This window comes from Sander vitreus, chromosome 13 (assembly GCF_031162955.1).
Source record: "Sander vitreus isolate 19-12246 chromosome 13, sanVit1, whole genome shotgun sequence".
NCBI lineage: Eukaryota > Metazoa > Chordata > Actinopteri > Perciformes > Percidae > Sander > Sander vitreus.
The window spans coordinates 21,577,851-21,696,356 of NC_135867.1; the positions used below are offsets into that span (position 1 = coordinate 21,577,851).

Here is a 118,506-nt window from a genome sequence, read left to right on the forward strand (position 1 = left end):
CAACATCTATCAGTGGAGTTATAAGGAAGTAGGAAACTGTACTGCTATATAATGTGTTTATTCCAGGATCATGTATTATCCCGGTATAGCGTTTGGTCAAATTGTGTTTATGGGCTACTCAATATCGAGGTCATCTCTCATGATTACGGAGGGTCTTGTGGGTGGAAGTAGAGAGACCCAAGCACTCACAATGACTGTTCATTTCACATTAATGTATTCCGTTTAATTTGGTTCAAGGATATTTAGGTAGGTTATTGAATATTGAATGTATTCATTTGGAGATAGACTGGTTATTTAGGCCCACATCTGTGATGTTAAAAGTTAACGGTGGGGAGAGAGGGTTGTACCTTATACGTTACTTTTTTTTTTAAGCAAGGTTATATTATTATTTTTAGATATTTATGAAAAAAACTGCAACACCCTCATTAATATCTCAAAATAGTATTGCAACTCCTTTAACCCCAAAAAACTAAAAGAAGGAAAAGCATAAATAAAAAAAGCATGAAGAATGAAAGATGATGTACCACAACGTGATCATGTAATAGCTTTATGTACCATTAAAAAGTGAAATTAGCAATTGCCAAATATATGGTGAACATAATGAAATGATTTACCAAATATTCCAGCCAATCTGTGTCTTTGAACCAAGAGCTACTAAATGAACAGATCTTACCACTGTCACTGAATGAGTGAAGCAGAACTGGAGCATTGTAATACTTTTGCCCCGCCTAGGACCCAACTAATAAAACTAAATATGAACTAGAGCTGATGTCTTGCCTAAAATGAGATTAGCTGTTTGACTGTTCATCACAAATAATACAGTTACAATATTCAGAGTCGGATAACCAGGCGTGTTTTGGATAAGCAGATATAGACTCAGAGAGGGGGATGTTTCCTCCAGACAGGTGTGCCAAACGGCTCACGGAAAATATCCCAATCCAAGCTTATTACTCGGAAAATGTCCACTGCTCACGGACGTGCAGGAGAGAGGGCGATAAATACAAACAAAGCTTAAAGTGGTGTTGTTTGGTTAACTGTGGAACGACAGACAGATGTGTGTGTGTGTGTGTGTGTGTGTGTGTGTGTGTGTGTGTGTGTGTGTGTGTGTGTGTGTGTGTGTGTGTGTGTGTGTGTGTGTGTGTGTGAGACATCCATGGACTAAAGAAAATGTGTGTGCAGTACAGATAATATTAGTAACGTTCCAAACTGAAACAGACACAGTCAACCTGTCTCTTTTCTACACTGATTAGTAAGTGAAGTGGCAACGTATGATGCTGAATTTGCTTTATATTACAGTATAAACACCCCCACCACTTTTCTGAAGGTCTTGTAAATCATTGTATGATTTATGTCACTTAAAAGAAAGACTCACAATATGATATGTCTGACATCCACATGCTTTTAGGCATAAAAATGTCAGTATCAGACACACACCATCAATCACATAAATCACAAGTATAAAACAGTGAGGAGCAGGCGGGTTAAGCGGGGGTGGCATACTATAATAGAGGCTCAAATGAATGTTGAGAAATATATGTTATTAATTCATCAACCATTTGATGTCCATCACTTCTGCATTTACCTGTTAAGCTATGAACATTTTTACATTGTTTTCTCAAGTCAATAATGTGCCGTTTGCCAGTCATTGTCAGTTAATACTGTGTGACATCATCTCCCTCTCACTCTTCTATCATTCCTACAGGAGTCCTCTGTTTGAACTGCTATGGCTGCTGCACATTGGAAGCTTAAATCACTGGACTTGGGCTGGTGGATCATTCTCCTGCTCCTCAACCTCCTTCCCGAGGCCAGGTACAACAACATATTGTATTGTACCTCTCAGTCTCCCTCTGTTTGCTATTTAACTTCCTCTCCAACCATTTCATTCCCCTGACACTATCCCTCCAGTTGATGTTCTGGTGATGCGTTTTGTATAATGCCTTTATTAATCAGTCTCACTGCTGCAGCAGACATTGTAGTCTAACCAACACTATTAGAAGCAAAAGATCATCTATATTGTAAGCAGAGAAAAGGCAAAGTTTTTTTTTTTTGTATTATTATTATTACACAGTGAGATGGTCTCAGCTGTGGCTGTCAGTTTGGCAAATGAAATAACCAGACCTCTATAATGATGTTGACAAAATAAACCTCGGAGGACTGCCTGGGAAAACCTTAAGCATTGAATTAATAAGGAAAGAATATTCTTCATTTTCAACCCTCTGACTTTCACATTTTTGGGTGAGGATTAAAATAGAACCCATGACATCTTGTCCTAAGTTTGGCCTAAAAAAGAACAAACCTAAAGTGAGCTCATCCTCTTATCTAAATGTAGCTTGGGCTCTCCTCTGCACTGGTCTGAATCTCATTGACTGGTGAATTAATTTGCATGGTGCAGCACACCACAGCCATGATTGGCCGTTCACAGCATTTTTACTCCTGCATCTTGTGCACATTTTTCAGTTTGTGTGCTAGAGTCAGCAAAAAAAACAAAAAAAAAACTCCTGCATGTCTAGAAGTCCTTGTAACCCCACTCCTTGTAATTTCAAACGAAGAGATTGCACAGGTTGCCATGTTAGCATTGTTGATAAGGTAAGATGTTATGGCAGGGAGACGTGGCGGAGTGTAAATCACTTTAAGATTTTGCATGCTAGGAAAAGCTCATTGAACCTGGAAGAAAGCAGGCTGGGGAGAGAAATCAGAACAGTGTGACAGGGATTAGCCCAGTTTGCGTTGTCATTGTGCCACTTAGCTCTCTTGCATATTAGGCGCACACAGAGTTTGTAATTACATATATTATATATAAATGAACCTGCAAAGAGATCTTTTACAAGAACATGTGCTTTGGCATTACTCTATGCTTTTCCCATTAAAGGACATTGTGTATGTGGTTCATCGGTTTTCCATGGTTTGGGCTAGACATCTTAGTTTCAATGAAGGGCAATATTAATGCTACAGCTTCCAATGGTGTGACCATAGCTTGTGGGAATCCCTTTCTTGTTTCAACATAGCATTGCCCCAAGGAATTGCTTATTGATTTGAATTCAATGCATAAAGAAATAATTTTGGTGTGGAATACTGTAACTCGACAGGCGTGGGGTCCGTTTCAGAAAGCAGATTTAGTGACAACTCTGAGTTTGTTAACCCTGAGATGAGGGGAACTCTGGGTTTTCTGTTTCAGAAAGAGAGGTAACTTAACCTCAGAGTCAGTTACTATGGTCACTGACTCTGAGGTGCTATGGTTTATGGTATGGTGACCTAACCTGGTCGGGAGCAGGTTTCCTTCAAGAAACCTCGAGTTTCTCTCAGTCTCCTCCCTCTTACATGGCGCTCTCTCATTTCCTCATTCATTCATTCATTCATTCAGTCTGTATCAGGCACATTTTAGCGCAGTTTGTTATCTGCATGAATTTATTAACTATGTTAGGCAGACTATAAAACTATACTATATAAAACATGGCATTTCCTTTTGTCGGCGATCCTGTTGATGAAGCTGTATGACTTCGCAGGGAGTTAAACATATGTCGGGAGATCATATTGAGGCCCCGACTATAGATGCATTTTAATTTCCAGATACTAGCCTACCTATTGGAGCGGTATCGTTTTTCTTCCCGGTCTATCAGTTATGTAGCCTACGTAACCTTATTCGTCCTCATATCACCAACGTCACCCATCATGGACATGCTCTTACATCCCAGCAGATTATTTGTGTCGCATTACATTTTTTTTTTCAAATGGCATTTGTCTTTACAACATTGTTGATGCGGAGCATATTAGTAAAGCCACTGTATGCAGAGCCGTCAGAAGAGTGTGACTCGCTCTGAAACGTTTTTGTTTTGAAACTTTTTGTAGTGTTCCCTGGACACAAACCAGTAAAAAAGGAGTTAGACAGTATTGCAGGTGCATGATGTAAACCCTTTGACCAGTTTGTTTGTGGTTGTTACCACGGTGAATCGTAGTATCATGGTTCCATTCATGCTGCCTTTTTATAGGTGTGGTGCACGCGCTTATCTCTGAGTGAACCTACTCCGAGTTGATTGAACCAACTCATATCAGCTGTTCTGGAACCAAAAACTCTGAGTTTTCCCATCTCAGGGTAAATCAACTCAGAGTTCAGGGTTAGACTCAGAGTTTGTTAAACCTCCTTCCTGAAACGGACCCCTGCACAGAGCCCAGACTTCAACACCATCCAAAACCTCTGGGATGAATCCAAACGCCGACTCCGAGCCAGGCCTCATCACCAAACATCAGTAGCCCAACTCACTGGTGCTCTTGGGGGTACGCAGGGATTCTCCCTGAATCCCTGCAGCCAGGTCCCAACATTTTGTGGGAAGTTTGTGGAGGCTGTTGTAGCAGCATATTAATGCCCATGGTTTTGGAATGAGGTGTAATGCTCAGGTGTCCACATCTATCTAGATCAGAGGTTTTCAAACTGCGAGGCAAGGAGAGTTGAGGGGGTGTGCGGAGGGAGAGATGCTGAGCTGCAATTTGTGTCAAAACTAGTCCTCCATCCTAGAGCCATAACTCAGTCAAATCTAAACACGCAGACATGATATACATGTCCTTAGATTCAGTGTGATGTACTGTACACTTTGAGGATATCAGAGATCTGCCTAATCCTTATAACTCCAGAACTTGTCGGAGAATCATCATGCTTTTACGTTTTCTTCAGTATCAAAGTAATCCAGTGATGGCTGTCTACACATCCATGAGTGCATTGCAAACAGGAACTGCTAATAGCTCATTCAATGTACCTTAAACCTATAGTGCATACCCCATGGGGAATTCTAAGTAATGACAACAAAATTGCCAATTTGCTAAAAGCAAACACAGGCTGTGGGGGAGCCCATAGTGTAAGACAAACCCCTGGACTAGATACATTAAGGGTAAAGATATAGCTAAGATTCATATAAAATAATGTATGTTACCACATTTTCAAGGGACAAACCCCTGTCTAAACCTTTACTTTCACATTGGCAACTACAACTAAAATTAGTTAATAGATAATTAATATTTTCATAAAATTGCAATTGCATGTACTGGAAGCCTGACCGTGGTTTTGGTTTGATCATGCAGCATGAGGCCAGAAAAGAAGATTGATGATACAATGATTGGCATTAGTAGTTAAGGATGTTAATAAATAATATGGAAAATCATTAGATGTCATGAGAGCATACAGGTTAATAATGGAAATGCATAAAGGTTTGACATATTCAGGGACAGAAAATTGTGATCCCACCCTTTCCAGCAGGGCCTAAGCAGTCAATGCAATTCATAATGCATGGCCCTAACACAGCATGTGACAAGGATTTTCACAAATGTTAATCTTTCTGCAATCACTTGACATGATGTAGAGCACATATGCAAAGCCCTTGCATAGCATATTTTATGGAGTTGTATTTTTTTCCAGCAAGACATTATTATGCTGCCTCTTGAGAAATCCAAACATGTACCAAAAATGGAATTTCACTTGGAAATGTGCATCTAAAAGTGAAAGTATATTTTAATTGTCCATCAAAATTTGAAGTTGCTGGAGTTTGGAAATAATCCTCAGAACGTCGGCATGCACATGCTCCCGGAATATCTGCGTATCAGCAGGGCTGTTTCTCACTGAGAACTGCCACCTCCCTGATGCCCACTGATGCTCACTGATGCTATCGGCAGGCTCCAAATCGGCTTTACTACAGTCGAGGCAGGAGACTTTCCTAATGGATTAAGGTGTAACAGACAAATCCTCTATATAAGGGTCTGTCATTCTGCACATTACCAAATTTCCTCATTTCCCGCACACTAAAAGACGGGGCTGATTAAGCTTTCATTCCCACGAATCCATGTGTTATACATATAAATGAGAAGGCTGTTTTTTTTTTCTTTTTCTATTCGCCGAAGGTCTTTCAATCCTTCAGCTTGCCTCGCTTCCAACCACCACCTTCCCCTTCTACAGTCAACACTTAACAAGTGTTGACACTCTGGCTGTCTTGTTGTCTATTTTGTTGGTAACCTATTGTCAAGCTGCTGGCTAATGTGGCACATAGTCGATAGCTTTAACAATGAGAGTGCTATATGTACACTTTGCCTATGGATTGAAGTGAAGTTGTCTAGCCTCTACTTTCTTTCTCACCCCATCTCACATGAATTATTCACAGCATGGCCGAGAGGGGCATCACTTTGAGATGTGACCTGGTCAACACATAACATTTTGTTTCGGTAGTGTTGTCAAGGTTAATGTGTCACAGGTCTGGACAAGGGTAATGTATTCATGGCTGAGCCACGTTGCTGATTGAATGACCAGGCAAATGGTTTCAACTTGGAGACCAAAGAGAAGAAAGTCAAACATTCACAAGGTGTAACTAATGATAAATCAGAAATGATCAGTGAATATATGCCTCCTGCTTTAGTTTACAACAAAACAACAGTTATATGCATTACATCTAATGAATATTGTATCATTTCACCCACCAGCTTAACTGGCGAGGTCCACAGTGGACTCAAAGCCATCTTCTTATAGAGATCATGGGCGTAGAGCAGCAGGACTGGTCAAGTGTGCGTTAAATTCATGGACAACATTGTTAAATTGCATGCACACACAATTAGGGCAGGTAAAGTAGGTCAAAGTGATACCAGAAACTAGCTCTGTAAGATCTAATGGATGCTTAGAATGTCCAACCTTCACCTTGGTTTTCACTTACAAATAAGTGGTTTAGATAAAAGGGTAAAAAATGATTTCTTTAACCAGTTTTATTGCTCATGTTTGTCTAGTGTAGTGTCTGTGGCCCTGTATCTCAGCTATTAATGTGGAGTATGATCTCAAGTGCTGGGAAGGATGACCAAAATCTTAAAAAATAATATTCATTAAAAAAGGCACTCATGTGGCCGGGTTGGCTCAGTGGGTAGAGCAGGCGCACATATACAGAGGTTTATGCCTCGACGTAGAGGTCCAGGGTTCGAGTCCAACCTGTGACAATTTCCTGCATGTCTTCCCCCCTTTCTCACCTACCTGTCCTGTCCATTAAAGGCAGAAAAGCCCGGAAAAAAAGGCGCTCATAAAAAGCAGATTTTATTTCTTTAAGATTAAACCCTTTTTCATTTTTCCAGCCTTTTAAAGTTGTGTTTTATCCATTCTGCAATTACCTTGAGGTCCTGTTAATATTCTATTTACATGCTTGATTTCTTGGAGAACATGCAGACTAGCTGTAAACAACTAGAGAAATAATTGCTAGTAGTAAAAGTATTGTCATGTGAAACAAGTGTTCTCCTATAACCACATCCTTTAAAATGTCATTGATCAGTGCACTAATTACATTTGAGCTTCAGTCAATCCTCTATTGATACGGTGAGCATCTGGCCAATCATCTTCAAAGTAACCAATTAGCGGACAAACCCAACAGGCATGAATCGAGCTGAAGCTGGATTGGATTTCCCAGAAGGTGTCTGCACAGCTGCACATTGAACACGGAACATTTCGTCCTAGAAATACACAAATGCTGAATGCTAAATGTCTGATGTCTCTCAGAATGGACCCTCAAGATATTACCAATCCATGAAATTGTGAGACTAAATTGTTATTTTTGTTCTAACATACAGTAGCTCAAGCCGTATCTTTTGCATGATGTATTTATGTTGTTAATTTCATTTTTATTCCTTGAGGAAATGGCACAGACTCACTTTCCATGGAACATTGTCTATATGAAACACAATCATTTCAGTAAAGTACATCCTATATCTTTCTGCAACAGCAACATCCACCCCCGACTGCTTCTGAAGTTGTGTCTGAGGTAACGCTATGGATACCAGGTCCATTCAATATAGATTAAAATCCTTACACCTAACTGTGTCTTTGAAGATGTTGCACAGAAAGGGTCAAAGGTTCTGTTTTTTATGGAAAGTGTAGGTGTACAATTAAACATGGTAAAAAAATAAATAAATAAATAAATAATCTACTTTCTGGCCGATTTATAGGAGGCATCTGAGTTTTAAATAGGGTTATTTCATAGAGTTATAGGTACAGTATAACACTTCTGTGTTGTTGCCAGCAAAACAAATCATTTTTATTAAAATAATAACTAATTGCACACTCCACAGTCCTTTCCTATTGTTGGAAACTCAAAGCAGGTGAGCAGTTTCTTGTAATGCTGACTGCAGGAATGTTTTCTGCTGCTCAAGGCTCATCGCTTGTTTTGTGAATGAATATTTTAACCTGGTCGAAGATCCACAACGTGATGGACGTGGAAAAAAAAAAAAAAAAAAACTTGCCAACAGTTAAATAGTAAAATGTAAAGTCACAGAAGCTGTTCAGACTTTTTTGGCAGTTTATGAAAAAGCCTTTTCCAAACTTAAACTCTGGATGGTTTTACTGCCCTGTCTGTTAAACCAGTGGCAGTAACACATATTCATGTCATGTCATAACGGTTCATTAGATTCATTACACAGGTTTTGGGACAGTTGCACTTGGCACTTAAAGTCATCGACCAAGGACAAAAGATGATGCAGCAGGCATAAAATCTTGGAGCTGGTGCCACTTCCAGTCCAGCAATTAGCCTCAGACGACTTCTTTTATGGTTCACTTTTAAAATGACTAACAACTGTATAAATTGTCAAGATAAACAGTTTTGTACAGTATAAGCTCAGCATTTTTTTCAAGTGTGTTTATATACACTTAACTCTTCAAGGTGTTCAGTAGGAAGCCATTGTCCCTGAGGCGTACTAATGAAGATTACTTGACTAATAGGTATCAGCTGTGCTGCTGTTAGATTGCACTGTGCACTTCCTTCACAGCTTTTGTTGTGCCTATAGCTCTACCACCTTCCTCTGAGGTGTCACAAGTGGCAGTGTGATGTGTGCCGCCGGGTTGTCATGTAGGTGTCTTGCCTCGAGATGCATTGTGGGCAATGTAGGCGGCAGGTTTTGAAAAGGAAGAAGAACGTGTAGAACAAAAACGATGATATTTGTGGTTCTGCTGCCTCAATTGATACTTTGTCTTTTAACTGTCCATTATGTGTATAACAATGTTACAGCAGTGCAATGCTGTAATCGGTGGAGAACTAACCTACTATGATGTCTAGTACTTTTTATTGATTAGTTGTTATTGTGTTAATTTAATTAATACTTAACTGCCAACTCTTATGAACTGATTCTATTTTTGAAATATTTTTAAAATCATTTTTCAAGCAAAAAATGCCAGACATTTTATAGTTTTACATTCCCAACTGCGAGAATTTGCTGATTTTCTTTGTTCTATGCAATAGTAAACTAAATAATATTAACATTATTACTTATAGTTTGGCCGGTTGGTCGGTGAAAAGAAGAAATTTTAAGATGTCGTCTTGGGGTTTAGGAAATTATGATGGGGATTTTCTGACATTTTATAGAGAAAAAGAAAAAAAACTTTAATTATTTAATACTAAAAAAAAACTAAAAAAAAAACTAAAAACATTGCTAGCCCTAATTTCTATACTGTACGTTCCCATCACATAAGTAGGTCACTCAAATGCTAATCACTTTCTCCCACCATATATCAAATATGTTATCTCATCACAAATTAGCTGATTTTTAGCAAACATAACAGCTTTATTTAACTCATGTTAAAGAAAGATTCCATTATGTAGAGTCTATTCCATGATTTGGTCTGAGTGCTGTAGTTTTGGCACTGTGCGTATGGAAGGTCATCTGAATGTCCTTAATGTCGCAGTGTGGTTGGCGTGCTCAATGGACTGCTGTGACTGACACTGGTTGCCACGGACAGGCTTTTACTGCAGAGGCTATATCAAATGTGTAAACTGGGAAATATTTACTATGAAAAGGTGCATATTTACCCTCCTATCACTGACAAAAACAATGTCATACATTTATTCTAATACAGCATACCTGTCAGTAACATGCACAAGTTTAATAGAATAAGTAACATTACGTCTCCTTATGGGTTGGAAAAAGTCATTTCAGCTGGAGTCAGCAAAATAAAGAGAGAAATCAAGTTGAAAGGAACATAGCGATCAGAGATGAGGAGAGAGAACATGTGTTACTGAGATAGAAAACGATGAAAGCTGAACACTGCTCTCAAGCATACAAATAATCAGAAAGAGGAGCTCCAATATTTTCAGCCTCTTGTTTCACAGCGGACCAAATGATATGACATACGCTGCCCGGCCAGATGGGGATGCATATGTTGGCTATAAAACCTGCGAGACCCTGTTGTATGTGTCCTTTACCTGTGACTTTAGGATCACTAAATCAAGGCAATTTAGGCAACATAAAAGAAAAAATACACACACTCCCTGGTGGGGAATTACATGGAGTGCAGTGTGGCTTGTGTTGCCAGGATTTATGTGTAAACTCAGCACAGTCCTATTTGATGTATTGGTTTCTGTTTGTCCCCCCTCCTCCAGCCGTAATAACACTGTATACCTTGGACATTGTAATTAGATTTTGAATTAAAAAAGGCGGAATTTCAGCCGCAAGGTTACCAGCTTCAGAGTATTTAATTTAGCTTCCCTCAGGCTTTATAATAAATTATTTACCGTATGAACTCATCTACTGGTCCTGTCATTTTCCATGAACGAGACTAGGTTCAAACCTAGTATATGTCTGGACTGTGTATGGTCAATAGGGGTGTAAGAAAAAAAAAAAAGAAAAAAAAAATCAATACATCGATATTGAGTATCGCAATATTTTATTTTGCAATACTGTATTGATTTTCAAAAACGCAATATCGATTTTTTTTTTTTTTTTTAACCTAGCAGTGCCTGACTTTTTGATAGAAGCTAACAATGTAGCTATGGCTGAACTTTGGCCTACTTTAGCATATACAAATGTGAAACTAAGAACCTGTGAACCACAATCCACAACTGGCAGTTTGATTTTCTGTGTACTGAATTGTTTACCTGAAGTAAACTTCTTTGACTTTTATGCACATCGTGTCTTTTTTTAAATATTAGTTTTTCTAAAATTATATTTTTAAAAAATCCCAATATATTGCAATATATTGAATCGTGACCCATGTATCATGATACGTATCGTATAGCCAGATTCTTGCCAATACACAGCCCTAATAGTCAATGTGCTTAGCTGTGGCCAAATTGTTACAGGGATAGTCAGTGGGGTCTATGATGTGAATTACTGCATATCAAAAGTTCATCTGTAGTGGTCCTAGTATTTGTTTGTTGTGTACTAAAGTATATGAAGTCCATCACATGACATGATTAAGGCTTTCTGAGACAAAAATAACTGCTTTATGTAAAGGAGACCTATTATTCACGTTTTCAGGTTTATACTTGTATTTTGTGTTTCTACTAGAACATGTTTATAGCCTTTAATGTTCAAACAACACTTTCTCATACTGCCCATAGCTGCTTCACCCTCTGTCTGAGACGCTCTGTTGGAGTCTCCGCATTTGTGCTGTGCACTACTGATGTACATAGCGGGACTTTAAAACGGCTTATAAACCAAACACTACACAACTGGACATGTTCCAGCAGAAATGTGATCCGAAAATCCGGAAGAATTCTACGACATTGGCAACGAAGATTATAGTATTCCCTTGCAGTTAGCATATAGCTACATGTAGTCAGCAGTGGTCTTTAACGGAGTTTAGCAGCACTTTCTACTGTGAGAAATCACTAATATAGGCTTATAAACCAAATACTACACAACTGAACAAGTTCCAGCAGGAATGTGAAAAAATTACCAATATCGGCAGCCAAGATTACAGGTTTCCTTGACGTTAGCATGTAGCTACATGTACAATAACAATGTATTAAGAAAGTTAATCCGCTGATTGATTGCGATAGTGGAGGCAAAAGCCTGTTCCGTGCCAATTCATTATGAAAGGGCAATGGCCAGTGGGGAAACACACACACACACACACACACACACACACACACACACACACACACCCCATCATCACACTCACTCCAACCAATGATGTAAATTCATCATTCACTCAGCAACAGAGTTTTGTGTTCAAAGGCCTGGCCCTCGCCCTGTGGTTGGGTCCAGCCAAAGAACTACATCTTTAAAGTGTCAGGTTTTACAGCACTTCATAGCATGGAGTAATAAGGAGCATGCTTACAGTTATAAATGATCTCTTCATTGCTGCTGATGCAGGTGATTAAGCTTTTGTAATCCCTGCAGATATCAGTGCTGTATGTGACAGCAAGAGCTGTGGCTTTCTTCTAAAAGCGCCTGGGAAAGTAGGTTGGTGTCACAAACGTTGATATCACACGTTTCAGATCATATCTTCACGTTAGATAATTTCCTATTGCTGTAGGCAGGCTGTTGTCCTATACAGCATATTTCATTTGTGGTTCTGTATTCCAAAAATATCTTTCCTCTTGCAAAATATATGTCCTTCAATCACAGTTATGTGATTTTTTTTTTTAAATAGATGTGATACTTTAAATGAATGCTTAATGAATTAATTGCAGTAAAACCTTGCTGTGAATTTCCAAATTGAGTCTGGACTGCACTTTCTGATTGGGTTAAAAAAAACAAATAAAGTTTGCAATGTTATGACAGGAATACTGAACTTAGCCAACCAAGCTCTCATTATTTTTCAAATAACATTTCTCCAGTTTGTTGTTTTGTATGTACACAGAGCCTTTCAGATGACAGGTCAGCTTTCGTTTCGCAGTCTGAGCAAACACCAAAAAAACATTTCCCTGCCCTCTTTCTGACCTTGGTTGTCATGGCAGTGAATTAACGCTAGTTAAAGATCAAGGACAACAAGACAGGCGAAAACTGTTAAAATCCAAGATCAAATAAGGCAGAGGGTTTTACAGCGATGGATTGGGGAATTGAGGCTGTGTGTGGGAGGAAAAGACAGGATGAATGCATATTGAATGGAAAGAGGAACACAGTGCTAGAAAGGATGGAGCAGTGTTGTTAAGCCAAAGACAAGAATATGTACCCAGTGATACTTTACATTTAAAAACAGCTTGACATTTGAGATTCATCTTAATCATAACCAAAACACTTAAATGTGTGATTTCTCAGTGGATGACACAAATGTCACTGTAAACACACATTTCTGTAACTTCACTGTGCAGAGCTGAGACTGCAAAGTGCTACAATAAATTATCAAGCCAACTTCTACAGAAAGTCACAGATAGCAGCTTTTTTTCCTCAGCCCCATCAAGAACAGGATATAGAACAGCAGTGTTGGACCATTTTTTGGTAGAACCAGCTGGAAATTAACATTTTCCAATTGATTTTATTTTCCTCTTGTTCCACTGTCTGAACAGATTGTGCCTGTTCAACACAGTTTCCAACTTTTAGCATCTAATGGTGATCAATGGGGCAAGGAGGCACCAATTGGCCTCAGCCTCTTGCTTTAGCTGGAAGTGTTAAACAGATGCTGGGTAAGAAGTGCTGACCATGGCTGTCATTATGACTTAACAACTATTGAAAACCTTTCCCCAAGTTGAAATAGTTTTAGCAGTCCTCTGCTCTGAGCAAGAAAGCCAATGCAAATATTTTGGCACTGTCTGAAATGTGTAACAGTGTGTTCTCTCAAGACAATACAATGGGTAAAAGTAGTCCATGCTCTAAACAAATGTTCCCAGTGGACACATGATCTAACTTGGCATCTACTGCAAACACACATTACAAAGTGTGTCCAGTGGAGGTAGTTTGAGCATTTGCTAAAAATGTCCCCCAGGTGCCTGCCGTGGGAAGTGTGCCAGGCATGGCCCACTGGGAAAAGGCCCGGGGGCCAACCCAGAACATGCTGGAGGGACTCCAGCCCAGCTGGCAGGGGAGAGCCTGGGCATCCCGGAGGAAGAGCTGGAGGAAGTTACAGGGGAAAGATGGGTGGACTTATACAGCTACAGCTCTACAATGGATATTGTGTAAAAAAACTTGAAAATGTGATAAGACTAAGTCTACAGCCATGTGAACGGCTTTGAGTCTATACGTATGTAAATGCTATTGTCAACATGTTAACATGCTTACAATGACAATGATGATGCTAAGCAGGTACTGTATAATGCTTACCACGTTCACCATCTTAGATTAGCACGTTAGCGTGCTATCATTGCTAATTAGCACTAAACTCTAGCGGAGGCTGATGGAAATGTTTTGCAGGCATTTAAGAACTGGACAGATTTTTTTTTTTTTTTTTTTTTAACTGGTGATAGCTTTAGATGAGAAGTTAAGGAATCATCAAACTGATTACAATTCATCCTGAGGGGAATGCGTGTACATTTCATGGCAATCCATCCAAAAGTTGTCGATACATTTCAATCAAAACCAAAAAAGGCAACCACAGGGTGGCGCTAGAGAAAATGTCAGGGGATCACCAAAATCATTAGGATTCATCTTCTGGGCACCATGAATGTCATCGATCCATTCTATAGTTGTTGAGATATTTATATTGAGATAGATACTGCTAGCATGGCTATAAATTTACATTCTTTAAAGAAATCAAAGTCTTCTGTAGTTCAGTAAAAGCACTCTGTTTATCTACATTTTAAAAATGTGCTTTCACATTTAATTACACTAGTTTCATTTTCCACAAACCTAAAATAGGTTATTAGGGCAGCTCCTCTCAAAAAGGATGATGAAATAAGGAACATGAGAAAGTTTGTCCTAGATGAACAAATATAGATGTGACAGTTGTCCCTGGTGTCAGCCAAAGCTATCACCTCCCTCCGTCAGTTTCTCTCCTGTGCATATTATCTGCACAAAACAGGCAAGTGGAAGACAGAAGAAAGAAGCAAACAAAGAAAAATCAGTCATATTGTAAAGGCTATGAATGTTACAAGGCATCCATTGGAGACAATATGCTGCATAATGCGCTGCTGCATAACATTATCAATATATTGTTGGTAGAATAGGAGAGCATATGAGTGGGAGGACCTGGTGAGGAAGATTAGTTATGTTGTAAAGGTTAACTCATGCATGAATTCAAGCTTGGAATTTATTATTTATTAATCAAGAATGTGCTAATTAGACATCCCCTCCCCCTCACTTTTCCCCCATTGTGGAATTTAGATGAAAGGAAGATGGAATTAAATATTTGTTGTCGCATATATAATAAATAAACTAGTGCACCCATAACCACACAGTCAAGAAAAGTCATCAGCTTCCAATATATCTTCTCCACAAAGCTCTGAGCAGCCTCACTAATCCCCCTTCCCATACGATTTCAGTCGCCCCCGGTTCTCAGCAGCAAGGCAGTTCAGCGAGTGCATCGTCTGGGCACTTTAGTGGTGGATGGATATCAGGATTCTTATCAGTCATCCATGGCTCACACATCACTTCAGAGGGGGTGACACACACTTGAGAGAGAGATGAGGTAGTTTGGGGAGGATGCCGAGGCATTTCTTGAAAGTGCCCACTTTCAATTAAAGTTGCATAAATCACGACAGCAGCAGCAGTCAAATGTTTGTTGGGATGGGAGTGAATCAGAGTTTGTTTCTTCCCTCTCGCATTCTTTTATCAGAGTTTAACAATAGTCACCTTTCCAAGCCACATTTAATAAGTGCTCATCATTTTTCTGACCAAAAGCCGACCCTGGTCAACCGATCATTAACAGTCAAGCAGAGTCAAACAGAGTTCCAGTTCACCCATCCAGGATGCTCGGACATACTTTTGAGGCTCCGCGTCTGCAGACAGGTGTGGACAGGTGCGGACTTGTACCAGTCGTGCAGCCAAAATGTTGCATGCAATGTGGTGGACACATTACAGCAGCAACTTACCTGGCACCGCTTCCAAATCCGTGCCACCGAGACAAGTCCTCAGAGCATATGTCCGAGCCCGTCTCCACTACATCCACCTGCGAGGTTGCCAGTTGTGTGTCTGCCTGGCATACTCTGTGTGTAGGACCGCCAATTTACTGTAGGGGCATGTGTCTCCGCTGTGAGCACTGTCCAGCAGAGAGCCACGAACTTAGTAGAAAAACGGAGCTTAAAACGCAACTTGTTAGTGCAAAGTTTGCGTGAGCACCCCTGTTGTTGCACCGGGCCGGCCTTCAAATGAAATTTTTCACACAGAGCTAAAGTTGGTCTGAACGAAGCCTTAGCTTGTTTAGCTGTTTGGTCAAAGCGAATATAATTATTCTACCTTCTGAAAAAAAAAAAAATACTATTAAATCAATGGCCATTTTATCAAATAAAACTAACTAGGCCCATTAGCCTACACTGATCCCTCACTATAATTCAAGGAGCAGTACGTTCACCGACCACAGGTTTTGACTTAATTGGTCAACTTTTCTGCTGGCCTCTTTTGATGTCACCTCGGCTCTTTCCTTTAGTTGATAATGAAATGTGTGCACTGCCGTGTGTACAGAGAGGATTTCCTTCCCAAATTGCTTCAACTATTCAACATCCAGAAGCTGTAGGATAAAAGAAATTGCCTCAAAACAAGTCAAATCAGTCACTGAATGAAACACACTTGAACTGTAACTTGTATGATTACTCCTCCTCTCTAATCCATTTGCCATCACCCTGTCAGCTCATGAAGCACTTTCATCTCATACTGCACCACGCGAACAGCTCTCGTTACTGCTCACTCCGCTCCAGCTTCCCTACTCACTCCATACCTCCCCCATACACTTCCTAACTGGCAGCAGGCACCTGTGTGCCCTGAGAAACCACTACTACATCTCTTCCCTGGCCAAGTCTACAATCCTTCACCTGTCAGACTGGTTCACTGCACTAACCTTGGATCGGATCCAGGCCACTTACTCAGTACATGCCCGTTCCACTAAGTCTGACTGCTCGGCCCACACAGATTTGTTCCCACCAGCCTACAAAGTCTATGCCCCCATTTCCTTCTCATGTTGCCAGTTGCCTAGCCTTGTAGTGCCAGACCTACATCCACAGAGCTGTGGAGAAAGGTCTGGTTAGTCCACACAGCATTCCTGGATAGAAGAAAAATGTGCTCTGGTTTACTGCCATTATTGACACCAATCACACTAATCACTAAGCGCAGGATGGAGCAATGGTGTAAAATAACCTCAGGAAGGAACTTGTTTTGGTGGAACATGTGCTCGTTCAAAAGTTGTTTTAGTCGTGCAACAGAAAACTCAGATTGGACAGATAGTCTAGCTAGATGTCTGGATTTCCCCTGCAGAGATCTGAGCAGTTAACCATCCTCATAAATCCACCGGAGTTTAGAATGTCAACACCAAGAAAGCGGAAGGTGAGGGACTTCCGGCAGCACCGGAGCAATCCCCTAAAGGAATCGATGTAGACTACCAGTCACCCAACATACAGGACAGGACCTCCACAGTAGAAACTGGCCACTTTATGATCTGCAACATCCATGAACATGATTGCCATCACGGTAAAAGTAGACACCTGTGACATGAAAGCATGGAAAGGTATTCATCAAAGGCTTTTGTATGTAACAGTGCATACTATAGTTTTTGGACCCTGTAAACTTGTTTGCACTGGTTTAATATTTTACAATAAATTGTAATTTACCTTGTAAATCCGGTGCAGAAATGGGACTAAGCAATAATTAAAGAGATGACTTCTACAGAACACGGCCAATTAAGAAACTCTATTTTTGCAGGGTAACATTTCAGAGTTGCTTCTTCTGAGTGAATAAACTTCTAGTTAAGTTAAAAGTCTGTATGCACAAACAGAATAAAGACAAAGTTGTTTAATTCATTCAATTCCTCCAGGACATATAATACCCCTGACTTAGTATTTGTCCAATCTAATGATTCTATCAGAAAATCTGACTATGAAGCTGTTGTGTTTAATGTGCTATTGCTTTTTACTGCTACCATGAATGTAATACCCCCAACACCTTTAAATCCCAAATTAAAGCTTTTCATGTAATAATGACTTACAGTTTTTGATATTGGACTGTTCACTGAAAATTCACATTTCTTTGTTTTCCAGTCAAACCTGCCTCGGGTTAACATTGTGCACTTTTCACTGCTCCGTTGAGTCTGAGGTGTTGTTGGATGTGGCACTGATTTTCTTGTCACAAATTGTGAAGCATGACTTGTCAATTTTGGTACTGTAAAATGTCAGACTTTGGTCAGTTTCTGCAACAGCGTGTACCAAAAAGGTGTGGAGACGTCTGCAAGTTTGTTTTTCTGCCTGTAGCAACTAGTGACCCTGCGCCAATCAGCAGTCACTTTGTGTACAGTGTAGCAAAGAAAAGCATTTTTACCAATTAAACTACCCTAACTGACTGTGGCATTGGATATTTTGATATAATTTGGTAGCCGATAGTGCTGACATTATTTAGTTTATTTATTTAAGCTTTAAAAGTATGTTAGATGATGTAGCTGATAGGGGTGTGAATCTTCACTGGCGTCACGATTCGATTACGATTATCCTGTCAACGATTCAAATCGATATCACGATGCATCACCTCCTCAATGATATTATATATTGCCATACATGGTTTCCATCAACAAATTCAAGCCGTCAGATATATGTACACTCACCTAAAGGATTATTAGGAACACCATACTAATACCGTGTTTGACCCCCTTTCGCCTTCAGAACTGTCTTAATTCTTTGTGTCATTGATTCAACAAGGTGCTGGAAGCATTCTTTAGAAATGTTGGCCCATATTGATAGGTTAGCATCCCACACCATTACACCACCACCAGCCTGCACAATGGTAACAAGGCATGACGGCATCCATGTTCTCATTCTGTTTACGCCAAATTCTGACTCTACCATCTGAATGTCTCAACAGAAATCGAGACACATCAGACCAGGCAACATTTTTCCAGTCTTCAACTGTCCAATGTTTGTGAGCTTGTGCAAATTGTAGTCTCATTTTCCTATTTTTAGTGGAGATGAGTGGTACCCGGTGGGGTCTTCTGCTGGTGTAGCCCATCTGCCTCAAGGTTGTTTGTGTTGTGGCTTCACAAATGCTTTGCTGCATACCTCTGTTTAACAAGTGGTTATTTGAGTCAAAGTTGATCTTCTATCACCTTGAATCAGTCGGTCCATTCTCCTCTGACCTCTAGCATCAACAAGGCATTTTCGCCCCCTAGAACTGCCTCATACTGGATGTTTTTCCTTTTTCAGACCATTCTTTGCAAACCCTAGAAATGGTTGTGCGTGAAAATCCCAGTAACTGAGCAGATTGTGAAATACTCAGACCAGCCCGTCTGGCACCAACAACCATGCCACGCTTAAAGTTGCTTAGATCACCTTTCTTTCCTATTCTGACATTCAGTTTGGAGTTCAGGAGATTGTCCTGGACCACACCCCTAAATGGATTGAAGCAGCTGTCATGTGATTGGTTGATTAGATAATTGCATTAACGAGAAATGTAACAGGTGTATGAACTCCCCTTTTTATTGTATCTGCTCTTAACAAAGACACTTTCTGAATATAGCAGAGTCTGAACACAGCAGCCAAAAAAAAAAAAAAAAAAAGCAGAGACCGGAAAATTAACAAGTAACATCATTAGGCAATAATCGATTATTGATTATCCCTGCATTCAACAATTAATCGCGATTAAGAAAATGTAATCGTTTGACAGCCCTAATATATATATATATATATATATCTCAGTTCAATTTCGCCTTCCTATACCTTTTAACAACCACATGTGCAATGTTGTAGTGAATAATGTCGTACAATTTTGTCAACAAAACTTTTTTGTTTTTTTCAGTCAGATGTCTCTTGGGGCCTTTTACCAACACAGTTGTCCAGGCTTGCCTCACACAGCATTGGTAAAGACCTGTCAGTCATCTCATGATCAAATACTCACAATTCACTTTTAACCATCAAACTTCAATTTCACAGCGACCACACAGAATAATGCAATCAGACAGCATGGCAGTTATTAAAATGCTTGAGAAAGTCATCTGTCTCCATCCTGCTGTTTATTCTCATAAAGAGTGATCCACCACCACATACCAAACCCTCACGTTAAAAATCTTTTATGAATGCAGAATATGTCGAATTTAGCATCACATTGTTGTGAAACATTGTAGAAGCCTGTCTTTACATCTCCAGTGTTTACACCTACAGTACCTTTACCTTTCATGCTCCTCATGCAACTTGTTCTCCTTCAGGAGAAATTCAGACAAATGACGATGTCCATCGTTTATCTGAATTTCCGAGTTTGTTCTCTCCAAATATTTTCTTCTTTATGTGAATAGCTGAGGAATATACATGTATTGATTGTTCTGTCCTTTCTTTGTTAATAGGCTTGTATTAACAGTGTGAATAATAAAGTGGACTGAGGAAGTAAGATAAGCGGCTGCATGATTACAAAAACCTGTGTTAAACAAAAATGATGTCAAATTCAGAGGGAATGTCCCATTTTTTTGTCCTCATCAGGGAATTTTAACAGCTGGCTCATACTGAAAGCTATAGCATGTGTATGTGTGTGTGTGTGTGTGTGTGTGTGTGTGTGTGTGTGTGTGTGTGTGTGTGTGTGTGTGTGTGTGTGTGTGTGTGTGTGTGTGTGTGTGTGTGAGTGTGTGTGTGTGTGTGTGTGTGTGTGTGTGTGTGTGTGTGTGTGTTCTTGTTTAACTATATTTGTGGGGTTCAAAAACAGGGAATACAGTATACTTGTGGGGTCCCGACAGCTTTGTGGGGCCAAAATGCTGGACCCCACAACTTTAAAGGGCTGTTTGATGTTTAAGACTTGGTTTTAGGATTAGGGTTAGAATTAGGTTCTGGTTAGGGTGAGGGTAAGGGTTAAGGTTGGGCATTTAGTTGTGATGGTTAAGGTTAGGGTAAGAGGCTAGGGAATGCATTATGTCAATGACAGGTCCCCACAAAGATAGTGTCACTGTGTGTGTGTGTGTGTGTGTGTGTGTGTGTGTGTGTGTGTGTGTGTGTGTGTGTGTGTGTGTGTGTGTGTTTCAGTAAAGCACACAGATGCTACACACCACACAAGTACTGTGTTTTTCTGAAGTGGATATTTTAGTGTGGCGCAGACATTGTTAGAATGGTTTCACAGGGACAAAAGGTTCCTCATCAATATTTAAGTGTCTACCGGTGCTGTCTGAGGCCACAGAGGCTTTTTGTTTGATATATGATTCATGTTAAGTGAGATCTTATCTATTGTGGTTTAGCTCACCCCAGCCATTTCTGAAGCTTTTTGTATTTGGTGTTTTCTGAGCTGCCTCAAACAAGCATGCCTGTCACTTTTTTGGAAGGTTTGTGAATGAAAAACCAGAAATATACAGTAGATTACTTTCAAATATTTACACTGTCCTATTTGAACATATTTTTGGCAGAGCTTAATTATACAGTACACCTAGGTACCCATTTGACAACCAGAATATATCAAACTGTGCCCCACTCAATGAGGTGCAGATCGTGAGCTTTGTGTTAATTAAAAGGCTCAGTCTCAGTGGAGATAATGAGTCTCAAATATTTCACATCATCTGGCTAATCATTAGTACTCTCTTCTTAGAGTCGTATTTCTTAATTTTTAGTCCTGGCTGATTTGGTTACAGCAAGTGTGGTTTAATGCTACTAAACACTCCTTGCGGAGCTACTTTGTCAGAAATTAAACATAAGAGCTGGGGGGTATTGCACAATATGGGTTAATTGAAAGAGATAGAACTTTAATAAATGAATGCATAAATAAATAACCCTTTGCTATTCCTGGCCATCACTATTGAGAATCCACACAAATAACAAAATGTTATCAGTACTATGGGGACAGAAGACCTAATAGTTACTGGAGTGGAAGTAATGCTGCAGTCAAACTTTATAATGCAATACTGGTAGTAGTACTCCCTTTTTCCTCCCTTAAAATGTACCTTTTTCTTTCAGTTTTTGGGCTTCATAAATCTCCATGTCCTGGTTTATACAACATGGGGAGCATTACAATACACCGTCGAGGAAGTGATTGCTGGAACACGAGGGAGCCGAGATGCTTAATTGATATTTATTTATCATCCACACATGCCTACGTAATAGCCACTTAGCTAGGCAGAAGTCATTTGCCCAGATGCCTGTAAATTGTTTGCTGTTTAGAACATGCAAGAATGTCATTTTTAAACCCCCAAAGTGATAATAATTACAACTGCATACACTTTAAGAAGTGACCTTCACCCGGTTAGTGTTTTAATGGGGTTGTAGCTCAGATGAACTCTTGTGTGGAGTTATTATAGGACAGATTAAGCTACAAAAATCCCTTTTAAGAGGCCTAGCAAAGACAGATTTGCTGTTGAAGAGTGCAGGCTTCCCTATAAGCAACATTTAGGGAAAATGTGTGTTACTCTTCAAGCACTAAATTCCGTCAAGCTCCGTCTTTACCGAGCAACAAAATGCTGGGTCTGTGATAGCGCACCAGGACATGGACGGCTTTTTGATGAGGATTACTTGGATATTATAGGTCAGTTCCTCAGGAGATTTAAGTTTAATTAAAGGCACTGTTCATTAACTCATCAGTGTTCCACCTACAGTATAGTTTTCATATCACCACAATATTGTTCTACAGGGGATTGTGGGCCATGTAAATTAAAAACAAGTGTTTGATAGCATATGATGAATTCTCTAACAAAACGCTTCAGAGTATTTCCTTCTTGGGAAAGAATGAATTACCATAAATTCACATTTTTTTGTAAATATAGAGGTTCCAGCCTGTAAAGATGAATATAACAAAGCAAACACAACCACACATTATTATCCAAATATTGATTGAAGCCTTAGGCGGATCACTGGCATGAGATTTTGTCTGTGAGAGAAATAATAAACAGGGAGGTGAAATTAGAACTAATTTCTTAACAGAAACGGGTCATTTTTAGAGTTTGGCATCATACTGAATTTATTCTGCATCAAAATCAGGTTAAATTTCCAAATAAAATTAACTTTTGATCATGGTCAAAAGGTAAAATAATTCATTCGCAGATCATTCATTTATACTGTAAAGTATACATTTATACTTTTAATTAATAAATCATGGTATATCTATTTGGGTGGTGGAGAGTCAAAACATTTGAACCTATATGTGTGTTGTAGGACTGCACGATATGAGGAAAATATGCAAATAAAAGGAAATCATTTCTAACATTCTTTAATTGAACATTGAATATAAAAAGCACCACTAAAGAAAGAACATGTTACATTTTAATGTGTCGTTTTCTGCTGATATTTTCATTTAACTAAACACAAAACATCTCGAGTGTCTATAGCGATGTGTATATTGCGGCAGCTGATATTGTGATGACGATGAAAAAAACGATACATTGTGCAGCCCTAGTTTACTGTAAGAATTAAGATCAACTTTGCGATGGCGGATACAAACAAACAGCAGGTTTTCACACCACTGGCCACTGAATGCATGCCGGTCTTAGTGCTCCAGTGGAACACTATATTGAGTTTTTATATTAAGTTTTTATTACATTTTATATGACTTCCATCTTTTGACTCCACTTTCCTGTCTCAATTTCTTCCTGCAGGGCAGTAGTTGGACACAGAGAGCCGTTGCCTGATGATAGTAGAGACAATATAACCATTTTCACCCGAATCCTCGACAGGCTGTTGGATGGATATGACAACAGGCTACGTCCTGGACTGGGAGGTAGGCAACACTATATATTAGACGACTGCTCTGATTTAGGATGCATGAAATTGTGCATCAGTCCGTACAGGTCTTCATGTATACGTAGGTCTTTTTATACATGCTGCTGTAAACGTAATAATCACATAGATTATTAAATGTTTGATGTACATGTCTAAGCATTATAATCCGTACCGTTCGTACAGGGCTTTTATTGACCAAACGGCTCACTAGGTATTTCTCCAGATGAATTAATGGATAGAATCTATAATACTCACTTACTTGGCTCAATTTAGTGTTTAAGTAAAGTAAAAAAAAAGGATTTGGGTAAAAGAAGAACAACTGACTTGTATATGCTAACTAATTATCTAGATGGACTAGTAGCTGTAAAAACAGGATTATTATATTCTTATTGACATTAACATTTTGCTTGTTGCTGTAATCATTACCAGACACTACACTGGTTTTGCTAACTCTTTGCTAAATAAAAAAAAGTTTATTTCCAGTGGTAGTTTTTGGACCTTGTTGATCTAGAAAGTCACACACAGATGTCACACCATCACCAGGATCACACTGAAGTCAGGTCACTCTGTGCAGAAAATCTGCTTTCCCTTGGGTGTAAGTCTTTGTTCAATCATGCCCAAATGGCAAATAAGCACGTCAGTGGAAATCCCTTTAATTGATGCCATTTCATCCAAATATTCGCACCCCAAGGATAACAAACAGCATAACAGCAAGTCCACATGCTCAAGCAGGCTTTGCCATTTCTCAGCCAGCCAGCTGGAATGGTCATTTCTGCTCCACTGCTTGCTGTTGAAGCCCCGCACGCACTGCTATCAGGCTGCAGACCCACCAGGCTGGATGACCTGGACTCCATGGCAGCAACCAGAGAAAGGAACCAGGCACAAGATGTTAATGTCATATTCTGCCTCTGTGCCATCTCCAAGGGCAAGGAGATGTTGAGGCCTGCGCCACTCAGGGCTTACAGTCATGATGGTTTCCTTTTATAGTGCAGCGACTCAATGTAGAGACTGAAAAATAGCAGGCTTTTCCACCAAACCCAAGAGACTATTACAGGCTAGACAGGCCAGTGGAAACACAAGAGGTCTGTATGTCTTCTAATATTTAGGACATTCTCACTGAACCATGAGCAGTACCATTACACCAAAACTAATTCTAAAAAGGTTGAAATATTACACGTAATCAATAGGCCAGCAGAGCAAGATTGCTTTAAAAGGTTGAACATATGGCTAGGCATACATCTTTCTGAATTCATTAAGTAGCAAGATGGCCGCATTTTTAATTACTTATTCTTATGATTTATTATTCTTCATAGATTTGTATTCATAACAAAATATGATTCATTATCATATTTCTTCTATACTGCTATATTTGTGTTGCCTTGTGTATTATTATTGTATCTCCCTTACTGCAGATACTTTCTAGGTTATTTAATGTAAAGTACAGGATAACAAACTTAGAGACTGTTGTGTCTGTCTACAATGCAAGCAATACTCAAAACACTATGGATACTGTAGTTCTGGTGTAAATCTAGTTGATATTGCATGTGCTATTCCCTGGAGTAGCAGAACAGCATGAAATCAGTAATTTTGTGTTGCAGATGAATCTACATTCATCTTATTTGTCACAATATATTCAGACATTACAAGATATTGGTTATTAATCTGCAGATTGTATTACTCTACCAGGATTGAAAGACCTCTGCTAATGCTTTACATTTTGGACTTCAATAGTCCAACTATCTACTAGGGGTGTAAATCACACATTTTATCACGATACGATATTATATTGATTCTTAGGACAACATACGATACGATTTCGATTGGATTTTGATTCAATTCAGGGGCCTGTGACCGATACGAGATCAAACATAAGGCCTTTTAACACAGTTACATTTATACTGTATCTACATTTACAAAAAGCAACTAAAATATGATGTAGAGCTGGCGCCCATATATAGAGGTTTACTCCTCGACGCAGCGGGCTCAGGTTCGACTCTGACCTGCGGCCCTTTGCTGCATGTCATTCCCCCTCTCTCTCCCCTTTAATTTCTTCAGCTGTCCTGTCAATAAAGGCCTACAAATGCCCAAAAAATAATCTTTAAAAAAAAAAAAAATATGATGGGACAATTTCATTACTAAGCTCTTCCAGACATTTAAATTAAAAAAATACTCTTTTTAATAAAAAGAATAAATTAAAGTGGGAATTAAAAAAAAAAAAGGTGCATCTTAAAGATGACGATATGCATCAATATTTTTACTTTGTATCAATAATATTGGATTGTTGAGGATTGAATACCTACAAACACACACACCAGTTGGGGCCCTCCTCAGAATGGCCAGAACGCTCAAAGTCAAAGTCAACACCCCCTACATGTACATGAACAAAGCAACCAATCTTCCTCCTGTTCCTCCTCCGCCAGCCCCCATCTCCCACTACCCACAGTCCTAGTGAGAAACAGTCATTTGGGCCCATCTCAGACAAACAGACTGGATAGTAATAGGAGATAAACAATTCATTTCATTTTTAGCGGCATCTATTAGCTCTGCCCTATGCTCCGGTGCATTGTTGTTAACAGGACCGGGCCAACTCATTCTGTTCCCCCGCCATGCAAACGGCTGACTGGGTGTTGTGATAATCACGCATTTGTGAGAGCTATTTGTGTCACAGGAATGATTAATGTGGAAGTGGATCTTCTCTCTCAAGGGGGGCCTTTGCCAAAGGGTTGGAGACTTCACCAGTGGGTGGTCAGTTAGATCTGGGACACAGTTAGAGCCCAAGATCTATTCACTTTTGGAGAAAAGGCTCATCACTCTCTAGTTGTTGCACCACTGGGAGCAGCTATTTGTCTTGCCAATGGTTCGAAAGCCTACTTCTTCACACATTCGGTCCAGAGGAGCTGATTCAGCCCACACTGAACAGGGCAAAATTTGATCAGTCACGACTTTAATATCATGCCCTGTATGCTGTATTCAAATCACTTGTGAAGTGTTGGAAGCAACTATTTTACAGTTTAATTTACTGTATGACGATCAGTTAGATCGCTGTTACAGTATCAAGAAGAATTCATAAATCATTGTGACAGAACTTAAGCAGCAATGGAGCTTGTAATGTAACGAAACATGCAATTATACATGTAATTATGATGAAAGAACTACACTGGCCCGTTAGGAACATACAGAGCCTTGTAACGTGTCATGCCAGATTCATACCACAATAGGCTACGTACATAATGCCTAATGTGATTATACACGGGTTTCCTGTTTACAAACATTACAGGGTGTGTGCGCATACCAGGGGCAGAAAGCCAGATTGGTGAGCTGGTCCGCTACTGCAACAACCTTAAGTATTGAAGCTTTCCTTATTGTTTGTATATAACTGCTGACTCAATAAAACATGATTTTAGTTGGACCTGTTTGTCTGTCTTTAATTTTGCAGTGATACTGTGATATATATGTATGGCTAGAATTATCATTTTAGGCTAATATAATAGCCAATGTTAGCAGCAGGGTTAGCTACCCCTGAGTGTACCCCTATGGTTGGTTTATGCCTTAAAATAATGGCCAGGATTTCCGGGAAAAGGTACGATATACGTGTCTCCATTTCAAAACATCACTGCAGGGTGACTGTTTTTAGCAGCAGAGGTTGATTGTGGGAGAGAGGGCGACAACACTGTTGTGGTTAGCTTGCCGAAACTCAACTGCCGCTGTCTCGGCAACGTTAGCTAATGTCCGCTAGCATACGTGCAGGCAGCGTGAGCGTGAATAGCATCTTATCCGATGTTCTCTTTTCCTCCTCCGGTTCCCCCCAGGGCTGCGTCCTCTCCGCGATCTTATTTATTTTATATACAAATGCATGCCAAAGCCAGCACACCAGGCGTCATATCATTAAGTTCGCTGACGACTCGGTAATAGTGTCGCTGCTGACACACAACGACCCTGAGTATAGCGCTACCTTAAATGATTTTACAGAGTGGTGCAAGTCGTCTTTTATGAACATTAACGCTGCAAAAACTAAAGAAATGCTGATCGACTTTAGGAAGAATCCCCCCACCCTCTCTCCCACCCTTATTAACGATAAAGCTATCGAAGGCTGTAATACATAACTAAAGTGTGTGGCAAAATTTCCCACAACTCTCTGACTGACTTAAAATCGCTATATGAGACAAAGACCTTGAAGAAGGCCCAGTCAGTCCTGGCTGATATAAGCCACCCCCTGAACAGCTACTTCATGTTGTTGCCATCTGGCCGCAGATTCTGTCTGCCTAAATGCAGGACAAACAGACACAAAAACTCTTTTGTTCCTGCTGCTATAGGGTCTGTTAATAATTCAATGTGAGACGTGGACTTCTGTGTAGTATGTATCTATTTGTGTCCTCTATTGATAGTGTCTGTTTGTATGGCTTATGTGTTGTTTATGTTGCATTCTATTGCTGCACAATGAATTGCCCCTTGGGGATAATAAAGACTCCTTGACCTTGACCTAATTATAGCCAGTTAGCTTTGTGTGTAACGTAATAAAAACCCACCCATCTCGTAGGAGCGAAGCTTACCATTTCATTCAATAAAATTATGGTACAAAAGGAGCACTAACGCCACAGGTCTTATGTTAACAACGTGGACGCAGATGTAAGAAACTCCGAAGGCAGTAGTAATAGTTACCTAGGAGGCTAGGCTAACGCTGTTGCGCTAACGTTAGCAAAACATCGGCGTAACTTTAGCTAGCAGTCTAAACTTGTCGAGTCAGGACCTTTAACTGTCTATGGTCCAGACTCGAGTACTCCAGCCCTGACAGGTAGATATCACTTAGCTGAACAACTGAACAAGCTGCAACTTTTCTGATTGATACAATGGGAGCCTGACTCTTGCATATGACCCCAATCTGCCCTTCTTATGGCTTGAAGCCATAACCTCTGCCGTTTTTGGCAAAAGCATGCTTCCCCCTAGGTATGTTAAACATCAGGCACCCATCACTGGCTTGGTTTGTACAATTAACCAACAACTCCTTGGCATTTTGACTTACGCTATGCTGCTACTACTACTAGCTACACGAAACACGTCTTCTTTCTGCCCCCCGGTTGCGTGCGCAAGCAGTGATGACGTTGCCGAGAAATCCATGTATAGTGTGTGCATAGAATTGTGTAATAGCAGCAAAGTGTGCCCATTATTTTAATAAAAACACACATAGAGCTGCATTCTTAACGCTGACTGCTGTAGATTATTCCTAAACCAGTAGTCCCTTAGGGACTGTTAAATGTTTTTTGGGGTAGGCTAACTAAATTATGTTGGATCAAAAGGCATGTCTTCTCTCCAAAGATAAAGACTTGGACCTAGCTCAAAGCAGATTTTATGCTGTAGTGGACAAAACTAGCTTGAGCCAAACAATAGTAGTTTTACTGAACTAAAGACTTTCAAAAGCTCCTATGAAGTCGCTCACAGCAACATTTTGCCCCTAAATTGAGGTTGTAGAAACACTTCTGGGCCAAATACTTGGGAGTACTATGTCCAGTGCTGTCTAGCAATGTTTGAGTGTACGTTTTAGGACATTCCTAATAGTATTAGTATTAGACTGATACTATTGGTCCAGCATTATGTTCTAAAACCTGCAATCTGTGGCACAACAGAGTTAACACTCTTTCGACAAAATGATGCACAAAGACTGTAGGAATCCAGGTATTAAGCCGTCCAACAGGGGCACAAATTCTTCACTGAGCCTGCATAAATCTAGTTTTGGAAGTGTTGCTCTCTAATCCTTGATTAGAGTTGAACTTTTGTGAAGCGGCTTGGTTAAATGCCAGGAGGCAGACTTCACCGTCATGTACACAAACCATCAGCTTAACAAAGACGCAAAGCCTTTCATACACAGGCTTCCCTGTAATGTTTTCTGGTCCTTGTCGTCCCTTTCCTCAGAGAGCGTGACAGAAGTGAGGACAAACATCTATGTGACGAGTTTTGGGCCAGTGTCGGATACAGACATGGTGAGTATGTTCCTCTTCTCCTTCCTCCCCACTTTCATCAGCACCGTGAGTCATCAGCAGGTTAGCAGTGTTCACTTTACTCTGAAGTATTTGGAGAGGATTTGTCATTTGGGATTGTGCAGCATGTGAACATCCTTTGCAGAATAATAGAATTTAATTTCAGCAAGGATTGCACACATTTTCTAAGTTAACAATCTTCGTTGTGTCTAATAGAAGTGTTTTCTCCACTTTTTCATTTGGAGTCTTGAGTTTCTTTATTTTCAATAGATACATTTGGTATTTTAACATCCTATCATTCAAGACTCCACTCTTTTTTTCTGCTTCTAGCCTTTCTAAGGGGAAAATGTATGGAATTATAGCACAGCAAGCTAGAAGTTTTTTTGGGGGGTTTTATGTCAGGGATAGATAATAAAGTACATTAGGTCTAGCTAATTATGAAAACAAAACACACAATAATTGTATTATTAATGTAATTTCAACAATATACAGTATCAGGTGCAAAAGTTCAAGTTCATTTTCAAGATGAAGCACTCAGGCAATGAGTAAATACTATGGAAAGCAGCCAAACCAAAGCAAGCTCTTGCTTGCCTTTCCTCTAATGTGTTCACTCTCTCTGTAGCCACAGTCTGAAAGACTACTTTTTTGTTTTGTTTTTTTCAAAGAAACTTAGCACAAAAAGTAAGCAAAATTGGGTTTGGTAGATTATTTCTCTGTGGTAACAATGCTTTTTGGCAATAAATCTTATACTGTTGGAAAGCCTGTTTATTTCCCTTGCATTTGTGGGATGAGCAGCAGTGCTGAGTATGTGGGTTGCGCCCATTGAAAAATTTGCCAAATCTTCTCTGCCATTGCCAAACAGGTTATTTTGCTGTTGCTATTGACACTTGTTTTGAGCTTCTGGTACCCCCAGGTGCTGCCAATTAGAGATGAGATTCTGCAACCAGTGGCAATCCTATAGCTCCACAGTCTGGGACTGAACTCTATCCTCCAAGATGACAACTCTCGCCCCCACAGGGCAGGGTTTATCAGAGACTACCTCCAGAATGTGGGAGTGGAGAGGATGGAATGACCTGCCAGCAGTCCTGACCTCAACCCCATTGAACACTTGTGGGATCAGCTTGGGCGTGCTGTTCGTGCCAGAGTGACCAACACAACTGCTTTGGTTGACTTGCGACAAATGCTGGTTGAAGAATGGGATGCCATCCCACAGCAGTGTGTGACCAGGCTGGTGACCAGCATGAGGAGGAGGTGCCAGACTGTTGTGGCTGTGTATGGTTCTTCCACACACTACTGAGGCTCCTGTTTGTGAAATGAATAAATTGTTCAATTGCCAGTATGTCTTGGTTCTTCAAACTTCAATCATCCAATCCACCAAACACCAAACGAGTCAATGGCAGAATAAGCGGTTTGGCATTGGCAGAGAAGATCTGGCAAAGTTTTTAATGGGCGCAAGCTACATACTCAGCGCTGCTGCTCATCCAACAAATGCATGTTCCTTACAAATGGGGCACCACTTGAAAGGGAACTAAACATGCTTTCCAACGGTAAGATTTATTTCCAAAAAGCATTGTTACCACAGAGAAATAATCTACCGAATACAAATTTCCTTACTTTTTGTGCTAAGTTTATTTTTATTACGTAGCTTGATTTTAAAAATCAAGACAGACTGATTGACAGACTACATTTTAAACCAATATTCCTGTTGTACGCAAAGGAAGCCGCCTTCTGCATGAGGTGTTCTACCTTTCCACTTGATGTTGCTCCTACAGAACCTCCTTACAGACGATTTTGACATTGTCGGTCCTAGTAATTTATTTTCAATACATAGTTTTCTACTGGTGTGGTGGAATTTCCAGAAACACCATGTTGTGGTAAGAGACAAAAGGGAAAACTTACACATTATCAGGTCATTCCTAGAACACAGGTCAGGGGACGAGAATATTCGGCCAGACTCTAATAACCAAAACCTGTTCTTGAATGCTGCAGATTGAGGGAGTCTAGGCAGCTGCATGATAAGGGAATGTTTTGTTCCAGGACTGTCTACTTTTGGAGGTCGGTGGAAACAGGGTAAAGGGGCCTGACACACTTTAGCATACATCCCCGAGAGAGATAGACTCAACTAGGTTTTAGGTGAGCATATTTTGTATTTGGCATCATCAATATCTTGGCATAACAAACTTAGCTAGAGCGAGAGATACAGTGTGTGCATCTGGGGAAGAAAGAGGAACCTCAGAGTTGGGACGGGACGATAACACATTGTGGGTAAACTGTCCTGCCTGCCTACATTTTCTCCTCAATCGAGATTCCATCAAAGGCTTCTGTGTACGTCATCAAAGTCTCCCAAACCTTCTTTACGTATGTGAATATCAGTTGTGCTGCTGCTGAGTTTTTCCTTACCAACTGGCACGTTTTGCTCTACTGTCATGCATGCAACACTTCTCACTACTACTGGAGAAACTCAGTCTTGTCTCAGTCAGTCCAACTCTAAAATGCTGCTTCTATCATCATTTGAGCTGGACAATATTACAAATTCAACATGGCAAAGTTGTTTACTCAATAAAAAGGGCAATACTTTAGCTCAATAATTAGTATTGGGTAATATAATCACATTAAAAAAAATCATTGCTAATGTGATTTGAAGCCTATTGTAATGCAGGTATTTGCCATTATTGTAGGCCCTAAATTGTTAATTGCACTACTCAGCTATAAAAGTCAAATAACTTTAGGACAGAATCAACTGTAGTGCAGTTTTTACCAGTAGGGAAAGATGACATTTATATCGTGACTATGCATCACAACAACCAAAGTTGTAGTCAAAGTGCTCTCTTTTTAAACGGCACCATTCTGGAGAAATTCCATTGCGATCCCCCGATGACCTCCTTTAAACAGCAGATGCTGGAGATGGTTCACGCTTTGTCTTGGGACCTCATGTGGCATTTGACATATTTGATCATGCAGCTCTAATTGACCGCCTTGAGCACTGGGGTTGTTTCTCTGGCTCAGCACTGAGCTGGCCCGACAGCCTGTATGACGTAGCACGATTAGTGGGTTTATGGAGGACTTTGAGTTGAGTTTTTGGTTTCATGTTTTATACAAATAAAATGCCCCACATTAACTCTACCAACAAGGTTATGTTTTCGGTTCAGTTTGTCATTTGTCAGCAGGATTACGGACAAACTACTGGCCCGATTTTCATGAAACATGGCGGAAGGGTGTAGCATCAGGCAAGTAAGAACCTATTCAAATCACAGGGAGGATACAGGAATTATCCTTTACTTTCATTAACATTGCCAGATAGGGCATGTGTGCTACATTCATGTGGTGTCAGAATATAAAAAATAAATAAATAAATAAAAAATGGGTTCCAGACTGGGAAAATTCCCACTGCAGTAACATTGTGAGATAAGGCACGCCTTGGCTCTCTGAGTGCCCTTCTAGTTTCTGATGAGTTTTTCTGGATGGATTATTTATTGAACTTGGGACAGAAGATAAAGGTGTTTGTTTGCATTGCGTAAGAACTTGTGTAATTGGCTGACAAATGTTTCACCCCTCCATTTTTGTTGTCTTAAAAGTTCATGTGGGCTCGGCACTTGTATGTGCATGACACAATAAATAACTTCAAGAGCCTTATGTCAAGTAACACGACTTCTCAAAGTCAGGTCTTCAGTGACTATGTTTACATGCACATGATATTCAGGTTTTTGCCCTTATTCCAAAAAAGACAATATTCCGACTAAGCTGTTTACATAGCCAATGAAAGTGAATATTCCACTAATATTCCCGTTTACATGTAGCTGTGCAAAATACGATTAATTCAAAGTTTACCAGTGGTGGAGGACTTGTTGGACCGTGCGAAAACCGCCTCCCTCTTTCATTCCTTCAACCAGCTTCTTGAAAAGGTCGACATAGCGATGTGTGCACATATCCTAAAACCTGTTGATATCCAAGTCTTTGATAATGTTTAAAAGTAGCTGTGTTTCTCCTTCTTATTGCGTCTGCAGCCTTGCAAACTGTTGGCTGGTTGGTTTGTGTACAGCAACCATAGCAACGCACAGAGCTGACTATAAGCCTGCGGTAAAAAACCCGAATGAGACACGTATTCCGAATGTGCTGTATTGCTGTATACATGTCCAAAGAATGCCTCCAAAACCCGAATAATACCAGAATATCCCACGTCTTAATCGGAAAATGCCATATTCGGAAAAAGGCCTTATTCGGAGTATCCAACCGGAATATGCCGTTACCTGTATCAAATTTTGAATATTGTCATATTCGGAATAATAGTGGAACATTGGTGTGCATGTAAACGTACTCACTGTGCAGAGACCATATTCATTCAGCCATACCATTCTGACCAGCTTTTCACACACTCACAAAGTAGGCAGCTTACATTATTTATTGATAGCTAAATACATTACGGCATTTACCTTTGCACACTAACTGCAGTGACATTCCTGAGAGTGATTTAAAAGCCTACAAACATTTGTCAATCAGCACAGCTCTGGGTGACATGTGGCCGACTCTGAATAGAAGATATGATGTGTGCTCATACTGCTCTGTTGATTTACTGTATACGTAGCTCATCTGTACTGTACATTAGAACCAGGGACACATCCAATAGATTGTCATTAAGATGCTGAGGTGAAGATTTAGCACAAAACTAATTTTGCAGAAACATGTCTTTACAATAGATCTTCCCATAGAGGCATATATTGTAAAATTTCAGTTTCCTGATTTAGAATCATTCATGTTTAGTCATTACACAGTTTGTTTATGTTTTAAAAATATATATATATATATATATATATATATATATATATACACTTGGATTTATCTATCAGTGTTGCATGTGCTTGGCTGTTTATATTACTGAACAGGCCTACCAGGCTTTTACACGTCCAGGGTAATGTTGTTTAATGATCTGCCCATGACTGCAGGCGATTTGATTTTACAAATATTTATTCATATTGTTTCAGATTAGAATATTAGAAAAGGTTAATTTGGCATTTATTTAGTACCCTGAATAAACAATTATTAATAATGTCATCTATTAACGCAAGAACCCATGCTTTAAACTTGAGTCTTAACATTTTTACTCATTTCACTCCCCCTTCTTTAAAACTATGCCACAGTCTGGCTCCCCCATTCAAAAAGTGTCTAAACGTGCCCCTGCCTTGATGAGACCATTTCTGCCATTTTGAAGATGCATTATGCTCACCACAATGTGTTGAACTTGCTTTGTGAGAGAGTGGTAGCTTTGTTACCTTATTACAAGAGACAGTGCTTTATCTTTTTCAGCAGATATCACCTGTGGGCTCTCTCAGGGCTCAATTCTAGACACCATATTTTATTCTTTTCACATGCTCCACTTGGCAACATCATGAATCAACGCCACAGAGTGCAATCAGTGGCACATATTATGACCGCACAGGACGTAGCAACCCACTTGTGGTAATGTTTTGTTAGTGAGGTCACAGCAGGTGCTTTCTGTCTGCTACCAAAGGCAAAATACCTGTTGTCCATACACACACATACCTTCTTCTTGTGATCAATGTACTTTGTTTTTTTTTTACTGTCCGCAGATGTAGAAACAAAGCATCAACATATGGAATTTCCTTAAATGTCTGCATTGCTTAGTCAGTTTTAGATGATGTCAGGAATTCACTGTTCATTACCCAGGCAAGGCTCTGGCCCCAGGCTACGCTGCATTTTCTGTCTCCATCTGCACATTAAGACTGCATAAAGGCTTCAAGCAGTTCCTTTCAAGATTTTCCACAGTCTAGCCTCAAAAAATGATCAGGCTTTAGCCTTCAGGAAGCATCACACTACAGAACAGACAACTTAGTATCATCTTGTAAAACACGTTGCAAGTCTAAATATATGCATTGCAATGTAAGTAGATTACTTGTTTCTTTTACGTCTGTGATATGTGGTGTATAGCCTAAAGCAATATCTCTTTGTTTTCATATTTATATAGCCAGATACGTTTACATGTTATTCTGTGAATACGCTTACATTTTGAGAGTTTCAGTTCAATGATTTTTTTTTTTTTACAACAGTGCATAAGTGAGAAAATATATATTAATGCACTTTGCATTCAGAACAAATACTCCAACAACTTCCTCCTACTGTAACTACCAAGTTCTACATACACATTAGTAGAATTAGCTGCAGAGCTATGGGATTGCATGATATCCACAGGAATAAAACACTGGTCACAGATGAGTTCTAGGAGCTCTGAGGACAAGACCGACGATTATACAGTACAGTGAGCAAATGTGGGTAGTTGGCTGCACTAGATAAGCAAGTCTTGACTCTGGATTTTAGTAATGAGCGGTCTGAATTGTTGAAATGTGTGCCCATTTCCAAAAGCCAGGGAACCATCTGAGAGTGAGTGGGTCGCTCGGTTTTTCTTCTGAGTTTAGAGAATAACAAGTGTTGCATCTGCAAGCAGGGAGGTAAATGTATGATGTACTGAGGAGCGAGTGGTTTGTCACGATTTTTATAAAAGTGTATTTGGGCATTGAAAACCGAGTTCTGGTATTCACAGCCGATAAAAGGCAAATCTACAGTAGGTCAGGGTCGTGCGATCAGGTTTTTTGGTTTTCAGGCTACTGTGTTCAGAAGGAGTCGGATGTGTTATTTCATTTGAGTGTGGAGCAGGACAGCCCTGGAGTATTGAGCATTGCAGCAAACAGTTCTGGGAAACAAAAGCATGGACCAATTTTCTAGGTCAGTTAAAGAAGAGGAAATTACTAATCCTGGAGGTATTTCAGAGGTGGAAAGAAGCTTTTTAAGATATTTCCTTGATGTGTTCACCAAAGGAAAGTTCTGCATCGGAGACAATTCACCAGTTTAACTGATTCGTTTAGGGAAGCTTTCCTAGTCATTAAAATAAGGTGAGGAAAGGATGTTAAGAATATCCTTTAGTCTACTGCTTGTTATCATGTTGTTACTGCATCATTTTTTGTCAGAGCTAATTGTTTCCCTCCAGATTCTTTTAATGAGTATTAATAAAGCCTACTAACTCTTTAATATGCTTTTTAAATTGACAGGTCCCTCTGTGTCTATTTAATTATAGATAATGAGTTTTTGTGTAGTGTATAGCTTGGGTTATGTTAGTAGGTGTCATTTTGGTATGATTTTTGCTCGTCCAGAATGCAGTAAATAAACTCCATTAAAAGAAAAAAATCTCAACCTCACCATTTCAAGTGGTTCTTCACAATAAGCTCATATACCACTCCATAAATGCTAGCATTGCTTTTGATGCAATGCAGGAAACTAAACCCAGATCACCCCTGCTGGTTGAATATCTACACACTCAAAAAGGTATTTTGTAAAAAGTAAATTTGGAAATGTGTGCAGTGGAAAATGGATTAGCGATGCCAATTTTTGGCACCTTGATGTTACCTTGAAGCTGTTGAAAGACATGAAGAAATGTATTTAAGGCTTGTATTTTAGATTGATTGGTACAACATAAGGACATCCCCAATCCCTAAGGATAAGGGATGGCGATCAGCACATTGCTTTGTGGGACGGGGAGGCAAGAGGAAGCACATGCACACTGAGATAGCGGTGGATTGTGCTTGGCATTTAATACCAAATGACAGGGAGGGAGTGCTACTCCACATCACGTGAAGGCTCTTGTTGCCTAATGGTTTGGGGCACATTCACCACATTAACTGCAGGTGACCTTGAATTCAACATCTGTTTGAGCATTTGTTTAAGTACTTAGTCAACTTTAAAGAATGGATAATTGATAAAGTACCAACAAGACATACCCCTATTTTCCACTGGGCGCGTCTGCACTGTGTTCCGAAGGCGCCGCGACTGCACTGTGTTCTACGTTCCGAAGGCGCCGCGACCCCAGCGAACAATTGCGGCCATTCAAGTCAATGCTTGACATTCCATGACCCGCGTCGCAGCGCGTCCCAGAAGCGGGCGTGAAGCCTAGGATACACTTGCACGCAGTGTGCGGACCTCTGTAGATGGCGTGCGCCCTACGAGCATGCACTGAGATGTTTATGCTTAACGCTTCGTTCCTTGCCGTATTTGGCCACCAGCAGTGAAGAAGAGAGCGGAAGTAAAAGGAAAGCAGGCTGCCTGGCAACAGTAGTAAACACATCCATGATAAACACAGACGTTCCGCAAACATTACATTTATCTACTCTAATCATTAAAATGACTGTCGTTTATCTCCAAATCGAAATGGCTGTCTGTAACACTGTTAAGAACACTCTTTCCATGAAACAGTTTTTTTTTAGCTTTTTTAGACAAAACGATCTCTCATGTATCAAAATCTCCAGCAAAATGTTTCTTCTTCTCTCAGTGTGGTGTCTCTCTTTGACCGCATATTTAAGGCTGTTTGACTCTCTGTGGTCTGTACATGAAGAATCACACAGATGTTTGTACAGGCGAACCTGCTCTTCCCAGCCGAACACGTTGAACTGAAAGCGCAGTTACAAACATTCAGAGGTGCAAGACCACGCACCACAACAGCTTGCTGAGCCTTCGCTCTGGAAACGGCAGCTATTGTGACGTCACGAACACCGCGGCTACCATAAACCTAGCTTGAAACAGCTCTCCGCTCCGCTAAAGATACGTGCCATGTCTATTTTCATGCTGGCCTTGGGGCGTTCGAACAGCCAGGCAGGAAGTGAAACAGCGAAAGCATCCAGTTGATTTACCAAAAGACACCCCCCCAATATCGTATGCGTCTCCTCTTGTCAGACTCATCTTGGAGGTGGAAAAACATAATAGACATTACAGATCGTTTTTTTATGAAGGACAACGTCTGGAAAGAGAAGGCATGGAGTTTAATTGCATAGTGCTTGGAGTAGAAGGTAGCTACTAGCTTAATGAACACGTGATTGTTCTTTCAAGCACTTGTAGAGGCAATAAAATCTGCGAGTCGGGCAGGCAAGACACTCGTTACCACACACGTTCCCGGTGGCGTATGCTGTACTTAAACTACTGCTCTGCCTAACGTCTGCATGCTGACATGATCACAATGACAGAGCTAGCATGCAGATGGTTAGCAGGCATAGTGTTTAACATGGCCAATCCATATTGTACATATTAAAATAATAAAGAAAATATGTCACTGGATTCATTATATTTCTGACCTGCTCGTGGTGCTCAATGAGCAGAGATGGGAAGTAACAAAGTACAAGTACTTTGAAATACTTTGTTACTGTACTCAAGTAGATTTTTCTGATATTTTTACTTTACTATTTATTTTTCTGCCTACTTTTTACTTTTACTCCTTACATTTTTAACACGAATATCTGTACTTTCTACTCCTTACATTTTACAAACTTGGCTCGTTACTTTAGTTTCAAATAATTTCAGTGGAGTTACCGCACCACTACAAGATGACTCGACAGATTCGGTGGCATTCATTCACAAGTGAATTAATATCTTGCTACTCAGTCAGAATCTTATTAACCTGGAGTCCCAGTCTCTGTCACAATAATCATATATGTGATGTTTTAGGCCTATTGGCAGACATCCATTTAAAATGTAGGCAATGGCATATAAAGAGCCTTTTTTCCATGTCCACTGAAGTTTCTCAGCTTGCACTCTAGTAACATTCGTGTGGTCCTGGTAGCTTTGCATAAAAAAATGGTTGTCATTCGCAAGGCTACTTTTACTTTTATACTTTAAGTACATTTCCAAGCCTTTACTTTGTTTGAGTAAAGAAGTTAAATCAGTACTTCTACTTTTACCAGAATATTTGTTAACACAAGTATCTATACTTCTACTTGAGTACGGGAAGTGAGTACTTTTGCCATCTCTGTCAATGAGGAGTCAAGGGATCACCGGAGTTATTAGATCTATCCATTCATTATTGATTTTTCAGTCTGGACTAAAGTCGTGAACCGACCGACTGCAATTGCCATCCCTCAGGTCTCTCCGCTGGCATGGCTTAAAAATGTGAAGCATAAATGCTTGGAAAAACTTAGAAAACTGCAACGATCCTAGACAAAGCACACACTATAACCTTTGCATCTCATACTTTATGTCGTGTACATCCAGTGGTCCAATTACCCATCTCGCATCGTAACATCAAGTGTCCCAGAAATGTCTGCTTCTCGCTCGCTCATTCAGCCTTCACTTGGACCCCAATACGCCACATCTGCCTTTAGTGCCACTATCGCTACAGTAGGGAAGCTAACTGCATAATCGGAGTGAAACTTGAGTATTAGGTCGATAACAAGGCACGTTGTTCGGAGTTGTGTCTGACCACGGCAGATTTCTGCAGTGTGTCACACCAAGAGCCAGTATGTGGGTTACGATTTTGATGCTGATCTCTGGTAAGTACACATGTATGTGTTTCTCTACAACAAGGCCCCTTTTTCATTAAGCTCTTGCAGATTTTTCTTCCGTCTATCTTTTTCTGTCTCACCTTCCCCCTCTCTCAGAAAGTCACATCTCATTCATATGTACTGTATGCGCTGTCATGACATATTTACCCATTTCATGGTGCGATTTGACAGGTCTGCTCTGATGAAATGGAAAGTGATTGAGGCTGTCACCGGTACTGTGCTGAATCCTGCTTTGACAAAGATGTCACTGATGTCAGTGCCACATCTCACCACGGTTTCGCAATCTCTGGGAGTAAACATTTTTTAAATATCTGATGGGGGGGGGGTTTCAGCACACAGCTGAGGAAACTCGTGCCGGAGCACTTCAAGGTCTTTTGAACAGAACAGATGGAGGTTTGTTACTAAAATTTCAAGGTGAACTCCTGGATTCTGCATCAATCAGGTTGACCTTGTTCAAAGACTTGCAAGCCCAATTAAGCCCTCTTTTCACGAGAATTTGTAATTTATTCGTAGATTTTCAGCACCTTTCAGATAAAAAAAAGAAACTATACTCTTAAAATAGGGCTTCATTTTTTTTCACTCAAACATGTCATGATGTTCCCTAGCATCACAATATTTTTCATTAGCATGGCAGGAACAACTAGAAAGAAAAGCAGGCACAGTCTTTGCGCACCCCAACACCTTCCCTTTGTTCCTAAATCCAATGTCCCACATGGTTGCTGTCAGAAGAGCTGTTATAAGCTATAGTAAGCTTATATTAACATTATTGTAGTTGTAATTAACATGTTGTGGCTAAGCACTGTTGCCTGTGCTGTGTTGTATACTGTAAATAAAACAGAACTTTGCTGCGGAACAGAGTGACCCCGCCATCTGCAGCTCCATATTTTTCAACTCCACTTTCTTTTTTATTCTCGTTTTCCATTCAAAGTAACACAGCCACTCTTTTTTGACAACATTTTTGATGACACATTTCTGAATAAACCTTAAAAGGAATTATCTATGGATAAAACCGACCATGGAGTTCCATGTTTAAGATCGTTGTGAGCACCCACAGCGTGACCAGTTGATTCACACAGTGTCTTATGTTTTGGTTGTGCAGAAAGGCCGATCAAAATATGTCACTCAACGCAATGTACATTAATAAAACCACACTGCATCGGCTCTAAAGCCGACACTGTCTTTGTTAAATATTTAAAAAGTTAATGGTGGCACAGGATGGGATAGGTTTACCTTTTCAATATTTAACTGAAACCACAATCTTGTCCTAACCAAAGTGTCTTTGCAGGCTAACATGTTTACACAGGAGTCATAGTTTGGGTAGCACGCTCCGTCTGTGTCTACAGGATGCGTTCAAGCACGATTTTGAGTAGGTCACCTGCATTTTTGGCAGCACTATGAGCACAACACACAATCACTGTAGTTATGTGTGTAAAACGAAAGAAAATAGATGTGAAGCGTAAAAATATACGCTCCATGTTGCGGTTACACAGTACAGCGGGCCGAGCTGTTACACGGTCCACGTAGAAACTTGGATTGACTAAGATAGGAGCACATCCGTGACGAAATCTTACTGAAACAACTCCTGTGTAGACCCAAATCCTATCAGAGTCTAGAGACTGTCAGCCCTTTATTCACCCCGATCACCTAGCTACGACTTCAGACAAGAGCACTTCATGGACGCTGCCAGTGAATAAAATCCACGCACCAAGTACCTTTAAAGCCTGTGGCAAAACCATTTAGTAGTATATACATTTTTTTGTTGATAAGTTGATATGGTTGCACATTGTTCTTCTACATTTTGACCAAAATTTCTTTTCTCTGTCATTTACTTCTTAAAAGTGAATCAGTTATAATTTCCTTGAGAGCAGCTCAAAACAACCTTAATTTAATAATGTGTCTTACATTTCAAAAATGCAATTATGTTGGGGCGACCTCTATCTCACGCTGTAGAGTCCTTGGCAGCTGCCCGGGTTTGGATCTGACCTGCAGCCCTTTGCTGCATTTCATTTCCCCCCCCCCTCTCTGTATGATCTAATAAAAAATGAAAAAAAGCCACCCAAAAACAATCTTTACAAAAAAAATGCATTATGTTTTTGCTAGCTTTAAATGATTGCAGGCATAAACATGTTCACTGCTACAGTACATATCCTTCATCTGTTTACCACTTTCTGATTCTAGACGGATTATGTTTGTGGAACAAAATGTGAGTGTCTGAAGTTGTAGCACAATGAAAGTGCTAAAACATGTCTATGCCTCAGAGCTGCAGAAGCTGACGAACGCTGAAGATAATTGGAGTGGGTATGGGATTCACAGCTCATTGCAGTCTCACACAGGTTACGTTCCCAGCATGGAAAGGTGAACAGCACACAAGAAGGGAAGCAGGAGAGAATAATTGACAACCCGAGAGCAAGAACGACTAGTAATTAGACTAGACATTAATCAAATCTTTGACTAATCATTACAATGCCCAGAGTGTGAAGTTCAGAAGAGCCAAGTCGCATGGATACACTGCCTCCAGGAAGCCGTCTGTATCATCACCACACCTGCTAATCACAGTGTTATCTCTGGTCTACTGTCAAAAACAAGACACAGTAACATATATCACATCACATTTCTGCACAACAAATTGGGGAGACGGCGCTCTCGCACAGTATGTCTTGTCAGGGGCACTAAATCAAACCACTCAGCTAATGTACAATGTACATACACAAAACGTGCACACCAAGTAGGAACATCGGTCAATAAGTTATTGTGTGGAAATGATCTTAAAATCTTCATGAAATTAAATGAATAATTAATTAAATCAGGACACACATTCTCTTTGTAATATATTTGGAAAAGGGAAATAAAATGTTGCTTTTAAAAAATGGCAGATAGGTACTTTGATTAACCAGATAAAACAAATTAAAAGCTTGCACATCACCTGTAAAACCACAAAATCAAATGACTAAAATAAGCCATAGCCTTACATTTCCAGATATGTTAAGCAAAACCGAATTAAAACGTGATGACATTATTCAAATGTGAGCAAATGTCTAAATGTTTAGAATGTAATGAACTCTCTCGATGGAAAAGGAACTTACAGATCCATTCCCCATAGAGGCTTTTATATCGCAAACAGGTGGAGAAATCCCATTTAGGAATTAAATGTTGGCATTTGCGAGAGAAACCTGGAGAGTTTCACATCAGGTGACAGGATTAAGGCCCTCCTTCACAAAAAAAATCATTAATCTGGCATAACAAACTATTGAAAGTAGGCAAAAAAAACTCTCTATTGGAAGACATGGGTGGAGGCGGGAATTATTTTTATTGAAGATGTGTTCAAAGAGGATGTGTTCATGACATTTGAACAGATAATGACCACGTATAACATTCCGAAGAAAGAGTTTTGGAAATATCTTCAGCTGAGAAGCTGTATAATGTCTATACAAAGAAAATTTCCCCTAACATCTTATGCTGTGATGCAGGAAAGATTTCAGGGCAGCCAGCTGGTTGGGGGCGGCGCATCTAGATTGTATGGTCTTATGCGACAGGCTCATCCACCGAGGCGCAGTGGCCTGAAGAGAGCATGGGAGGAGGATTTGAAGGTTGGGATAGCTGACGAGACTTGGGAGGAAGTGGTGGGGTCCTGGTATAAAACGTCAAGGGAAGTTCAGACTCGATTGATTACTTATAGGATCATTCATAGGGGTTACTGGACTCCCTGTAAGATGGCGAGACTAAAATTAGTGGATTCAGATGTATGCTGGAGATGCGAAAGAAGCAGGGGCACATTGATGCATATGTTATATGAATGTCAAATGACGACAAACTTATGGGAAGGTATTATAACATTCGTTAACAAAGTACTACAGGTAGACTTGATACAGAACCCGGCACTTTGCATATTAGGCATAATAACAGCAGGGGTGGGCCTGTCAGTTCAACAGACTCTATGGTGCAGACTGGCCTTCACCACAGGTTGTAGGATTGTGCTAAGACATTGGAAAACAAAACACATCATCCCTTTCAATGAATGGTGTGGAGAAATGACCAAAATGGCCAGCTACGAACAATTAATTTTTAACTTGAACAACAGACAGGAGGTATTTTGGAAAATATGGGGCCCCTACATGAATGCAATATTGCATACTTAATGGGGCAGAATTTGACTAAATGATTTTAATGTCTGTATAAGTCACTGCTAAGATGTTTGAGAGATGACTGGTATTGCATATTGGTAGAATACTCCTCATTTGTGCTACTGGTGTGATGATATGTGTAAGGTATGGAGACGAGTTAGACCAATGTTTACCCTGTGTATGTATATTTATATTTCTATGTTATTTTTTTATTTTGTTTTTTTCGCTCATTTGTCGTCATCTCTCTCGTTTTTGCTTAGAGAGAGAGAGAGAGAGAGAGAGAGAGAGCGAGAGAGAGAGAGAGAGAGAGAGAGAGAGAGAGAGAGAGAGATCACTATTGTTCTTGTCTCTGTTTCTATAAAAATAAAAAAATGTGAATGACAAAAAAAAAAATTTAATGAACTCATTAATTGAAGATAGAAGGCTGCATTAATATTCTATCAGATATTAGACACAACCATCCTGTCATTATCAGAGAACCAGACACGTCTAGACTCATTTAGCCCAGTCTACCATACATCCTACCTTAACTGCCACCTTATCAGCATTTTTCTATCATTTTCCTCATTTCCTTTCATTCTCTCACTACGTCAGCCCTGCTACTGGCTGGTTCTCTCCGCCGCTCCTCTTCACACTCACATATGAGCAAAGGAGACATTTGTGTGTGTGTGTGTGTGTGTGTGTGTGTGTGTGTGTGTGTGTGTGTGTGTGTGTGTGTGTGTGTGTGTGTGTGTGTGTGTCAAACTTGTTCTCTCTCTCGTTTCATAATTCCTATTTTTATCCGTTTGTGCGTTCTTTCAAGCACTGCTGTGACAATTCTACAGTATTTACTGAATGTTCAGTAATTGACCTCGATTTAAAAACATTAGACCCATTTTGTTAAGGCATGAAGGACTGTGATAGTGATTTCTACATCATTATGAATCATGAGAATAAACACAGAGATAGTTTTACCTAATTCATTAAATGTATTATTATCTTTGACAACTTGAGATCCAGAAATCCGATGACTAAAATCCTCCATCCGGTTAAAACTTATAGTTAAAAAATACCAAGATCTGAAAAGTGTAGATAAAAAGTCAATTTATGACAGCTTTTTCGCAGACAACCACAATGCTGACGCATGTGCAAAGGGGATATGACACCATTGACAGGCGTAACGGACCGTAACCTTGATTGAAATTACAGATTTCTTTGGGTTTGAACATTGTTGGAAACATTTGGGATAATGTAAGTACACAACTTAACAAAATATAAAACATAGGTTTAGTCGTTTTTAGACATTTTAATGTAGAAAAGTGACATATTATACCTTTAATATATGTTGTTTATATGCAACAGCTAAGGTGATTCCATTAAATGTAACTTCTTACCTCTGTGATATAGAAGATGCTGAAATAAGCAAAAGTCTAACTGTGTACTTTGAAGCTTACAGAATTGAAAGAGCATACGGAGTGTGTGCCCATTGGTATATTATTGCCTAATAAATTTCATAAAGCGAATGGGTTCACAAACAGCAGAAACAGCAATATTTTTGAGTCCTTTTTGTGTTCACCTGATTAAATTCAAGTCCAACATTCACTCTCCTTTAAAAAAAAAAAGAAAGAAAATAGACATATTTGGCCATTTAGTTGCTAAACACTATGTTTACCAGCTAGTCGCTAAGTCTGCCATTTGGTGCTGGGCAGGAAGTGTGTACAGTGTTTATCAGAGCTTTGCAGCTGAAAGCAGCTGCCTGCTGCGTCTGAAAATGATGCCGATAAGAGCGGTGAGAGAGAACCAACAGTAAAGCTGTGGGCCAGGTACCCAAAACAATTAGCCGAAAGACGCTGAAACGTTCCGCAGAACTGTGGCGGACTGCAGAGTCAGGTGATAATGCTCTGTGGGTTTGTCATTAACAGTGACCCCTTGCACAATACGTGTAGTCATTTGATCCATTGTGAATCTAAGAAATATTGATTGTAGAAGCTTTAAGTCCCACTTCTTATCCATCCAGGGACAGTTGTGGCATGCCAACACACACACACACACACACACACACACACACACACACACACACGATCTGTAATGTTTTTGTGAGGAGTTGTTTTGTATTCATGAATATATTAGTACCAGATGCCATAAATGTGTTTTGCCATTTGCCAATGCCATTTAAATTACAGTTATTTGCTACAGTAAATCCATTCATGATCCTTGTTGCTATTAAAAAATAAATAAATAAAAAAAAAAAAAACATTTGAAAACTACTGTTGGATAGATGCTCCGCTTGGTCTCCTCTGTCAAGGAGAAATCAATCACTCAGTTCCTGGAGGAAGACCAGCTGGCATTTGAACTGATTGTGCCATTTGTGTGGAGATTGACTAAGCTTTTCTTCATTCCTGTCTTTCAATGTTCAAATTAATTCCATGTGTTTACAGGAGATTTCTGTTCAAAGGAAACAAACAAATGATGGCTTCGACCAACTGGGCCAAGCACACTACTGTCTGTCTGGTTAATCATCACTGGATGTTTTACAGTGATTGGGATGAGATTTGGCAATGTTGTTGGATCTCATGCTCATAACTGTGGTAATAGAGATTTAATGGTCCAGGGACTTTCTGTGCCAGGATATAACTAACTTTCTTGTAGTGTTGCCAGAAAGTTTTGGTCAAAGAACAATAAATCACCGTATAGTGTGCGTCCTACTGCTTGTGTGTGTTCATCAGTCTTTCTTGTGACCTGGAGAGTCCTTTGTTGTCTGCACTGGGCATCTAATTCACTACAAACCTGTGGAATACTTAATGTCAAGTAGATAATTACTTTTTAAATTTAGGAAGAGCGTTAGTCTATATCCACGACCTTCCACTTCCGGCATTGCCCCATTGCCGCATGTCCTTTTTTTTTTTTTGACCGGATTTCTGTTACCTAACGCTTCCTTTGTGTTAGCATTCTAAACTCTGGGGGACTTATGAGGACTCTGGTTAACTGCTCCTCAGATCTCTGCAGGGTAAATCCAGACAGCTAGCTAGACTATCTGTCCAATCTGAGTTTTCTGTTGCACGACTAAAACAACTTTTGATCGTACACGTTTCTTCCCGAGGCTATTTTCCAGCGGCACCTGGGCTCCGTGTAGCACTGAGCGCCACCCAAGACGATTTTGATTGGTTTAAAGAAATGCCAATAAACCAGAGCACGTTTTTTCCTCCCAACCCGGAATGCTGTATGGACTAGCCAGACCCTCCTCTGCAGCGCTGTGGAGGAAGGTCTGGCAAAGTGAGTCTCTCTCTCTCTCTCTCTCTGAAAGGTGTTATATATACAGTATATATATATATAAGCAGCCGCAGCAGTGAACAGAGAGGTTAAGAATGACGTCATTATGGGATGGATAAACGTGCATTCACACGGACTGCATCGGTCCTTAGTGCGGCAAAAACGCAGGTCTGCCCATTCATTTTGAATGGGGGTAGAGAGTTTAGACTGCCGCGGTGGGGGCAGCAAGGGGTAGCCGGAAAAAACGCAGCGGCCTACGGCAAAAAGTTAAAGAAACGCAACCCGACGTCACGCTGCAGTGGCCAATCATGTAACTGCCAATCAGACTTGTCAGTCCGTTATGAGGCGGTGTGAAAGTCACGTACAATAAACAAGAAGCATCACTCCCTCTATCGCTGCCACAAGAAAGTTTTAAAACACAATGAGGGTTAAAAAACGAAACACAACGAATGAACTGCCCAGGAGTTCGTGTAACAGCTGTTTCTGCTTCTTTCTTTCTCCGCGAAATGAAGCAGCCTTCAAGTGCGGTCGGAAATGTCGAGATCTATAAAACGATCTGACGGAAAACAAAAATTATGAAATATACTTTTTGGTTGGTTAAATAACACAACAGGACCTCATACAAATGGGCCATTTAAGTGGCACTCCCACCACCGCACAACCTTGTGGCGATTTTCCGGATCCATTTTATTCTGGTCTGAATGTGCCCTAATGGATGCAACTCACTCTCTCTCGATGAAAACGTGCTTCGCCTTACAACGTAGTGTTATGCGTGTAAAAACTGTGCAGGCTCTCTGTTTTATTATGTTGTTTGTAGGCTGTAGCTGCTGTGGAGTTTATATTATATATAAACCTCAGTGTTGGCTGCCCTGGTGATGCTTTATTCTGCTGTTGAAGTGGGAGCTTATTTAATGTATTTAGCCTAAAAATGCTTGTTGCACCCACCGCAATGTCCATAGCTCTTTTTTTTATCTATCATCATGTCATTTGTGTTTGATTTAAATGAAGTAGTCCCCATTGCTGGTTAATTCTAATAAGGTGCTGTATACTTTGACATGTTAATGCAATTTATTTTGTAGTCTGAAGGTGTTATTTCATTTAATAGTTTTATTTTAAAGCATCATCATCATCATATACTGTTAACTTTTTAAGGAAAATGTCCTTAAAGCAAGTACTTTTACTTGACTATGATATTCTATCACTCTTTCCATCCCTGTTTTTTATTAGATGTGTAGAGATTGTAGACACCTTAGACATTAACAAACTGATTAAAGGAGGAACGTAACTCAATAAGTGGAAAAAAGAATTAAGGGGGTGAGGAAAACTCGCGTTTGTCACACTTTTGCTATTGTCTGTCTGTTAAGCTCTCTGTGGGCCTTATTTAGAGCACTGTTGTGAGGACAGAAGCAGTGTAATTGTTTTATGGTACTGTATGCAGGCCGCCAGGAGGTCAATCACATCCATTAACAGACGTCCAGCCTGCGCTGTTTCGAGGAGCCGTGTTGATGTGTTGAGTGGAAGCTGTACACCTCTCCTGCTGAGGATGATGGCTTCCTGTTGTTAAAGCCACTCTCTTAGGGAGAGCTCCACGCTGAGCAGTGCAGCACGCATAACCTTTCACCGTACGAGCAAAAGCACAAAGTCAATGAGTGAGAAACATATACGCCATGCTTTTATTGATCACCAGCAATGTTGCGCGAGATACAGCTTATTTCCATCTGAGTTCAGTCTGCACCAACACTGTATGCAGCTGATGAGGAAAGTCTGATTAAATGAAGTCTGAGTCCTATTAAATGAATAATGTGAAATAAATTCCTTTTGAATGGTTACTTCCTGCATTCTATTTAGTTTTTTTGTGTGTTGGTGACAACACAGAAATACTGTTGTCCACTATGTTGCATATTAATTAATCATGAAGCACAAGGTTTCTCGCTGATGCTCATTTGTGTCTAAGTCTATGGTTAGGCATAAAAGGTAAACAGTACATTGTTAACAAAGTAGTAATTTTCGTAATGCAGGAATACATAACTTTAAAAAGCACAATATTTCTCTACAAAAACTGGTGTAATGTATATTTGTGTGCGCACATGTTGGACAGATAATACGTCCTATGTGCTGGCCAGTTTTTTTTTTGTTGAAGCCGTTTGTTGTTTGCAGATGATAAAGCATGGCACACTTATTAAAAACAATGACTACTTTTACAATGACTACTTTCACATACAGTCTACATCATACATTCTGATTTTATTCCCTTTAATAATTCCTGGGTTAGATTTTCTTTTGGTCTTTTATCCCTTGTGACATGGCGTCTTTCTGAAAATTGACCACAGTGACTGAAAAACATGTCCATTAAGTTTCCCAGTAAGACTGAGTCTGCATAATACCAGAGCCCTGGAACTGGCTCACCTACAGTATACGGAATGCAGCCATAACTAACAATCTTTATTCTACCTGTGCTTTTCCTGCATTGATGTCAATGTGTCTGCCATACAAAGGATGTTAAAGGGTTAAATATTACAACCAAATGGATGATTCGATTTAAACTGTTATCTTGCCAACTAATCTTTTGCACTCTGTTCCCCTCAGGAGTACACCATTGACGTCTTCTTCCGTCAGAGTTGGAGGGACGAGAGACTGAAGTTTGACGGGCCCATGCAAGTTTTACCCCTCAACAACCTCCTGGCCAGTAAGATATGGACTCCGGATACATTTTTCCACAACGGAAAGAAATCAGTGGCCCACAACATGACGACTCCTAACAAACTGCTACGACTAGTCGACAACGGAACGCTTCTCTACACGATGAGGTGAGCCACTTTTTAAAAATGACTGCCACTTCTTTGTATGCGAGTATAGAGCTTAACAGTGTGGTTCCGGAAGTAAAAATCCCATTCATTTTATCCATAAGGATTTTGATTATTAGTCATAATGTCTAAAACCATCCAACGTAAACTGACCACGAGCTCCGAGGTTGTGAAACAAAAATTTCTGCTCCTGTAGAAGCCACGAGTTCGTATGAAATCAACCTTAATTTGCAATCTTATGGAGAAATACTACACTACCCACAATCCTAACCGTAACAGCGACGTCTCTGATTGTTTGAAGTCGTTGTTACCATGGAAATGTTTACTGCACCCCCGAACCTGCGAACGGCTAGAGCGAGCTTCTGCCATTGAAGTCTATGACAGTTTCTGTACACAGTCTTGTACCTTAGCCTTTTTTTTACAGTTTTCAAAATGTTGTTTTGAAAAAACACATTTTTTAAGTGGGCGGTCACTGTTTAGCTCTATTGCACTTTACCAGGCTAAAAGTCTACGGCCATGTCCGTGTACTTAGGCACAGCAATGATTTAAGCTAAATGTGAATGTTAGCACACTAACTTGCACCTAGTGATAACACCGACATGCTCATGTTTAGCAGGTATAATATTAGCCATGTTCATCATTTTACTTTGCTACTGAGCACTAAACATAAAAGGCGTTAGTGTTAGGTACATGTACAAACAAATGTTTGACACAGAATCTTCAAACTGAACGGAATATACTGAATCAACATTGTCACTGACTGAATCAGTAGCTTTTAGCAGTAGAGCTTCTCACTGGTGACTGAAAGCAGCGCTGTCAGCTCAGCCGTGATACACAGTGCATTACTCCCTAGTTAAAAGCTAGTTAAAAGCAGGGCTGGGTATCGTTTTTTCCATAGCGGTACCAATACCGTGACTTCGATACCGGTTGCTTAACAATACTTTTTCAATACCAATTTTATAAAACAAAAAGAAATTACAACATTTTCAGCTCCTACTACGCGAGCCCTGTCTCCGTGCGTAACGTATGGTTTTTCCTGCGTGTCACTAGACAGCCAATTACAAACATTATTAGATCTTGGTAGAAGCATGCAGCATGCTTATTGGCTCAGTTACGCTGATGAGATTTACTCCTTAGGTCTTGAAATTGGATATTGAATGATGAGGCATTTTTCGATACTTTAGAGGCAATTCGGTCAGTGCCTAAAAAAGTATTACATTTGGTACCCAGCCCTAGTTAAAGCAACACCTAAGATTCTTTTGTACCTTAAAATAATGTTTCCAAAATCGTTTCAGCGGTTCATGAACTTGTAACAGGGTGAACGATAATTCTGCATTCGCTTTGCAGCCCTCTATCGGCTATAACCGCACTATGCAAGTTTGCCAGATCGGGTAGCGGATCTGTACTTCGAATGACAGCGGTAATGGACAATTCCGCTTCCAACCTGTAGGGGAACCGAAGAGGAAAAGCGTTTTGGTGTTGCTTTAAAAGAGAAAAACAGTGAACACCATAGAAACAATTATGATGCGCTAGCTCTGCTGCAAATAGTTGTCAGGTGAGCCCTTAACCTTACAGACAGTGCTTGTATTGACCTAGTTTTGTACTGAAATGAACAGCTTGAACAAGCAACACATAGGGCGTAACCGTGTTATGAAAGGTGATGCGTTGAACAGTGGTGTGATCAATTAGCCTATAAAAAAAACTAAAAAAAAACTAAAAAAAAACGAATGAACTACGCAGTCAGTGACTATATGACTGTTTGAACGGAAATTAACTAAATGACTCAAATCAACAAAGTGCTTCATAATTTCCACCTCTAGAGGGAATGTCATTAGTTTTGCAGGTAATTGATCATGAACCAAAGTATGGGACAAAAAAAATCTCAATTTGTACCTGCTGATGGTGCTAGATGAAAAGTCAGTAGATCACCAAAGTTATTACAAGTCATCCTGAGTGGGACATGAATATCTTTAACAACCAATAATGGCAATTCATCCAATAGAATTTAAGACATTTCACCTCATACCACATATAATATGTCAGGTGGTGATGGATGAAAAGTCCAGGGATTCAAAATTAAGTTGCGAGGAATTTTTTGCAGCAGCTATCTGGCTCACATCAGATCATTTCATCTGTCAGATAACAGAGACAACTCAATGAATAATCACTTGATCAAAGAGGGCCATTGTAAGTATGTCAGGCCTAAAATACACTGCAAGTAGCATCAGCTACCAAGACAGTCACAGTCAGTGAGTGAGTACCATTATCTACACGCCTGGAGCAAAAATAATGTGTTGGTTTCAACCATCTAATCAGTGGCTCTGTCAATCAGGCTTTGCATCAGAGCCTTGAATCACTTAAAAAGAAATACTTTTATGAAGCTCGTCCAAAAAGGTCAGTATTGATTTTCCAAAAGTGAAAATGAATTTTAGTTGTAGTCCCACATGAGTAGATTTGTGATGCGGTGGCAGTTCTGCCAAGGCCAAGAAAGACATCTGAGCTCTAATAACGTATCACGATGATGGTTGTATTTACATAACCAAGTGAATGCATGGGAATATGAAGCAAAGTATGATAAACCTCTGTCAGACAAACAAAAAAGCCTTTTTGGTTATCATATATCCATCTATAAAGCTTCAGTTCTATTCAATTGCAAGCCACCAATCAAAACTTCATTTCTGGAGTCACTGTCTTTTGTGTTGTATTTTCAATGGGGTTCATTCAGATGCTGTGATTTATTTATAGTATTAAAAGCTACAAATTATTCTTTTTGACCATTTCTATTTTATCTGACACTACAAAATATAAGAAATCCTAAGGCTAATATGCAATGGTTTTTTTTAAAAAGAGGTACTTGTAAGAATTTTATAAGGGTTTAATTCGGCCTTACCTTCATAATGGAGCTTGGGCTGATGATGGCTGTATTGTTGAAGGCACTGGGTAACACTCCAAAGGAGAGACTGATAACCAAAATTTCCCTGAGCACTCATCACAGGTATTAGGCTTTAGGATTTAAACCCATCTATGTTTATAGAAAGTTTAGTCTGAAGTGCATCACCATAGTACCTTGTGTTGATTTACACTCCTCACTAAAGAACCGCTTAAATCCATCTAATCAGCACGTCTACAGCATCTGAACTGAAAAATGCTGTGAAGGCCTCTGCTCTGCATCATTATTTTTGCATTAAGGGAGCTGGTATTGTCCGCCAGTGCTGCCGCAGTCCCATTTTTGTGTGAGAGCATTTAGCACTCACTCTCAGTTCAACTCTATGTGGTTACTAAAACAATTTGGTTCCCCTGATGGAGAATATTAATTCATGAACAGTTTAAAATGTACCCATCAAAGGCAGTGGTGTATATTTTTGGTTAAAACATTTGCAAGAAATTATTTATTCTTAAATGACCAAATTGGACCAAACGGCTGACAAACCACCAACCAAAAACAAATACAACTGTTGGTGCAATGCTGTCTTAAAGCACAGACTTATTAACTATGGTTGGATCGATTGTATTTTAAATTTTACCATCAGTCTCAGTTGTACTATGTGTTTTGTGCTAATTAGCAAATGAAAAAGCACTGATATCTCTACAGTACGTACAGCCTCACGAGCTGCTAGCATGGTTTTAGACTCAGTCTTGCTTCTTTTTACTTCACATTAAGTTGTGATTGCACTAAGACAGCCTCTTTTGTTATCTGTGTCTTTTACTTATTTGCCTTTGTTTCTGTCAGAATGTCAGTACGGGCTAGGAATGAGATGAATTTCATCAATTAGTTGCTGCTTTACATGCTGTATGATATGCAGCGGTGCATTGCTTACATTTGATTTATGTTGTATTGCATTTATTCACCTAGTTACAGAGCCACTCATCAGTACTGCGGCAGCACAATAAAGCAGCCTTGAGGGTGTGTATATTTTTTATTTTTATAGTTTGTCTACAGAAGTGGTCCGTGATGTTACTAGTTTTAACACTAGGGCTGCAATACAACATGAAACTGAGACTAAATTACTTCTTTTATCATGCTCTTTATAGAATATACAAGTTTACATGTCAAATCTGGCACAAAGGCATACAATACATATAGTTCAATAACTCATACCAGTATTGTAGTCAAGACCACCTAAACCGAGACCAAGTCATCACCAAGACCAGAGTGTATCGAGACCAAGTCAAGACCAAGACTTTGAGGGGATAAGACCAAGTCAAGACCAAGACCAGACCAGTGCCAGACATTCCGAGACAAGACCGAGACCTTCAAAAAGTGGTCTTGAGACTGGTCTTAAGACCAATCTCGAGTACTACAACACTAACTCATACAATACGAATCTGAAAGGCGCAGAACTCTCCAGTCACCTGCCCGTCAGCTCTGCAGAATTTGTGCTGAATTGTCTATTTTACAAATATTAGTTGTGCTTTATGTGAGTGACCTTGGTTAGTGACGGCATGAGGCTATGAGTCGCTCATCAGGATTGGAAAATCAACTTGCCAGTCTCCTGCCGACTCTGCTAACCTGCTGACTCTGCTAGCCTAGCTAGACAGCTGGCCAGTGAAGTTTTCAAATGTAAACGCTTAAGGAAAAAGGTGGAGAAGATGAGCTCAAGCTGGCAAGACCATCTCTGCGGCCATCTCAAGACTACGAGTCGCTCATGAGGATAGGGAAATCATCTCACCGGTCTCCTGCTGACTCTGCTAGCCTGGCCGGTCAAGGTTTTCAGATGTGAACATCAGAGTAAACAGAGAAAAAGGTAAAGATGGCTATCAGCTACGTCCTATGGCTACGATCCCAACTACGTGGACAAGCAGCCCGGGTTTGTGTCCGACCTGCAGCCCTTTGCTGCATGTCATCCCCCATCTCTCTCCCCCCTTTCCTGTCTATCCACTCTCACTATCAAATAAAGGAAAAAATAATCTAAAGAGCTGATGGGATAACATTTCACTGGGAATGTACCTCATACGATTTCATGTGACAAATAAAATTGATTGATTGACAAGCATGAAACTGTAGAAGTGGTCAAGCTATATTCAGCATACCTTACATGTTTTACAAATGACATTTATACATATACTAACTATATTTACTTGCACAGATATTCTCTGCCTATCCCTGGTTGCTCAAATAACGCAGTTTTGAATTGATGGATGGACTATAAATGTTGTAATTGAGTTACAAAAACCCAGTTTGTGGTCCATTTATGAGTACCTCAGTCCACGGTGGGATGGCTTTATGGTTGCGGTTTTGTTTGAACTCAGCAAATGTAATCCCCATGTTGTTTAAACATGTATGAGTGAGATAATATGCTCCATTTCTCTATTTACTTACAGAGTGCATTTTGTGCATTTTGCCCAGCCATCTACCAAATTAAATAAACTCTGGTGCTCTCTGGAGGTTTGTTCTTTGTTGTCAGTCAACTGAGCACTCATTACCACTGGTGGTACATGAGGGAGGAGAGAGTGCAATGTCTCCAGTTTTTACAACACACAAGTACTGCACACCAAATACATCAATATCTTACACTGTTCTATTACATTATTTACTATATTATATTTCCATAGTAACAGACAAATACTTACTAGCATTACTTAAATATATATACATATATACACACACACACACACACACACACACACACACACAGGGGAGAACAAGTATTTGATACACTGCCGATTTTGCAGGTTTTCCCACTTACAAAGCATGTAGAAGTCTGTAATTTTTATCATAGGTACTCTTCAACTGTGAGTGACGGAATCTAAAACAAAAATCCAGAAAAATCACATTGTATGATTTTTAAATAATTAATTTGCATTTTATTGCATGACATAAGTATTTGATCACCTACCAACCAGTAAGAATTCCGGCTCTCACAGACCTGTTAGTTTTTCTTTAAGAAGCCCTCCTGTTCTCCACTCATTACCTGTATTAACTGCACCTGTTTGAACTCGTTACCTGTATAAAAGACACCTGTCCACACACTCAAACAGACTCCAACCTCTCCACAATGGCCAAGACCAGAGAGCTGTGTAAGGACATCAGGGATAAAATTGTAGACCTGCACAAGGCTGGGATGGGCTACAGGACAATAGGAAAGCAGCTTGGTGAGAAGGCAACAACTGTTGATGCAATTATTAGAAAATGGAAGAAGTTCAAGATGACGGTCAATCTCCCTTGGTCTGGGGCTCCATGCAAGATCTCACCTCGTGAGGCATCAATGATCATGAGGAAGGTGAGGGATCATCCAAGAACTACACGGCAGGACCTGGTCAATGACCTGAAGAGAGCTGGGACCACAGTCTCAAAGAAAACCATTAGTAACACACTATGCCGTCATGGATTAAAATCCTGCAGCCCACGCAAGGTCCCCCTGCTCAAGACAGCGCATATCCAGGCCCGTCTGAAGTTTGCCAATGACCATCTGGATGATCCAGAGGAGGAATGGGAGAAGGTCATGTGGTCTGATGAGACAAAAATAGAGCTTTTTGGTCTAAACTCCACTCGCCATGTTTGGAGGAAGAAGAAGGATGAGTACAACCCCAAGAACACCATCACAACCGTGAAGTATGGAGGTGGAAACATCATTCTTTGTTGATGCTTTTCTGCAAAGGGGACAGGACGACTGCACCGTATTGAGGGGAGGATGGATGGGGCCATGTATCTCGAGATCTTGGCCAACAACCTCCTTCCCTCAGTAAGAGCATTGAAGATGGGTCGTGGCTAGGTCTTCCAACATGACAACGACCCGAAACACACAGCCAGGGCAACTAAGGAGTGGCTCCGTAAGAAGCATCTCAAGGTCCTGGAGTGGCCTAGCCAGTCTCCAGACCTGAACCCAATAGAAAATCTTTGGAGGGAGCAGAAAGTCCGTATTTCCCAGTGACAGCCCCGAAACAGTGTGTGCAAACCTGGTCAAGAACTACAGGAAACGTATGATTTCTGTAATTGCAAACAAAGGTTTCTGAACCAAATATTAAGTTCTACTTTTCTGATGTATCAAATACTTATGTCATGCAATAAAATGCAAATTAATTATTTAAAAATCATACAATGTGATTTTCTGGATTTTTGTTTTAGATTCCGTCACTCACAGTTGAAGAGTACCTATGATAAAAATTACTCATCACATGCTTTGTAAGTGGGAAAACCTGCAAAATCGGCAGTGTATCAAATACTTGTTCTTCCCACTGTGTGTGTGTGTGTGTGTGTGTGTGTGTGTGTGTGTGTGTATATATATATAAAAAAACTCTACATGAATAAAAGCTACTAATCACTAGGGGTGTAAATCACACGTTTTATTACGATACAATATATCGATTCTTTGGACAACGATACAATATTTACTGATATCACAAAGTCTGCCACGGTACAATGTCCATTCAATTTAATTCAGGGGCCTGCGACCGATAAAAGCCCATTTAACACAATAAGTTACATTTATATATATTTACAAAAAGCAACTAAAATATGATTTGACAATTTCATTACTAAGCTCTTCCAGATATTTAAATTAAAAACAAACTACTCTTTTTAATAAAAATTATATATAAAGTGGGAATTTCAAAATAAAGGCGCATCTTAAAGATGACAAAATGTATCGATATTTTCTTCACTTGAGACAGTACTGCACTATTATATAAAGTTTAAAAACACTATACTATTTGTACAGCTTGCCTTGTAATCTTGAGTTAAACAGATCTTGTATAGTTTCTATTTGTATTTCTATTCTTATTTTTATTATACGGTTATTGCTTAATATTTATTTTTTACTTTTCTTTATCTGTAGCCTACTTATTTCTGTCCTAGTGCTGCTGCAACACCTGTTTTTGGGATTAATAAAGCAGGGCACCAGACTTACTTTTTTCACTGGTAGCATTGGTGCTACCAAGCCTCTCAGTTAATTTGCATATTCTAGTTTTGCATTGATGCTAAAGTTGGACAGTGACTCAAGACTTGATATTTGCAAAATATTTTAATCTGAACTTTATCTGCATAGGTATAACTCATCTAACCGCTGAAAAGAAGTTGATAGAGTCTCAGTGTCAGCTCATGCAGGTTGTGTTTCTTACTGTCATGCAACTCCAAAGTTTCAATCTTAAACGGTGTTGACCCAAGTAACAAGTTTAGATTTGTCTGCAATAGGCGGGCCAGATTGCCTACAACACACACACACACACACACTTCCCCTCGTACCCCAACCACTGCATTAGCCATTATGATCGAAAGTGGTATTTTTTTCTTCTTCACTTGCTCAGTCGGTCTCTCCCTGCCTGAGCGTTTATCATCAGTGCCGTCTAAGTCAGAACCTCTCGCTGTCTCTCCCTCCACACCAGCCTCTTCCTCTCTCTCCTACTTTTGCTTGTTAAAATAATCAGCTATAGACCTGCTTGATTTTTGGAATACGGAAACAGCTAAATGGATTTTTTCATAAAGTTCTACGTTGCAACATACACACACATCACACTGTGCACCGCTATGTACACTTGCATCACACGCTGTGCGTAGGGCAGTGAGCGGCGGCACCAGTGATTATGATTATCATGTACTTGCATGAATGCAACCATGTGAAATCTTTGCTCGCACTCACAATATGCAACCATTGTAACCATTGTGGCCTTCAAACACACACTGTGGCTTTAAAATGGCTGGAGTACTCCGGTATTAAGGCAGCTACTTTGTCATGTAAAAAAGAAAAGAAAAATAGAGACTCTGATTTTCTTCTTCTGGAGCATCAAAACATTTCAGGGGACATTCATCTCATATCTGACAATGAATTTTGGTCTGAAAATGCACTGTAATGTTTCTGGTGATTTATGTCATGATGTGTTTGTAACATCCGCCTCAACCATACTGCAGCCTGACATGTTGAGTATTGTCTCTCCCCCTCTGCCCTCCTCAGGTTGACCATTCATGCTGAGTGCCCCATGCACCTAGAGGATTTCCCGATGGATGCACACGCCTGTCCTCTGAAATTCGGAAGTTGTAAGTCAGTCCAGATGGTCACAACAAAACTAACTTTAAATCTCACTGCAGAAACAGTGGTGATTGTTCTCTGCAGGAGATAGGCGCCTTTGTTGACCTGGAAAAACTTCAGAGGACTCAAACTGCACTCACCACTAGGAATATGATACCTTGGGATAACTTTCATAGGAAGTGTTTGTTTTAGCAACATAGCACAAGTAGTCAAAAAAAGAGTTCCCTTGATACATTATCTTGATCAATTCTTACCTAAGAGTCTACAGCCATGCTACTTGCTCTGTGAGGCTGTACTTATACTACTGATATTTGGCAGGTAATGTTTACCATGCCCACCATTTTAGTGTAGCATGTTAACATGCTACCATTTGCTAATTAGTAGTACTAAATATAAAGTAGAGCTTAGGCTGATGGGAATGTAATTTGTTTTGCAGCTATTTTGTGCCAATTACTGTTGTCTCTGTTGCCCAGATGCTTACACAAATAACGAGGTGATCTACCTGTGGACCCAGGGAGACGAGAGGTCTGTTGCTGTTGCAGAAGATGGCTCCAGGCTGAACCAGTATGACTTACTGGGACATGTTATTGGCAAAGAAACCATCAGTTCCAGCACAGGTACACTATATGCCTTTCTCAGCTCAGAGAGCAGTATACAGTGTACTTTAAATGAAATCCAAATTTGGTGCGTTTTACAGACTGAAAGTTACATCTTAAACCAGACAACATACTACACTAAGCTTGTATGCCCGCAGTGTAAACAGGCTGGACAGCCAAGCAGCATTTTACAGCAGTTTGACAGCTTTTGCAGACCCAATTCTATTTTGATGGAGGATACTGCAAGCAGTGAACCAACACTGAGTATGTCATGGGAAGAAACTCCTACCTTTGAAAGATAAACTCTTATTTTAGTTTTTCTGCATATAATTTGTAGTAAATTAAATTGCCTCCCTTATTTTTTTTTTATTGACATATACTGGCACTCTTTTGTTTGTTATTAGTAACAGTCTTTTCTCCAGTTTCTGTCATTTTGGATTCAGCTTGCATTTTGAGAAAATGATGACTTTCGGTTTTCGAAAAACTATTCAGGGTATTTACAAAGATAATACGAGGAGGTGTTCCAGAGGTGAAAGTCTTATTTCCATTCTGTCTTACGCTATAGCCCTGAGTCAACTTCAATAAGCACAGAAAAAAAAGGAAAATCTGCCAGCCCATGCTTTTGATTACATATTAATGTGATCTTAAATTATCATCTTTAAGACTGTTGAGGAAACCTTTTATCTGTCACACACAATCAAATCACTTTCTGTATTTCCCCATTGGGGGACTTAAAGGGATAAAATAACAAGGTACTGTAAGGGCTGGGTACTGAAATACGCTAGGAAGAAAAAGGCAATTCACAGCAATTATCTTGGAATAAATAATAGAGTTCAACCAGTTCCGACAAAGTGCTGTGTTTTTATAATGTTCATAAGTAGCTATGATAAGACACCGAGTTGCCAGCTCAATGCCATCAATATAACATTTTCAACATCAATTTCCAGCTTTAAGTAACAGTGCAAGAAGTCTGGAAAAGGTGTTGTAAGTACTGCAAAGCTATAGATAAAAGGTTACTTCAGTGGGGCAGTTAGCAATTAATGAAAGAGTGCATTGCTTACAACTGAGCCACACTGGCCTTCCATTTTGAGAGATTTAACCTCTTTTGTAAAGCTGTTTACTCGTGCAGCTCTTAAGAGGTAAGCTACAAGGTAAGAGTGTGTTGAAAGCTGTTGAAATAACAGCACTTTATAACTCTACAGAGAAACCTTTATCTTAGTTCTGGTTGGCGATTTAACCTTAAGTCAAGTGAATTGCAGAGGACCAACTAAAGTCTGGCTACAATTACAGACATTCAAGGTTGAGTCAACCCGATTCCTTTAATGAACTGGTTCAGCTTGTGGGTGTGAAAAAAATCTAATTTCTTTAAACTTTAAATCTAATGGTACAGTGAGCCAAGGGAATGGGAGGATTTGAGCCAGTTCAGCTCTGGTTAGAGTCTGCTCTGAAAAGACACCTCAGGGAATGAGAGGCTGGTTTTCTCATATCTTTGGAACACAGATTACAGACATGGCAATGAGAGCTGGTGCTTAGGGGAACATTTGCTGCCGATGGTGACAAAATCTGAGTCACCAACCCTAATCAAGGGTCAGAAGAATGACGCAAGCAGATGTTCTTCACATCTACAGCAAAGAGAACTGTAGGAAAACGTAGATATGTCTTTAAAGCAATACTCCACTGAAAATCTATATCGTGAGAATCAAAGGCTTGGCAGTGGTTGAAAGATGGCTCTGAGAACATTGTACACTGATCCTTTGGGGAGGAAAGCAGACCTCCACAAAAGGAACGAGCAACATTTCAGAGCCATCTTTCCAGCCTAGATTTTTGGTGGAGCATTCCTTTAAAAGACCTTCCTTTAATCAAAATATTCAAGTGATGAGGGAATATTGTTGCTTAACGTAAATTAAGACGTATTACAAACAACACATTCTACCTCAGTATTTTATATCTCACTAGTACTTTAGTTCTCTGACCATTATGATGTTCAGAGAGATATATTGACAGATGTCTTGACATTTAAAAAAAGGAGCTACATTGGGCAACAGTATTTCATACAAGCTCATTTGCCAGACCTCCAGTACCTTTTTCTATTAACATTTGTACCTCACCTTTTGTACCTCACCAATTGTCCTCAGTTTTTTTTTATGTGAATAGTGCAGGTGCTGCTTTGCCATGACCTCTAACCCCTTTCACAGAAAGGACAATTCCACACCAAAAACATTCAAATCAGTGATGTTGTCTGTCATTTCATTTGTTTTCCCCCTTTCAAATGCAACCTTCTATGCTTGTCTAAAAAGATCCTAGTTTAAACTGAAGTGAAATTGAGGTCAGTTATGTGATTCTTTTTGCAGTGTACATGACATCCTCTTTGGAATCTTTCTAAGCACATGATGTCTTTTAAGCAACATTTTCTATGTTTTCATAGGGGGCTGAAGACAATCACATGAGCTACTTTGATGATGCAAATGTTCTAACTTTAATAAATCTTACTTTGAATATTTCATCTTATGTTGCTCCCAATTGGGTATAGTATTAATAATGATGACCCTGTGTGTCTCTCTTTTTCCGTTTCTCTCCTCTCCCTTAGGAGAATACGTAGTGATGACAACATATTTCCATTTGAAAAGGAAAATTGGCTATTTTGTGATTCAAACCTACCTCCCGTGCATCATGACTGTCATACTGTCTCAGGTCTCCTTCTGGCTAAACAGAGAATCGGTTCCTGCTCGCACTGTATTTGGTGAGTGTCTTCTTCAACCAAAAGAAATGATGGAAATGAGTGATTTAAAAAGGTCAGATCATTTGATGGAGCTTTTAAATTATGGGCAAGCAAATTGCATTTGTTCACCATCAGATGATTCAGCAAATTGCTAAACAAGTAGAGGGCTAAAAAAAAAAAAAGCTCCCCTTGGAAAGTTCTAATTAACATAACGATGTACAAAACATAGCTGCACTTGGGTGCACATGGGCATGAATGAGCAATTTATTTTTTCCAAAGCTTTTATCACAGTATTGACTTTCTCTGACCTCTGTAACTGCAAGCACTAATTAATCAGAAGATAAGTCCAAGCAAAGTTGGAGAGTATCAAATTAGTAGAGTGTGGCAGGTGATAGACGATGTGTTGCGTCTCTTGAAGAGGATGTTCGGCTGCTCTTTCAACTATATCCACAGCAGCTCTAGGTCATTTAGGAAGAACCAGACACATCCGTTTAAAAAAAATGAGCTAATCCCACAAAAGTCACCATGGACTCATGATAAGGGTCAGATCACACATTTGCAGTAGTGGAACAAAATAAATCAGTTTGGTTTCAAGAAAATGGCAGAGGTTCAGATCCTCACCATTTCGAAAACAGTTCATTTAAAAAAAAAAAAATCCAACCATATATATGAGATCTTCTATTTTCCAAATAATATGCTTATTCTAATGCTATTCAAAATGTGTTACCCTCCCTTTGTACTGTGATTATTAACAGCTTCAATTTGTTGAGGACATAGTGTCTGCTTAGATCACCCCATACTCAAAAATGAGATGCAATTTGCCCTTCCCCTCTTCTTTCAATTGTTGATGCTGTGCTGCATAATCTATGGAAGTGCCCCTTCACCCCCTGTGTTTGTTGAATAATTAGCATTTTGATTTGGAAATGAAGCACACGTGTACATGAAGTAGCACACATTGTACGATGTTGAATAGCATGCAAAACAAGGGGCCACTCTTATGTTAGGGAGGAAATAAAAGCCTATTACAGCTACCTATTCCCATGCATTCTTTTAAATAACCATAAGACACACACACACACACACACACACACACACACACACACACACACACACACACACTTCCCTGAACCTTGAAAATAATTTCAATCGCACAAGGAATTGGGCTACATTTGTATTTTCACAGTGGAATGATTGAAACATTATCCGTAAAAGACACAGCTCCCAGCAGTGTTCACATCTGTGTTTCCCTGTTCACACAGTCGCACTGATCAGCTCACATGAGGATCTGCTCTTAGCTGCTGCGTGTTGCAACAGTCATCAGCAACTAAACAAATTTTTAATTTCTGTTCCCCGGTAGGCTTTCAACTTGTATTTTGTAGGCATGATTGATCACTGTTCTAATGCAACTACTTCCCCCCTGTGAGGAGTAATACTCTAATTAAACAGAAACATGTTGGAATATAGGCAATTTATGCAAAATGCAGTACCAGAAAATAAATCAATCTCTGTCCTTAAGGAAAGTGAATAGTTACTATCAATCTTTTTGTCACAAATTCTTACACTAATTTCTCACCCATGACTCACTGAAATGAGTTGACCTCTCCGTTCTGCAACACAATACAAATTTTGTATAGCCCACTGTGTATCTATTTTCCATCAGATGAGATAAGTTGGAACAGATGAAGTGATTGCTTTTATGTGGTTGGGTTGTCACCATTGTCAGAGCCACATTCCATCCCATGCAGCACTGAATTTAAAGGCCAGGATGTAAAAATGATGTGTGTAGATGGAGATGGATCTAAAGCCTTTATTGTAGCCAACATTTGCACATAACTGCACTTGGGATGGCTTACACTAAATGTACGCAGGACAATAGCGTGTCTGTCTCTGTGTATAAGGTAGAGGAAATTTAGCATTTTTACAACTTGGGTCATGGTTGGACATTTAAATGGATTTATATTCATAGTTTGTTATTGAAGATATTTTGGACCTTGCAACTATATTTGACACAGCTTTATGAGTGCGTCTATGATTCCAGAAAACACATGCTTCCAACTAGTGGTTGACCGATATTGGATGGCCGATGACAGATATATAATGCTGATATGTTTTTTTGCATCTGATAAAATACAGATGTAGTAAACACAATATCAGCCTCTTTGTTTTGTAGTCCCAGACAGTCGCAGTTAAGAGCAGCAAGTTGTAATGCAGGAAACAAACTTGCTCTGCTGCAGCATTTTCTACAGTTTGCCTGTTCATCTTCTTCTCATAAATGGCCCCATCCTCACTGAATGTTCTCTCAGCATCTCAGAGGGGTGGGCTTGAGCAACTCAAGAGACTGTCTATCACTCATGGCTCACATATGTACGTTCAGCGAACGAATCATTCAAATCACTCAGTGAGTGAGTGTATGCCTGCGAACGAATCACGTTCGCTCACAACTGACTGAGAGCTCAGCTGAACTGACTGAGAAATGAACAGATCGTTCCAGGAAGGGATTTAGTTTGTTCACTCAACAACGACACAGCGCTACGATTTATAAGATTCATTTTGTCTCGTAGTACCATGGCTTTTAAGGATGTCACAATACCAGAAATTAAGTAGTGGATACCAATGCTAGTGAAATTCCACGATTCTCGATACCCAATTGCGATACCACAGTAAAAAAAAAAAAAAAAAAAAAATCTGGTACTCTAACATACACTCTTTTATAATGTGTGTTATCAGTGTTTCCCACAGAATCAGTTTGTATTTGTGGTGGTAACAGTTTTTTCACATACTGTAGAACCGGGCAGGTTAAAGTTAACATAACTGTCGTTATGCTGAGGTTCCGCTGAAACAAGCACTAACCTAAGCTAATGTCAGTTATCATAGCGTAAGTTAGGCCCTAGAGAGAAACAGACTTACTTGCTGTTTGGGAGTTCCAGGTGAACTCGTGATGCAAGGTAAAGCCAGAGGCTACTGTGGTCAAGCCGTCAGAGCGTGCACTGAAATGAGGGGAGATTCAACTACTGTTCTTCTTGTAGGTGTATGTGCTGCCCCTGTCAGGTCTAGAAAAATTGCATCCACGGTACCTACAGCACAATGAGTACTGTCATGTTTCAGAATTTTGGCACCGGTTTGGTACCAAAGTATCGGTTCTTGTGACATCCCGAATTGCTTTGATAATAATCTTGTTTTTTTGTAGTTCATACGAATAACTTGCAGCATAGTCCTGAAAATGCAAAGGAAAATCCAGCCACTAAAAGGCTTCACAGTTACACTTGCTTACCACCCCACAACGGTCAACACGAAATGACAAATCTGATAAATGTACTCGGGAGTAGGAGTGGGGGCTGGGGATGCCCATACAACAGTTTTTTCTAATCTATTTTTCTAAGCTAATCTAGTTTAGCTGGTTGAAGGCTTGCTACCGCTACAATTCCCAACTAACGTTATTTGCATTTTCTCACTAAAAGACCGAAATCAATCTAACTATACAGACAGTATATTGAACTTTGAAAGCTAGGAGTTTTTTTAATTTTTAATTTTAATAATTAATTTAAAATTTTACATTTTAAGCCCACAATTCAAACCTGAAGTTTCTCTTATATGGACACGGCTTCCTGGTTTCCAAAACCTCTAAAAACAAAGCCATGATGGCAACACCTATGCAGAATTTGACCCAGGTTGAAAAAAAACTTTACTTTCCTTAAAGTGTTTGAGCAAAAAAAAAGGATCTCTTTACTAATGTTTTTTATTTTATCCTCAGGGGTCACCACTGTCCTAACCATGACCACCCTGAGCATCAGTGCTAGAAACTCCCTTCCTAAGGTGGCCTATGCCACAGCCATGGACTGGTTCATGGCTGTGTGCTATGCCTTTGTCTTCTCTGCCTTGATTGAGTTTGCCACAGTCAACTACTTCACCAAGCGCAGCTGGGCATGGGATGGGAAAAAAGAGGGCATGGAAATAAGGGTGAGTGATTGTTATTTATATAAATTCTTATTTTTTGATCAATGGATATGACACGGCCACACTTTTGTACTGAACCAACATTAACAATCAGAAACACGTCATCCTAAAAACAAAAAAACGCAACCGTTTTTCAGAAAGGAGTTTATTTCCGCTTTTTTTGTGCAGATGAATTGTTCCCCGTCTTCTGATTTGTTAACCCTGTTAAAAATGCTCCAACTTGCTCAGTAAGTCCTTACTTTACACTGGAGGAATGACGTGGGCAAAATGCACTTTGGAAACAGTGATAGAAAGTTCCCTACTTAAAGCAGCCCACAGTACCAGATAAAGACAATAAAGAGAGCTTTTATTTATTCATTAACAGCCAAATGGAACAGGGACAGTGGGGGCGGAACTGTGACAGCAAAAACAGAGGTAAGCTCCCAGATGGCAGCATATGTCTCACCCTAAAGTCAGTGTACGCTCATTTTCCCCGCAAAAGATGGCCCCCTTACATCTAGTCCGCACGTTAAAGTCACACGGATTAAAAAGGGAGTGTGCATTATGTGCATTATGTAAAATGAGTCACATGAGGCTGACATTTTTATTCTAAGCATGGAATCTGATACATCAAAGTTTGCAGATTTTTTTATTCCTCAATAGTCTTGGCCGTTTGTGTGTTGTTCATGAAGATGGTGAGTGACGGTGAGTTTTTTGTGCTTGACTCAATTTAAGGACTGGTTTTATTTGGAGGATGCAGGGGTCCAAATGAGATGCTGTTCTCTGAAGCGATGATGAAGTCACATAAATAAAACCCTGATAAGTCCCTTATGATCATCTCAGTACCTAAATTTAGCATGATTTCTATGATGTTTTATAAGTTATCACATCAAATGAAATATATTAGAGGCATGAGACATATCAGAGCCGGAACTGAGAAGCAGTGAGCAAAATTAAAGCACATGGTCCTGTGCTGAATGTATAAAATACTATATGATTTTACCATTTCCGAATGGGTCGCGTGATTGACAGAATCAGGTGTTGGTAGTGTGGTTTGATTGACAGTGCTAAGAGGTAGACTATAAAATATGCTTTCCTCCTGTCTAAAAATGTATTGCAACTCGGATGTTTTTCAAGGTAAGTTACCTTAGCAGAACCTCGCATGGGGTTGAGAAGATGTTAAAGAATAGCACAAAATGAAATTCTGTGTACAATCTGTAGAACCGGTGGGGTTTACAAAGTCACACTGATTACTAACAGCAAGAAAGCTGGCAAACTACGGAGGACAACAATTGCTCAAGAATCAATAAATAAGTAAGTTAAATGTATAAATAGATACAGATATCGATAATTAGTTAATGAGATAGGAGGTCCTAACCTCTGTCTAAAGCAGGATTGGTCAATTATCAGTATAGGATTTAAATAACACTTACACTTAAGTAACTAGAAGGTCGAAAAGGCGGCAATCCTCGGCACAATCCCAATCTCCACCCTAAGGCCTTAAGCCCAGACTTAACTGGTGTCACCTTGTACGTGACGGAGAGCGAGAGGCTGCAACGGCTCGAAATGGTGCGAATAGGAATAGGACAGCACTTTGCGGCCACATTTTACATTACCTTGATGACGTCAAAACATGTTAATATATAAAGTGTCTGCGAGAGCCCTCAAGCACTCGACGATTTTACAGTGGGACAACCCTAAGCCCTCACCGTCCGTGAGTCCACGAGTGTGGAGATTGGGATTATTTTTTTATTTATCTATTCCGGTATATTATACATTTATTTATTTATTTATTTTTTGAAACTGAAGTGCAAGAAAATGCGTAACTTCATTACTTAACTTTATATTAAATTAACTAATTGTCTTTTCTCTGTTTTAACCAGATAAAAGTCTCATTGAGCTTAAAAACTACTTTTTAGGAGAAACCTGGTCAAGATGGCAGCACAAAAACAGTGTTAAAACAAACAAACCGTACAGAAAACATAAGCAGGGTAAGGTGAATTAATAATTGTACAGCTAAACTAAGTGTAATGGATTTATTCCTGAGGCATTTCTATACTCTAAAATGGATCAGCACACATGGACAATGGCAATATTAAAAAAAAAGTAAAACATTAAAAAGGATGGCATTCTGGGTTTGGTGTTATGCTTGTGAATAACATGAAAATCACATCAGAAACATTATGAAAACAGTCCAATATGGTAAATAGTGGCTAGCAAAAAGCTGCTGCTGTGTTGCCGTTAGCACATTAAAAGATGGAACACTTCTATCAGACACAACATAGGGAAAAACATATTTCTTCTACTGCGACAGACGGTGCCACAAATATATTTTCTGCTACTAATGTACAGACTGTTTGACACAATCAGCTTTTCCAGTTTGACATTTGGTTCTCCGAGTGATTGGCAGAAATGCATATTGCTGCCATGGAACTTCTCAGTCGGTGAGAATAATTTGCGCTGTTACATTGCAGCAGAGTGGAGGGTTTTTCATTCTTCGTTTTTTTTTCTCCCTTTTGATGCTTCGTCTTAATGGCAACAGCCTGGGCTGCGTTCTCAGGGGCTGTGCTGAGCATGCAGTTGTCATGATAGATAAAAAAGAATGGGGTCACGGAGGGAGACATGGCAGTCCCTGCACCCTCCCCGCAAGAATGAGCTACTGGAAAGCAAAGGGATCAGACTACACATGCTTTTTTTTTCCCGTTTTGACATTTTATAATTAAAAAAAGGAACCTATAGGAGGAGAACCTATAACGAAAGAGTGGGGCTTTTGTTTTTGTTTTTTAGTAGAGAAGTTTTAGCTCAGTAAGTCTTTTTGAAAATACCATCCCCAGTCATCAGAGGCAGGGTTTCAGCCACCACTCTAACCGGAACCAAACGATGACTTCATTGCCCTCAAGCTCCTTCTTTTATAGGACTGAAAATAGTGAGTTGTAGACGAGTCAATGTGCACTAATTTACATGGCTGGTTATGGAGTTTCTATGCCATTTTCTTCCTTTTTTGTCACCTAACGTTTGACAACGATCTACCTAATTAGCTCTTCCCTCACCGGCTGAAGGTGTGCTTATTACAGAAGTTAGCCGGTGGGGAGTTTGGTTGGAATGAAAGCCTGCGTATTCTCGGCACTCCATGACACATGATTGGACACTACTGTGTTAGATATTATGTGCTGGTTTCATCAGCAGACACAGGAGCACTGGCTCATTGTGCAGCGGGCTGCACTGCTGGAGACATGGAGAAATCACTGTTTCACATGTATGCCTCACACCTGCAGCACAAATGACTAAATCTAAAGACATTTCAACACTATAGGTTGTTAGAAAAATGGTGGAGACAGCATGACACTTTTCTGAACAACAGGGAAGTTGCTACAGCTAAGTTCATCCAAACTTTTTCGTAGCAAAGTTATGATTGGGAATTCAGTGGAAAAACAACAAACCTGAGCTGCCATTTCTGGAGGACTCTTATTATTACCTTTTTACCATTAAGTTTTTCACACCATTTTTGTTTGCGCTGGAGGTGTCGTTATGCACGATTGTTTGCTCCTTGGAAAGCTTCCTCATTCTGTAACTAGGAATAACCTTGTAATATAGCAAGATGAGGTGGTTATATCTGACTAGTCTCGCATTGCCAGACCTATCGCCACAGCGCTGTGGAGTAAGGTCTGGCTACACCACACATACATTCTGGGATAGGAGAAGAAAAAACGCGCTGGGTTGTTTCAGTTGTTTCTCTAAACCAATCCCAATCGTCTTGGGCAGCGTTAAGCTCCGGACGCAGAGACGGTGGCTCTGCAAAATGGTCTTTGGATGGAACTTGTTTTGGTGGACCATTTGCACCCCGCAAAAGAAAACACCACATCAAAAATGAAATGAAGTTGGGGCGGCCTCTACCTCACCCAGTAAGAGTGTGCACCCCATGTTGGCGCACACTCCTGCCTGTCCTCCTGCAGCGGCCCGGGTTCGAATCCGACCTGGGGCCCAGCTGCGTGTCATCCCCCATCTCTCTCCCCCTTTCCGGTCTATCCACTGTCACTATAATAAAAGGGAAAAGCCCCAAAAAATAATATAAAAAAATATATATATTAAATGAAGTTAACTGCTCTCACAATACAGTAACGTGAGCTATTTAAATTAGCTGGATACATGGTTAAACGTAATTTGCTCTCACCAGTGTATCGCCGTGTGTACTTCATCCACAGCAATCCCCGCCAATCGATCCCAAAACGTCCCAGTTAGATAGTAAATGCCTAAACATAATCTTTGTAAATCTTTACAATCATTCCCCAAAAGAACCAAGACGGCCTGCCTAATTGCACCATCCAAAATGTATTCAAAACTTGTCATTTTTAGCGTGTAGCTTGCTAGCTCAAAAGGTTGTTGTTGTTTCCCGAAGCGAACAGAGTTTGAGAACGGCAACACACACAGAGAGAGGAAGGTGAGGGACACCAGACGAGTGAGCCACGCGGGGGATGTCAGGCAATTATCCCTGAAATGTACTTCCGTTGATCCAGACTAATATCTGGCTAGCCAGCCAAAACATCAACACTGCATGCAGATATTTAGGTAACCTCTAGCACAGCCTGCAGTGATTAGATTAAGCTCAGGCCACCTCTACGACTTCCAGAGTTACAAAAACTTTGTGCAAGTGCTACTAAACACACACACACACACACACACACACACACACACTTCCTAAACACAGTCTGCACACTTATACACCCACATGCTCACATACTTGAGGCTATTAAATATGCCAACACCTCATCTCCAATCTTAGATAAGGACAGACTGTCACACACTGAGCTCCAAAGAGCAAGACACAACGAGGCACAATTACCCCCAGGCTACTTAATCATACTAAGAGAAATTCTGATGCAACAATTTGCAGAAGTTACAAAGACAAGGTCAATAGATGCATTGTATTCGGGTGTATTTTGCCTGCAGCTAGCCAAATTACTTAGAATTATTTTGTGCGCAAGAATCTTTGGCCGGAGGTAAATTATGTGCTGTGTCACATTAGGTTCATAACAACATGCACACAGCCCAATGCCGTATGTGGTTTCCCCAATAATTAGACCATATAAATTAAGGCAGAGGATAGCCTAGCTAAATAGCGACAGAAAATGACTTTGCTTGGCTCGTTTGGCAGGTTACTGGGCAAAGAACATCCCTAATGCCAAAGACTGAAGAGTTTAGGGGGCTATGATTAATGCAACTGTCTGTGAGCTTTGTTAGCTCTCCACAACCCTTGCTGTTTGCAGAGGAGCTCTAAAGGATCATCCTCCTCCTGTTCCCCTGCTCACTTGACGAGGAAACACTGATCACACTGAACGTGTTTTCTCCTCCATCCTTCTTTCTCCTCCTCCATCTCTTTGGACAGATCAGTCTGAAGCTTAACGAAGACTTGACAACATCATTGTGATGTCTCCTGCTAATATTATTCCACTGTGTGTCACACGTGACAATAAAAAGTGGTCTCCCTGTGCATAATCGTCCCACAGTGGTCAAGGTCAGACACTGAACAAACATGCAGCACATGTCTTGCCACACGGAAAGCCATTTTTCTGCCTCCATTCGGGAGGGTATGTGAATATTGAGGCTAAAGACCCAAACAAAACATTTGGTGATGAGCTGTGTGCGGAAAGAGATGCACGGTGAAGAATTTTGGATGAGGGGAAAGAGAGGACATTAGTTATGCTAATTTAAAAGATGGAGTCAATGGAAAAGGAAGGAGAATTAAATGAAGCTGAAAAAGTAGAGCAAAAATTAAAGCTAGGCTGAAAGCAAAAAGGGAAAACAGGGAGCATTGAAAGTGAAACACGTTACATGACACACAGTGCTTTAGTTTTGCTGCGGCTCTTAAAGTGGCCACAGTAGGGATGAATGGTGTGAAGAAAATTACCCCAGTTCGGTTTCACACACTGCATGCCACACAGGAAACTAAAACTGTGCCCGGTGATCAATCTCGGTGTCCTACTTGTTCTTTCACATTTACCGTGTGCAGTGCACTGTACTCTTTTATGCTGACAGGATCCACTGGTGATCCAAGTTTAGTAGGAGGCCTCATGATACGATATCATCACGATACTAATGTCACGATACGATATTATTGCAATTTTTTTAAACATATTGCAATATATTACCTTTCTTCCAACTTCAAATTTTTCCCAATTACAAATGATGTCCCCAAAAGGAAACGTTAGTTTGTCAACATCTGTTTTATCTTAAAAGATACATTTTGTGAACGCTTGTTCATCTTAATTCAGTTGTATTGCTGCAAAATGGGATTGTCAAGCAGACAAACTGACCAACACATATATAATAATAGATCGATACTTGGCGTCTGTGTATCGATACAGTATTGCCACGGAAAATATCGAGATACTATGCTGTATCGATTACAGCTATCTGATTGCACCAATTTAGCAAATACAATTCTGTCTCCCTGTGCGATTTCAATATGAAAGGCAGTCTAATGATTTCTCTCTAGTAGTAGGCAGAAGGCAGTTTCTCCGGCCAGCTTTGCCACACACACAGCCTTTGTCGTGTTTGTTTTATCGCAAGGCGTTTGCCTGAAGAGACCTGGCTGCTCTCATTGATACAGTTTGTCATTTTTGCTTGGTTTCTAATCCTGCTCTGTGCTGCTACTGCTACTGTTAGCAGTAGCAGACGCCAGTCGAGCCTGGTTCTGCAGTGATGCAAAGTATTATTTTTCCTATTGCCACTTGATTTTACCAGCCTGAACATTTCGTCATGAATTTTTATCATGACCTTTTTCTTTCTGCAATCCAGATTTGTATGATGCAGATTTGAATTGAAAATATCAAATAGTGTTCAAAATGTTCAAAAGTACTTCCAGATACTAGATACTGATGAATAGAGTGTAAGTTGGGTAATTTTAATATAATTGGTAAACTTTTTTCTTTTCTACTTTTCTTTTCAGGAACCGTTTCAGGCTAACATGGCCAGGATTAACGATATGGTTAGGCTTTTGTTTTGTTATTGTGTGTGTCGTGTCTCGTGGTGTTGCTTCTATTTCCTCTTTATGAGTTCAAATGGAAGTATTGTTGAGTCTGGTGCTTCGCTCCTGACAACCTTTACCTTTACTGCCTTCTTCCTTTTCAGAGAAGAGAATCTACGACCTTGTCCAAAAAGGCAAACAACACCTTCAACATTGTGGGAACCACCTACGCCATCAACGTTGCTAAAGACCAAGGTTTAACGACCATTTCCAAGAGTGCCACTGGAGCGTCGGCCAAACAGCCCTATCTCCATAAAATGGAAGACCCCTACATGGAGGCCAAGAAGTCCTACAACCGTGTCAGCAAAGTGGACAAGATATCACGCATCATTTTCCCAGTTCTGTTCTTCATCTTCAACTTAGGCTACTGGGCCACGTATGTCAACAGACAGCCCGCTATCATGAAGGCAAACAACTTAAACTGAATTTGACTTAAACTGAATGCAAGGCTTGATCTGGTTTGGTTTGGAGGGTAGACAGGTTTGCAGGAGGCCAAGTCCATTACATCTTATTGTGTGTATGTGTGTGCGCGCGTGTTTTGTGGGTCTGTTTTTTCTTATATTTTGCACGTCTGTTTAGATGGAAGGCAAATTTTAACATACAGTAGATTCACATAGGGTAGTAGACCTTGGAAGAAGAACATTTTCACATCAGACTGTGTTTGTGTAGCATTTCTTTTCTCCCCCTCCACACTCTAGCACTGTTCCCTGTTGTGAGTAACCAAGTCTCCCTTTGCTGTATCTTGATTGCTTGCCGTTTTGTAGAGTAGTCAAACTGTGGTTTCACTATGTTTTGACATGTTTGCGCTTTGCTTATAATAAGTTAGAGCTAGCATGCGTTTGAAGTTTTCATTGTAGATCATTAGCAAGGATATGGTTTTGACACATGCATCAAGTTAACAACATGCATGCATGCACGCAGACACACACACACACAGTGAAGCATCAGAAAATGCCACAAGAGCCATTCGTCCGTTGCTTTACCATGCTCGGTTTGCCGGGGGCAGCCTGTATAGTTCCATAGGAACATCGTTAATAATTGTCAGTGTCTGGCCTTCAGCTCACGCTGAATTTCAACAGACCCAATGCAGTATCATCTGGAATTGCAATCGCGTCCCATGGGACTGCCTGTACATTTTCTAGTACGGTGGCTCTAATTGTTTCAACTGGCTGAGTATGCTCAATGACAGAAAAGCTATGTGCCTTGGTAAATACACACATCATAAAGTAAAAGGCTTTGACACACTCACAGCTGCATTTACAGCACACATATGCGCAATGGTCTGTGTGTATATTACATGCAAACATACTGGTGTCCACAGGCTCCGTGCACAGCAGTATGTGGCTGAGACCCACCCACTCACGGCCCATGGGCATGGGCACAGAGTGTAAAATTGCCCATTAGTGTGGACGGTTAACAGACCTCTGCCTGTGAGAAGTTGAAGCAAAGAGATTAAAAGGATCCAGCATAGTCCAGAACAATTATCATGTGCTTTGGTTTTGGCTCATGGTGCAGCGTCTCCATGAGCCAAGCAGTCATAACAAACTACCACCATTACCTCAGACTGAAGTCGAATTCTGAATCATATATATACACGTTTATTATACATTTTCCATGGAAATGCAAATAACATTAGATGTTGTATACATTCAATCATACCAGACACTCTCTTTCATTAAGTATTTTGTGGGCAGGCACCCTGGTGCCTTTATTTATTGGTTCTCTCTGCATCAGTGTTTTTGGCTCCATTATGATTTTTCTGCCTTGTCATAAGCAAGATTTGATTCATGTTGTACTTTTGCCCTTTTATACTTGATTGTGTAAAGTATATTGGTGTTGATTTGATTGTCTACATATGTCGTACTGTTTTTTGTGTTTTGAAGTAGACAACAAAAGGCCAATATGTCACAGTCATACAGTATTTTTAAACAAATTTCGGAGAAACTATCATCACTGGAGACTATTATACTGCAAAATGCTCTGGTCAATACATATAAAATATTACAATAAAAAAAATAAAAAATAAACTAAATGTAATTGTTGGGATCACACTGAAGAGCACACTAATGGTCAAATTGGTTATTTTTCAACAAGTGATGGTTTCAAAGTTGTAAATCAGATTTGTCTCCAGCTGTGGCAACTGTCTCCAACTTTAGTTCTCTTTATTAAGGGACATCTGTATTTTTGTTTTGTGTTGAATATGGTACGTGTTTATACAGATGTTTTAGGATTCTAAAGCAATATCTGTTGCTTTTTTTTGCCGGATGCACTCTGGATATTTTGCATTGTCTTAATTATAGACTCTTTGATGACCACTACATTCAGTGGATACAAACTGTATCTTCAGTGGTAAGAATAGGAGAATGAGAACTGTGTTGTGGCCTCTTTAAAAAGGTGTGTTAATAACACAAACCTTGTACAATGTATCAGTCATAGGTTAATGCATGACAATCTGTACACGTGTATGTCTGCAACCTCCAATATTGGTGTTTGTCACGGAAATAGGGCTTAGTATCAGTGTTTCTGTAGTTCATCGCAGTTAGTCATCAATTACCTACTCATAACCTCGGCAACACCTGCATAAACACACTTAAGCTTCAGTTATTTGTGCACACTGATGTGACGCTACTAATTTATGGCTGGCACAGAGCTCTGAAAGTGTTTTCACCCTCATTTGGTAGGACACAGATCACACACACACACACACACACACACACACACACACACACACACACACACCAGGAAAAGACAACACTTATGCCATATAACGATATACAAAATCTAAGACGATATCTAATCTCGTATCACGATGTCGATATAATATCAATATATTGCCCAGCCCTATTCTAAATTATTTGACATTGTAGTAAATTAACGATCATCGATCAAAACACGTCAAAAGACTTTATCCCACAAGCATGTGGATCATAGAGATCTTAGAGGAAATATTGTTCACCATCAACAGACTTGCAACACAAAATGGGACAGCATGAATATCTCCTGGTAAACCTATTTTTTTTTTTTTATTCAAATAACGAGGGAATTTCCCCAGTGTGGGACCAATAAAGTCTATCTTATCATATCTCATACACACAAACTCAAACAATGACTAGACTGATGATGAATCATGACATACACTCTGGACGGCTTTTGTCAGGATCTGAACATTTTTATAGTCACATCAAATTCATAATGACAAAGCCAGGGGAACATGTCCCCTGGCTTTGTCATTATGAATACTCGACACAGTATGGCTTTTTGAATCATATATATTTAATGAATTGATATATTCGGTTACTGCGAGGACTAGTGTGCGGCACCAGGTCTCTTTTTTTCCAGACTTGATTTTCATCATCTTGTCTCAAATAAACGGACTCATGCCTTAAACAAACTGATACACATCTGCTGAGGGTGTTAAGAGCCGGCTGGCTTCTGCTAATTCAGGATCTTATGACGCAGAGTCCCCATGTTTATGTACGATTCCTCTGAGTGAAGTGATCGAGGTACTGTAGGTAAGTAGGTATTATGAGAAGCAGCAGCCGCGGAGCATTTGATCTGTCATTGTGAGATAACTTGCCTCAAATACAGCCGCCCTCCAAGTGACAACCGTCTGTCAGAAATATCACCAATAGCCATGATCGGTATCTCGAACAATAATGTGGGGACCAAAGATACATTCACACAGCAGTTTCATGTGTGTTGGAACTGTCCACAGTAGTGGAAAAGGAATCCAATTTAATTCCATCCACATTGTAAAAGGATTTATTGTGGGTAACTCATGAAATCTACATTATACATATTTGTATTCTTGACAGGATAGCAATGTGCCCTACAAGAACTATGACTAAAATATTTATAGAGAGGCAAAAATGTAAGGCCATCTTTCAAAAGGAGTGAATTTTGTCAATATTTTATCTTCACTCTTTCATCTCTGAGAAATGATCAAAAATGGTTTACCAGGAGATTTGTTCAGAGTTTGGTCCATTTCATTTGTGATGTTACTCTTGAATGTAATCTATACTTAATCATTACACTGTATATAAATACTGAAGTCCCTGCCTCAGACGACCACTTCAATCCATTTCCTGAGTTGTCAAAATTGTTGAAAATTCAATATTACATTTTTAGCTCAGCACAATATGCAGCATTACCTTGTTTATTCACATATCTTGTGTGTCTGTGGGTAGGAAAAAATAAAGGGGGAAGAAACACTTCCAGAGCCACACAAGCACAACATCTGGCCACTGCAGCTGAACTACAGTAGAATCTCTGTCATCCAAACTGCTCACAGTCATAACTGAATGAACGGCCACAGCAAACAAAACATGCAATACTGCAGAAATAAGAGCTGATTGATCAACTTTAAGAAATTAAACACAAAAAACAGTATTTCAAAGACTATGCATGTACAACTTGCATATTAGGTCAAGAGTTTTTGGTAATTCAGGATTTATTTTAACATCTTTGTTCCTGAGGGGTTTTGATGAACAGGACTCTACTGTACTGTTGCCATTTAGCTTTGGTTATGATTGTGTTATGGAGGTAAATCCTTTCCTCACAGGGCCTGAGTTTACTTCAGCAGAAACATGTCATCCTATAAGACACAGTATATTAAGAGTATATTACTATATGAATCTATATATGCTATTCAGTACAGGATTAAATATGTTTTATACGACATAACCTCTACAGCATTGATGCAAATTTCTTGATGGTAGAAAGCCGTAGACAAATAGATTAACTGAACAAAATGGCAACAATTCTAATTTCTCAGAATAGTGTTACCAAGTTGTGAATTTGTAGATATTGTGAAATCAATTCCAATAGTTTTGTGAATATTGATACGTCAGGTCAATTATTTTTTACATCCAATAGGTATACCGCTGTCTTACATAGAGCTCTGTAACACCACGTGTTATGGTACTTTAAAGATGTACAGTAGAGATAATATCCATCAAGCTACTTACAAGATCCGTACCTTGTGTGCACTTTTCCAAACCTAACTGTGAATTAGCAGCTGTCTGCAAGCAAAGTTGTACGCACTGTGTTCTCTCTCTCCAGCAATCTCACTGCATGTCCCTACGCATTGAGAGATCAAAGACTTCCTGCACAAAGACAGCTCCGGGAACATAGTGGACTTTGTGTTTTTGTCGGAAAGTTGCTCTCTATATGCTCAGTGACTGGATTCTGTATGTTGCCCTCTCTCGTTCATGTTCTTACTGTATGAGATGTAGCATATGGAAATGGGGATTAATTAAAAAAGGACGGTGTATTTTGTCTTGGAGTTGTAAGACCCTTCTTGGTCACATCAGAGCCTCAAGGGTGCACATTTTCAACATGGTGGACTCATCCGATGTTCCTTTAGAGGCTCGTATGAAAAGTACTTTTGTATGATTCTTTGTGTCATTGTCGGGGCCGTGCATGCGAATCGTTTTGTTTGTGGCGTGTACACTGCGATTTGTAAGGCATAAAAATCAAGCAGCAGTGGGAGGACATCCTACGGGGAACAAAACACGTGCATATTCAAATCAAAGCACAGCAAATTAAAATGTCTCTTGATATTGCTGTGAAGTTTGGCGTCAACTTATGCTACTCACAACATCTAGGACTACTGTACATTACATATAAAACAGGTAAAAACAGCCACGGCACAACATATACTGTAGCTGAAGATGTACGTATTTTCAGAAGCTCACCATTTATATAACTAATAATGTTGTGCCTCTGTATTACAGTTACTTAACATTTGATTCCTGTCCACCACAGCTAAAATAATTGTCCTAAAAGGGTATTTTAAGGGACAGTTTTTAACAAATTGAGTTTTCCTATGAAAACTACTAGTATAGGAGCACGGTATGAAGCTGGAATACTGTAGTTAGTCTGAGAATAATATTTTGCTCTTGCAGAGCCGAACATGTTAAGATGGCAAAGGCTGTAATGGTGGACATTTGGCCAGAAGGTGCTGCAACTATTCACATTCACATATTTGACTTCATTAATTATTTAGCACTATAAGTAAAAACTGCAAATCCACAAATCCCTTCTCTGTGAGAAAATTGCAAAAGCAATTCCCAACAAGCTTTAGTTTTTGTAGCATCAATAATATCAACACTATCTAATCCTGAGATTTACAAACTGCAATGGAATGGACAAAGAGATCAAAGAATCATAAAAAAAGTTGAATTGATTAAGTGTGTACACAGCAATGAATAAAGCAGAGGGTTTTCAGTGTACACATTACAGAGTATATTCAATAAACAAGGCTGTGCTGCTGTCTATGGACTTTGAAGGTTACTGTTGCTGTCTGGCTCTGGTCCAGTCCTCACTAGCCTGTAGGTGCCTTCAATTGCACAGGAACGCCATTATGTTTAAAGCCAAAGCAGCTAATTTTTCTCAGCACGCCGTGGAAAATGAGCTCTTTAAAACCCCCCAAATGGACATATAAGGTTGTTTGCTTGCCTATGATTGCTATGATAAATGAAACAATCCATTATCAATTTAGTGGCTGTTGTTCATACCAGCTCTAGGACCATATTGTGCTTTGTGTTTGTGAGCTGCACCACTGTTGTGCTCATCTCCCTGAACTCAAACATAGAAACAGTAGACACGTTTGAGAATTTGATCACAATGACACTAAAGACCTGCACATATTCATGTTTAATGAAGGAGAAGGCCATGCTCTACTGGGATAATAGCTCTATTTGCATAACATGCGGGATAGAGCGAGAAATCTTCAATGCAACTTACTGAACTATTGTTCGGTTATAGTAGCAGATGGTAATTTAGACATACTCATAACATGAAAAGGCGATGCCAGAAACATACGCATTATTACGAGGAGTAGAGATATGAGAGGTAGCGTCACAAACAATAATGAAAGTGTTATCAAAATATAGTCAGCGTAAAGTGAAAGAACCTGGGCCAGACAGGCAATCACAAAAACGCATGATATATCATGACACAAATATGTTTTATCACATAAGCAGCAACCTGAAATCACAGGATGCCTGCTCTCATTTTCAAAAAAAAAAATCCAAAATTAGTCATTCATGCATGAGGAAAGTATGATGCAATGTTTAAGTGTAAAAGTTTCACAAATTGTACAAACTGCTTGCCTTAGTTATTATGGTAAGCCTATGGATGCTAACACTACACATTGTAATGTGAAGTCAGCCTTGTGAAGAAAGGAATTCATCCCTCTCATTGGTGAGAAACCAGGATGAGAAGGAAGGAGGAAGTTATCTGATCTCCACTGACTTATGAGGGTGATGCAGGGCAATCCTGACCGAAAATAAAAGTTGCTCACCCATTTGTTTTCAACCTTTGTTAACCGTCGTTTTATAAGTGTCCACCTTTCGATTACTGAGGTTCATGTTTGGGGCTACTGACAAACTGTTTCCATCCTTTTGTCCAGGAATTGCTGTTCTTTACAGTGAATAAAGATAAAGTGCTTTCACGTGTCTGTTCGTGTGACTGAGTGTTTGGTGAAATACGTACAACAGATTTTAAGTTAATGAAAGACATTACAGAGAATACTGCAGCCCAAAGACATCCACAGTAATTGTCTGGTCCACCAAAAGCCACTCGGGGGAGTCTTTAATCTCATAGACATGCAGTCCTGCACAGGGGGTGACACCATTACATTGCAGCCAGCTGGGGGGCACTTGATGTAGTTCAAGAGGTGCAGAAACAGTCAGCCCGACTCACATTAAACCTTTTCCCAAGCTTTCCGAGGAAGACTTTGAAACCCCCTGAACTAAAGCATATTAAACTCACAAAAACGCATGGCTTGCTTGAAGCAGACAATACTTACACTTACTGGTATGTAATGTTATGCATTGTTGTTAAGCAGCAGATGATTTTTTAGTAGCCTATGTGGAAATAAGTTTAAGTTTTCAATAAGTGAAACTGAGTGTAGCAGCAGCATACACTATAGAAAAAAGCTTAGTACTTTTGACCTGATTATGACCCATTACTTTGGGCTCAAATATTTCTCTAATGTGGAGCTGAATATGAAGTCTGTGGAGAAAATCTGACGGCCTACATTGTGTGTCACAAAAGCCTTGAGTTTCCTATGAAGCCAATATTATGAGGAAGTAATTATGAATGAATGAACTCAAGAGACAAGACAAAAGTCACATTTATTATGCAGAAAGCTAATAGGCCTAATATTACCCCCTACTGGAGACTCTTCCTAGTGAGCCAAAGCAAAATTCCCCCCAAAACAACAACAACAACAACAACAACAACAAGCTAGGGAGAAAATAGCTACAAAACCAATTCAGCTCATAACAACATTCTAACATTTGAGTCATGTTAAGGTCAAATATGAGTACTCATAACTCACCACTAACTAAACAACATGGAAGCATCATGCACCTGCCACATAACACCAAAAGAAATAGCCCCTACTAGAACTCCATTCTCAATAAATAGAGCATAAAACCACAAACGTAAAGTAGGCTCAGCATTATGACACAAATAACAAGTTAGAAGATGCCAAGAAAGTGACCACAAAAACTCTTTGATAGGAAGAGCAAACAACAAAGCAGCCTAGCAGTCATTTTGCCAAGCACATAAACAGACTGAAAAACAAGGCAAAGACAAGACTCGCGATATGTAAGTTATGCTAGGACAAGCAGCAAATGCTTAGCTTTCCTAGCTTGCTGAGGTGAAGCAGTCATCCTCGGCGTCTTGGCAAGAGTGAAGAAGAATGAAAAAAGTATTTGTGAAGAGTCACTGTGGTCCCAGGCTGCAGACAGGAAACTCCACTTCCAGCTTCAAGTTCGTGTTTGAGGCCAACAGGTGACAAATGCAGCATGATGAAGAATGTTTAAAGTCCAGCTAGGAGTGCAGCCAAACATGGATACTCCTCCACAAAGTCCTCCTGAATGCATACCTGGCTGCAGGTGAGCTAGATAACTAATTGCGACAAGCAGTAGAGTTAGAGTGTTTGTTGTTTGCCAATTAGCGCAAATATAGCAGCATAGTAGTGGTAGCAAATCAAAACAGTGTGTATGAGTATTGAAAGCTTAAATTGACCGCCGTTTTTTAAAGGATGCGTTTGATATGTGTGCCAGAATTAGTGGGTGGGGGTGTTCACAAACAACGCTATTGCATATGCACTGATAATAGTATAGAATAGCAATAGTATGCTTTTTATTTACTCATGTTAGGTGTTGATTTCTGCATTTTAATCTGGGATCATTTCACATTAAAAAAAAACAGCAAGTTCTGCATTAATTAGGCCTAGTATTTGTTAAAGTGCCGCCAAAATTTTAAATTGTCCCGACTTTTTAGACATAAGATGCCCCCCCACCAATATTTTTTTTTTTTATTTACTTCACTGGTAGCAGCAACTACAGTGTGTCATGTGTAGCATGATGAGTGTAAGGGTTGTCTGAACTAGCATAAAAGGGTTTACTCCATACAATAGGCTATTTTCACAGTGGACATTTTAACATGTATTGTACAGTAGAGGAGTAGTAGTAGTAGTAGTAGTAGTAGTAGTAGTAGTGGTAGTAGTAGTAGTAGCAAAAGCACGTGTTGCTAATAACATTAACGACCTCTCTGTCATTCAAGTGTCCCAGTAAGTCATGATTAATGTGGTACAACCATCATTACATTTATTATTTACACCTTGTATTTTACCTATTTCCATTTTCTATTTTTTAAATGTATTATATTCCAGAGATAAATATTTTCCCTTTTACTCCATTTCCTTTATCCGAGAGTCAAGTTTCCAAAGCAAAGCCTATTGTGGCAGTGGTTGCAATCATTCATTCAATTACTTCAATGCATCTACACGTTCATTATCTCTTTATCTTGGAAGAAGGGGGAGGAGATCTTGGGAGGAGGGAGCTATTGACAGTTTGTATGTTTTTTTGGAGTGCCAAAAAAAAAACCCGTTGTAATGGAGTATTTTTAATTTGTAGTATTGCTACTTTTACTTAGATAAAGGATCTTAATTTGTCTACCACAAATATTTGCGTCAAATAAAGGAAACTCTTAATTTACATTCACAACTATCCCTCCAATTGGACTAATTTGACCATCTCATTCAACGGCACACCATTGCACCAACGACCCTCAAATATGGCCAGAGGGTCTCGACATGTTAATGTTGTTTTTATTCTCCTACAAAATTGTCATAAGTAATTTTCCAGCCAAGTGAAAACTGTAATTCAATTTAATGTAAAGTTGATTTAAAATACATCCAAACTAAGCCAACCATGTAAATTAGCATTAATACAAAATGTATATAGGGCATAACTATAACTACCACAGGATTTAAATAAGCATGCTACATTTTTCATACCATGTTAAAAAAAAGACGAAGAAGTTTAGTGTAACTGACCAAATTCTATGACTTGACTATGAACTTTTCCTACTTCCACATATTGTACATATAAAATGAAACCTTTTTAACATGACTAATTTTTGAAAGTACTAGCCTAATATCCTCTGTAAGATAATTTACGGATTATTTTCAAATTGTCATGATAGTCAGGCAGTTTTGAGATGCTTTAGAAATGTGGAGGTGTGAATAAGCGACAGGGACTGACATTTAATGAGTCAATCCTCTTCAATATATCTTTCGACATCTTTCAACTTCTAAAAGCCTGACCTTTCCTCCCACTGACGTCTCTGACAACCAAATTATTATCTTTAATCGTAGCTATGTAGTGAACAAGTGCACTGCCTCGCCATCTTCAAGCCTCTGGAGCGGTTTCTCCTCAGTGTCAATGCTGACTGTTCACTACAGCATGCTTTCAAGCATTCAGGTGACTTTTTACTAGTTGATCCACCAGATTACAAATGTAATCTTTCGTAAACATTTGTTGTTCTAGGTCCAGTGTGAGCATAATACATGGCCCAATTTGACATTAATCTTACAGCCACTTGTCATTTGGACAAGATATGTCTGTATCTGTAGATTACAGTGTCCATTGTAGTGCTCCCCCAGTGATAAGAGCTGTATAAAACATAAGCAACACATCAGAAATGACTTATTGTTTACTTTGAAATTATGAGGTAATTAAGTAATGAAAAGTAATGAATAGAAATAATAGCAATAGAGGAGTTACTTACTCCGAGACTTACAACAGAAAACTCTACTGCATATTAACTTACTATATAAAATGGACTAACTAGAGTACAGTAATGTTACAGTAATGTTACAGTAATGTTACAGCTATTATCGACAGATCAGTATAATTAACAGTGGAAGTAATTGTCAAGACTTGCGTCCTTTTCCATGGAAGTGCTGTCAACATACCCACCAATGCGTGAGGCAAAACTGGACTATCTAGCATTTGTTCACTTTGATTTTTTTCCCCTCTAGGGCCCCTCTACTTTGATGACACCTTGTAATATTAGCTTTGTTCACTGAACCTCGGCTCAGCTCTGCGGTTTATACTAAACAAGATACCGCTGGGTGCTACTTTTCAGCCATTCGTTCAGGTACTGGAACCCTGCAGGCTGACACTTTGCCTCAAGGGTGTGTCGGGGCAGGCTTTTGTGGCTTTGTTGTTAATTAGGTTGCTTGCGTTGTATACTAGTGAAAATAATGCTTGAATTGTCCCCATTTATTTCATATTTTCGAATACTCTCATTCTACAAAAATATTTATTCTGGAAAAGTAATACATATTAATCAAATCAATCAAATTGCCTTATAGGTTCACTCAATACGAGCACAAACTATTGGCGTGACTCAAGAGGTGCACAATGCGTAATTAGGTACGAGACTCCAAAAACTTGAAACAGTTGCAAGTTTGATACATTTGGTATTGGTATTTGGTTTGTAAGTCAAATCCCAATATGAAAGTTACTAAAATACTAACAGAAAAAGAGCCTTCTTCAGGCTGACTTTGTGGAGGGATTGTACACTGCAGAGGATACGCATTAGCTAGTGTAGTTTCCTGCAACTGTTACTATAGATCTTACTTAAAGAGTCGAAATCTACTGATTGCACCTTGAATGGCTCCAACAAGGATTTAACCTGAAAGTGTTCAGCCCGGTGACCACTGAATACAGCAACTATTTCATTGAGAGCAATGTATTTGCATTGTACAAACCACACTGAAACGTGAGCTGTTCAGGAGTTGAATCTGAGCTGAGGTTTATGTCATTTTGTCTGCCTGGGAAAAGATTGCCTCGTAATCTTTAATGTTTTCTCAAGCATACTGCAGCAGACTGCTTGCTCTAAACATTACGATGAGGCTATTCATCTGCCTCTTAGTTGTGATGCTGCACTCTGCTGCTGGGACAAGCAAAGAGCCCATGGCTTCAGAACTAACAAATGGGTTTGGAAATAAATGTGTTCTGACCCAGTGAAAACTTTCCATGGAGAAAAGTGTACTTCCAATTAGGAGGAGACACTTGGTACACGAATATGGGTGCTTGGACAAGACAAACCATTACATGAAATAGTGGAACATCACATTATTATTGCTGTAATGTCACAACTACAGATATACTGTAGTATACTTTGCCAGTATACAGTACGTTCTACATTTCTGAAATACAGGACAGACATAACAAGTCTGAGAGATGTGACTTGGCTCTGCTGAAACCTCTGCAATTATTGAACATGTTCTCAACAAATATACTGGCTTTGGTATCATTGAGTTATAACAGATCCAGTCCTAGCAGTGTAGCTGAATATGGAATTGATTAAAAATCTGCCTCTACTCAGCCACCACAGTATCTCCAGGAGTTTATTTTTCAAATTCCACCCATGACTTTCAGCTTAGGTTATGCCATCAATTAGCGAGTTAAGAATGACTATATCAGCCCTCTTGTTTCTGTAGCTGCTGACAGTCGTGGTACATTAGATCAGCTGTGGAGTGGAAAGCTCAGATGCCCTGCAGTCAGTATGTGGTGCCCTCATGGAGGAAACACTCAACATCTGTACTTGTCCTTGGGAAGATAACCCAGTACGAGCAGCTGAAACAGAGAGGCAGAGGAGACATTTTTATAACGGTGATGAGAGAAAATGAAATGCAGCATATTGTAGGTAATAAGAGGTTGGTCCTGAATTGTAATATTTCCCGTTACTTGTGTGGCTTATTGGAATGGCTGGAGGATTAGATTGCACTAAAATGAATTACATTAACATATAACTCTGAGAAATATAGCTTTCTTCTTTTCCCGCTCAGGAGACATGTATTGTTCTTTGCTGGTTTTGGACTTTGATGTTCTCAGATCTGTTTGTTTGTTATGCAGATTAAAATGTGGATCACTTGAGCGATGCACGGATTTTTTGGTTTTGATGATGCCAACCTCTTCAGTTTGGGTTTTATCGTCTGTGCGCCTGAAGTCAGCCCACATTGCATCTCCTGAGATGATACCCTGACATACTTAGCCATTCAACTCCCTTCCTCAAAGCCCCCCTTGTTCCCGCAGGAGATGCATGGATGAGCAAGCTTATTCTCCTTGTGGGGTGTTCCCCATGCATGACTGATGTTTAGATTAATATCCTTGACTGATTCTTGCTCTGCGGTGAAGAGAGGAGTAGGCCTATCAGAGCACAGCCGCCCCCTCAGGAGTCCATTGATTTTCACACCATCCTGACAAACATAAACCTTCTAGACCCACAAAATACTTCATTTGTTGTCAATTCCATTACCTCAGGCCCAGGTGTCCACATCTGCTTTTTTGTCCATTTTTTGTCACCTGTGTTAGCAAAATAGAGTCTGCTGCCTGGAATTTATTGTTAGTCATATACATTCAGGAATTAGTTATGTAAATGTATGCAGTGTGTGAACGCCGAAAATATACACCAGTACAAATCTGACTGCTTCAAACATTTGTCTATTTTTTTTGGAGCCCTAATAGCTTCTTCTGTAGCAGTTCTAATATCCCTGCAGCCCACACAGTAAGACGATTGAATCAATATTTAATAAACAAAACTATGTAATTTAACACCTCCAAATTATATACAACCAATCAAAGCAATAAAACATATAGTGAAATAAACTGAAGCAGCATGAACATTTATGTTGAAGTACAGGGAGTTGCACTGAAAAATGTATAATGTGAGTTCCAAGTGTGGTCTTGCAGCTGCAGTGTTGATTTGACTTCTAACCCTTTTGTATTTCCAATGTGAAAATGATACTGACTATGACAATTACATGCTGTTTGCAATCCTTAATATTAGTGCACATTAAACCACCAAAGAGCTAAAACCATAGAAGCAGTTGGTCAGTACTTGGACTGTATATAGTGGTGCTTTTTCAAATATCATCCAAAAAGCCTGATGTGGAAAATACTGAACGCCACATATGAAGGAAAAATGGTAATATCGCCCCCTGGTGACACTAACAACACTGAGAAAAGGCTTGTCCTTTTGAAAGAGGTTAAAACTGTATGTTAGTGTGATTTCAAATTCAAAATGAAAATTTGTTTTGCAAAGATTGTACGTTTGGTGTTCGGTTTAATCCTAAGTCCAAGCATAAGCTTACAATATACAGAACAGACATTACAGACAGCACTGACAAGTTTGATACAGGATTTTATGCATCTCTTTTTGTGTGTTTTTGCTTCAGACGTAATCCATTTTATATTTGAACAAGGGGTAGATTCAGCAAGTGACAACACTTGGCTCATCGTTTGTGCAGTATGGAGAGCTAAAGAGAGTCCAAGCAGCTTTGAAACCTAATGCTTTTGGGTTGACTCTGAGTTTAAAAACCAACATGCAGCTCCGTATGAGCTTCAAAACAGACACTTTTTTCAAGGACAATCATTTTATTATAGATGATAATAAAGCATGTATATAAATGACACATAGAGCCTGAAATTGACATGGTAACACAGACTAGAATGTTGGGAAGATCCTGTGGTCAACATTGCAAAATGAATCTAACAAAAATACAGAAAATAATAACATAAGGCTGTAAAATATGAAAAGTATGTCATTCGCATACTGTAGCACAATCAATCAAATGTGTATCTGACATATGGGTACAGTTACACTCACACTATCAAAATGATGTATCCTTCATCATCTCCTTCTGGAGAAAACTCATTTTGAAGAGGACAGCTTTTAGGTGGTGAAGAGCTGTTGTTGAGAAATATTGCCTTCTTCTTTCTCCATAGGCAGAGATCTTCTGCAGCCTTGAACCTATGAACAAACACACAGTACATTAAAATATTGCTTCTGTGTAACTACGGCTGTGCTGCTGTTTTTCCTCCCTGCCCAGCTTTTCTTTCTCAATCTTCAACAAATTGGCCTTTTTCCACCAGACCTAAAGGGTCTTGATTTCACTAAGTTGCTCCTGTCTGGCACTGTTTTACTTGAGTAGTTCATCATCTCGAGCCAGGAGACAGACTCGCTCTTTATCCCTCAGGATCAAGTGCTGGAAAGCCGGTTGATCTTTAGCCTTCGTTCTGCTGCTCTCCACATCCTGAAGCGAGGCCTAGATTTTATAGCCCCCAATTGTCTTATAAACTGAGTCAGTATTTACCCTCATGGGACTGATTACCCTTTTAAGAATGCTGAAATGGGGTCCATTTTATTTTTTTCTGGGTAGAAAGCCATGGGAAAGAGTCTGCTGATGAGACAGTTTTCTCAGCGGGGCCCCTAGCTCCTGAATGAAGGCCTGAATCACCCTGTTTGGAGTCTTCCAGGTTAATTATGTTAATTTTTCACAGCTTTACTATCCCTTTTCTACAAATATGAGCGTTATGAATTTGATTGAAGGGGTCACTTTTGATTGGTTAGATCAAGTCATAGCACCTAGATCTATTGTGACACTTCCATCTGTGTCTGAAGTAGAAACCAATGGTAGTATATGAGTCGCATGAGAGGATAGGATTCCAATAATTAGTCATAGACTACTGCGATCTTTTCCCCCATAGAATATGACTGTTTGTATTGTATATACTGGATCATTTCACAGTATTTATTTATGTATATATATTATTTTCCTCCTCATTAGTCCTCTTTGTGCATTTATCAGTACAATATATAATACAGTATTTTGATATAAAACTCATATTATGTATGCAATAATATTAAAGACTAGAAACTCATTACACACTCAAGTTTCAATCACTATCCTATACCGCCATTACAACCGAACCAGAATGCCATGTATTCCCTTACAGTACATAGTAAAGCAGGTTTTGTTATGAAATTACAACATTTCAACAGATAGTCATTTGCTGGACCTGCTTTCAAAGTGCTACACACACTCTTACACTAATGGAATTATGCCAGCGTGTGGTTATTATTTAAAAAACTGAGCATCGGCCAACCAAAGCAGGCACTGTGGGAGACATTAGATGAATCCCAAAGCTTTTTCACTTCTCTTCTCTCCATGTCAGTTCATTCCCTGCACCCTCATTCATTCCACTCCATCTCCCCTGTCTTGTTTGTGAAAAGTATTTGCCATACTAAAGCAAATCCCAAACCAATTAGTGTGGAGAGTACATCACTACCCCCTACTATGATGTCAACACAATGCCAAATGAGCATGGAGGAAACCTGCTTACAAATTAGTTCTTTTTTTGGACTTTCATATTGGCAAGTATGTATTTTGTAATTCACTTCAATCAGACTTTGCTTTTACTCAAAGTAAAGGAATCATTTTCAAAGGAAATATTTAGGTCCCATCGTAGTTTAAATCATACAACCTTCCTATTCTGTGGCCCTTGATCATGTTTGTCCCTAGTTAGGAGGATACATGTGATGTTATAACCTTAAAGGTCCAATGTGTAGGAATTTCTCCCATCAAGCGTTGAGATCACATATCGCAATCAACTCTCTCGCGCCACGCAGGTCAAAGTACGTGTTACAGCTACGGTAGCCTTCAATCTTTTTTTCTGATGATGATCTTTTTGTCGGTCTCTTGCTCTTTTCAATATCCTTTTTCTTTTTCTGGGCGAAGAAGAAGACTCCTGTTCCTGAAATTTGTTTTTTGAATACGTGTGGTCCTCCATGTTTCCTTCTTCAAACTTGGCGGGGCCGGGAAGCTATGATACCCATTAGCAGCATTAGCAGCACCTGTGAGTTTATCACGTGACAGCGAAAACGTAATAGGCGGAGCAGTATGTCCTGTATGTCCCTTACCAGCTAATGTATTTCAAGATGGCGCATGAATATGGAATGTCTACCCCAGTTCATGCGATGGCAAATGTAAAATTTCAAGCCAAAAGGAATACTTGGAATTGATGGTGGTGGTAAATATTCATGAAAAAGGACAAGTTTGTGAACGGGCAACACAGATTTTGATAATGAACAACTAAACATGTTACACTCTGGACCTTTAAGTTATGTTTGGTGTTTGTGCATTTGTAAGGACAGTTGAAAAGACTTAACAATGAAGTGATGTGTCATTGGATAGCCATGATTGCTGCTTTCTTCCAATAGTAATGACTGTGTCCCACATTCCTTTTATTACCTACTGCTCATTAGGGAGCACTCCTCATTTGGAGTGACACCTTGCCATGAAGTGGCAGTCGGTATGGATTGTTTTTCCGTCAAAAACACATGCCACATATAATCTCACTAGTTATCCATAACGTTCCTATGTAACATTTGCTATTACAATCAAATTTCCAACGTTTGTCCTGATTTTCGCACTATGAAGTCTTATTGAAATCAAAGACAAATGTTCTTCCCTCGGCTGTAAATTGTCATAAATCGATATTAGAGTTACCTACTTCCAGCTGATGCAATTAATGCAGAGGAGAAATTGTCTGCATATTATGTCTATTTATTTGTCCTTTAGAACGTAATCACTGCGAAACAAACACAAGATAAGCTTTATATCTCCCTCCTATTGTAGAATGACAGATCCAAGTAGCTACAAAACATTAGTTATTGTGGTTTACAGCTGTACTGGAGTATGACAAGTTAGCTGTTTACTGAATATGACGTGTAAAGCCCCGCCCATTTCTAGCACTTAAGGTGTTATGCCTTGCTCCCGGGTTGTGACCTAGGTGATGACTTGTCATGCCCAGGGATATATACACACACATGTTGACTGGCATAGTTTGAATTTCCATAAGGAGGGTTGAACACTGATCAGACAACCCTGGCCCAACCCTAGTCAGCAGATGAGGTCAGAAGAGGAAGAGGTAAGATAAATCATATTTTGTATTTATTTTTATTTTTTAAGTTACCACAATAAAGCCTAAGCTACTGTGCAGTGTGTGTCCTGTGTGAATATGTGTAGTGGCAATATCAGGTGATAAATATTGCTGTGAAATAAGTGTAACTGGATCACCTTTGTTACCTTTTTAAAAATTCAGGATGCAAATCATTTAACAAAACAACTCTTGCTGATAATGGGTTCCAAAAAAAAAACGTGAGAATATTTTTCATGCATAGCATGGAATTGAATTACTGTCTTTACCATGTGTTGATATGTGATGATGTCCCTGTGGAGAAGGAAACCCATTAACAAAATAATTGTTATTATCCCAACATGTGGTGAAATTAAAGTAATACTCAGTTGGCTGAAGAGTCCCTTACTGATGAAGTAATGGAGGTTTAGGATGGAAACATCACTATGCATTCACCGGCAATTTATTTCTCAGATGCAACAAGAATATATGAAGTTTCCAGATTTTTCGTGAACACACCATCCCAAGCATCACGTGTGTTGGGTGTCCTCTTTGGTTCACCGTGTATCTATAATGCCCTCATATTTGGCTCTCAGGCACAGTACAATGTGGGTGTGTTCTAATACCCATTCCTTCTTACTAGTTAGTATGCCAGAAAAATATTTAGTATGTCCCAATCATAGACTGTATAAAAACTGGTCCCAATACATAGTATGTCAAATGCAGTATGCCAATAGTACCATGATGTCCTACTGCATATGGTCGCTATTCTGACCCACATTCCTTTGCGCAGCATAGTCTATATGAGCAAGATTGTCAAAGATCAAGGCTTAATGTTTGGTGAAGTAGTATACTATGTCCCAATTCTATGCATACTGCATGCAACCATACATACTTTGTAAGAGCAGCTGCAGTATGTACTAAAAGTAAAAAGAAAAAGTATGCAATTTGGAACTCAGCTTGTGATCCCTAGAAGAAGAAAAAAAGTCTAGCCATTGACTATTGTTAGTGTCCTCATGCACAAGTTTATGACCTGAGATGTATAGCTTAATTGTACAATTAACATTAATATCTCTGTTCTAATGTGTGCACATAATTGATCTGCATTTGGCGAATACTTATTGATCCAAATCACCAAGCAGGACAACTGGCCTACTTACTTTTTGTAATTATTTGTTTAGTTTCTTGACACACATCACAGATGATTTTTTTCCACTTGCAGAGAGCCGCTGAATGCAGCGTCTATGCTGTGTACCAATGAGATTTGTGCTCAGCCTGAGAGACTAAACTCGGGGAAAATACAACTCAAAAATCAACGCTTCAGCAAGGTAGGCTTGGTTGCGATTAGCTAGGCTAACGTTAGCGCCGTATCCGGTGTCTGCACTGTTGCTAACTCAGCCTCCATAGACATAGATATATATATATACTGCAAACTGCTTTCTAGAAGACAAGCTAGACTGCAAACTGCTGTCTAGCTTGATATGACTAAGAGCACGTGGCCAGCATGTTTGCTTGCTTCATATGGTGCCAATTTAATTGTCAACATTAGCTAGCAGTTGTGTGAGGGACGTGATAGAAGAGAGAACCTTGCAACTAACGTTACCCAGTAACGGTTACCACCAGCAACAGCGACTGATAACGTTAGTGTTGCTACAGCTGCTTCCTGCTGCTAGCGCAAGTTCCTCGTCTGTCTGTGGATGAGGTAGTTTGGCGATTTAGCTAGCTTAAACACACCAGGGCGGTGGATACATATCCACCTCTCAACCACGAGACGAACTACGAAAGGGAAATCTTGCAGTTCATGTTTCGCCAAGAAGTCAGTGTGACGTCTTTTATTCCATCTTGTTCGTATCTTTTCCAACACGAGAAGAGGAACATGTCCAGATATAACATATACAGCCTTTTAGACTGGATCTACGGCGGGGTGGACCCGAAGTTTGAGGGCAATGGGGGCCCCGAGTGTGCCGCGTTCATCGCGCCCCAGCAGCGCATTAGTGAAAGTCTGGTCATAGTCCTCATCTCTCTAGTGGAGGTTTGCGTTGCGCTGAGTAAAATAAACCTCTCCAAAGAGCTCAAAGTTGCTGGGAAGGGCTGCACAAGGGCTAAGGAGGACAGTCTGGGCAAGAACTTGTTGCTGGTTTCCCTTTGCATGACTTTTGGAGTGGAGGTTGGGTTCAAATTCGCGACCAAGACTGTGATATATCTGCTGAACCCTTGCCATGTCATGACCATGGTTCAGGTAAGGATGAGTTGTGTTTATTAAGACTAGCTACGTATATTTCTGTGTGCACTCCCAAGATTGGTCGCTAATGGAAAAGCAACAGCCATGAAATGTATCTAAGGACATACCTGGATGGTGACAGTGACAGTTGATTGAACGTTATTGATTTGTATTGCACGTCAGTTGACTTTTTTTTTTTTTTGTTTTTAATGTTAGCTAGTTGACTTCACTTTGGCACAACTTTCAGCAACTACATGTTGGTCTGACCGCACCCCTCTAACGTTACAGTATGGTGAAATACTGTGGTTGGTATTTTACAATCAGCGTAACCTATGTACTTTTGGTATACATGCAGTTTAGTGTCCCAAATTATTTTCCAAAAACTGAGTGTCCCAAATGATGAGGGTCTTAAATGATGAGGGTCTTATTTGAGACAGGTTAGTTTCTTATTTTCCAAAAACGGAGTGTCCCAACGCTACCATCTGTGGGATTATGACTGAACGCCTAACCCTAACCCATTTTCCATAGGGAATTTGGCTCGATGGTGTTTTTTGCCCCCCATGGCTCCTTCCAGGCAGCGCTGCGACCGCTGCCTCCAAGGCACTTAACCCTAACCCTAACCATTGCCTAATTGACTTCAAGGCACCTAACCATAGCCATAACCATTGCCTAATCCTAGTGCCTTCCAGGCAGCGCTGCCTGGAAGGAACCGTTGGGGGCAAAAAAACAGACAAGTAAGTAGCAGACATACTGGTTTATGTTTTTATCTGGCCATCTGATGATTGTACTTTGTACAGCGTGTTACATGTGTGGTACATTGTACCCATAATCCCAGTAAGCAGGGTAGATAGTCCAGACAGAAAGTGCTGCTTTTAAGTAAAACCTGTTTTCTCAAGTTCAGCCCTTGAGATATGCAACAAGAGCTGGGCGTCATCTGTTTTGAACGTATATGATTGTTAATGACTGGAAGAGGCATGCTATGAACAGCAGTGAAGCCACTGAAGAGCAGTCCAGTCTGAGCTGAGTATAACTGCACAGGAGGCTAGATGAGTCTCATTGATATAACATGGGAATCAAAGTGGATGATGTCATTGTGTTGTATTTCATTTTAGTGTGAATCGGAGGTTTGCGGGTTCAAAACAACACACAGGTTCTCTGTTCTCACTGCTGCTTTGATAATAAACAGTGCCTGCATGTTTCTCCTGCGCCCCCTGGTTGGCTGACCTTCATGCACATGATTGCACACCACGGGTCATGGCAACAGGTCACTGCCAACTGTGTTTTTAATGTATATGTCATACACATGAACTATGGAGAACAAGTAATAGTAATGCATCTTGATTATTTTTAGATTACATGGCGGTTGTGTCACAGCTAGTGGGACATTGATGAATGACTTGCTCTGATGAAGAATTGACTGATAGTAGCAAAACGTCCTTTGTGTATTTGGACGAAGGTTAAAATAATCCACACAGTAGATATTCCTCATGCTTGATCACAGTTAAGTGTGATCAATTTAAAGAAAGGAAACAATAGGGTTTAAAAAAGATGAGGTGGAAGTTGCCATTTTCTTGTAACATTTCTATTTTACTTTTGGAACAGGATAACAGGAAGTTTGTTTCTATCAACGGGATGGCTCTGCAGGGATTGCCTCCAGGAGTTTATTTGTTGCAGGGAATAGGGCCAGGAGCTAGCTGCAGATTGACTGTATACTATCAGAAAAATAGGTGGAACATGAAGTGTGTTATGCTTCTCTTGCTTTTTGAAGGTGATGTTTGTGGGCTTGATGCTGTGCTGCAGATGGTCTGGAAGGAGATTTAATATTTGCTGAATGTTTGACAGCTTAGTAGTGGTGAGTTTTCCCAGGATGTTACTTTGGTCGACTGTAGAAGTGTGCTTATATTGACTCATTTTATGATCTGACTCCACCCACCAGGTCTTTATTACAAATGTATGGATTTACAGTATGTGGTACTTTTTTAATGGCTTTCAGACCCAATGGAAGTCTAAGATCAAGTCATCTCATAATAAGGATCGCAAATATCCTCAACTGGCCCTCTCCCTGTCTCCTTTTAGCTAACCCAGCCACTATGCATTAAACAGGGCGTCTGGAAATGAGAGCGAGAAATCTGGAATTATGAGTACATTTTACAGGCTGAAAAATATATAAGCTCTTGTAAAGTTCCAATGGGGCCTGCCTGGCGAGATGTGCCGAGTCAAGTGTTACTGTAGCTGTGGTTATCACAGTCCTTGAGTAATCAGCACCTGTGTGTTGAGAAAATAAACACTTGACTGTGTTGCTGTGCTGCAGCCTTATTGCTTGCCCTGCAGCGTCATTACACAGCAGCCTGTTGTGGATTGCAACTGTCATAGACGGCACACAAACACCAAAATAATTTTGGGAAACCTTGCCGTTTACTATAAAAAAAAATATAAACATTGAGTCAACACTGCTGTCCTGGCTAAATCTAGTTGTAATTAAACCATTTGTTGGTGAAACATAAACATGCTTTGTCATCATGCATAGAGTGGCTGTGTCTGTTGCCACTGAGATCGCACAAAAATCAAAAACGCCGGCAAGCAAGTATCACTCCACTGGGGGTGAAGAGTTCAGTGTCTGATGACTGATGAGTTGATGCCTCACATCTGACAACACGGATGTCTGTTATGTTTTCCTCCACATGGAACAAGAGCAGTCACATTGCCACACTGACAGACGTCCAACTGATTATTGACTAGTCTGGCTCAACAGATGTACATTGCTGGGATAAACCCCTTACCCTTTTTTTGGGGGGGGGGGGGACTGGTTTGTTGGAATGCTAGATTTGGCCCACAGGATGTTAACATGGAGTGCTAAGACCCCTTTTTTTAAAGGTACAATACAACCAAAAGCAGGTGTCACATGAAAGTGGTGTAACATGGCAATGTCAAGACTCCAGTAAGGAAACTAAATAAATCTGATCTTCACATGCCAGGAATCAGATGGATGGAAGGATGGATGGAAGGATGGATGGATGGATGGATGGTTGGTTGGTTGGTTGGTTGGTTGGTTGATAGGTAAGCTCTTGCCAAACACAGAGCCCCCTTACCAAGTGAACTTTCTTCCCTTGTAGCTCTTGCCAGGGGTCCAGTGTGACTGATCAAATAAAAGCAATGGTAGGTACTATGTGTGCTTATGATAAACACTGCTACAGGCTCAATGAAACAATAGCTCATTCCTCTTCAAAACAAGCCTCTGGCATTTCTGCAGCAGCTTTGAATGGGTTTAATAGGATTTTAAAATACTGCTTGTTAGCACACTGCAGCAATGAACATTAAGACTGTGTGCTTTGTCTTTGCTTTATAGGTCGAGAGCTTGCCTGTAAAATGAAATGCTAGGCTGTTAACGAGCTGTGTGCAAAAAAAACCAAAAAACATTCAGTATCAATATAACGGACCACAGTATCAGCATTATCTTTAAATATAGCCAGATTTACCAGCTGTAGTAATAACACCTAGCAGAACACATTGTTGACTCAGTCATTCAGATTACGCTCAAAGCACTATACTGTGTTACTTAATCACTACACTTGTAAAAAGGAAGTAGGGCTTTTAAGTAATGAGTTCTGTCAATCTATAAGTAGGCCATTGATCTTTTTTTTTTTCAGTGGTTTTCCTTCACAGCTTAAAACATTTTTTTTATACAGTCACAGCTGTGTTTTTACTTTGAAATTGCCCGGCAGCAATGTGGAAAAAGTTTTCATTCAATTAGAGTTTAATTTGCAGTGTACAAGTATATATTGTGAAGGTAGTAGGGGTGTCACGATTCTCCAAATCTTTTGATTAAATTCTTAATTAAAAAAAAAAATGTTTAGCACTGAAAGTCCCAATAACAAGGGGGCACCTGAATGCACGATTAAGTCCAGTCGGAGCCCACACGCTTTACATTTTTGTTTGTTTACATAACTCGGGAAAGGAAAAATGTCACACCGGTGACTTTAGAGAAACAGGAATTTCCAGTTCTGTTGTGTCCCTAGCAGTGGTCATGGTGTCTCAAAAAGTGCAGTTACAGGTAAGCTAACGTAACTGTTTTAAGCGAAATGCTCGTATGATCAATACTGCTTTTGATTTCGATAGTTGAAGTTTAAAGCTCATTTCGTTCGATTTTCGATTTAAAATCAAAACCGTGACACCGTTGGAAAGTATCTGAAATTTACTAAAAAAACAAAAAAAACATTACTGACAATATCAAACTTTTGACTGTGCATTTTCAGTTCGTCTTTTATTGGTTGCCTTCCAATATCTTTCTGGAGGCTGACATTGTGTAGGCCGGAGAGATTTCCTGGTTTGGAGATGATCATCATTTGGCATTATGCCTCAGCCTGCTGCACCTCCAGATACTTTTATATTTCAGTTGTAAAATTAATGGAGAGTAACAACCATTGGAGGTAATTGTGTCTTTAATGCTGGAACAACACCGTCAAGGCTAGTTTGACTCTTATAAATGTGATCATGCATGTGGATATAATCTGGGTCGGATTGTTTATTGGAGCTGCAGAGGCTTGTGTACAGTGATGAAGAATTTAGTTGACCATTTAAAAGTGTGTTGTGTAGAGTCATACATATACTTTTTTTTACATTTGTTTAATAATGTTTTAAGTCAACAAGTAACTATCCAGATAGTTTGAATGACTTTATCATTTCCTTATTTCACTGTATATTAACTGAAGCTCTACAGAGGTTGGTACTTGTGTTTGGAACATGTTTTTTTTTTCAACCAAATGTCAATTTTTCATCTCTAATCACTAATCAACACTTGACAGTCATCAGGAAGTCACTTCCTGTCAACACTAAGTACAGGGTTCATACGTTTTGAACAAAACTGGAAAAGTTATGGAATTTGAAAAATGCAAATTCCAGGCCTGGAAAGGTTTTCAAGTCAGGTAAAGGATTCTGATACCTGACTTGTGTATCAGCCAATACCGAGTACTGACCCGATACCAGTGTGTCATATATTTTATTGTTTTAACAACTGTATACTACTATCCCTGTATGGATGTGATATGATTTCTATCTTTGTTGTCAGTCTGGCTCAGGTTAAACTCTTTGTGAAACATGAATGCCACAGAACTTTCTTTTATTCTGCAGTTTGACAGTCAGTTATAACGGAAAAAGAACATAAATAAACTACTTTTAACGTAGATTTTCTTTAGGGCTTTATTACGTGGTATCAGATCGGTGCATAAACTCCAGTACTTCCAGATACCGATACCAGTGTTTTAGGCGGTATCGGAGCCGGTATCGGAACATCTCTAATGACCAGGCGAGGGCTAGGGCTGTCAAAATTGGCCAAAAAAATAACATTTGAATATACCTTCTAAAATAACACACTGGTTCAAGTATATCCGAAAAATCTATTTTTGCTCATTGCTTGATTGACAGGTCGGTCATCAGTGCCTTTTGGTAACTTCTGAGCCCGGTGTTCCCCTCATATAAAACTCGGGCTCTGTTACTCCCGCCCTCCCCCTGCAGGCACCCCTCTGGTTATGTGACAGCGTTAGTTCCTCCTCTGTTCCCTTTTGTTTATTTGATGCACTTTACAACAGTCACACACCATTCTCCTCCTCTACACTACTGACACCACATCCCATGCCTTTTGATGTTCTGTTATGTTCATAATTTGAAACTGTGTCTCCCACTTTGTCACAGCCTGAAGAGCTAGGTTGTGACACTATAAGAATAATGAAATAGCGTTTTGAAAAGAATATATATATATATATATATGAAATAATTTCACAAATTGATGGTTAATTTATATATTTAACACATTTGTTTATTTCATAATGTATTTTTTAGGTATTTAATATAGAACACTGGGTTTCCATATGAGAGAGCTGTATGTAATTGGTGTGATATCCCTGACATGAGACAAAGTCTTTTAGTGGTTTACTGCAAATCCCAAATACACACACACAGTAAACAATGGGAAAGCACACCTGTCATACTTTTTTATTCATTAAAAGCTATTTTCGTAGATTGTTTCGTTCCTCTGAAAAAAATCTGAATAACAAAGAAGCATCTATTACTCTGATTATTAATGAAAAAATTCTACGTGTATTTAAAACTTTGGGATTATACATTTAATGAATCCTGTCCTGTGCTTAAAGTGTTTGTGTGTTTTTTACAGATGGTGTCTGCAAAACAAACTAGTTTTTTAGTTATTCACTGTGCAGGTTGATGGGTGTGCTGCCGATCAATCACTAAGACATATATCCCCTGGCCAGTGGCTAGTTGTACAACAGATCTCAAGTAAATTGCTTTCTTGTAATTCCGTTTCCAGCCTTTGCCTTCCAGGCAGACCAACTCTTTCTTGTGTCAAATGGTGTTTTGAACCAATCCATGTTTGCAGTATCCTCCAGGCCCCAATAGCACAGTCACTGAGCATAGATGAGATGTATAACTGGAATGACGATGCACATTGTAATCTGTATTCTCATTCAGATAGAAAGCCAGCATGTCGATATGAATGCAAATGAAGGAAATAGAAGCCACTGTTAAACTGGCTTCTCCTTGGTTCTCAATGCATGTTAAATAAAAAAAATTGGCCGCCTTCACCGGAAGCTGTAAATATATACAGGGCGTTTTAGTAAATCATTTGTGATTCTGCTGTGAATGTAACCTGGACTCATACGGTCAAGGTTTGAATTTGTAACACAAGTTCAAAAAGCCGGACCAAAGAACATCGGTCCAGGATTTATACACGTCCATTGGCATGCTGTTCTCTAACAGAAATTGATTATTTTTCTTCTTCCTGTTCCATGAGCAATGAGTTGTGGACTGTTTTAATCGACAGACCAGTTTGAAATCGGGCAATAAAATACATTAATGCCAACACCTGGCAGCCATTGCAGTGCTTTCAAAACTACCGTAATTGTTTGACCATCCTCCTGGGTCCCATCTGAACTCTGCATTCTGTTTTTCATATTAGAAGCAAGAATCACTTCACAGTTGCCTGTGGGGTGCTCTGTTCAAGGCTCCTGCTCTTATTATATTAACAAAAACGTGTTAAAGCAATTTGTTCATTTTCTTTTCCTACAGCACTGAACGCTGGGAGCTGTTGAAGCATTCAAGCTGTTCCATAATGACCCGAGTTTGATGCGATAATGTTGATTCTTATCTCTCTTTGTGCTTTCCTCAACAGATCTTCCTGCTGGCCTGCCCGCCATGTAAAACCGCAATGGTTGTATTTAGGTGAGTAAATTCACCCCTGGCCCATGTCTGCCATTGGTGGTCTAGTTGTTTAGTGCTAATTAGGGCTGGGCAGTAATTCAGTATGGTAATTTATCATCTTTCAATGGAATCACATCGTGATGAAATCATATATCGCGAAATTGTGATATACATTTACGTTGTCTACATTGATAACAAGCGCATACTAACTCAATTTTCTCAGAAAATCTTTCGTGAAACATTTTGAGGGAATTTGAAGAATTGCAAATTAGTTTTAACATCACACCATTTTGTACATGCATGTAAACTTGTCAGTATATAGCTGAGAAAAAAACAAATGTCTCTACAATTTCACTTGAAACTATACCACATTATTGATAATTATTTATCTAAAATCTCATTGGAAAAAATATTTTGTGATAGCACCATTTGTCAACCCTACAATATCGTCGCAATATCGACATCGATGTATTTAGTCAAGTATATCGTGATATCTGATTTTCTGCATATCGCCCAGCCCTAGTGCTAAATGTAAAAGGGCCACGACTCACAGTCTCTTGCATAATTTAGGCATCCACCCTCCATGTCAACCTACCGTGGCACGTACACGTCATGAATGCAAGTCCTGAATATAATATAAAGTAATTGGGCATACGGAGCCAAATTAAACCTGGATTTATTTTCCTATAACAGCAACTTCCACAGTGATTGTAATTACTTGTAGTTTTTTATTGTACTGAATTTGTTGGGGTTTATGGTCTTCTCTCCTCAACAACTGCTCTGCTCTGCGCAGTTAATTATTCAGGAGAAAATGGCTGCTTTTGCCAGTGGAAACACAGAGGTGGATTTACTCCGAAATAAATACAAGCAGGGTCACTTTCTGTTGCCTCAGCCCATGGGAGTCACATAGTGAGCAGCTGCAGTGAGTGGTAGCAGTTTAATCAAGACACTGTAGCCATGTCTTACCTATAATGGCCTTAAAGTAGCCAATGAAAAAATACAATTGTGAGTTTGAGAAGCTTAACGCTTTCCAACAAGTTTCTTGTCTTTGGAAAACAAAATACTTAAAGTAAGTCAGTCACTTCAGAAAAGAGAGATTTTTCCATCACGCCAAGATTTCTCAAAGTAGTTAATATAATACTGGATCAGCTTACCGGACATCTCACCGGTATTTCCCATGAGAAAAGCTTTTATGATTTCTGTCCTGTTTCAGGAGATTGACAACTGTAATTGTAAACGTGGAATTTTATCTGCACCAGAAAAAAAAGAAAAGAAAAAAAAGTCAAGTGAAACTGCACAGTTTTCGGAGCATAAACATCGTCAGTACCTGAGGGGATGGCATGATTTAAAAGAGGAATGCTTAAAGTAATCCTGTTGACAGATGAAGATTTCTGTCCTGGTTGGTTTGGCCACACCCGTGGTTACCGTAGCAACAGCAAAGTGCGGTTTAATACTGTTACTATCATTGCATGAGCAACTGCATTTTCCTAACAGCAGGGCACAGTAAATGAGTTGGTTTCCTTGCTGAGAAGTTGGAGGTTTTCAGTATGTCACTCCCAGTTCTCCATCTAACTGCTCCTCCCTGCAATATATAAAACTCATCAGCTGTAATAAATAAATAAAAATAACAGAAAATGTAACTTTGATGAACAATTGCTGTCAAGGCTAACCTCAGTGACACATTTTATTTCCTGTGACTGCTTCACAATAGAAGCACCAGTTGACTTTTAATGTGAAGCAGCAGCAGTTTGCATTAGCTGTAACTTAATACAGCTGTAATGCAGCGTCAGGAAAGTAAATGGAGGCTGATATATCCCTCGAACGTATGAGAACCATTTGAATTAGGGGTGTTTTGATTTTAAATAAAAAATCGATGGAAATGAGCTTTCAGTTTCGACTATCAAAATCAGAAGCAGGATCGGCAATTCCCCCAGAATCTTTTTCTCTCTCCACCCCTGCCCACTTGCGCACGTTCGAAGAAAAACACCAACAGACACAGCGTAGGTTACTGGCTGGTAGCATGCAGCTAAAGACACAGAGAAATGTTAGCTTACCAGTAGCCTGCAGCTGGACTTTTCCAGACATATTGTCTGCCACTGCTGAAGTCAGAGATGATGGAGAAACAACAGAACTGGTTCTGAAGTAATTTTGGCCAGTAACAATAAAAAGTACTTGTAATTACCTTGAACAGCTATTCCAGAAAGAAAAATACAGAATATAAATAGTATAAAAATGGGGGTTTTATTTCATGCATACCTGCAAACTAGTCGCTTTTTTGAGAAAATCGCCGTTTTGAATGGGGAAAATGTCATCCACGTGAATCTTGTAGATTCGAAGACTTTTCATTGGGGGTGGGGGGTCTGAGACCCGGTGCTAATCCAGCACTGGTGCCTTAACGACCGTTATCTACAAAACTGAATTGCAACATGGATTTGGATGCCACTAAGCCTGCGCTTCTCTCTGATGCTCCGAAAACGGACGTTAGAGGGAACTGAAACATCGGCGCACGTCACGCTAGTTAACACTACACCGGCAGGTCAGTCTGACATGTGCCGATTTCATGCCGGTCAATGCTACAATTAACTGACAACATGAGTTACAATTCTCAAGGACGCACGCACGCACACAGACGCGACAGCACAGTCTCTTTTTCCTTTTGCTCAACTTTTCCACCGTGTGTCGCGCATACCCGCGCTATTCTTCAACGAGAACCTCGTGAATTAACCTGCAACATGTCAGCTGTTTGGAAATTCTTCAGCGTGTGTGCAGAAGATAACAAGTTTGCAATATGCAACACTTACAAGGAAAAAGTAGGACGTGGAGGGACGACACCAAAAACCCAAATCACATTTTTTTAGTTGGATATTGGATGTGAAAAGAAGGAAATGGTTCTAACATTGCACTTTAGATGTGTGTGAATTTCCCACACCAGGAGTAATTTATATAGTTCTATTTTATAGTGATCCATTATCTGTTAAAAAAATTGTCTATGTTCTGTGCAAAATGTTCTATTAAAGAAAGGATAGAAAATAGTTAATAGAAACTGTAATGGTCAAGTGTTTTCCCTTTATTTTCTTCTCTGGGTGGGGGGGTCACAAATGTGTCACCTTTTTCAGCCAGATTGAAAGATGTTTGACATGTCTCAACATTTAGACATGAAACAATGTTTTATTTAGTAATCTGTGCCTCCTCTTCAAGCATAAATGCAGCTCCAGCTTTTCTGTTAGTATTGGCCGTATGGTGGATTTCCACAGCTTGTGTAAAACAAATGCACAGCACCAGCATCTGTAGTCAAGAATAGGCGACCACCTCTATACTTAAGACACAAGTAGCCTCCCTTCTGCTTGGTTTCAGCTCCTTTTATTCACTAGGCACACAAATCATTGCATGAGAAGCAAACATATGCCATTACCTTGACAAAGCAGAAAAAGGTAGACAAACTGCATATGATCCCTAATCCACAGAATATGTGATGGTGGTGATTCTTGCTTCCATTGCAACAGAGTTAGGCGTCTAGAGAAGCTAATGAATTAGCCTGTTTGGATAAAGATTTGTCCTTTTGAACACCAAAAATATCATATAAACCCCAATAAATCTTAAAAAGCTTTTTCATTTTGAAAAGTGAAGGCACTTTAAACTAGACTGGGTAAACCCAGCCTGATCTGCCGGCGATTTGATTTCACCCTGCAGCTCAGGCTGGAAACCTGTATGTTTATCTATCCTGCTTCCCGTTACAAATGTGCGGGAACCAATGACAAACTGGCTTATCCACCTGGCGCGCTATTGGCGGTTTTAACACGATGACGATAGAGAAGCGACCAAGCAGCTTATTGTTTACATTCAACAAGCCGGCCACCGAAAGCTCAGCACTCCATGGCAGCAACCCGTTGATGCCGCTGTCGCTGCTACGTCTCCCGGATCGTTGGTCTGTTTGGTTGAAGGACTATCCAATTGCGTACAGAGTCATTTGAACTATGCCCGTTGATCACGACTCTTGTGCAGTAGAAAATACAGAGCAGACTCCCCAGACTAATGTTCAATCTTAAAAGATTGAGCTTGGTCTGGTGATAGCCAGACTAACTTTAAACTATATGAGCCTGTGCCAATAGAAGAAGTATGGGCTTGTTGTAGAATAGACTTCCAATCATCCTCTGAGAATTCAACTTCTAAGTTATTTTCCCAATGGGACTTTATTATATCAAGGGAAGGGCAATTATGGGGGAATTATAAATAACTAGAAATAACTCCCTATAAACGGAGACATTTACAAAAGTAGTAATAATCATTATAGTGTAACAATGAATATGTAGTGATGAATACATCAAGGTAAATTCCTATTTTCCACATCATGACTGTTTAGGATGACAGACTTGACTTAAACATACCAAAGCTTCTTTATAAATCCATCAATTAGAAATAAACACACACACACACACACACACACACACACACACACACACACACACACAGGGCAATGGTTTCTAATGATCAATAAATGTGGTGAATTTGAATGAAGGTCCTAGAAGGTCCGGAGGCCCTCAGAGTGACAGCTGGGCTCACTTGAACTGACATTCCTACAGCACTGCTGTTTTCCCAATGACCTTGGCTGTCACAACAGTTATTTTGGCTCATTTGACAAAGAGAGCAGTCAGATAAGATGGACGGAGGCCCACGCTTTTGACACACAAGCTCCTGGGCTTTTGTATATGGCTGGGACGATAAAATATGCTTTTGTCCCGATTCGATTCGTTCCCGATACATGGGTGCTGATTTGATTTCTATTGCGATTTTCATTTATTTGCGATTCTAGTATTGATTAAAGTATTGTGATTCAATAGTACTGAGTATTGCAATTTTCTTTTTCTTCTTTAACCAAGACAAGAGTTGATTAATACACTTCTAGAGACAATAATATCATGAGACATTTCAACATTTTCTAAAAAGAATGCGCATCACAAGTCAGTCAGTCAGTCTGACATTTATTTCATTTGTAAAGAAGTACGTAACATGCATTTTATTGCATTTTCTGCTTTCGGTCTGTTTTGCTGGAAACGGATATGATGTAGTCGGCGGTACGGTATAAACAGAAAATATTTAGGTGAATCAGTTTTAAAAAAAAAAAAAGCTAGAAATTTATTTATTTTTTTCACCCCTAGTATATGGTGTTTTTTAGAATAATTGTTGAATAAATGTGCTGAAGTGAACTGAACAAGCATCACACTCCCTCTGTCTGCAGGAGCAGACAGGCTGTGTTCTGTATGCTGAATGGTGAGTGAGATTGAAGCAGCTGAAGTATGTGTCCTGCTTACTTAAGCCTTGATTATATCTTAATGTATACTAATTACGAATGAATAGCTAGAGTTGCTGATTTCTCAGAATCATTGGAAAAACTTTAGTGGGATTTCTTATTGGATGATGATAATGGTCAAGTCTCTACAATATACTGTACACATAGAAAGGTTATAATTGCCTGAAACGTCAGTGACCTGACTTCTCACAATGAACACTCCCACTAGGATCTGACCCTGCCCAAGGAATGAGAGACAGCTGCTGCTAACAACATCGGGGAGCGCTCTGAATGGCTTTCAGCAACACAGAACATAATCTGCACTGTCCTCCACCTGTTCCTCTTTGCTTATATCAGCAATAATTCAAACTAATATGTCGAAAATGCAACGATGCGTGCAATGTAGAAATGATTGTTCCTGGGAGTCTGGGGCAGATGTGACGGAAGATGTGAGGTTTATCAGATCTTTTGAAATTTCAATAAGTTATAATTACCGGCTTATTGTTTTTCCCTGTGTGTTTGCAGGCTGCAGGTCCACATGCTGAACGGTGCATTACTGGCTTTAATGTTCCCTGTAGTCAACACTAGACTGGTAAGTACCCAGTACCGGGAAATCTTCATCAAAGCCTTGATCTCATTCACAAAGGCTCTCATCTTCTGTCTCTGAGATTAGATGATGTTCATAATCCATATATTTACATTTTTTTAGCACAGCCCAACATGAAAGCAAGTTTTTATCCCTTAGCTTTGATATGTTTAGGATGACTACTTTGTGAAAATGTCTCTCCTTCTCAAAAATGTGATGTTTACATGAATGATTACATAAATGGAGTTCCTCTACTAGAGCCTGATTCTGAAAAATAATATTCCATCACGCACAAGAAAACAAAATGTCGGACTCAAGTGGCAGAAAGTATGAATTGATGATGGAAATCTGCTGTTTTTAGGGAAGGAAATCTGAGGGAATAAGTTCAGGCCCGGCAACACTTCCTGCTTAAAAGGTTTTTGCTACAGCTGCAGACGAGGACCAGATGCAGTAGATAACTGACTTCAAATTATTTTTGCCAAATGAAATCAAGTTTAGACAATTTAAACATCCGATTCTAACGTGATCCATGTGAAGACCAAATGCTCCTACTGCAAAACATTTCTTCCCAAAGTAAAGCAAAGGTTTTCTTATGTAAATCTATTTCCCCTATTAGATAAAGAACTTGTTTTCAATAAGGGAAATATGTGCTTACAGAAATGTCGAGGTGCGTAATGGTGGGACACGATGTCATTAGTCAGCCTGCCTTTCAAAATAGTTTTCACAGCAGATCTATCAAACAGAAGTGTGAGGAAAGAACACTAATCCGTTTTAACATTAACATACTCAACTGAAGAGGCATCATACCTTCATAAATCTTCTGGTAAAAAACAATTCACTGTACATTATATGTATAAAGAATGTAAAAATAAAATAGTGGTACACAATATTTAGATTAAACACTGATTGCTGACCTGATTGGGGACACAAAAAAAAAAATCGAAATAATTGTATAGATTATACTATTGATAATAACTCTCTGCAGTCATGCAGTGCGTTTCTTTTTTTATTAAAAAGACAGAGGTATTGCTAAAGTAGTCCATTGTCTTTGTATTTTTGTTGTTGTCATTTTCTTCCGATGCTGAGTTAGCGTTGATTCTCTGTTGTCACGTTTTCACGCCCCCTAATAACTCCATTTCACTAGCAGTAGAATAAGGAATAAAAATGAGTTCAAACATCCCCGTCTTCACCTCTCGCAATTGTTTCTTCTGTTGGAGTATTGCTTCCCAGGCGAGCCCGCAGCTCATGCGAACAGAGCACAGTTGTGGTTATTAATGCTGCTCTTACACAGTACATCAGAGCACTGCGCACACAGACGGCGGGAAGTCCGACACTGGTTTTTATGTTCACAAGTTCCAGACTATCTACAAATATAATTTCCCAAATGCACAGATACTTCTTCTTTACCTCATCATAAAAAAAAAAACAGCTGAGCAATACTGCTAGAGGGGGCTCAGCAAATGAAATGTCTGCTTGATGTGGCTTGCTAAGAATTGAGATGGTTTATTCTCCCCTCAGCTACCGTTTGAGAAGGAGATCTACTACATCCAGCACTCCATGCTGTACCTGGTGCCTCTCTACCTTTTCAGGAAAGGAGGTAGGTGTTGATCTTTCGTAATTACATTAGCCATGTAGGCTCCATTCACATTGACACCCACCATGAAATACCTTTCATGTGCCAACCATGCAAGGCTATAATGACCTGATCTTTTATCCTTGGATGGATTCCCTTTTTGTCGATGATGTTTGAGTTGCCGTACAGTTAACCATGGTGACTATTACTGCTCATGTCAGCTGCACAGTTATCCGTTTGTTTTTTTGAGCAAACACCTTTTGCTTTTGCTTGTGACAACACCAAGGCATGTCTGCAAAAATTGGTAACCAGATTCTGCAGATTTGGACATGCACGTACAGGGTCTCCTGCAGAAAACCGCTGTCAAGCTGCCCTCAGAGTCACTTAGTGGCTAAATGCTAGAAGACAGAAGGTGTACTGTGCAGCTCTCAGGTGCAAATGTATAGAAAAGTGTAAATGTGCGACAGGAAACTGGTTTCCAAAACGTAGATCTCATTCTAAGTCAGGTAAATGTCAGATAAATATATCTGAGGCCTCGCACAGTAATCCTACCTCTGCATGAAGGGCCTCATTGTGCATTAGTTACGTAACACTGGAGCCACACAAAAGGAAGTATTCATTGTTCTAGTTAAACTGACATAATCAGTACACATTTAATATCTTCCCCTGGTAGTACTCAAATGCAAATGCCAGCAGTGGGGAAACAGGAAAAGCCAGTGTCCTCACGGACCTGGCTGTACTGTGGTTGCAGGGCGTTCCATCTGTTGGCACGACTGCCATGTTGCAAATGCTCAAACACAGGGAAGCGAATGGGTTAGGTGGCCAGATAAAACTTTTATCAATCCCGAGGGGAAATTGCTCAGCCACGAGTTTTACGAGTGTTTCTTCTTGCAGGTGTGTACAAGCCTGAGCCTCTGGGGGACATGTGGTGGGCGCTACTCTCCAATGGCATCCTGTTCCTCTACCACTTCCTCTTCTTGCAGGTCCTCGGCCTGGTAAGATGGAGCCCTCTGCTGGCCATTACATGATACTTCACTGTGCAATGTACACGAGTGACCACACCATCACTTGTGCCACTGGTTTCATTTACAGGGAAAATGAGAAGTCATTTCTTCAGACAAAGACATCTGTTCAACAGGAACACATTTACATAAAAAGCAATAGAATTTTGCTTCAAAAAATGATGTAGGCTTAAATATGAAAAAATATAATATGAAAAGGTGGTGTTGAAACTCAACTTGTGCTTATTACATACCCTTCTCACAATTCAGGCTGCAACTTGTGATTATTTTCTCGATTAATCGACTAGTTGTTTGGACTATATAAGGTCAGAAATTGGTGAAAAGGTTGATCAGTCGATCCGCAGATGTCTTGTTTTGTCCAAAACTCAAAGATATGCAGTTTACGGTCACAGAGGAGTGAAGAAACTAATAAATATTCACATTAAAGAAGCTAGAATCATCCTTGAAAGTTTGTGAATTTGGGGGAGGAGGGAATCAAGGCCTTAAACGTTTTTGAAAATAGGAATAAATAATTGTTAATCACAAACAAAAAGAAAATAGAAATAAATAGACATGGGTTATTGAAAGAACTAGGGCTGTCAAACGATTCATTTTTTAATCGCCAAATTTCTATAGTTAATCACGATTAATCGCATGTTTTATCACATGAATAAAATTCTATTATTTTGCATTTCAGAACTTCTTTAAGTACATATTAACAATGGAAAGCCATTCTTACCAGTGGATCTTATTTGGGAATCAAATGAATGCAAAGAAAGTTACTTTATGAACTTTAAGATTTGTAATTGTTTATTATTTATTTACTGTAAACAAAAGACAAATGTGTGAATCTGTCATTATTGCACAATTCCTGCAAGTACCTAACCTAACTGAGATGTAACACTAACACTTGGCTTATACAGTACAAACAAAATGGTCCAAAAACCGGTTGCCACAGCAGGACATTTGTAACCTTTACGTTTTTCTACTAAGGAATGTAACAATTCTCCTGGACAGAAAAAGGGGGTGGACAATGTCAACAAACGACACAGTCCTAAAACCGTATGCTGATATACACAGTCAATATAGTGTGCAGTAACTTCTAAATCATGGTGATTACTCACTGACGTCCAGTGATCACCGTTTGCACCACTCTGCAGCAGTTCCAGTTGGGCTGCTTTCTCCGTGGAGTGTATGCGTGAAAACTACTGTCCCCCTCGACAACTTTTTAAAAGTCAACTTTCCATTCAGAATCTTATTAGCATCCATTTCTTCTCGTGCTCGCCATCCACTCAAAATGTAACGTTAGCCTGCTACTCTTTGGCCGGCTCGCAAGCCCAAACAAGTGTGTGCGGCGTGCCTGTTGTTTTGTTTCCGGTCTAGCGGTCTAGCTAGGTGTGGTGTTGTAGTTTTTCTAACGTTACTAGTTGTTGCAACAGCATGTGAAAAAAGAACTACAAAGTTTGCTAGGCCAAAAAGAACGTTAACCTCGCGATAAAATAGACACCGTTAAAATGGGTTTGCGTTAACGCCGTTAATAACGCGTTTAACTGACAGCACTAGAAAGAACCCAAATTTATTTATATTTTTGTGCAATTATAGAAATGAAAGTTATTTTGGTATTTTTTTTATAGGCTATGTATTGTTTTGCTGTGTTTAGAGAATTAAAGAAACCACACAGTCTGCCATCACGGTAACACAGCAGAATTAACTCATTCACTCTCTCAGAGAGAGTTTTAAGAGTTTTAATATTTGTTTTAAGAGTTTTAATATTTGCCTTTGAGCTTCTGTAAAGCAGTGTTGTAACACTGATTCACTTTCATCTGTCTCAAACTTGGGTCCTTTAATTTGGGCCCGTAAAGTCCTTAAAGAGTCGTTGAATTTGATGTTTAAGAAGGTGTTGAATACCGGTTTAATATATTTAGACCTTTTACTGAAATGCATCCATGTTTAAACATTTATAGATAAGTCAGTTTTCCCGTGTTTTGCTTCTTTATTCTCATGATATATATATATATATATATATTTTTTATAATTCAAAGTCTCATTTCTGCAGCTGGTTATGTCAAAATGAATATCCTGTTCGGAGACATTTGCAATTATTTTGTGCACTCTCTGTACATTGAAAATAGAGGCAGCAGCATGAGTGAGTCATGTTGAGTTGAATACCAATTAGAAGTATAAATGAGATTTAGTTTGAAATAGTTTTTTGAGGTTGGGGAGGAGGAGGAGGAGCAGGAGGAGATGAGACGACCGAATCATGTCTGCCTGATTGCAAAATTGTGTGTGTGTGTGTGTGTGGTAGTACACGGAGAAATCTAAACTGTCATGACAGCAAAGCTACTGCACTGGTTTGCATAATGTTCGAAGGAGTGTTGGAATTGTTTTCCACCCTCCTGCAGATATTAAACAATCATAAAAACTCTTAAAATCTATAGAAGTCTGAATACGATTTAGATGGTAACAAATGCAAGCATCAGTAATAAAATGAAGTGAATCATTCAGCAGTCAAAGCACTCTGTGCTGTCAAATAATGAGCCATGGAGGATTTACAGGCCGTGAACTCATCCCTCAGTCAATTTAGTGATAGTGGGAGCAGAAATGAATGATTATAAAGACATGTACAGTGAAGTCAACCAAAACCTCATTATCCAACTGGGTAGTACTTAATATTCTGATTGCTATTAGCATCATATTAAGGACTGACTCAACCCGTCTGTCTCCATCCTCCCCCAGGCAACTGAGGTCAACCTGAACAACATGCTGTGCCCGGCCGTGTCCGATCCCTTTTACGGGCCTTGGTACCGGGTGTGGGCGACGGGCCACCAGACCCTGCTGACCCTCGCGCACGGGAAGGTCCTCACACTCCTCTCGCAGCACACGGGCTCCGTGTGCAGGTGGCTGCCGGACATGCTTCGACTGCGCAGCAAGAAGGTTGACTGAATGTCCACCAGGAAGCACACAAACCTAGCCTTTCATTCCAAATGCCTGCTTTTCATGGATTTTTTTTTTTTTTTGTTTTGTTCATTTTAAAGCATCTTTTAAGACTTACCATCCGATTTACTGAAACAAGTGAGTATTTCAGGGCCAGTGAATCAGTGTGTCATTATTTTAGTGTTGTAGTTTAGGCTTGAATACATACTTGCATGTACAAACATAATAGGCATTTTAAGGCTGGTAGTTAGCCTTGTGGAGTTGGGCCGACTTAGCCTTTCTTTTCTTTCCTTTTTCCTTTTGGAATACAGTTTCCAGGAACATGTAAGTGAATTTGTGGGGAGATTTCTCAAGCTGCCTTTTTGTAAATGTAAAGTTTTAAGGACAGGAAATAGGAGTCATGTCAATACTGATCTTTCAGGTCATTACGTAGTAGTTATGCAAGGTCATATATTAGTGGCTAAAGCTGCCATTTTGTTTGTCTGTGCTGTTTTGAAACAGATTGTGAATGTCAGCCGTTGTAAAAGTCATTGCTTGTTTATAGTCGATTTTTGTTTGTCATGTATGATCACCTTTCAGTGTTGTCATGACTGAAAATGGAAAGTTATTTATGGCGTCCCTCTGTTCCCACTTTACTACACACATGTATGTATGTACAGGGTATAAATGCATTATTAGCAGCCTCAGTTGCGTTTCTGTCTCCAGCCCGTTCAGATCATTCCAGTTGTGATAATCAGGGTACATGGGGACGAATTGCGTGCTGAGATTCACGGTGATGGATGAGGATGATGGATGGATGGGTACACTGGGGTGGTGTTATTACCTCTGCCAAGGAGGTTGTGTTTTTGTCTGTTATTTTGTTTTGATATTGGACCATATTAAATAGGGTATAAACTTCAGTATGTCGTTGGAATGAATGTGATGTTTGCCGAGAGAGAAGATCTTGACAAAATATGTATCTCGGCTGGAATCCTGCACCATGACGCTTGATTCTTACATTAATCTTACAAGGCATTCTGGGGTTATCTACTGGCAACCCTGTTGAAAGAAAGAAGTTGGAATATGGTATATATCATTTCAAGTGTTAGGGGTGTGTGTATTACTGTAGCATATACGTACTGTACTTCACTGTAAAGAAGGGATGAGACAAACTTTTGTATTTCTATGGGTTCGAGTGTATGTGGTGTATTGACAATAAAAATGATTTCAGTTGACCAAAGTTAGCATTTCTTTCTTTTCTAACCGTGTTATGGATGTATTTTTAAAGCACTTATCTTACTATATAACACTGTTTTTGTACAGATAAAACAAACAAGATAACATGTTAATTTCTGAGCTTTATCGGTGCTTGTACAGTTGTAGGACGATTTTGGTACCTTTAGACAGAGCCAAGCTAGCTGTTTTTAGTCTTTATGCTAAGCTAACCGGCCGCTGGCTCCAGCTTCATATTCACCAAACAGATATGAGTGGTATTAATTAATAATTAAGAGTATCGGCAAGAAAGCGAATAAGCTTATTTCCCAAAAATATAGGTCCTCTCAGCTCAGCACATCACATAACTACTGTATACTGAAGCCAAGTTGCTGCCTGACTTCAAAAAACTTTTTTGCTTTTGTAATAAATGTCTGGGCGCATTGTCCTCTGTCTCCGCAGCCTGATGAGGTTTCTAGTGTACAAAATGCAGCGAGCTGCACTCGTGACTCTTTCTAGGACAATCTCCGGCCCTGTGTACCAAAGGCTGCCTCAATTTCTGGTGAATCCGCTAAGAAACAAGAAGCCCTCAACTGCAAATGTAGCATCCATTCCTTGTCAGCCACAGCCCAATGGATAATGCTAACCTGCCTCATTTAAATCAAGTACAGTAATTGTTCATTTCTTAGGCTCGACGCCCTGCTGTGCCCTGCTATGCCCTACTATGCCCCGCAATGCCCTGCTATGCCCTACTACGCCCCGCAACGCCCTGCTATGCCCTACAACGCCCTGCTGTGCCCTACTAAGCCCCGGAACGCCCTGCTATGCCCTACAAGGCCCTGCTGTGCCCTACTAAGCCCTGCAATGCCCTGCTATGCCCTACAACGCCCTGCTGTGCCCTGCTATGCCCCGCAACGCCCTGCTGTGCCCTACTAAGCCCCGCAATGCCGTTATGCCCCGCAACGCCCTACTATGCCCTACAACGCCCCCGCTACGCCCTGCTATGCCCCACATAGCCCCGCTATGCCCTGAACTATAATTTTTTTGTCATAATTCCACTATATTTATTGTTACTATAAATCCCACTGTTCATCATTCCAACTGCTATAATTATTATGAATCATATTTCTCTATATCTATATATCTGTATCAGTGTCTGTGTCCCAAGCGGCAGCGACAGATGCCGCCCACAAAAAGCCTGGGTCTGTCTGAGGTTTCTGCCTAAAAGGAAGTTTTTCCTTGTGGGTAATGGTTGGGTCTTTGTAAATGATAGTGTGGTCCAGACCTACCTTAATTGAATTGAATTACACTAAACTGTAACTTTTACTCGTGGATTTCATACCTTCTTTTTCTATTTTAGCTTGTTTTTATGTTCTGTTCTCTTGAATGAATGTTTTTAATTGTTTTTAAGTGCTCTTTAATGATTTATGTAAAGCACTTTGAATTGCTGTGGTGCTGAAATGTGCTGTATACTGTAAATAAAGTTGCCTTGCCCTGCCTCTGTGCCTCGGGCCAGACCAGCACCTCGTCATTACAGATGGTCAATCTCCAACCACCACAGTGGCTGCAAAGAGAAGGAGGATTAAGAGGAGAAATGTGTTCCAGTGTTCGTTGTAGATGCAGAAACATACAGCACAGGGAAATATTAGGTATACAATGAACTTGACAATTGTTATTTGAGAGTAGATAAAAGGCAACAGAGAAGCATCTTCACTTACCTGGTGGTGTTGTAGTTCTCTTGGCTTCAGCGTGACAAACAGCCAGTCTCTTGGTCAACACAGGCACAATCACTGCTCCAGGTAACAGCAGGTAATGGAATATATACGACTGACACATTTTGTAACACAAATGGCAAGACAATAGAAATGCCTGGTGATATAGAGTGACTTGAATCGAAATTGAAAATGTACTTGATGGAGTTACTGCTTTTACCACAGCAGTTATAGGTCCACGGAGGCCCAGAGGCAGAGAAAGTAAAGCTGCTTGGATTTGATCTAAGGCCAGCCACTGGGTTCATGGTGCATTTACACAGGCAACAAACTGAACCATTTAACTATCTCTGAGCACATATAGCCCCGGATATCATATTACCGGCAGCAAATTATTTTCAGACTTCACCTCACTTGGTGCTGAGCCCTTTCAGTGGAGGAACTGGCAGAGGCGGGTCAAGCATGTCTCTGGGATCCTTCTCCTTATTACAGTCACAGCTCCACACAAGCTACAGTATGTGTGCAGCTCAACGTGGACATAGGTGCTGGGTTTGTTACCAGTACAAATATACAGAAAGTAAAAAACGGAAATGGTCCAAAAAGCACTATTAAAAATCTAAAAGTAGGGGGGTCTAACAGCATGTCAATCACTGCTCATGCACACGCATTCATTCTCCCATGTGGGGGGAGGGGCTTAGGAGACTGTTTGGACTTTAGCAGAAAGGGGGGGAGGGACTGAGAAGTTGTTGATGTTCAAATTCTTTGGCTAAAGCCTGGATCTTTACAATCCTACCTACAGCACCTTTAATGCAGTGGTGGAAGAATTATTCAGATCCTTTACTTCAGTAAAAGTACTAATACTACAGTGTAAAAATACTCTGTTACAAGTAAAAGTCCTGCATTTAAAATGAACTTAAAGTGAAAAGATGAAAAGAAAGAAAATAATTGGTCCCAACACTGACCCCTGGGGGGCACCACAAGTAATGTCCAAACAAGACGACAAGGATTCACCCAACTTCACAAACTGTTGCCTATCCAAACAATGACTATACATTTACAAAAGTAGTATATTCAACATTAACATTTGTTATGAGTGTCATTTCTACATACATTTTAAAACAACATAGCATTAAAAAACAATCATCTACAGCCATTTAGACAGAGCTGCGCTTTGAGCTAAATGCTAATGTCAGCATGCTAACATGCTCACAATGACCATGCTAACATGTTTATGTTTAGCAGGGAATGTTCACCATCTTACTTTAGCAATTTGCTAATTAGAACTGAACACAAAGCGCAGCTGAGGCTGATGGGAATGTCATTAGTTTTGCATTAGTGTTTGATCATGAACCAAAAGTATTGGACACATTTTAAATTGGACTCAATGATGGAGCTAGATGAAAACTCAGGGGAACATCAAAGTAATTACAAATAATCCTAAGGGGGGCATGAATGTGTGTACCAAATGTCCTTCCAATAGCTGTTGAGTATTTTACAAATTTGTTGCAAGGCTATATTGTAATAGAATACATGAGACCCATCACTGTGTGAGTTTTCAATGCTTTGAGCAGCACAAAACTACACTGTATTGAGTACTGTGCATTAATGTAATGTATCAGTGCTTTTTCTACAATTATGTGAATTGACTTCCGGCATCACACACTAGTATGGTGTTTAGGATTGGAAGGCTTTATATGAGGTATACACTAAAAATATTATCAACATAATAATGAACACTTGAACTGTAATCACACTGTTTTATATCATTCCTGGATGGGCGGCAGAAGTGTGATCTGTTGGACCTGTGACCCCCAGATATGATGAAGCTGGGTATCATTTAAAAATGTCCATTTCCAATACCTTTTTTTCAATTCCAATTTTATAAAACAAAAAGATATTACAACATTACAGCACAAATCTTTTTATTTATTTTTCAGCTCCTACTGCGTGGCTCTTCGACGTGTAACGCTAAACAGCCAATCACAAACATTATTAGATTTGGGTAGAATAGTGCGTGCTTATTGGCTCACTGGTGCTGATGAGATTTACTCCTTAGGTATTAAAAATTGGGTATAGAAAGAGGAGGCATTTTTCAATGCTCAATACTTAAGAGGCAATTCAGTCGGTGCCTAAAAAGTATTGACATTAGTTCTCAGCCCTAGATGTGGCATTATACTACGGTCCAGTGTGACATCACTTTTACAGAGCATTTCCACTAAACCACACAGGTCAAAGTCACCAATACAATTTTCATATTAGACACAAAAATCCATTCTCTCTCCTTAGAGCTTTTAATCATATCACACGATCTTCATCAGCAGATGGCAAAATAATATTCTATTGCTGCTGTCACATGAAGATCTCATATTCTTTTTCAGTAACTAACAGCTCCCTTGTTGAGTTTATGCCATAGATTTGTGAAAAGGATTTTGTATAGCTTGTTGTTGGCCACTCCATGGCATTTTTATCACTTACTAGAGCCAGAAAATCCTCATTTAGCCCACAGCCACAGCATGTGCCCTGCATGCTCTACTGCCAGTGTTCCCAACCTGGGGGTCGGGACCCCCCGAGGGGTCACAAGATAAATCTGAGGGGTCGCCAAACAGGTCAATTGTTTCCCTAATCTTCGCTTTTTTCATGAAAATTCTTAGAAAACTGTACCTTGTAAAATTGTAACAACTTATTAAAATAAAACTGTAAGAGAGTTTGGCTGACCCGGCCAATACCTAGAGCAGGGGTTCCCAACACAGGGGTTGCCCCCCCTCCACCACTGTTTGGTTGAAGAGGCCGCCTCAGAGCTAATTCTGAGGGGTCGCAAGATGACAACCTCATTCAGTCTGTAGGGTCAGTTCACTAATGTTCTCAATTATCCCTATTGGCATCTAGCCATGCAGATGGTTTGTTGTCTATTTTCCCAGGTTTTGACACATTTTCTCTCTAAAAGATATACTTCCAACCCAATGTGAAGAAAATGTACAGAAAACAAAATCCACAGACTTCACTGCAGAGTGTTTTCATGGGGACAGTTTCTTTAATAGAAAATAGTTCCAATGAAAACTACTGAAAGCAAGTTTGCCATTAAAAAAAAAAAAAGACAGACCACTTGCCGGGGTCCGGTCCAATCCAGGCTTGTCATGTTATTTCATTTGAGGCCATCCAGCATTACATTTTACCCAAGATCACTTATGGCAAACTGCTCAACATAGATCAAGCTGAACAAGGATACAAAATGTTGACAAAGAATATGAGCATTAATAAAGCAAGTGTGAACTGTAACGGACCAAATGACATAATCCATAGACCAGGGGTCTTTAATCCAAGGACCCCTTAACTGAAAGACATGTAGCAGGGACCCCCTACTGCATATGTTGTTTAAAATGAAGTTGCATATTAAACTGGGCCTACAATCATTTTTAGGGCAGCCTAAAGCCTTTATACATACCTTTTGTGCATATAATACTAAGCTATTCAAATGGCCTAACAATTGCTGGCATGATTTTATAACTCATGTTTTAATGTTAAACATACATGTGGAAAACATCTG

General features: G+C 39.7%; 2 protein-coding genes across 3 annotated transcripts; both read left to right on the forward strand.

Moving 5' to 3' along the window:
- The first annotated feature begins 13,279 nt into the window (after nucleotides 1-13,279).
- On the forward strand, nucleotides 13,280-73,602 carry gabra3 (gamma-aminobutyric acid type A receptor subunit alpha3). Its single transcript, XM_078266754.1, has 11 exons — nucleotides 13,280-13,346; nucleotides 13,646-13,835; nucleotides 23,342-23,463; nucleotides 29,373-29,440; nucleotides 49,725-49,945; nucleotides 58,831-58,913; nucleotides 59,379-59,522; nucleotides 62,089-62,241; nucleotides 65,972-66,177; nucleotides 73,100-73,138; nucleotides 73,282-73,602. The coding sequence occupies exons 1-11, from the start codon at nucleotides 13,280-13,282 to the stop codon at nucleotides 73,600-73,602; spliced, it is 1,614 nt and encodes a 537-aa protein (XP_078122880.1).
- An 18,875-nt stretch (nucleotides 73,603-92,477) lies between these two features.
- Nucleotides 92,478-114,752, forward strand: tmem164 (transmembrane protein 164). Of its 2 annotated transcripts, none has more exons than XM_078265712.1 (6): nucleotides 92,478-92,579; nucleotides 100,653-100,702; nucleotides 106,494-106,560; nucleotides 108,073-108,151; nucleotides 109,022-109,122; nucleotides 111,865-114,752. In XM_078265712.1, the coding sequence occupies exons 1-6, from the start codon at nucleotides 92,496-92,498 to the stop codon at nucleotides 112,069-112,071; spliced, it is 588 nt and encodes a 195-aa protein (XP_078121838.1). In that variant the 5' UTR covers nucleotides 92,478-92,495; the 3' UTR covers nucleotides 112,072-114,752. The 2 variants fall into 2 exon arrangements, with proteins under 2 accessions (XP_078121838.1, XP_078121837.1); XM_078265711.1 differs by lacking the exon at nucleotides 92,478-92,579 and adding an exon at nucleotides 92,588-93,490.
- The last annotated feature ends 3,754 nt before the right edge of the window (nucleotides 114,753-118,506 follow it).

What these genes read in the sequence shown, in the direction of transcription:
- tmem164 (XM_078265711.1), top strand. Translation starts at nt 93,053, where the DNA reads ATGTTTCGCCAAGAAGTCAGTGTGACGTCTTTTATTCCATCTTGTTCG. An exon ending in ATGTCATGACCATGGTTCAG is followed by an intron (nt 93,491 to 100,652) that starts GTAAGGATGAGT and finishes TTTCCTCAACAG; the next exon opens with ATCTTCCTGCTGGCCTGCCC. An exon ending in CTGTAGTCAACACTAGACTG is followed by an intron (nt 106,561 to 108,072) that starts GTAAGTACCCAG and finishes TTCTCCCCTCAG; the next exon opens with CTACCGTTTGAGAAGGAGAT.
- gabra3 (XM_078266754.1), top strand. Translation starts at nt 13,280, where the DNA reads ATGGGGCAAGGAGGCACCAATTGGCCTCAGCCTCTTGCTTTAGCTGGA. An exon ending in AAGTGTTAAACAGATGCTGG is followed by an intron (nt 13,347 to 13,645) that starts GTAAGAAGTGCT and finishes AATGTCCCCCAG; the next exon opens with GTGCCTGCCGTGGGAAGTGT. An exon ending in AACCATCAGTTCCAGCACAG is followed by an intron (nt 59,523 to 62,088) that starts GTACACTATATG and finishes CCTCTCCCTTAG; the next exon opens with GAGAATACGTAGTGATGACA.